The sequence below is a fragment of the Neopsephotus bourkii genome, unplaced genomic scaffold (assembly GCF_033783945.1).
Source record: "Neopsephotus bourkii isolate Nb327-2 ecotype Australia unplaced genomic scaffold, CSIRO-AGI_Nbou_v1 NB_1542, whole genome shotgun sequence".
NCBI classification, from domain to species: domain Eukaryota; kingdom Metazoa; phylum Chordata; class Aves; order Psittaciformes; family Psittacidae; genus Neopsephotus; species Neopsephotus bourkii.
In genome coordinates this window covers 914,318-1,036,294 of record NW_026902018.1, presented here as the reverse complement: position 1 = coordinate 1,036,294, position 121,977 = coordinate 914,318, and the positions used below count along the sequence as shown (strand labels likewise).

The window sequence follows — 121,977 nt, the reverse complement described above, 5'->3', positions numbered from 1 at the left end:
GGGGTAACGGGTTAAAACTGAAACAGGGGAAGTTTAGATTGGCTATAAGGAGGAAGTTCTTTCCTGTGAGGGTGGTGAGGCACTGGAATGGGTTGCCCAGGGAAGTTGTGAATGCTCCATCCCTGGCAGTGTTCAAGGCCAGGTTGGACGAGGCCTTGGGTGAGATGGCTTAGAGTGAGGTGTCCCTGCCCGTGGCATGGGGTTGGAACTGGATGATCTTAAGGTCTTCTCCATCCTGAACTGTGATTCTAGATTCACGGCGCAGAGCTCTGCACTCCTCTGCTCCCCAGGACTGAAGCGAGCAGGGTGCATGCAGCGCTATGTCCTGTGCCGGTCCTTCCCTTGGGAAGCTGGGCTCCCCGGCCTTACCCCACAGGCTCCCCTGCTCCCCTTGCTATTTAAGCAGGCTGGCTCCAGGTGTTCCAGGGCCCTTCCTTGCAGCCCCCTGCCCAGGACAGGGCAGTGCAGCCGGAGCTGCCAGGCCCTGCTCCACCGGCAGCAGAAGGGCTGAGGTGCTTTTTACCCCCTAACGCAAGCTGAAGCCTCAAGTAGCGTTACCAGGGGGTTAATGTGGTATTAGAGAGGTGTTGGATCAACGGCAGGACCCCGGCTGGCTGCGGGGCTCCATCAGGGGCTGCGGATCCCCCCGTGCCGCAGCTCCGGGACCCCCGCGCTTCATCAAACGGCGGAGGGGGGGGGGGCTTTTCCCGCCCCGCCGCCAGGGGGCGCCCGCACCGCCACCCCCCCTCCCGCGCTGTGCGTCAGTCACGTCACGTCACGTCACGTGCCGGCGGCCCCGCCCCCTGGCGGAGCGCGGCGGGTCTATGGGGAAGGCGGCGGCGCTGTGCGGCAGCGGTACCCGCGGGCTGGTCTCGTTGCTCAGCGCCGTGCCCTGCCTGGCCCGCCGGGACCTGCCGGCCATGAGCGCCGAGCCGGGCGGCCGCGGCACAGCGGCGGGGGCCGGGCAGCCCGCCGCGCCGGGCTCCGACACCTACAAGGGCTGGCTCTTCAAGTGGACCAACTACCTGAAGGGCTACCAGCGCCGCTGGTTCGTGCTCAGCAACGGGCTGCTCAGCTACTACAGGTACCGCGGGGCCTGGCGCGGAGGGCGCGGTGTCCGCCGGCCGCGGGGTGAACCCGCTGGGTGCGGGTCGTGCCTCTACTGGGATCGAATCCTTTCCCCCCGGTTGCCCGTTCCGCGCCCCCGGCTTGGGCCGCCCCGCTCAGCCCCGTCCCTCCGCCTCCCGCTGCTGCAGCGGCTGCGGCGCCCCCCCCCCCCCGCGGCCGGAGCCACCGGCGCCAGCCCGGGCACCCCCAGCCCTGCTCCGCGTTTGTCCCCTGCTGCCGCCGCGGTTCCTTCCGCCGGGGCTGGGCCGTCCCCGCGGGCTGTGCGTGGCCGTGTCCCGTGGGAAGGGGCCGTGGCGCTGGGGTTGGGGCCAGGAGGGAGGTCCCAGCGCTTCGTGGTGACTCCCAAGTCCTGCCCCGCTTCTACTGCAGGGGATGGGTTTGGGACAGGCTGTGGGGCGGTGGTGCCACAGGGACCGGGGCTGTAAGGGCTGATCCAGAGCGGTGTTGTCTTGGTGCTTTTCCTCGCCTGTCTGCGCTCAGCCGGCCAAACGTAACACCAACGTGTTGGTGTTGGAGGGGTTTGGGGGTGTTCCCCGTTGGCAGGATCCCGTTTATTCGTGTCACTGGGAGCACAAGTGCTCTGTCACCTTCGCTGTTGTGGAGTGTGTGTTGGCTCTGTTCCAGAGCATGGGTGTTAATGGTGGTTACGGCTTTATGAAATAACGCACCTCTAAAGGACCGAGCCCCCCTGAGCACGTTCAGCTCTGTAGAAGCTGCACTGAAGCTGTTTATCCTCCGGGCACAGAGTTAATCTTCTGCTCCCTTCTATGCTCCAGCCTGAAGCAGATCCTGGAGCTTGTTGTAAGGTGTTAAACCCCTGCAGCTCTCTAAAGGGACACCTGGGACCCGTTTCCTGTGGGCAGCAGCTCAGGAGGGCACTGGTGTGTTTCTCTACTTGGACTTGTTTAAATCCCACCCCAACAAGAATGCCCTGTAATGCACCTGAGAATGTGGTTCCCTCGCAGCAGTTTGGCTAATTCCCTTCTAATTGCTTCTGGTATGCTCATGCTCTTGAACTAGTCCAGGTCTGCACCAGCAGCCCTGTCTTGGGAGGGTTGGGGAAGTTGTAATGCTCCATTTGAGCCCGTGTCGGAGTATTTCTTGTTCTGTGTGGCTGCCAAGTCAGCCATGAGCAAACAAGTGGCTTTCTTCCCCAGTTACTTTAGATCGGAACGACCGGGTTTATTTTAAGGCCGTTTGATCTGTTTTAGGCTGAAACAACAAACAGAAACACCCAAGGAAAGGTTTGTGAGCAGCATGTGAAGGGGTTGGAGCTGCTCTGCATCGGGGAGCCTTCAGGAGCTGCTGGGGGAGAGCAGTGCTGGAGGTTGCTGCGCTGCCCTCTCGGCACTGGAATGTGGCTGTGAGTCAGGAGCACAGAGATACAGCACGTGGTGAAAGTTTCTCATGGAAGGAATAAAGCTTCTGTGATGCTCTTCAAAACCACTGCTCTTCACTGGTGGCCGTGCCAGCTCACACTGCTCTGTGTTGTAATTGCACCTTCTGGCTAATGACAGGAGCAAGAGAGCTCCAGGTATTGGGCTGGAGCTCTTCCAATGTGTCCTCTTCCATGTGAGCGGCCATGGGGACTGCTGCTTGTTTGACTTGAGTGCAGAGAGTTCAAGGAATGACTATGGAGAGGTCTCTTGCTGCTCTCTTGTCCCTTCTGGTTCTTTGGGCTGAGCCCAGCTCAGAAGGTGTGTGCCTGAGGTCCCTTCTGCCTGTGCTGCTGAAGGCTTTGCAGGTTCAGTGCTGCCCTCCCTGGCTTTTAACGCCTCTGTAGCGAGTCTGGGAGGTGATTGCCCTGGTAGACACCCTGACTGGTTCCTCTGCAGGCTACTGGGACTAGCTGATAGAAACCTCCCTTTGCTCATGTGCTGAAATCATCCTCATTGCATAAGCTGTGCCGTGCTGCCCGAGTGGCTCCCGGTGTGTGTTGCTGTAGTTGCAGATGAAGCTGTGGGGTTTGTTTGAGCGCTCACTGTTGAGCTTTGCTTGAGGGAGCAGCCCAACACGTTGCCTGGTGGAGATCCCTGGTGGGTTTGTTTGTTGTGGGAGTTGAGCTCAGCCCACCAGGAGCTCCCTTTGCTGTGTGTGGGCAGCAGGAGCTGCTCACTGGGGCTCTCACAGCCCCGTGTGATGCCTCTTTGCTGCCTGCTTGGTTTCACAGGGGAGTTCTGCTGAATTAAAGCTTCCAGTTAAAGTGTTTCTTTACAAATGGAGTGCATTTTTCCAACACGAGCGTGAGCAGCAGCTCAGGGAGGGGATCCTGCCCCTCTGCTGTGCTCTGGGGAGACCCCCCCTGCAGCCCTGATCCAGCTCTGGGGCAGCAGCACAAGAGGGACGTGGAGCTGTTGGAGCGAGTGCAGAGGAGGCCATGGGGATGCTGCGAGGGCTGGAGCAGCTCTGCTCTGGAGCCAGGCTGAGAGAGCTGGGCTGGGGCAGCCTGGAGAAGAGAAGGCTCCTGAAGGGGAGACCTTAGAGCAGCTCCAGTGCCTAAAGGGGCTGCAGGAAAGCTGGAGAGGGGCTTGGGACAAGGGCCTGTAGGGACAGGCCAAGGGGAATGGCTTGAACCTGCCCGAGGGGAGACTGAGCTGAGCTCTTAGGCAGAAGCTCTTCCCTGTGAGGGTGCTGAGGCGCTGGCACAGGGTGCCCAGAGAAGCTGTGGCTGCCCCATCCCTGGCAGTGCTCAAGGCCAGGTTGGACACAGGGGCTTGGAGCAAGCTGCTCCAGTGGAAGGGGTCAGAGCTGGAGGAGCTTTGAGGCCCCTTCCAACCCAAACGAGGCTGGGATTCCGTGATTCCATGGTATAAATCCTCCTGTATCTCTGTAAATCTATGAAGACATCAACTCCCACTGCCAGTGAAGCTTCCCTGCAGGTCATGTGCTTTCGCTTCGTATTCCCTGCTCTGAAGCTGTGCAGAGTGATAACAGCTGAGTAATTCTTGCAGTTTTCCCATTGCAATCCCCTGCTCTGGAGTGGTGCATGTGGCTTGGGGAGCTCCAGGAGGCACACAGCAAGGGAGCTGTGGGAAGGAGACTTCTCCTCCCTGGGTGTTCCCCAGCAGGGTCTTGGGCATTCAATTCTGAAGTAAATAATGGGGTGGAACAGGGATGGGAGGAGCTGGGGCCTCTGGGGATGGACCCATGACAAGGAGATCACTGGGGTTTTATACCCTGATGTTCTGCACCTGGCCACCACACACTGTTCATGTGCCTCTTGGTCCAGCAGTGGAATTTGGTTTGGGGTCTCCACATCCATCACTGGGTTCTTTCCTTGACTCCAGGCTGGCTGTAAATTTCCTCTTATCTGTCAGGTTGTAGCTCCTTGCTAAGAGATGCAACTCCTTCATCTCCCAGTCTGCTCTGGTCTCAAGGCCTTTGTTCCCATAGCTAAGCACAGGTCGTAGCTAAGTTTTGTCTGGGTAGGAGTGAACTTCAGCTTCCCCGTGCTCGGGCACTGCTCACACTGAGCAAACCCACCCAGTCAGCAAAGCTCAGCGGAAGGAGGTTAGTCCCAGCACTTGGACCATTGTAATGCCCTTGATTGTCCCTGTTAGGCTGGTTTTTGACCAAGGTTTGTGGCTGATTTGGAAGCCTGCAGGGCAGAGGTGATGCCTGAGATGATGCCTGTGCAGGGAGGCAGTTTCACAGGGCACAACTGCTCTACTTGACTTGCTCTTTCTGAGCTGCTCTGGCAGGCTGCCACTCCCAGAGTTATCATTAGCTGTAATGAGCCTGTCCAGGAGAATCTAATCACCTTGAACAGATAAGTGTTCTCAAGGAGATTAGAGAGGATCTTGAGGTATTAATTCATCACAGATTGACATTGGCTCTTGTGATGCTCCAGGTGAGCGCTGTCTTCTCCAAGCTGCTTTCTTAGGTTTCCAAGAGCTTGAGTTTCGTGTTGTGCTCTCTGTGGCTTTGGTCCTCAGCCCCCTTACTCAGGGGTTGGTGTTTGAAGAGCCCTCAGCAGGGGGATGCTTTAGCTGCCTTGTGTGGGTTCTGCTGGGGTGGTGCAGGGCATGGGCAGCGCGCATCCTGGGGTGAGTGCTCGGTGTTCCCCAGAGCAGCATTCTTCACTGATGTTGGTATCCAGCAGCCAACCCTTGGTGAGCGCTGTAAGGTCTGGAGTACAACACAGAGAGGCTTTGCTTGCTTCTTGCCCTGAGACTGCAGCTGAAAGCTGAGGTGGTGGGATCAGGAAGGAGCTTGGGAACTGCTTCCACTGCTGGAGACGTGGAGGAGTTGAGGGTGTGCAGAAGAGACCTCTGAGAGCCTCTGACCCAGGGCCCTGCAGCCAGGATGCTGAGGTTTGAATGCCTCTGAGGTATGAGGTTATGCAGCCTCAGGGGGACCCTGTTCAGTGCTGGACAACCCTCAGGGGTAAAAGGTTTCCTTCTATTTGGTTTGTATGTTATAAAATGAGGAGAGAGATGCTTTCCTAGAATGGTTTCTGTAATAGCTGGTCCCTCTGCGGGCATAGGAGCAGCTGAGTATCAGTGAATCCCAGTGCCAGCGCCTCAGCACCCTCACAGGGAAGAGCTTCTGCCTAAGAGCTCAGCTCAGTCTCCCCTCCGGCAGGTTCAAGCCACTCCCCTTGTCCTGTCCCTACAGGCCCTTGTCCCAAGCCCCTCTCCAGGTTTCCTGCAGCCCCTTTAGCTATTGGAAGGATGTCCTATCCTCTGCTGGCCATCCTTGGGGTGCTGGAGCACGCAGGTTTTAAGGACAGCCCCATAGCTGCGCGGTGACTTTGAGCTCCTTGTTTTACACAGTCTCTGTTCCCTCTCACCCTGTTTTCACCTGACGCTCACTTTATCCCCATGGCACTTTCTGTCCATTCTTGTTCATCCTTTGCCTGTTTCTGAGGAGCCTCCTCTCTGTCACTGGGGACACGGTGCTTGCCCAGCTCCAGCCAGGCCTGGCACATCCCAGCAGCACAACTATCAACTATCTTGATGCTTTATTTCCACCCATACAATCTCAAATGTACTGATCCAAATGCTTCATTTGATGGAACTGTAGCAAAGCAACTGGTTTGTCCCGTGCAGTGCTGAAGCTTTGAGTGGGGCAGTACCTTTGAGTGTGGCTCTGTGCAGAGTGACCCCAGCCTGTCTTGCTGCCTCAAGGTGATGTGCACTGTGAGCTGTCACACTGCAGCTCCTGAAGCATGTTTGTGGGCTCAGCTGCTGGGGTGTTTATGGAGAGGAAGGTGCCTCTCTCCCTTCTGGGCTCAGTTGCTCCAGCTTTAGTTGCTGGAGAACCTGTTGGTGTGGTTCCACCTTTGCTGCAGCCTTTGTCCCGTCCTCTGCAGGGGCAGGGGAAGGTCGGTGCTCTGGTCCTGTGCTGCTCCCTATGTGCTGGTGCTGGGTCAGCTCTGCCTGTCGCAGCCCAGGGCTGTGGGGTGGCTGCTGCTCCCCTCTGACACTGCCATCACCCTGGGGCTGTGTCCATTGGCATGACTTAACCCCTGCACACCGAGGTGATGGCATCGCTGCCCTGCGGCTGTAGCTCCTATGCCTGTTCTTTGCCAGGGTAATAGGAATTCAGCTGTGACCCTGCTTGCTCCAGTTACAGGTTTCAGTTTGTGCCACAGTGAATCACTGGTGAAGGAGCTGAGCCTTCTTGTCAGAAGTAATGTGAGAAACCTGCAGGGTTTTCCCTTGCAGTAACCCTTTAACCTACCCGAGCTCCTCAAGAGGAGTTTCCAGCCAGCAGTGTGCAGGGTTCATTGCTCCTCAAGTACCTCCGCTTCCGTCACCTGCAGGTTGATTCCTATTTTGCAGCAAGTCAGACCATTATGTTTCCTGTATTGTTCTGTGCCTTACATGAATTGCATTGGAATGTGCTTGGGTGATTTGAGGTAACTTTGGCATGTGGTGATAGCAGAACCCTTTGCTTCGTGTAGATCTGCTGCTCGTGGCCAGCAGCTCTGTCATCACCCTGAGATGGTAGCAGCCCCAGGCTGCTCTCAGAGGGCAGGAGCTCGTCCTGCTGCAACAGCCTGAAGGTTTATCCCCTAAATGGGACAGTGCTCCAAAACCTGAGCTCACTGCACGTGTAACGTTCCCGTCAGGTCGTCTTCCTGATGCTGTTCAATTCTTGCAATCATTCCTGTGGCACATTGGAAGGGATCGTGCTACACTTGGTACCACCCTTGGTTTAGGGTGAAAAGCGTGTTTAATGGTGACCGATTCGTGGGTTGGTGTCTGAGGGCGGCAGGATGCTCAGCAGGATTAGGGATGGAGGATAACAAAGCTGGATGTGCTGCTTGCTGTGTGTGTGGTCAGTGACTGCTGACTCACACAGGCCAGTGCTGAGCCTTCAGGAGATGCAGGAATCAACCTCACAAGTAAAGATGCAAACTGAAAGCGTGGTACCACGGGGCAGACATGAGTCCATTGGCAGTGGCAGCAATGGGGTAAGAGCACAACAAATGTTCTGTATCCTGGGCTGCATCCCTAGAGCATGAGCAGCAGCTTAGCGAGGGGATCCTGCCCCTCTACTCTCGTGAGATCCCCCTTGCAGAACTGTGTGCAGTGCTGGTGTCCCCAACACAGGGACATGGAGCTGTTGGAGCAGGGCCAGAGGAGGCCATGAGGATGAGCAGGGCCTGCAGCACCTCCTCTATGGAATCAGGCTGAGAGCACTGGGGCTGTTCAGCCTGGCGAAGAGAAGCTGTGTGGAGACCCCAGAGCAGCTTCTACTGTCTGAAGGGGGCTACAAGGATGCTGGAGAGGGACTGTTCATTAGGAACTGTAGTGACAGGACAAGGGGTGATGGGTTCAGACTGAAACAGGGGAAGTTCAGGTTGGAGATAAGGCAGAAGCTCTTCCCTGTGAGGGTGCTGAGGTGCTGGCACAGGGTGCCCAGAGAAGCTGTGGCTGCCCCATCCCTGGCAGTGCTCAAGGCCAGGTTGGACACAGGGGCTTGGAGCAAGCTGCTCCAGGGGAAGGGGTCCCTGCCCATGGCAGGGGTTGGAACTGGAGGAGCTTTAAGGTCCCTTCCAACCCAAACCATTCTTTGATTCTGAATGTCCTCCTTGGTCCTATTCCAGGCACTCACAGGACTCACATCACCTTTGCAAGCCTGGGCTTGCTCCAAAGCTGTTTGGCAAGGTGGCACGTTCCTCTCTGTCTTCCTGGCCTCCTGCTGTCACCAGGTGATGTTCTCATCCCTGTGTGACATTGCAGGATTGCTAGGTCTGCTGCTGCTTGCAACTTTCATTGTGGAGCAGACAGGGCTGCACAGAGATGGAATGTTTGCAGGGTAAGAGCATTGGCTAGCTTGTGTGTGTTAAGAGAGGAATTATCACATGTGTCTGCCCTGCATCCAGCAGTCCTGCTGTGCACAGTCGCAAACTGCTGTGGGTGTGAGGGAGCTTTAAAGTTCCCTCATAGGTTTCCTGCAGCCCCTTTAGGCACTGGAGCTGCTCTAAGGTCTCCCCTTCAGGAGCCTTCTCTTCTCCAGGCTGCCCCAGCCCAGCTCTCTCAGCCTGGCTCCAGAGCAGAGCTGCTCCAGCCCTCGCAGCATCCCCATGGCCTCCTCTGCACTCGCTCCAACAGCTCCAGGTTCCTCTTGTGCTGCTGCCCCAGAGCTGGATCAGGGCTGCAGGGGGGGTCTCCACAGAGCGCAGCAGAGGGGCAGGATCCCCTCCCTGAGCTGCTGCTCTGCATGCACAAGGTCTTTGTTCCCAGGCTGTCAGTCTGTATGGCTGTGGAGCACGGTGGCTGTGTGCTCTGCTAAAGCACAGCACGCTGCTGCTCTCCCTGGCCTGCCTCTCAGGTGTGGTACCAGGGCTGCAGCAGAGCTGCTTGGGAGGACACTGAGCCTCCTGCTGCTGGGCACACGCTCAGGGCACTGGGTGATGCTGGGCTGTGTTGCAGAGCACAGTGTCAGGCTCTTCCCAGCTGGTTTGATGCTCTGTGCCCAGCCCTTGTCCCAGCACAGGATTAGAGTGTTTGCACAGCACAGGAGATCCATGGCAACTCCTTCACTGGTGCTGGGAACCTGCAGGGCTTTGGACGTGTCTCTTTTCCTGTGAAGTGCACAGGGGTGGCTCCACCAACTTTTTCTTTCAGGTCTTCAGCAACTGTCAGGAGTGATGGCTCTGCTTGGAAGCGTGTGAAAAGCACCCCGGTGCCAGCCTGGAGGATGGGGTGAGTTTGGGTGTATTGGGCTGCAGAATGGACATGGGTGATGGAGATGTGCTTGTGCCAGTCAGACAGACATCATCCTTACCTCCACATGGATTGTGCATGAGGGGAGGTGATGTGGTTAGAGAAGAACCTTTTTGGCTTAAAAATCATCTGGTTGTCTTCATGGCCTCCTCTGGACCTGCATGAGTGAGTGCAGGGTGGGCCATGGAGATGCTGCGAGGGCTGGAGCAGCTCTGCTCTGGAGCCAGGCTGAGAGAGCTGGGCTGGGGCAGCCTGGAGAAGAGAAGGCTCCTGAAGGGGAGACCTTAGAGCAGCTCCAGTGCCTAAAGGGGCTGCAGGGAACCTGGAGAGGGGCTTGGGACAAGGGCCTGTAGGGACAGGCCAAGGGGAATGGCTTGAACCTGCCCGAGGGGAGACTGAGCTGAGCTCTTAGGCAGAAGCTCTTCCCTGTGAGGGTGCTGAGGCGCTGGCACAGGGTGCCCAGAGAAGCTGTGGCTGCCCCATCCCTGGCAGTGCTCAAGGCCAGGTTGGACACAGGGGCTTGGAGCAAGCTGCTCCAGTGGAAGGGGTCCCTGCCTGTGGCAGGGGTTGGAGCTGGAGGAGCTTTAAGGTCCCTTCACCTCAAATCAGGCTGGGACTGTGTGACTGTGGAGGTGATGAGCAGCAGGCGGGTGCCAGCTGAGCCTGCAGCTGGTTCAGTGTTAGTGAAGTGTTGGAGCCTGTGGTTTGCAGCCCCGTTTGGAGGCACTGGGAGGTGGCTGCTCAGTGGTGATGTGTCAGGGCTGTGCACTTCGCAATCGCATCCTTTGTTTCTCAAGGACTGAGACCCTCCAGCTTTGCTCTTCCCAGTGTGTGTGTTCCTGTGACTGAAGCTGGATTCTGTTTATCCACTTTCATTACTGCCATGCTCCCTCTGAGGGGTTCCCAGGAGAGCTTATGGAGCACAGAGCACTGCAGGTTTTAGTGTGTGCTCTGGTGAAACTAAGCTGTGCCTTTATTTTATCCAAGTAGGATTGTTCCTGTCCTTGCTGATGGGGTCTGTGTTGGGAAGGTCGCTGGGCACCCCAGCTATGAATGTCTCTTTGGTGTCATTTTTATAAGCAGGAGGGAGTAGAGTGCTCAAGCCAACAGCCAGTTTGTGGTGGTACAGAAGGTGACCTGCGTGCTGTGTAAGCTATGTGGTGCATGCTTGGTGTGCTGTCAGCTTACGGTACCTTCATGGGCTTGGGACAGCACATGGGACCCCCTTGGGAAGCTGGTGTGGTGCTGCTGCTGCTCGTGGTGGCCATACCCTGCCAAGGATGGGGTAGGAGTAACCAATATGTGGCTTCCTAGTTAGTGTGTAGTGTCTGAACAGAGCAGCTGAGGTTTGCTTTGGAGATGTGACACCACATTAGTCCTGGTATTTGCTTTATAATGTGTTTATTAACGGGTGAGTGCAGCACAGCCGGGCTCTGGATGACAGCAAATGTGGCAGAGAGGAGGCACGTCTGGGTTGCAGAGGGACTGTGGCAGGCAGGGGAAACAGGGCGATGGATCCTTGTGATGTTCAGCAGTGGCAGATGCAGCCCTGCCCTGGCCTGAAGGCAGAAGAGCCCTTGGTGGGTCCATGGGGACACCAAGGGGCTGTGAAGGGACTGCAGTGTCTCTGGCTGCGTTAGCATGGTGAGAGAAGGGACCATGCCCTCTGCTCAGCCCATCAGGGCTGGGGGTCTGCTGTGGGGTCCCCTGGAGTGATGGAGAGGAGGTGAAGGTTTGATTGCTGCCCATGGTGGGAGTGTGTGGAGAGGACACAGCTCTGCTTGTGATGGGGTGAGGCAATGGGCTGGTACCAGAGCATGGGAATCCTACATGGGCACAAGGAAACGTGTTTTAATCGGGAGTGGGGGCTGAGAACTGGGGTGGGGGCTGGAGAGGTGAAGGAAACTCCTGGCTATATTCAAGCTATGGCTAGACAGGGTCCTGAGCAGCCTCATCTGGTTGCTCCTGGGGAGGAGAATGGCCCTGCGGTGCCTCCAGCCCTGGATGAAGGGCTGTTCTGTCAGTCCTTGGTTTCGGATGCTTGAAGCTTGGTAAGTTTACCTTCACTGTTTGGGTACTGATGGAGGGTGAAGAGAAACCACATCACATCTATGGCTTGCCCTGGCAGTGCCAGGAGTGAAGGTGGTTCCTGTGTGTGGCATTGACTCCCTTGTTCCATGGCAATCTGGATTGAGGGAAGGACAGCCTGAGGCTTGGAAGTCAGTACAAGTGCACCTCTGAAAGGCACATGTTCAAGGCCAGGTTGGACACAGGGGCTTGGAGCAAGCTGCTCCAGTGGAAGGGGTCCCTGCCTGTGGCAGGAGTTGGAGCTGGAGGAGCTTTAAGGTCCCTTCCAACCCAAACCAGGCTGGGACTCGGTGATTCTATAGATGTTTGGTCTTCAATATGTTCTACGTTAAAGCTGTGCAGCAGAAGCCATCTCTTGGGCTGTGGGGAGGCTTCAGAAGGCAGCATTCCTTGTGGTCAATACCTGTTTCCAGAGGTGTAAGTGTCCTCCTGTGACACCGCACTGGGGTGTGTATGAGTGCACCGGGAGCTGCAGAGCCCCGCAGCGAGCATCCCCCTGCTTTTCCTGCTCCCCTTCCATGTGTTCTGCCCTGGCACGGTGCTGCTGCCCCTGTGTTTGCAGGCTCCCTGCTCGCCCCGGCCGCTTCACAATGTGCTGCTGACAAACAGCATCGCCTTTGTTGTGTGCCAGCAGCGGGGCTGGGGCTGGGGCTGGGGCTGGAGCTGTCGGAGCCGCTCGATGGCTGCTGCGGAAATGGAAATGGATGCTGCTGAGCCTGAGCTCTATAAATAAACTGTTCCTGCCCCGAGACGGGAACTGCTGGACACGGGCGCTCGGTCAGAGGGGTCTGGTGCCCTTTATGGAGCACCAGGGCCTGGAGCCGCACTGGGGCTGTGGGACCTGCTGGGGAAATCCTGCTGCTGCCCCAGACCCCAGCAGAGGCGTCTGACCCGGCAAAGCGCCTGCTTGGGCAGAGGCTGGTTCTGCTCTTCAGCAGCTGCTTTGTCTTCATGGCACTTGTACAGCAGCCCCTGCACTGCACCTGGGCTCCCCAAAGCAGCTGCTGAGATCACAGAATCCCAGCTTGGTTTGGGTTGAAGGGAGCTTAAAGCTCCTCCAGCTCCAACCCCTGCCACAGGCAGGGACCCCTTCCACTGGAGCAGCTTGCTCCAAGCCCCTGTGTCCAACCTGGCCTTGAGCACTGCCAGGGATGGGGCAGCCACAGCTTCTCTGGGCACCCTGTGCCAGCGCCTCAGCACCCTCACAGGGAAGAGCTTCTGCCTAAGAGCTCAGCTCAGTCTCCCCTTGGGCAGGTTCAAGCCATTCCCCTTGGCCTGTCCCTACAGGCCCTTGTCCCAAGCCCCTCTCCAGGTTTCCTGCAGCCCCTTTAGGCACTGGAGCTGCTCTAAGGTCTCCCCTTCAGGAGCCTTCTCTTCTCCAGGCTGCCCCAGCCCAGCTCTCTCAGCCTGGCTCCAGAGCAGAGCTGCTCCTCTCCTATAAAGAACTGGCCAGCAGTGACTCTGACTGCAGTGCTAGCGATGCTGTTGTGGTGCCAGCTTTGCCTGCATGGAGGAGAGGGATGGGGTAGCAGCTTGTGGAGCAGGTGTGGTGCCCTGTGCAGCGCTGTCTGTGAGCCTGGTCCTGGTGCCTGACTGTCCCCAGAGGGGCAGGGGACAGGTCTGGGCTGTGCTGAAGCAGTTGGGATGTTTCTGCATTGGAAAGCTCTGAGCAGCTCCTGGTGCCGCAGGAGTTGTCTTGCACCACATGCCCTGGAATAGCACTGAGAGTCTGGTGTGAGCTGTTGGGAAACTGGCTTCAAGCTGAAACTCACCCCAGCAGGGCCCTGGGGAGGTCACTGCCGTCGCCTGCCCTCTTGGCCACACATTTAACTCCTGCGGTCCTGGTGACCCACACTCGTGTCCACAGACAGCATCTCTCCAAAGCAGTGATCCCATAGCACATGTGTGTCATGGATCCCTAAGGGGAGTTCCTGGAATAACCTACAGATGGGTATTCCCATGTGCAGGCTCGGGGAATGGGGTGTCCCTAGTGCCAGGAGTGGTCCCACTGTCCTCCTGCACTTCCCTTGTGCAGGTGGATGCAGACACATGCTGTCACCTCGGGCTAGCTTGGGGCTGTTTGAGTTCAGTGACAAATTACAGCATGCATTGTAATATTACATCTGATTGATATTGTATTACTGGTAATACATATGACATGGTACAGTGGATGTGATACAGCGTGAAGTAATTCTATCATGCATACACATCTATCTATATAAACTCTCAGAGTAACACCTTGTTCTAGTCTTTGTAACTTTCTTCTGTGCTTCAACCCTGATTGCCTTGAGCTGCCCCTGAGGAGCTGTGTTCATCCCTGTAGGCTGATGGGATGGAGATGGGACTGGTCAGGAAGAGGCCTTGAAGCATTTGTGCTTAAAGTCTGGCTTTGGGCATTGGGTCCTGCAGGTGACACAGCTGAGAATCACGGAGTCACAGCTTGGTGTGGCTTGGAGGGACCTTAAAGCTCCTCCAGCTCCAACCCTGCCACAGGCAGGGACCCCTTCCACTGGAGCAGCTTGCTCCAAGCCCCTGTGTCCAACCTGGCCTTGAGCACTGCCAGGGATGGGGCAGCCACAGCTTCTCTGGGCACCCTGTGCCAGCGCCTCAGCACCCTCACAGGGAAGAGCTTCTGCCTAAGAGCTCAGCTCAGTCTCCCCTTGGGCAGGTTCAAGCCATTCCCCTTGGCCTGTCCCTACAGGCCCTTGTCCCAAGCCCCTCTCCAGGTTTCCTGCAGCCCCTTTAGGCACTGGAGCTGCTCTAAGGTCTCCCCTTCAGGAGCCTTCTCTTCTCCAGGCTGCCCCAGCCCAGCTCTCTCAGCCTGGCTCCAGAGCAGAGCTGCTCCAGCACTCGCAGCATCCCCATGGCCTCCTCTGCACTCGCTCCAACAGCTCCAAATCCCTCTTGTGCTGTTGCCCCAGAGCTGGATGCAGGGTGCTCAGTGTCTCTCCAGAGTGGGGATGTGTCAGGTATCTCCAGCAGTGGTTTTCTAAGGCCCTTTGAGCACCTGCAGTGTTTGATCCCAGAGGACTCCCCATCTGAAGCATGGGTCACTAAGCAGTTAACTCTCAGTTTCTATGTTATGGAAGCTCTTGGCATCTCTAGTGACTGACAAGCTGCTGCCAAAGTTTATTTTTTGGGTTGTGTCGTAAGGAATGGGAAAGATCTTACCCTGTGTCCCCCTGCCCCATGCACTCACATTGCAGACATGCTTTAATAGCCTGCTCACAGTTTCCCCTCTCTGCTTCATCAGTCCTTCCTTATGGAACCAAACACTGTTCACTGGATCGCTGACCCCTGCATGCCTCAGAGCATGGCCTTGGAGGCTCACTGATCCCTTCGTAAGTAATGGAGAACCTGGAGTTACCTTCTGCACATACAGAAGTGTTTCCATTCTCAGGTTCACGCTCCCTCCTCTGCTCAGCCAGGGGTAGCAGTTTCATGACCCCTAACCAGCAACTTGATTCTGGTGTGGAAGGGAGGGAGCTGCCAAAGCTGACCTCTGAAGAAGCAGGATGTGCAGAGGGGAAGGCTGGACCCGTGTCTCTGCTTCTGCTGAGTCAGCTTGCTCCTAGCCCCATGCAGGGGCAGTGGTGTGGTGCAGGAGGGCTGTGTGTGTGGTGTCACCCCAGCATGGAGAGCTGCTCCTGCCGGCTCAGCAAGGAGCTGGGTCACCTTGGGGAGCACGTGAAGCTGCTCGCCCACGGCAGCGGCCTCCAGAGCTCTGCTGGTGCCCTGTTAACAGGGCTCGTGCCCTTATCAGCTGGGGCCACCCCCAGCCTCTGCACAGGGGAGAGGAGATAGCACGGCTGGGAGGGGGGGCACGGGGTGCTCTCGGTAACTGGGTTTGGGTTTTGGGTTTTTAACTTTATGTTTTCAATTGTTTCATAAATGACCAAACAGGAGTCCCTTTGTCAGACCTTGTCCTGCCCTGCTGCTGACTTATTTTCACCTTATCACAGCTGAGTTTTTGTAGTCACAGCCTGGTGTGGGTTGAAGGGACCTTAAAGCTCGTCCAGCTCCAACCCCTGCCACGGGCAGGGACCCCTTCCACTGGAGCAGCTTGCTCCAAGCCCCTGTGTCCAACCTGGCCTTGAACACTGCCAGGGATGGGGCAGCCACAGCTTCTCTGGGCACCCTGTGCCAGCGCCTCAGCACCCTCACAGGGAAGAGCTTCTGCCTAAGAGCTCAGCTCAGTCTCCCCTCGGGCAGGTTCAAGCCATTCCCCTTGGCCTGTCCCTACAGGCCCTTGTCCCAAGCCCCTCTCCAGGTTTCCTGCAGCCCCTTTAGGCACTGGAGCTGCTCTAAGGTCTCCCCTTCAGGAGCCTTCTCTTCTCCAGGCTGCCCCAGCCCAGCTCTCTCAGCCTGGCTCCAGAGCAGAGCTGCTCCAGCCCTCGCAGCATCCCCATGGCCTCCTCTGCACTCGCTCCAACAGCTCCAGGTCCCTCTTGTGCTGCTGCCCCAGAGCTGGATCAGGGCTGCAGGGGGGGTCTCCCCAGAGCACAGCAGAGGGGCAGGATCCCCTCCCTGAGCTGCTGCTCACACTCTGGGGGTGCAGCCCAGCATATGGGGGAGGTCTGGGCTCAAGTGCTCACTGTGGGTCATGGGGAGCTTCTCCTCACCCAGTGCTGTATCTCTGTGCTTCCCAAAGAGAAAACCGTACCTCTAAGTGAGCTGGATGAAGGTTATTTATCAGAAGTATGTGCTCCTCCCAGCACTGCAGTGCAGGACAAGGCTCTGCGCTCATCCCGGATGCTCTGGGCCATAAAGGTTTAATGCAACATCTCACAAGCCCGTTTTGCCGGTGTCAGCACTTTGAGGTTGGAGGCATCTTCATGTACCAGTGAGTCATGGAAAACTCACTGCTGGCAAAGCATGCAGATGTATGAGGTGGTCTGGTCAGGGAAGAGCTGTGAAGTCCACATTGCTGCACTTACTGCATCCCTGTGTTTCTAGGGGAGGTTTAGTCAGGTCACCCCTAAATCCTTCCTTGAGCAGCACTGTTTGAGGCTCTGCAGTGCTGGGTCCTTGGGGCGTTTAGGGACTTAACCCAGCCTCAGCTTGCGAGCCTGCTGGATGGGTTGGGGGGGGGGCAGTTCCTGTGCTGTGGGATGAGGATCACAGCTGGAATTGCAGGCTTTGTCCCTGGAACCTGAGCGTTCCTAATCTGTGCCCATCCTGACTGTGGCCAGCGTCGGATTAGTTGGCCTTTAAATAGCACTAAATCGGGTGTTTCTGCAGCAATCTCAGCGCAGCACTTGGCCATATGCTTGTTTGGGGTTGCTTTGTGATGTGGTAGGTTTGGTGAAGGCAAAAAGAGGAAGGAAAACAACATGATCCGAGCTCTTTGTCACGTGGAGCCTGTGGTTTGTGCGAGCCGAAGCAGCTGGGGATGTGCTGACAGGGAACGCTGCTCGCTGCCCGAGCCACGCGCCCGCTTCCTCCGGGGCATTTGTGTGCTGGCATTGAGTCAGCATCAAAACCCTTCCTCCTTGAACCAGGGGGGGATTGGTGTGCGTGCTGCCACCCCCTAACTGCAGGCACGTGGGTGTTGGGCCTCAACAGGAACCCAGTTTTAAAGTGCTATTTGGGATTGCTCATGCCTGAAAGCACATGCGGAGGTCACTGGCTGCGTGCTCCGGTTGTTCTGACCAAAGGATGTGCAAAACCCAGTTCACGGGACACACACCATGGGGTGCTCTGCAGTTGGGTGTCTGTAACGTGCGCTGCAGGGGTGTTTTAGATGTGCAGGGCAGGGTGAGGATGGAGCACCAGGTCTCAGTGTGGAGGAGCTGCTGGGGCTCAGAGCACCCTGAGCACTGGTGGCACAGTGCTGGAAGCTGCTGGGGTGCTGGTGGTGGCACAACAGCCCTTTGTCACTGGGGTGAGATGGGGAGCGTGGCTCCTGTCCCTGTGCTGTGGCACCGCTGGTGTGCCTGGGGCATGGAGAGCTCCACCTCACCCCGGTTAGGCTGTGAATTCCCTGTGGGAACCCTTGTGCATCGTCCACAGCCGGTCTGTGCCTTGTGGAAGGCGAGCAGAGAGCAACATCCCATGGGAAGAGCCCTGCTCCATTGGTGCCAGGGCACCAATGGCTTTTCCTGCACCACAAAGGCTTGTGGCCGCCTCATCTTCTGCGTGGTCCTGACTCCTGGTAATGGACCCAAATCCCTTGGGAGAAATTGTCATACTCCGTTAAGAGGGGGATCAGCCTGATGGCCCCTGTGCTGCCTGCTCTGCAGCATCTTAACGGAGAAAGGTGCTGAAAGCATTGCAAAGCATTGCTCTTCCACATCCAGCGCTATCTCCTCTTCTGTCCCCATCTCCTGCCTTGCCCAGTTCTGCTGATTTTGTATCCCTGTCCTTCATTTCTGGCCCTGCCTCTGCCTGCAGCAGCCTCTGCAGCTTCTAAAGGTATTTCCCAGTCTTGCAGCTGGTAGAAAGATTTCTCTGTGGCTGCAGGGTCCTTCACTTAGTCCATGAGATGATGTTTTCCAGTCTGATGGGAAAGTGGGATGGATAAGGTGGTTTCAACTTAAACCATGAAGATACAAAAGGAAGAATAGGTGTTAGTCTCTGAGCTAGGAGAGGTGGGTGGTGGAAGCAGCAGTGAAGTGTCCGCTGGGAAGCTTCCAGCTTCCTCCCAGGTGCTGGGCTGATTCCCAGAGCATGAGCAGCATGAGCCCCTCTGCTCTGCTCTTCTGAGACCCCACTTGCAGCACTGTGTGCAGCGCTGGTGGGCCCAGCACAGGATGGACATGGAGCTGTTGGAGCCAGTCCAGAGGAGGCCACGAGGATGAGCAGGGGCTGCAGCACCTCCTGTATGGAGCCAAGCTGAGAACATTGAGGCTGTTTGGCCTGGAGAAGAGAAGCTGCGTGGAGAGCTCAGAGCAGCTTCCAGTGTGTGAAGGGGGCTACAAGGATGCTGGAGAGGGACTCTTCATCAGGGACTGGAGCGATAGGATGAGGGGTGATGGGTTCAGACTGAAGCAGGGGAAGTTCAGGTTGGAGATAAGGCAGAAGCTCTTCCCTGTGAGGGTGCTGAGGCGCTGGCACAGGGTGCCCAGAGAAGCTGTGGCTGCCCCATCCCTGGCAGTGCTCAAGGCCAGGTTGGACACAGGGGCTTGGAGCATGCTGCTCCAGTAGAAGGGGTCCCTGCCTATGGCAGGGGTTGGAATTGAATGGATGAGCTTTAAGGTCCCTTCCAACCCAAACCAGGCTGGGATTCCATGATCTATGATCCTGTGATTTCCTCTCTTGCACAGGGGACAGGAGTTAAGAAGTGTTTTTTTGGCTGAACTTCTGAATGTTTCCAGGTCTCTGAATACCTGAGAATGTGGAGGCAGAGATGAGATCCCAGTGAATCAGGTATGGGGTGGTAAGAGGGGTCAAACATCTACACTTTGGCTGCTAGAAAATGGCCTTCATGCTGTGTGCAGGGTTAATGGGAATGAAATATCCTGTTGGACAAACCTGGGCTTGGGAGCTGTGCAGGTTCCTGGATTAAATGCCTGGATTGAGATGTTGGTAGAAATGGCATCAGTGAGAGGCTCAGCTGGGGGATGCTTTGAGCTGTTTATAGCTGGGTGTCCTCTGTGATGTACCACTTGATCACCACACCACCCACGTTTAAATGAGCCTCGATGTGCATTTGGGTTTTTTTCTTGTAGTTACAACACTGCATTTCACCATTACATCCATAGAACAGTTTGGGTTGGAAGAGACCTTCAAAGCTCATCTAGTTCCCACCTGCTGCAATGGGCAGGGACATCGTCAACTAGAGCAGGCTGCTCAGAACCACATCCAGCCTGGCCTGGAATGTCTCTAGGGATGGAGCATCCATCACCTCTGGGAAACCAGTGCCTCATTGACCACCCTCATTGTAAAGGATTTCTTCCTTGTGTGATGCAGGGTCTTGGACCACTGTGCTTTGCAGGGTGATGCTCTTCCACTTTGCTCTGCAGAGGAACCCTCTGGGCTCCTGGCTGGGATGTGCTCTGCTGCTCCCGAGCTGCCAGTGCGGGGACTTCCCTTTCCCTATGGGATGTGCTGTTGGGAAGCTGGAGCAGCTGCAGGACCAGGGCTCCCTCTCTAACTGGGGCCTTGCCTCCTGGCTGTGCTGCTTTGCAGCCCATGTGCTGCCCTGTGCGTGTCTCTTGCCATGCTCTCTTCTGGATAGATCAGGATGGAAACGCTCATCCTCATCATCTCTGAGAGAACTGATGCAGCCGCCGGTGGTGTTCACCTGGTGGCGTGTGAGTGCTCAGCTTAAGGGGATGCTGGGCTGCCTGGGTTCGGGACTGCAGCGAGGGCAGCAGGAGGGGGGTGTTGGGGTGGGTGGCACAGTTGTCTTGCTGCAGCACCCTTCAGTTCTTGGGCTCTGAGGTGTGAGTGGGGTCCTTGAGCTGCTTTGACACCAGAGGTGCACCGGCAGCTCCAGGCCAATGCGTTCATCAGCCTCACCCTCCCCAGATCTCCCAGTGTGCTGGGGGGGGGGGTGCCCTGCAGTGCTGGGTTTGTGCTGGAATGGTGCAGCCTTTCCTTCTGGCTGTGCTGGTGTTGGGGTTGGGGTTGGGGTGTGATCTGCAGCCCTGCAGAAGCCTGGGTCCATAATTGTGTTGACATAGGGCAGCCAAAAGCTCCTCGAGGTCTGGGATCTGTGTCCAGCTTCATACCATAGCCAGAAGCTCTTCCCTGTGAGGGTGCTGAGGCGCTGGCACAGGGTGCCCAGAGAAGCTGTGGCTGCCCCATCCCTGGCAGTGTTCAGGTTGAACACAGGGGCTTTCCCTGGGCTGTGTTGATCGACCCACCCGAAGCACAGGAGCTGCAGGGACCGGCTGTTGTGGTGGTGCTGGAGAGGCTGTTCCTCACCTACGCTCTAAACCCAGGCGTGGGCAGGAAGCTTTGTAAAGCATCAGCTGCCTGGTGTGAGCTGTGACAGCTCAAGAGAGCACTGAGGGATGGAACCCCCCTGCGAGGCTGCACAGCAGCAGCACCAGCAGCAGCAGGTTTCCCTGTGAGTGCCATTTAAACTGGAATGGTTCCTGGCTGGCAGACAGGGAGCAGGCAGCTCAGGGACAACCTGGAGAAGCCTGGCGTGTCTGGCGGTGCCTGCTGCCAGCGCTGCAGTCACAGCAGTTCCTGTTCAAACACTGGGTGCTGCTCTCCCTAGGGAAGGATGCTCGGGTGGCTGCTTGGGAACGTGCTGGCTCCAGCATCCCTGCTCTCACCAGGGTGGATTCCCCAAAGTGTGTGGTCAGAGGCCTTGGAGGTTCAGGTGCAGCCTCTCATGGATGTGCCCAAATGTGCTTGTGGAGCAGCCATGGGGAGCAAAACCCCTGGGTGAAGGATGTGCAGGAATAGAACAGGAGGCCTTGGGTGCTGCTCACCCTGTGGTCACCGAGGCTGTCAGGGGAGGTGGGTATGGACACAGGTTTGAGCCCTTCAGTGACCTCTTCACTGCAGAGCAAGTGGCTGGGAGAGTGGTAAGATGGGGATTTAGCATTGAAGGTGTAGGCACTGGAGCTGCTCTAAGGTCTCCCCTTCAGGAGCCTTCTCTTCTCCAGGCTGCCCCAGCCCAGCTCTCTCAGCCTGGCTCCAGAGCAGAGCTGCTCCAGCACTCGCAGCATCCCCATGGCCTCCTCTGGCCTCGCTACAGCAGCTCCATCGTAGCAGACAAATCCTAGGAGCATCCATCGTGCTTCCTTGCTGTACGTGAGCGGTGGCTGGGAGCAGGGTGTGAGCTCTGGAGCTCCCCATTTCTTGCTGTACCCTCTTAACTTCCCACAGAGCCACACAGCTGTAATTAACATATCCCTGTGAGCATCGTGCCAGTATCTGCAGGTAAATGTTGGGCTGTTGTGATATAGCTGAAAGCAAAGCTGTGGAGCTGAGAGATGAAACCCAGCTTATTCTGTACATCCCCCCCTCTTCCCTTGGCTCTGTTTATCAGTCTGTCTTCAGAGCTCTTACAAAGGAGTTTCAGGGTTTTATATATAGAAAGATGTCTTGGAGCATCTTTTGCATAGCGCTGGCGGCCTGAGCAGCCTCAGAACTGGAAAGCAGGGCTTTACATGGTGACTTGCTGTTCTCTGATTGCACTGCGCTGTGTGGCTCATCTGTCAGGCTGCAGAGTGGGAGTTGCTAAAATTAAGACTCCAGGAGTTTTATAGCAAAAGCCTTTTTAAGTACCTGATGCTGAGGAGTTGCCTTGTCAAGCTCTGTATGTTTAGGTTTGTGGTGTGAAAGCAGCTGGAGCAGCTTTTCAGCTGTGTTCAGAGCAGCATCCTCTGGTTGGTGTGTGCAGGAATTGGGATCCCTGCATGCTGCCAGAGATTTGGCTGCTGAAATAGGGGCCTGCTGGCATCATGGCAGTGCATTGATCCTTTTAGAGTAAGAAATCTTCCTGGTGATTCATAGAATCCCAGCCTGGTTTGGGTTGGAAGGGACCTTAAAGCTCCTCCATCTCCAGCCCCTGCCACGGGCAGGGACCCCTTCCACTGGAGCAGCTTGCTCCAAGCCCCTGTGTCCAACCTGGCCTTGAACACTGCCAGGGATGGGGCAGCCACAGCTTCTCTGGGCACCCTGTGCCAGCGCCTCAGCACCCTCACAGGGAAGCCCCTTTCCTGCCACAGGAGGGATTTGGGGAATAATCTGTGCTGGGCAGTTGATGGCTGCTGAGTCTGAGCTGTGTTCCCAGTGGAGCTGGTACCTCAGGACTCGCATGGAGCTGCCCTGGGGCTCTGAGCATCTCGCTGCTGGGCTCTGGGGAAGGGGTTTTGTTCACCCAGGTCATTGGCTTCCCCCTTGCTGGATGTTCTTTACTCCTGCTGCTTTCTAACACCCACAGGTAGCCTTTATCCTGTGTTCCAGGAGATGCCCAGCATCTCTGATTGTGCCGTTGGGAAGTGCTCCCTGTGAGGCGTTCCTCTTCATCCTCCTCCTGTACAGCTCTCATTATAGATCTCTGAAGGCAAATCCATCACAGAATCATGGAATGGTTTGGATTGGAAGGGGCCTTCAGAGCTCATTTACTCCAACCCCCTGCCATGGGCAGGGACATCTTCAACTAGATCAGGTCACCCAGAACCTCGTCCAGCCTGGGTAGGGTTGATTGGAGTGTAGTGATAGGATGAAGGGCACTGAGTGTGCTGGGGACACGTCTCACTGGCCTGGGACTGTAGCCAAAGTCAGAACAAGTCTGTCAGGTCTTGTGCTCGGGTCTTGGGGTGCTGCTGTGGGATCTGCCTCTCATGGTGAGCCCAGGCCATGAACACCTCCAGGCACTTTGTCCTTACCAAAATAGGGGCTGTGGCGATAGGACGAGGAGTGATGGGTTTAAACTGAAATAGGGGAGGCTGAGCTGAGCTCTTAGGCAGAAGCTCTTCCCTGTGAGGGTGCTGAGGCGCTGGCACAGGGTGCCCAGAGAAGCTGTGGCTGCCCCATCCCTGGCAGTGCTCAAGGCCAGGTTGGACCAGAGAAGCTGTGGCTGCCCCATCCCTGGCAGTGCTCAAGGCCAGGTTGGACACAGGGGCTTGGAGCAACCTGCTCTCCCGTATGTGCAGCACTGGGATTATAGCTGGCAGTGCCGGTCAGATGTGCCTGGGCTGTGTTACACAAGAGCTGAGCTGCTGCTGGGACTGAGCAGCTCCACCCCAGCAGCGGTGCTCCTCAAGGGCACCCCTGCCTCCTGCCTCTCCCCATGCACACAGAGGAGTCACTGGTTGTTGGCTCAGGGCTGGGTCAGGTGCCTGCCTCGTGTCGGGGTGCTGATGGATAGGGATTGGTTTCTGTGCAGATTGGCATGGCAATGGAGCTTCCAGAACAAAAACCTGGCCTGAAATGGTGTTCTGGGTTGGGAATGTGACTGGAGCTGATTGAGTGAAGTCACCTTGGAGACCTCTGTTTTGTGTACAGGAGAAAATCATTTTAGCAGTTCTCTGAAGGGGGAAGTAATCCCTCCTGGGAACACATCAGTGTGTGCTGCATCACAAAGAGGGTGACTTTGGAAGTGAGAATCAGCGCTTGATTTCATTTGGTGCCAGTTCACTCCCCTCCTGCACGCAAATGTAACAGGGCTGTGCACTGGGTTTGGACTTAACCTATGGTCCCTACAGGCCCCTCTCCAGCTTTCCTGCAGCCCCTTTAGGCACTGGGGCTGCTCTAAGGTCTCCCCTTCAGGAGCCTTCTCTTCTCCAGGCTGGACAAGTCTATTACTCTATGCATTTTGGCAGTATTAAAGGTGTTTAATTGAACAGCTGATTCAGGACTTGTGTTGCTTCCATTTGCCTTTCACATGGTGATCTATGCATGCAGGATCTTAGCACATCAGCTCCGGTGCCCTTCTCTGGCCCCACTGCATCACCTCAATGTCTCTCCTGTAGTGAGGGGCCCAGAGCTGAACACAGTATTTGAGGTGCCTCAGCCCATCCTTTTTCCTCTGCTGCAGAAGCCTGTCTGACTGTGGTGCCTTTGCTGTCCTTACCTCCTGCTGGGGTCGTGCCCATGGGTGTCTGTGGTGTGGCCGGGTGCTCCGGGGACAGGCCGGGTGCAGGGGGGCTGACGCTTCCTTTTCCCTCTGTTCCTCTGCAGGACGCAGGCAGAAATGGCCCACACGTGTCGCGGGACCATCAACCTGTCCACGGCTCACATCGACAGCGAGGACTCCTGTAACATCGTGCTTTCCAACGGGGGCAGGACCTACCACTTAAAGGCCAACTCGGAAGTGGAGAGGCAGCGCTGGGTCACGGCCCTGGAGCTGGCCAAAGCCAAAGCCATCCGCATGAGGAACAACCAGTCAGGTAGAGGCTGTGACCCTGCAGCTTGGTCCTCTCTAAAACCTCCTTGTACAGCAGCGCTTTTGTGCTTGCTAACTCGTGCAGAAAGCCTGGCAGCTCCTGTGTCGTGCGTAATTAAACAGAGCTGATGGTGTTACACAGGCACAAAGGGTTCTAAACAGCATTGTGTGCACCAGACGTCATCTCCTCTGGTTGTGCAGCATTGGGCAGGTCTGCAGAGTCCCTGGTGCTGGCTGTAAGTTGTAGAGGAGCAGTCAAAATGAGCTGATGATGATGCTTCTCAAGGCAGGATGGATGTGTCTCCCGGAGACTCTGTGCTGGTCTGTGTGGATGGGGGATACTGGAAGAGGCACCACAGGGAGCACCAGTGCATGACAGGGTGCTGGAGCCACACGTTCCACATTCACCCAGACTCAGGGAAGTCTGGCAGATGGAGGACACACACATGTAGCTGAGCTGTTTTCCCCCGTGCACATTCCTCCTTCTCCATCCACCACCCCGCTGTGGGCTGGGGGCTGTCGGTGTCCATTTGGGATGGCTGTGATCTGTAAAGCTGTCCCAGTGCTGTGCCTGTTACACAGCTCCTCCCCAGGGTGTCATCGCTGCTGCTCATTGTGTGATGGCTCTGTTCAGTGCTGAGCAGTGTTACAGAAGTATTTCAGTGTTCATAGCTCTTCTGGGACTAACAGTTGGTTTTCTTCCACAAGCTAGCACTGCTTCCAGTAGCTGAAAGGGAAAGCAAACCAGGCCTTGTACAAGAGAATTGATGTCAGTCAATACATCAGCTGTGCTTTTTGTAATGCTCTGCCTGAAAGGAAAATGTAGCTTCAGAAATGCCCTAAATATTGTAGGAAGGGTGTGGGTGAGGCTGAGACCAGATACTGTGCCATTCCAGGTCCTGGAGCACAGCCTGGAGCTCCTTTGGTTCAGTGCTCATGGAGCATCTCTCTGTCCTGGTGTGGGTTTGGGCTTGGGGACACTTGCAGGTGCTGCTCTGTGCTATGGACTGCAGAGGATATGGATACATAAGTCAAGTATTTTGCAGCTCAGCATTCCAGGGAAGGTTGGGGTTGGTTCAGTGCAAACCTGTGCTTCCCCAGGGGCACTGCTGCTGCTGGTGCACAGAACCCACTGCACACCGTGGCTGTGTGGATGGAGGCTGCTCCGTAACGTGCTGGCTTAGGAAATCACACAGTCAGCATCAAACCCGTGTGACCATGGGTTTGGAAGGCAGCGCATTCATGTTTCTGTCCATGTGCCAGTGGGATGGTCCCTTGGGATGCTGGCTGCCGGGGGCAGAGCCTGTGCTTGATGTCATGTGTTGTAGAGAGCAGCACCAAGCCAGAGCGCCAGCAGTTTGACTTGCAGGAGAGCAGAGCCCTGGTCCTTGGTGATGTGGTCCGACTTGTGTCTCCTCAGCCAACCCTCCAGGTCATGCAGAGGTTGAGCCACTTCCCTGCTTCCCTTCCCTGTTCCAGTGTGCTGTGTTCTGGGGCACTGGTGTCTGTGGGACTCATGACATGCAGTATTGTGAGCTCTGCTCCTCAGAGCTCCAGCTCTGGCACATGTGGAAATATCAATGGAGAGGGGAGAGTTTTGCCTGGCAGAGCATGATGTTATGCTGGGATGGCTGTCAGTCCCGGGAATGCCACTTATCCCACAGTGGGAAGCACGTCCAAAGCTGGGTGTGTGTTTGGAAGAGGATCTTGTGTGTGGGAGAGGTTGGTATGGGCTTCACCATCCCCTTGCTGGGCATGTGGTGATGGGGGATGCTGGGGCAGCTCCTGGAGCCAGGCGCAGTCACTATGGGGTGTGTCTACATCCAAACAGCAGGCACAGAGACTTCCCAACTGCAGGCATCTGGGGCCCTGCTTCCCGGGAAGGATGGTGCAGCAGCGGTGCTGACTCAGCTCTTTGCAGTGATCCAGGCCAGGGAGGGGATGGGAGATACAGACCAACCGAAACGCCTGTTTTCCAGATTTTCCTGAGCTGCTCCAAGGGGATAAGACTCTCTAAGCAGGTGCTGAGCCCTTGTGCTGTGCAGTTACAGCTGGGGACGGCCGTGGGTTACTTTACACTCCAATGTGCACTGGGCTGATGGTGTTTTGTCCCAGTTAGAGATCTTTCAGTTAAGGAAAAGCAGGAATCTGTGTTAGGTTCACTTGAGTCTAAATCAGATTCCCAGTGCAAGGAGGGGGCATTGATGGCTCTGGGCGGCCAGAAGACTGGGAAAGCAGTGCAGGGGATAGGTGAGGAGAGCAGTGAAGCAGGTTTGCTTCTAACACTGCCTGTCCTGCTGGGGAAGGGCATGAGGAGCATCCTTATAGATGCTCCAGTCTTGTGGAGAAGGCTGGGTTCCAGTCAGCTGCTGCTGCTGTGTCTCTGCTGCTGAGCCCTGGGGCAGTCTCACATGTGAAGCAGCTTTTCAGCATGCAAGGAGCATCCAGGAGAGGGAAGGGGATGTCCTTTGGAGTCACAGAATCCCAGCCTGGTTTGGGTTGAAGGGACCTTAAAGCTCCTCCAGCTCCAACCCCTGCCACGGGCAGGGACCCCTTCCACTGGAGCAGCTTGCTCCAAGCCCCTGTGTCCAACCTGGCCTTGAGCACTGCCAGGGATGGGGCAGCCACAGCTTCTCTGGGCACCCTGTGCCAGCACCTCAGCACCCTCACAGGGATGCACAGCAGGTTAAAGTCACCCTTAAGCTCCCAAGCCCCTGCCAGGTGAGTGGGGAGCCTCAACAAGCCCTCTGAGGCGCCTTGGTGCTCATTCCCCCCTGCAAGGAGCCAGTACAGCTCCAACCCCACGCTCAGTGCTTCCCTCTCCCAGCCACGTTCATTTGCTCCTGCAGGAGCAATGTCTAAGCCAGTTTTGACACCCCAGGTGGTACAAGCAACCTGGCTTCTCTCCTTGCATCCAGAAGGGCCAGAGTGTTAGTGTGGAACGAGTTCATTAAAACCACAGAAAGCAAAGCCAGGTAACTTGAAATGTTCTAAGGGTGAGCCCCATCTGGGGCTCTACTGAAGATACAACATGGTCCAGTGAGAGCTGGAGTTCTCTGGTCATCTGTGGCTCTGCAGACACCAGGGGCTCCTCGCTGCTTTCCTCTTGGGATTGGTGGGGTGTAGGACCAGCACATGGTGTTAACTGCAAATATCCTGACTGGAGGAGACTGTTTTGGGGTGGATGTAGGGTCTTTTCCCCGTGTGGTTCTCTTGCAGTGAGCAGACAGGAAAGCAGTGGTGCCTGCCCTGCTGGCTGATGCCGTGCCCTCAGAGGAGCTGCTTCCACAGCCCTGGCTTTCATTTCTATTTCTAAGAAACATCAAACCCCCCACAAGATGGGAGACTTTGCTGTTCCCTCCTGCGGTAACTCAAGGAGCTCTGGTTTCCCCTGTACCCACTGCATAGCCAGGGCTATTTTGGTCAGGAGCTGTGAGCAGGGGCACAGGGACGTGCTGATGGATGTCACCGGAGGAAGATCATGTCCTCATCCTGCTTGACTGGTGAGAAACTGGCCTGCTGATACTGGGGATTAGTGGCAGAAAGTGAGAGGAGAGGCGAGCTGCTCTCGGAGCTCTCTCCTCTGTTACCACGTGCTGTGTAATTCCTCTGGGATAAGCGTACAGTGTAAGTCAGAAGGGGCCGGGTGGGCAGCTCAGCTCCAGCCTCTGCTCAGCCCCTGCTGCCATTCCTTCTCCTCCTGGTTGGGCTTAGAACGTGTTGGTGGAGCTGGAGGAAACTTGATTTGCCCACAGGGTTCCATCACCCCATGGAGGGTCAGATGCCTGTAAGCACCCTCTGGTCCCATTGCTGTGAGCTCCTGGGGTAATTCCAGCCTCCCCACTCCCCACACTGCACCCACATCGGGCCTTGGGTTTTTGTCAGCTTGTGCATCAGGCTCTGGACAATGTTGAGTTTGGAGACTGGGGGCAAAGGAACACTTTTATCTGCTCCTTGTGCTCGCTCGTCTCTGCAGCTGTGCTCCGGAGGATGTGAACTTAAAAGTGTTTGCTGACTGTGGTTAGTATTCCTTTTCATGGCAGTAAAAAGATCCTTTAGGACAGTACCATGCTAGCAGCTCCCAGTGCCTGAAGGGGCTACAGGAAAGCTGGAGAGGGGCTTTGGACAAGGGCTGGTAGGGACAGGACAAGGGGAATGGCTTGAACCTGCCAGAGGGCAGACTGAGATGAGCTGTTAGCAATATTCTGGCCCCTGGGCATCTCATGAGGAATGGAAAAGCTCTGCCAAGCAAGGGAAGAGTTTTGGGTCTGGGATGGGCAAGAGATGGCTGTGGCCCTCCACATCTGCAGCTGAATGCTTGGGGTGTTGCAGCGATGGGACCATCAGCAATTGCCCTAAGCATGGGGGGTTATGAAGCACTGAGTTCCTTTAAAGTCCAGGGATTGAAGTGTTCTGAACACGTACGTGATGTGTTCTGGGAGAGTCAAGTGACAGGAAGGACAAGAAGTGGTTTCCCATTGTTGCTGCTTTTAGAGTGTGTCTGACCAGCCTGGGAATGCTTCCCAACCCGAGAACGTTGGAGGCCTTGAGGTGGGAGCCCAGGGGGGTGAGTACTTGACCAGGCAGAGTGAGTGCTGGAGCTGGTGAGATCCTGATGGGTGGGCTTTCAGCAGAGATGGGCTATAGTCACTCTGAGGTCTGCACAGCCTCCCAATTGCTGTTGGCAGTGCAGACGTGGCAGGGAGGGGAGAAATCTTTAGGATCTTCTGTATTCCACAAGCCAGGAAATACCTGGTTGGAATCCTCTTGCCACTGTGTTGTATTTGCACGTGGGGATGGAGTTACCCAGGCTATGTGCGTGCCTCCTGCGGTGGGTGCTGCTCTGGCCCTTGTTTCCCAGGCACAGCACTCTGATCTCTGGGATTCTGTTGCAGGTGGAATCTGTGGTGATGGTTTAGAGGGAAGGAACACCGAAAATGTGGCTTATGTAACAGCACAGATTCACCATTCCAGCAGGAGCTCAGCGGGGACTGTGGAATTGAGGCCACCTCCGCTGCAGCGAGCGAAGGAGCTGGTGTGCAGGGATGGGAGAGGGTTTGTGTGTGACAGCAGCAGAGAAAGGCAAGGGAAACACTGGCAGAATCATGGAATCCCAGGATCCCAGCCTGCTTGGGTTGAAAGGACCTTAAAGCTCAACCCCCTGCCACGGGCAGGGACCCCTTCCACTGGAGCAGCTTGCTCCAAGCCCCTGTGTCCAACCTGGCCTTGAGCACTGCCAGGGATGGGGCAGCCACAGCTTCTCTGGGCACCCTGTGCCAGCGCCTCAGCACCCTCACAGGGAAGAGCTTCTGCCTAAGAGCTCAGCTCAGTCTCCCCTCGGGCAGGTTCAAGCCATTCCCCTTGGCCTGTCCCTACAGGCCCTTGTCCCAAGCCCCTCTCCAGGTTTCCTGCAGCCCCTTTAGGCACTGGAGCTGCTCTAAGGTCTCCTGTAAAAAAAAGCCTGGTATTGTGTGTGGAGTGGTACTGGGGCAGCAGACCACGTTAGCATTGCAAGCATGTGGTGTACAAGTGGGGTTTGATATGGGATGGACAGTAATGTCCCAGCTCCACTGCATCTGCAGGATGTGCTCATGCTCCTGCTCGATGGCACTGGAACATCCCCACCACCCCATTGCCCTGGGGGAGTAGGAGGCAAGGGGAACACTGGTGCTCTGCTTCCCAAGCTTTCACCCTGCACTTGGGTGCTCTTAGCAGGCTGTGCTTCAATCCCTGACCCTGTTCAGGGCTGCTGATCTACAGCTGGAGCAGGCTGGGAGCGGTGAGCTGTGCCTGGGGCAGTGACTGACCCTGCCTGCGCCCCCGGAGCTGCTCATGCAGCAGTTTGGGCTCTGGTGCACTCAGTGCTACAGGTGAGGCTGCCTTCATCAGCCCCCCAAAAATAACCCCTGAGCGTGACAGTGCAGAGGAGGGAAGGGGTGAGGAGCTGCAGCAGCAGCGTGGGGAGGAGCCACTGAACCCCACGCTGGTGCTCGGGAGGATGCTCCTGCAGGAGGAGGGGGATGGAGCGTGCAGCACCAGGATGTTGGCTGACAGCGGAGCCCTGAGGTGCTGGGTGAGCACGCGGGGGTCTGCGGGGTGTCCCTGGCTCTGGGGTGTGTACAGCATCCTGGGTGAAGAGGGGTTTCACAGTGAGCTCAGAGGAGAACACTGACACTGACTGCAGGGACCTGAGCTGTTGGAGCGAGTGCAGAGGAGGCCATGGGGATGCTGCGAGGGCTGGAGCAGCTCTGCTCTGGAGCCAGGCTGAGAGAGCTGGGCTGGGGCAGCCTGGAGAAGAGAAGGCTCCTGAAGGGGAGACCTTAGAGCAGCTCCAGTGCCTAAAGGGGCTGCAGGAAAGCTGGAGAGGGGCTTGGGACAAGGGCCTGTAGGGACAGGCCAAGGGAGAACGGCAGCTCACATCTTTGCTGCCCTTGGTGAGCCATCCTGGTGCTCATCCCATCGTTTCCCTTGTCCTTTGGAGAGCGGGTGCACTTGAACATTCCCAGCTTGTCACCAAGGAATTGTCCCTGTGGCTCTCTCCAGGCCTGCAGCTTGTATTCCCTGAGATCTTAAAAATCCCTGTTCCTGCGTTGGTGGCTGAAGTGGGAAGGATGATCTGTGCCATTCCCTCTCTGCTGCACTGGCTAATATTAGCTTGATTTGTCATTTCGGCATCCTTAAAACCAGAATTGGGATGCAAGTCAGCACAGGTGGTCCCTTCTATTGGCCACCAGTGCAGGGGTGCTGATTCTGATGCTGTGCCTGTGTTGAAGTTTAACTTGCTGCTCTACTTGTAGCTCTGCATACTTGAGGCCCATGACCTGGTCGCACAGCACGGCTCTCGCTGCTTTTCATGCCTTGAGCTCTTGCCAAGCACCGAGGATGGGTGTTTGTTACTTACACGTTGAAGCCAGGCAGGTTTTACCTGTAGGGAGGTTTTAGTGCAGTTTTTAGAATCCCAGAATCCCACCTTGGTTTGGGTTGAAGGGACCTTAAAGCTCCTCCAGTTCCAACCCCTGCCACAGGCAGGGACCCCTTCCACTGGAGCAGCTTGCTCCAAGCCCCTGTGTCCAACCTGGCCTTGAGCACTGCCAGGGATGGGGCAGCCACAGCTTCTCTGGGCACCCTGTGCCAGCGCCTCAGCACCCTCACAGGGAAGAGCTTCTGCCTAAGAGCTCAGCTCAGTCTCCCCTCGGGCAGGTTCAAGCCGTTCTCCCTTGGCCTGTCTCTACAGGCCCTTGTCCCAAGCCCCTCTCCAGGTTTCCTGCAGCCCCTTTAGGCACTGGAGCTGCTCTAAGGTCTCCCCTTCAGGAGCCTTCTCTTCTCCAGGCTGCCCCAGCCCAGCTCTCTCAGCCTGGCTCCAGAGCAGAGCTGCTCCAGCCCTCGCAGCATCCCCATGGCCTCCTCTGCACTCGCTCCAACAGCTCCAGGTCCCTCTTGTGCTGCTGCCCCAGAGCTGGATCAGGGCTGCAGGGGGGGTCTCCCCAGAGCACAGCAGAGGGGCAGGATCCCCTCCCTGAGCTGCTGCTCACGCTCTGGGGGTGCAGCCCAGCACACGGGGGGGGACTGGGCTCGAGCACTGTGTGTTCATGGGGAGCTTCTCAGTAGGTTCTGTAATGAGGATTTTCATCTCCGGGAGCTCCAGGGGGAGCGTTTCCAGCTCACGTCAGCTCTTCCCTGGATTTCAGTGTTATTTTTAGGCCTCTGAGACTCCCAAGTGCTGCTTTTTTTCACTGGCACGGAAAAAGCCTGTTGGAGGGAGCTCAGTTTTGACCTGACAATAACAACAATGGTTCCTGATTGGAAATGAGTCAGTCTGGGATGAGCCTGTGATGAGATGAGAGCTGATCCCTCCAGGAAGCCTGCAGCATGTCCCTGGGGGCTGGCTGGGCAGCGGTGCAGGCGGCAGAGCTGGTCCACAACTGAGCAGTGGAGGACAGGAAGGAATCCCTGCTGCAGTGTGCGTCGTGTCACATGGAGCAAGTCAGCTCCTGCTCTGCATCCCTGTGCCAGCGCCTCAGCACCCTCACAGGGAAGAGCTTCTGCCTAAGAGCTCAGCTCAGTCTCCCCTCGGGCAGGTTCAAGCCATTCCCCTTGGCCCCCATTCCCTACAGGCCCTGATGAAGAGGATGCTGTGATTCAGGATGCAGCACAGGATTGCTAGTGGTTTGCTCCATGCTCTGTGCCAAGGTAGGGCAACAGGAGAGGGTTTATCCTCCTCTTCCATGAAGCCCTGACTCCGGTGAACACTCAGCAGGATTTGCCCTGAGGCTCCCCAGCTCCTGCATGGGAGATACCCCTGCAGAGAGCCCAGTGCTGAAGGTATTTGCTTGCTGGTGCTTGATGGATGGCTTCCAGGAGAGGGGTTTGGCAGCCAGACCTTGTTCCAATGCTCTGCATGGGGCAGGAGAGTAGCTCCTATGAGGGGGGAGTGCTGCTACTCCTAACCCCAGCATCTCAGCTCTTTCCCTGTGCCCGCGTTGGCTCCGGGTGCTCAGAGCCCAGGGGGACCCAGTGATGGCATCAGAACAGTGCACACTGAGCTGCCGGGGTGGACGCGGCTCCTCCAGCCGGGCTGTGCTGGCATCTTGTGGTGCTTTGTGCTCCTGCAGCGCCTGGCTCCTGGCGTTGGAATCAGCTTGGCTGCTGACAGCCGCTCCTTTGGGATCCAGCATGGGAAATGGATGATTCTTGTGGTGTTAAGGAGTGTTTCAGTTCAAATGAAGATGCTGGGGAGTGAGGGTCAGCTGTGAGAGGGTAGGATGGGTCTGTCGTATGTTCTGCTCAGGTTTGGTGTTATTGCAAGGAAATCTTTCCTGGATAGTAACGTGTGGCTTCTTCCACCGGCTCCATTTGCAAGAGATGGATGGATGGATGGATGGATGGATGGAGTGCTGCTTCTGCCAGGCAGCAGTGGAGGGGTGTCTGCTGGGGCCTGGTTTGCATGGGAAGGGACCTTAAAGTTCCTCCAGCTCCAACCCCTGCCACGGGCAGGGACCCCTTCCACTGGAGCAGCTTGCTCCAAGCCCCTGTGTCCAACCTGGCCTTGAGCACTGCCAGGGATGGGGCAGCCACAGCTTCTCTGGGCACCCTGTGCCAGCGCCTCAGCACCCTCACAGGGAAGAGCTTCTGCCTAAGAGCTCAGCTCAGTCTCCCCTCGGGCAGGTTCAAGCCATTCCCCTTGGCCTGTCCCTACAGGCCCTTGTCCCAAGCCCCTCTCCAGGTTCCCTGCAGCCCCTTTAGGCACTGGAGCTGCTCTAAGGTCTCCCCTTCAGGAGCCTTCTCTTCTCCAGGCTGCCCCAGCCCAGCTCTCTCAGCCTGGCTCCAGAGCAGAGCTGCTCCAGCCCTCGCAGCATCCCCATGGCCTCCTCTGCACTCGCTCCAACAGCTCCACGTCCCTCTTGTGCTGCTGCCCCAGAGCTGGATCAGGGCTGCAGGGGGGGTCTCCCCAGAGCACAGCAGAGGGTAGAATCACCAATCAATACTATATATATTTCTCTCTATATAATCATCTACAATGGAAATTAGTGGCTGCTTTTGGGCAGGTTTATATTCAAGGCTCATTTCTCTCTTGTGTAGGTAAAACCGGCATTACTGGAGCATCACGCTTTAGAAAGGCAGGTGTCTTGGGCGGTGTGAGGAACACCCAGCATTCTAGGAAGAGTATTAAAGTCAAATGGTAATTAAAACCTAAAGAAAGGAAGCAGGTTATGGAGATGTGATGGTGCCTTCCAACACTGGAGGTTTCTGCTAGGGGAACGGTGGCCCTTTCTTCCATGTGTCTGCAGGGGGCAGAGATGGTCCCTTCCGTGTGGAGCAAGGAAATCACTTGGGTGCTGGGAATAACAGCAAATGAGTTCTAGTGCAGGGGCATGTGGAAGCAGCATTTTCAGGGCAGGGTTTGAGAGGTCTATATCAGGACAACTCTGTTATACCATAATAGTTATTCTAATGAGTGTCTTGTATAGGATCCCATTGCATGCAGAAGCCCCCTGAGTTATCTGAAGGTGCTTTGCCATGCTGGCTCCCGTATGGTTTGAGGTGAGGAGTTGGAATGGGGTGAGGAGCCTGTCCCTGTGTGGCTGTTGTTGCTCTCTAATGCCCCAGGAGAGGTCTCGGTGCTCTTCCAAACCCAACCAGCTGGAACGTCCCAAGTTCCTGTTTGTTCTGTGCCTGCCGTGTGCTGGGGCAGTGCGGGACAGGGAGAGGAGGAGGAGGGAAAGGAGGAGGAGGAAGAGGAGAAGGAGGAGGCATCTCCCAGCTCCGAATGCTGGGGGAATGAGGTCTGCAGAGAGGAGAGGGAACGGGAAGGGAAGCAATGAGGAGATGGAGCCTGCAGAGAGCATCCCAAGGGACCCATCACCTCTGGTCGAAGCCCTGCAGTTGTGATCTCCCAGCACGCATCCCCTCGTCGCAGCCTCCCGAGCCCTGGATGAGGAGGAGGTGCTGTGGGAAGCGCAGTATGTAATCCCATCACTACAGCCTCTAACGGGGCAGGAGGAGCGCTGGGCTCTGGAATGCTGGTGCTGGCTGAGTGCTGGGGCTTGCAGCTTGTGGGGCTGTGCTCCTTTGGGGTGTGCAATGGGGGTGAAAGTGTTTGAGGGAGACCTTGAAACGGGTTGGATGCTGGAACTGATGTGTAAGTTCATATAGGGATGACTCTCCCCATGTGTGAGTGGTCTTCAGAGCTTGCAGGGGCACAGCAGGTCCTTGCATGGGGCAGCCTGTGCTCCCCACTGCACCCAGCACTGCTTTCTGCACCTAAACCAGGGGGAAGGGGTTTCAACTGCTACAAATCAAGTGTTTTGCATGCATTTTTAATGGATGGGCTTGAATTTGAGTTGTTCCAGTGCCCCAGTCCCCCTGGAGCTCTGGGTTTTTAAATTCACCTCACGTTTCATGGGTTGGCTTGGGAGATGGATATATATATATATATAGGTACAAAGATGCTCCAAACTTAAGGGCTGTGGATGCTTTCTGGATGAGTTGAACGAGAATGGTGAGAAAAGGAAATGTCACACTAAAGAGCAGAGACCTTGGAGCTGTGGTGGGGCTGTGTGACAGTGGTCACGCTCGGGAACAGGAAACCAGAAAAGAGGTGAAGCTGAAATGCAAAACCAAAGTGGAGACCACTTTGGTGTTGCGTTTGGATGAAGGAGTCAGACTAAAACTGAACTCCATCATCATCCCAGCAACATTCCTGCCTGGTTTGCTTCCACACCAGGTGTCTGGAAGGTGGAAGCATCAAGGTACGGGGTGTTTGTTGCTATCTGATACAGTTGGCTGCAAACAGAATGGTTTGATATTGCCACTGGAGCCTGAGGGTAGAGCTGGTGGTCTGGGAGGCAGCGCTTGTCCATCGGGATGCTGCATGTGCCACAGGGAGGTGGAATTTCCTCCTCTGGCTCCTCTCATTCATCGTTCCTCTCCTGGTGTTCTCCTGCTCCCCTGGGCCACCCCTGGGTGACCAAACCCTTTCCCACCCCTGACTCATGTACTGACTTGCCTCTCACTTAGCGAGAAGTACCGTCATGGGGTGAGGGTTTCCTGTAGGAAGTAAGAAGACATTTCATCCTGACCTCTGGAGAGGGGCTTGGGACAAGGGCCTGTAGGGACAGGCCAAGGGGAATGGCTTGAACCTGCCCGAGGGGAGACTGAGCTGAGCTCTTAGGCAGAAGCTCTTCCCTGTGAGGGTGCTGAGGCGCTGGCACAGGGTGCCCAGAGAAGCTGTGGCTGCCCCATCCCTGGCAGTGCTCAAGGCCAGGTTGGACACAGGGGCTTGGAGCAAGCTGCTCCAGTGGAAGGTGGCAGGGACTTGGAGCTGGAGGAGCTTTAAGGTCCCTTCAACCCAAACTGGGCTGGGATTCTATGTGTATGAGAGATGTGTATCCATGTGCGTGTTCACGTGTGTGCCTCTCTTGGGGTGTACGTGTACACACAGTGATACACAGACACAGGGATGTATTGGCTCTGATGTTAGTGTCAGGCACAGATCCTGGCTCCATCTGGTTCTTGCACCTGAAAACAGAAATGGAAGTGCTGGTTTTGGCCTAAACCCCACCAAAGCCTCTCCCTCCAGTTAACACTTGCTGTTCTTCTGGTGGTTGTGGCATTTTCCCCTTGAAAAGTGGCTGGTTCTCCCATAAAGCATGAACATGTCTGCAGACAAGACAAAACATTGTTTTTGCATGCATGTGCCTTGCTAGCCTGGGGTTTCCCTGCCTCCAAGGCACAGTGTGGCAATAGCTTGTTTTTTCCAGGATTTATCCCTTTTCCACTCAGAATCGTGCAGAGTTCCTGCCTCTTTTTTAAGGTATGGACACAAAGAGAGTGATCACAGTTTAGAAGATGGACTGTGAGCCTTGCCCTCTTTGCTGTAAGGTTCTTGCAGTACAGCTAAACGGAGAGCTACAAGTATGAGCTCTTACTGTGTGTTGGTACTTGCCACTGGGTGGTCTGCAGCATCCCATGCTGTGCCTGTGTGTGTTACTGCCCAGCACATTGAATTTCCCTCTACACCTGCCTGACAGGAGGATGGAGCCAGGAGGGGCTGGGCTCTGCTCCCAAGGAACAAGGGATGGGACAAGAGGAACCGGCCTCCAGCTGCACCAGGGCAGGTTTAGATGGAGCTGAGGAACAATTCCTGCCCCAGAGGGTGCTCAGGCATTGGAACAGGCTGCCCAGGGCAGGGCTGCAGGCACCGGCCCTGCAAGTGTTCACACCCCGTGGAGACGAGGCCTCAGTGCCATGGGGCAGTGGTGGCCTTGGCAGGGCTGGGAAGGGTTGGACTGGATGAGCTTAAAGGGCTTTTCCAGCCTGGTTGATTCCATGATTCTATGAACTGTGATTTATGCCACGTTTCCTCCTCAAATCCCCCAGACCTGTAAAATGGGAAAGGTTGGGAAAATCCAATCATCCCACTGCAGAGGGGGTAGAAAACAGACCTCAGGAGCCGCGTGGTTGTGAAGCCTCAGAGGTTTTGTTCTTGAGCTGCTGGGGGATGGAAGCAGCAGCGTGACGAAAATGTATAATGAAGTTTCAGCTACAAATAAAGAAATTCTGATGTATATTTTAAGCAAAGGGCCTAAAAATAACCTCCAGCAGCATTTAAAGGCACAAACCCCTAAATACTTTCTTCCCCCCAAAAAGAGCATCCGTTTGGTTTTCAGGCTGAATATCCAACAGCATTGCTCCGGAGGCATCCCCAGCGACACCTCCCCTGGGCAGGATGCCTGCGCTCCGGGTTTTCCTTTCCCCCCCCTTGTTTTGGGCAGGATGCTGCCCGTTTCTGGCAGGGAGGGAGTTAAGCCTGGCTCCGTGGTGCATGCTGGTAAGAGGGTGGTTTGATGGTTGCTGTGCTCTGCTGACAGCATGTGGCAAGAAGCGATGGTGATGGGCAGCGTGGAGCCCTAAGTGCGGCGCCGCGGCCGCTGCGCTGCTGCTGGCGAAGGACATTTGGACGTTTGCATTTCTCCTTCTCTTCCCCTCCTGCTCCATCCTAAAGGCACGAGCCATGTCGCACACAGCCTCTGCGAGAGCGGTCCCGCTGTGGGGATGAAGGGTAGGGGCTGCTGGGAGACGGGATCCATCCGCGCCTTCTGCAACGCTGCCTGCCTCAATAAATTTCACCAGGGTTAGTGGCATTCCCGGCATCCTCCCGCTGTGCCATAGGGATCTGGCCCAGCCTGGGCTCCTTTGGAGTGATGGAGGGGCTGCGCCAGTGGGTGACGTGCATTCCTGGGGTGATGGGGGGTGTTTAACCCCATACAGGAGCCTCGGGATGCAGGGAGATACAGACTGTGCTCCATGCGGGTCTGTTGCTGGCGTTCATGTGGCAGCAGGGATGGGACTGTGGGGGATCACGTGCAATGTCCTGGGTTCGGTTTGAGGTTTGTAACGTGTGTGGCAACTTGGTCTTTGTGCTTTATCAGGTGTTAGAATCACCCCTGGTTCAGGTTTACTGTGTTCTCCTGCTAAAGGAGTTACATTTGATGGTAGATTGTTCTTATTACGTGTCTGTAATATCACAGAGAGGAATTGGTTGTTTTATCATGGGGAAAGTGGTTCCTGCTGCAGCCTGGTCAGACCTGGTCGTGGTTTCACTAAATCAGATGGAGTTGTTCAGTTAAAAGGCAAATGACTTTGCAGTTGGGGTGAAATGGGAGAGTTTCTTTCCTGTGAGGCTGCTGAGGCGTCTGGAGAGGGGCTTGGGACAAGGGCCTGTAGGGACAGGCCAAGGGGAATGGCTTGAACCTGCCCGAGGGGAGACTGAGCTGAGCTCTTAGGCAGAAGCTCTTCCCTGTGAGGGTGCTGAGGCACTGGCACAGGGTGCCCAGAGAAGCTGTGGCTGCCCCATCCCTGCTCCTGAGGTTATTCCAGCCATTTCCCATTGCCAGTCCCAGGAGAGCTCAGCTGTGTCCTTTCTAGAGCAAGTGATGCTCTGTCTGCATCAGGGCTGCTTTGGGGCAGAATTCCCTGTTCTGGCTGTGCTGCTGAACACTTCGGGTGTGTTTGTCCTGGGTTGGATGCTGCGATGCAGACCAGCTCTGGGGGTTGGCTGCTGCCTCGCACTTTGGACCACTTCTGTGTTGCTTCCTTGGTGGAGTGGCCAAGCGAACCCAGGCTGCTCACAGCAAAGGAGAAGGGGTGATGGGGAGAAACAAGGGTTTGCAGGATGCTCTTGACCACCCTCTCTGCTCTAAGGCACTGACAGCTCAGTCCTTCCTGTGTTGTGTTGAGTTGCTGTGGTGCCTAGAGGGCCTGTGCCTGCTGCACTGGTGGCGCTGGGTGATGCACTCCTGGGCTTCCTCAGTGCTCACATCATAGTTAACTCCTTTCCTGTAGTTTGGGACAATTAATAGGTTTAAGGAAGGAAAAGGGGCAAATTGGACAAAAAAATTCTTCAGGAAACAAGTCAGTATCTCCTCCTACAGAAATCCATTAGTAATCGTGTCACTTTGTCCTGTGTGGGTTCCATCTTGCCTCACGCTAGGTGGGATCGTGTTATCTCCAATGTAAAAGCTTGACCCAGTGCTGTCCTTTTTGTCAGCAGAGAACCAGCACCTCCAAGAGGTGTTCCCTTCCTCCCAAAATAGGTCACCTCTGACCCTGAGGGAAGCGTGGGCATGGATCTGCTCAGGTTTGGGCATTCCATGTCTGGCTGCCCGAAGGCAGGTGACATCATAGGATAGCTATGGTCAGGAGGAACCTTAAACCTGGTGTAGTCCAACTGCCTGCAATGAGCAGGGACATCTTCAGCTGGGGATGAGTTATCCCAGCTTCCTTAGACACAAGTGCTAAGGTCACCACCACCCCTTTGCCCCTCCTCAGTGTGTGGTGTGTGAGCATGAGCCATCCCTGCACAGTGGCTGCACATCCCCGTCCTGCTCTCGAGCATCACTTCACAAGAAGTAATTGTAGCTCAATGTGATTTCCTTGCCCAGGAAAGGCAAAGGCAGGGGAAAGGCAAAGAGGTCAAATCAAAACTCAAGTGATGGAGGGTTTACAGCAGGCTTCAGATGACAGGAAGAATAGAAAAGCTTTTCTGTCAAATCCCAGTCGTTCCTTTGGTTCTCTTCTCAAGCCCTTTCTCTGGCTGGGTGATGTAAGGACATGTGTGGAACAGGAGATGTGCTCATGCAGGCGCAGCACTTTATGTAACCAGGCTTCAGTGCAGGGTAAAATGCCCCAAACCAGAATCATTCTCACAGAAAGCTGAACCCAGCCTGGCTGCTGTTGTGTGGCAATGGAGGGGAAGGTGGGCAGTGGTGAGACGGTGGTGGGGCTTCAGGGAGACCTCGGGAACCACAGGGACTGAACGCAGGGAGATGTGTCCCAGGGGTGGCTCGGGGCAGGTTATTTCTGGTTTGGGACTGGGAAGGCATTAGGTGGCCTTGACACCCCTGCAGCAGCGAGTGGCACAGAGCACAGCGTGCGTCTTGTTCTGTTCTTCCCCCACAAATCTAACAGCTTTCTAATTCAGATGTTCAGGGTTTTCCATAGTTCACAGAGTCCCAGCCTGGTTTGGGTTGAAGGGACCTTAAAGCTCATCCAGTCCCAACCCCTGGGGCAGGGGCACCTTCCACTGGAGCAGCTTGCTCCAAGCCCTGTCCTTTAAGGACTCTAAGAGCTCAGCTCAGTCTCCCCTCTGGCAGGTTCAAGCCATTCCCCTTGGCCTGTCCCTACAGGCCCTTGTCCCAAGCCCCTCTCCAGGTTTCCTGCAGCCCCTTTAGGCACTGGAGCTGCTCTAAGGTCTCCCCTTCAGGAGCCTTCTCTTCTCCAGGCTGCCCCAGCCCAGCTCTCTCAGCCTGGCTCCAGAGCAGAGCTGCTCCAGCCCTCGCAGCATCCCCATGGCCTCCTCTGCACTCACTTGAGCAGGTCCCTGCTGAAATGAAGTCTCTGCCCTTTCTCACTGTGTATGGGACTGATGCCCTCTCTGCCCCTTTGCCCTTCATTTCTAGGGATCATGGAAATGGTTCCTGCTTGGGGGGAAGAGGATGCGCCCCAAGGACATGCAGGTGCTGGTGGGTTTGAATGCACTGCCAGTACTGGCGGTGCAGGATGGGTGCCAGAGCAGTTTGGCATGAGGCAGGAGATGTTCTCCTCCTTGGAGCTTATGGGCAGCAGTCACTAATAATCTGGGTTTATTAGCTGTGGCTTAAATACAAAGCAGAGTAATTAGGGGGGAAGTGGTCGCCCTGCCAGGCTGAGGGTGTGATTAGAGACCAGAAATGCACTTACAGAATTGGAGAGGAGTTGAGCTCCCAGCTCCATTGAATGCTGTGCCAAGAGGGGCCCTGTGCACAGCAGAAATGGAATTCTGTAGTTTATTCCCTTCCTACTGACAAGGCTGCACTGAGCCAGCACAGCACGAGAAGATGCTGCATCGCAGTCGCTGACCTTCTCTGGTCCTTGCTATTCCCCAGGCAAACCTGGACTGAGGGCTGCTGGCAGAGGAGGGAATCCAGGGGTAAACTCTTGCTTCAGAGGGTCTTGCTGCAGTAAATCATCCATAGGAGCTGCTGTGTCAAGAGCAGTGTGGGGCAGCCCCAGCAAGCTGCTGCCATCCTGCTTTGTGGTCCTGCAGAGCTTGTTGAGGCTCCCCGGTCCCCTGGCAGGGGTTTGGGAGCTGAAGGGTGTCTTTAACCTGCTGTGCATCCCTGTGAGGGTGCTGAGGCGCTGGCACAGGGTGCCCAGAGAAGCTGTGGCTGCCCCATCCCTGGCAGTGTTCAAGGCCAGGTTGGACACAGGGGCTTGGAGCAAGCTGCTCTAGGGGAAGGGGTCCCTGCCTGTGGCAGGGGTTGGAGCTGGAGGAGCTTGAAGGCCCCTTCCAATCCAAACCATTCTGTGCGCTCTGAATGTGTGACAGGGCCCTGGCTTGAATCTGTCACTGAGAGGAACTGCTGAAATCACCTTTCCCTCTGTAGGAGCTGTGGTGCTGGGCTGGGTGCCCATTACTGACTGTCTTGTATCCCCTTTGAGCAGGACACTGCCTGCTCTGGCCTCTTTGGAAAGGCTGGGTGCCCAGCGAGCGGAAGGCAGGAAGGGAAGGAGCAGGGAAGGGGTTTAGACCTGTCACCACATGTGTCTGTGAGGCTCCAGCCCATGGTGAGGTCCCAGCATTGCACCCTCCCTGCGTTCCCCATTCCCAGTGCAGGTTTGCTCCACACCCCATTGAGCTCTCTGACATTCAGGTTGCATTTTGTGTTTCCCTATAGCTTCCCATTGCTCTCTGATGGAAAATCCTTCCCTACCAAGGGGCTAACTGAGGGTTTGTCCTTCCCTCCAGTTCAAGCTCATATCAAGGCTGTCCCTGTGCTCAGGGCAGGCTGGTGCAGGTGTGTACTCCGGGCCTCTGCCTGCCTGCAAGGACCAGAGGAGCAGCACTGAAATCCAAAGGCAAACACACTGGGAAGGGGGTGTCAGATGCCTCCTGGGGGGGTGCTTGTGACCCTCTTGCCCCTCTCCATGCCTGGAGCTCTCAGTTACATGCTGGGCAGCAGAGCAAAGGGGACGGGAACCTTCCAGGTCCTGCAGCATCGCTCCCTTGGCGCTGGTGTGTCCTGACCTTTGGGAATTGGAGGAAGGTGGGTAACTTACACCTGCCCTGATCCTCTTACACACCAGTAAGCTGAGCATGGGTGGATTTAGATGCACATAAGGGCATGCTTTAATGGTGGTGTGGTTTAAACCCAGCTGGCAGCTCAGCACCAGCAGCTGCTCACTCAGCCCCAAGCACGATGGGGAGAGAATTGGAAGGATGTAAAACCCATGGCTTGAGATAAGAACAGTTTAATAAGTACAATATACTGCTACTAATGATAATGGTCAGGGAAAAACAGGCTGTGATCTCCAGTGATTTTTGTCTTCAGCCCCTGCCATGTGTCTTCCCTTTGTCCAGGGCTATGGAGATCTGGTGGGCATCTTTGTTCACAGGTCGAGGGAGGGGATCCTGCCCCTCTGCTGTGCTCTGGGGAGACCCCCCCTGCAGCCCTGATCCAGCTCTGGGGCAGCAGCACAAGAGGGACGTGGAGCTGTTGGAGCGAGTGCAGAGGAGGCCATGGGGATGCTGCGAGGGCTGGAGCAGCTCTGCTCTGGAGCCAGGCTGAGAGAGCTGGGCTGGGGCAGCCTGGAGAAGAGAAGGCTCCTGAAGGGGAGACCTTAGAGCAGCTCCAGTGCCTAAAGGGGCTGCAGGAAAGCTGGAGAGGGGCTTGGGACAAGGGCCTGTAGGGACAGGCCAAGGGGAATGGCTTGAACCTGCCAGAGGGGAGACTGAGCTGAGCTCTTAGGCAGAAGCTCTTCCCTGTGAGGGTGCTGAGGCGCTGGCACAGGGTGCCCAGAGAAGCTGTGGCTGCCCCATCCCTGGCAGTGCTCAAGGCCAGGTTGGACACAGGGGCTTGGAGCAAGCTGCTCCAGTGGAAGGGGTCCCTGCCCATGGCAGGGGTTGGAGCTGGAGGAGGTGGCTCCCAACACAAAACAGGCTGTGAGTCTGTGACCCTGTGATTCTGTGAACCCCCTGGGAGCGCTCCTGCTTGCAGCAGGGGTGATGTTCTCCTGTGAAGGGTGCAGTGTGTGCTGGCTGATGTGCCTGTCTCATGCCATCCTGTTCCCATCTCCCATCAGCGCTGCCGTGGGTCGCTGGTGGATGTCAGGAGAGGCCTCGCACTGCTGAAATCGTAGCTAGACCTGAGGGTGGAAAATGTTTAAGCATCATTAAAAATGGATGCTCAGTGACGCACTCGGGAGGACATCCAAGACCTCCGGTGGTTTTCCGTAGCTGCGTGCCAAGGCGCCGCTGCTGCTGTTTGTGCAAGAAGAGAGCATCTCCCCATGGCCGTGGTGGTCACATCTGGGGGTGTCTGCTCTGAAGACAACTCATGGCCTCCCAGGTACCAGCACACTGCAGTGTTGTGCCATTGCTGCTGCTGCTGCCCTGCTTCGGGCTGTGTGAGCTGCTCCTGCCTGCAGCCCGTGCAGAGACACGGGGACATCTTCCCACAGTTGTGGTGCCACCAAACTGCAGCATGTCCTGCATTTCAGCACAGGAGAACTATGCACATCCATAGTAATCACTGGGACCTAGAGGACTGAGTCACTTAAGGGACAGACACAATTAAACGCCACAGTTTGTACATTTCTTCATTGCTTTTGTTCATCTGTCAGTCAGGATCTGTCAGACAGATCTGGTGTCTGTGGGGTCAGTGTCTACTGGCCTGGTGGAGCTGGTCCCTAAGCCGGAGGCAGGGTGGGTCTCCCTGCAGGGCTGTCATGGGTAACGTGCTGGCTGGGGACTCAGCCTGGTTCTGTGTGCAGCTCTGGTGTCCCAAACAGAAGGACATGGAGCTGTTGGAGCCAGTCCAGAGGAGGCCATGAGGATGAGCAGGGGCTGCAGCACCTCCTGTATGGGGACAGACTGAGAACACTGGGGCTGTTCAGCCTGGAGAAGAGAAGCTGCTGGAGACCTCATAGCAGCTTCCAGTGTCTGAAGGGGCTACAGGGATGCCAGAGAGGGCCTGTACTGATAGAACTGTAGGGACAGGCCAAGGGGAATGACTTGAACCTGCCCGAGGGGAGACTGAGCTGAGCTCTTAGGCAGAAGCTCTTCCCTGTGAGGGTGCTGAGGCGCTGGCACAGGGTGCCCAGAGAAGCTGTGGCTGCCCCATCCCTGGCAGTGCTCAAGGCCAGGTTGGACACAGGGGCTTGGAGCAAGCTGCTCCAGTGGAAGGGGTCCCTGCCCGTGGCAGGGGCTGGAGCTGGAGGAGCTTTAAGGTCCCTTCAACCCAAACCAGGCTGGGATTCCATGATCAATGACCCCTTTCCCGCTAACCTGTCTGTTGGGTTGGAGTGCTCTACACCATTTCTCCCATCCTGTTTTGAGTTTAAACCCTGCTGTTTGGCATGCCCAGTGCCCTGTATGTCTTTGTAGCCTCACCTAAGAGCTATTGGCGCTGCTCAGAGGATTGGGTGACCAGAGGATCCTGTGTGCTGGGAGGAGAATGGGCACGGTCCAGATGAGGTGCAGCGTTTGCTGCTGAGCCTCGTTGACTGGTACCATCATCAGTGTTAAGGTGTTCAGTAGCTGGACTGGGAATGCTGCAGTAATTGTAATAGGAATAAGTTGTGCTTTCCCACTGCTTTGCTTTTCAGGAAAGAAGTGCTTTCTGTGCACCCACGGCCTGGCATGTCTGCTCCACAATCAGGCTTGTGTTATACTAGATAGTTCCTAGGGAAGGAAGCTGACAGCACAAGGTGGGTCGGGAGTCATCCCTGCTGTAGCTTCACTGGTTCCAAGACCCTTACCACAAGGGTAGCTCGTGCTCCTGTGCTATAATGGGGCAAGTATTGTTTGCTCTGGACTTGTTTTGTGGACCCCCATCACTGGGTTGGGGTCCCATATCAGCTTCCACTGAATGTGACTTCAGGAGATGTCCCCGCTTGCCGCAGGCACCCAGTATTTGCTGTTTCGAAGCCTCCATGTGCTTGAACAGCTTTCCCTTTGCATCAGCAGGGCTGGTGATAGCTGGGGAGTGACCACCCGAGTTTGGAATGATTTATGGGTCATTACTTGCTGTGCTATTTTGGTGCTTCATTTCCAGCCTCATTCTTTGTAACCACAAAAGAACCTCCTGTGCCTGCAGCTGGAGGTGCTGCAAAACCCATCTATCTTCTGGCAGCCAGGCTGGACTATTAAATATAGATGCCCATTTCCATTTAATATTCATAGCTATTAAAAGGGATGAAAGCAGATGTGTCTTCTAGAGCCAACATGGAAATTGCTCTGGTTGAGCAACGATGGGCGATCAGTGCTTCCAAGAGATCTGGATAATCCCAGGCAGGAAGGTGCCTGGTGTCAGCAGGGACTCTGGTTGATGTTGGGATAAACAGGGAATCTCCTAAGGAGGTGGGATTGGTTTCTGTGGTATTTACTTGTGGAAACATCTGTGAGGAGCAAGGGCCTGAAGGTTTGTCTGGGATTGCCACAGCAGAGGTTGGCTTGGTGCTTGCTGCTCTCATGGACCTGCTCTGCTCTATGGAGAGCAAAGGCTTTTACCAGATAAATGTGGAATTTTTCAGGGATTTAAGTACAAAACTCCAGGACAGATGTGGGGAAAGGCAGGAGAAGGTGCACAGGGGTGGAGCTGGGACAAAGGAGGTTGAGGGTGAAAACTTGTTTTCCTGTAGTATTTTGCAGTTGGGTTGTGTCCTGTCCATCCTGTCCTTGTCCCACACTGTTGCTTTACCCTCTCCAAACCCAGCAAATGTGCTGTGGTTCCAGTGCCTGAAGGAGCTGCAGGAAAGCTGGAGAGGGGCTTGGGACAAGGGCCTGTAGGGACAGGCCAAGGGGAATGGCTTGAACCTGCCCGAGGGGAGACTGAGCTGAGCTCTTAGGCAGAGTTAGCTCTGAGGCCAGGTTGGACACAGGGGCTTGGAGCAAGCTGCTCCAGTGGAAGGGGTCCCTGCCCGTGGCAGGGGTTGGAGCTGGAGGAGCTTTAAGGTCCCTTCCACCCAAACCAGGCTGGGATGCTGTGGTTCTATGGTTCCCAGGCACTGTCTCTGGCTGGCAGTGGGGGGGATACTGAGGCACAGTCTGTGATGCTCCTCAGGTGGCTCAACAAGGTGATGGTTTTGGGGTGGGTGCAATGGGGATGTTCTGGGACTGCTCCTGGTTTTAGAAGCAAATCCTTCATCTCGTTCCCAGGCATGTCTTGGCACACTGCATCCCTTGAGCATCCCATGGTCCTTCTCTGTCTCTGGTGGTGTTTCCCCAGGGAATGGCCAGGCACCACCTACTGCTGGATATGGTGCGGATGGAGCTTTCTCCTTCCCCTGGGCAAGGGAAGGAGGGGGCAGGACTTCAGCAGAGGTTCATTGTCCCTGGATCAGTCAGCTGGAGTTAGATCCCTGGTCCAGACACATGGGGCTGCCTTTGTCATCATCATGGGCTGGGGGATGGCTCTGGCGATCAGAGCCCCAAAACCAGGTGGAAGAGATGTGTAGGCATTAAATGGATGCTCCTTTCAAGTGCTGGAAGGAAATAGGGGTGCTAAGTGTTCACAGTGGCCTGAGGTGGTGATAAACACTGACCTGAGGGCCGAGCACAGAGGGGCTCTTGGGAAAGGTAAAGCTCTGCTTTTTCAGTCGGAAGCTTTATTGCCTCTGACAGCAGTCTCATGCTGCTGCTCTGAGCATGCTGCCTGCTGGCTCTGTGAGTGCAGCAGCGGTGGGGCTGGGCTCTCCTGCTTTGGGAGCCACTCACCTTCCACTGGAGCAGCTTGCTCCAAGCCCCTGTGTCCAACCTGCCCTTGAGCACTGCCAGGGATGGGGCAGCCACAGCTTCTCTGGGCACCCTGTGCCAGCGCCTCAGCACCCTCACAGGGAAGAGCTTCTGCCTAAGAGCTCAGCTCAGTCTCCCCTTGGGCAGGTTCAAGCCATTCCCCTTGGCCTGTCCCTACAGGCCCTTGTCCCAAGCCCCTCTCCAGCTTTTCTGCAGCCCCTTTAGGCACTGGAGCTGCTCTAAGGTCTCCCCTTGAGGAGCCTTCTTGCTGCTGATAGAGAAAAAGGCAGCTGCCGAGATGCCCCATCCTCAGTGCAGGGGTGGTTGGTGGCTGTGGGCGAACCCAGGAGCACCGTTTCAATTAAAGCCCTCAGTGCTCCTTCTGTTCCATGCTGGTTTTACCTTTGGAGAGCCCTTGACCATCTCTTTCCCCAATGGGTGACAGGCACTGGTTGGGTGCAGAGGACCTTTGCAGTGCACTGTTTGCTGTCGGGTTTTCCTGTCTCCTCGGGGGGTTCCTGGCGCTGCAGAGCCGTGGTGCAGGAGCCAGTCTCTTGGCTTGGCACTTCCAGCTCCCTCTGCTCATTCCCTTCCTTGCCAGCAGCAAGGCAGGTTCCACTCCTTGCACAGGGCAGCCCTGCCTTTGGGAGGCTCCAGAGGCTCCGGTAGCAGCTGAGGGCTGCAGGAGGCTCAGGAGAAGGTGATGTAGGAAGAATGAGGACTTCCCCTGAAGGCGAGGATACTCGGGAAGGTTTCTACTCACAGGGTGGAGAAGGAAGGTGCAGGATGTAGGTGCTGGACCTGGAAAGGGAGGTAAGCAGGGACTCACTGGTGTGGTGCCATGTAGTGCTGGTGCTTTGGGCTGGAAGTGTCGCGGCCAGGCTCCGGATGCAGGTTGGGAGTTTTGGAATGATGGGTCTAACGCTGAGCCCTGCAGTCCTTTTCCTCCTCCTGCTTATCCCATGGAAAGGCTCTGAAGCACTGAGCAGGGTGGGAGCATGGTGCTGCCTCTGGCAGGCTCTGTGTCACTGCCTTCCCTGTGGGCGGTGATGCAGGTGGAGCATTCCCAGCGCAGGGAAGTCCCCACGTCATGCCTCCAGCCAGCGGCTTCCACCAGCTCCGGGGAAATAGCAAGTGATGGGAAGAATTTAGCTGAGGGGTATTTTGGAGCTGGAAAACGGGCTATAGAGAGCTCCTGCCTTAATGGCCTCCTGGTGAGGAGCTGCTCTGGGCACTGAGGGCTTGTGTTGCTCTCCGGGCTGAGGAACAAGCACAGGGCAGCTTAGGGACGGTGGCTGCCCATCCATGTTACATGGATTAAATAGCATCACAGAGCCAAAAATAATCTTCCCGGTTTATGGAGATGCTGCTGTTCCCATGGCAACCGTTCGTGGAGTGCCCTACAAACAACAAGCATAACATTGCCTGGAAGTCACAACCGTGAGATGGGGAGGAAGGGACTTGGCTTGCGGGGTGCCTGCTTGAGAGTGCGTGGTGTGGGCAGAATGTGAGCGTGTTCCTGGGCCCTCAGCACAAGAGGGACGTGGAGCTGTTGGAGCAAGTGCAGAGGAGGCCATGGGGATGCTGCGAGGGCTGGAGCAGCTCTGCTCTGGAGCCAGGCTGAGAGAGCTGGGCTGGGGCAGCCTGGAGAAGAGAAGGCTCCTGAAGGGGAGACCTTAGAGCAGCTCCAGTGCCTAAAGGGGCTGCAGGAAACCTGGAGAGGGGCTTGGGACAAGGGCCTGTAGGGACAGGCCAAGGGGAATGGCTTGAACCTGCCCGAGGGGAGACTGAGCTGAGCTCTTAGGCAGAAGCTCTTCCCTGTGAGGGTGCTGAGGCGCTGGCACAGGGTGCCCAGAGAAGCTGTGGCTGCCCCATCCCTGGCAGTGCTCAAGGCCAGGTTGGACACAGGGGCTTGGAGCAAGCTGCTCCAGTGGAAGGGGTCCCTGCCCGTGGCAGGGGTTGGAGCTGGAGGAGCTTTGAGGTCTCTTCCCAGGGACCTTGAACTGGGACCATGCTGAGCTGTGTAAAGTCCACCACCACCCCGTTCCCACCATTCATGCTCGTCCAAGCATCATTTGGATCCATGCCTGCTGGTGGAACTTGTGTTGCTGTACAGCAGATCCCGTGAAAGCTCATGCTGTATTTGTGTGGAGACTATGGAAGGTGATGGATTCCAGCCTGTACCCAAGATTGCCCTGGAAAACCTCAGGGAGCTGGCTCAGAGCAGCACGAGGTCCCTGTCCCAGCGAGCATCCATGTGCTGCAGGGTGCACTGTGCTCCATCCTGCCCGTGCACCAGCTCAGGACAGGTACAGACACTGCTCAGTGCACAGGGAGATGTGCACGTGCTGCCAGGGACCAGCCTGCCTTTGTGTGTCCCGGAATGAAGGGCACTGTGGGAATACTGGGAACATTTGGAACACAAAGTGGGCCTCAGGGAGGTTTTCCTTATTTCCTTACTGGTGGCAACGTGGCTTAAATTTTCCTGGTGGGTCTCGTGCAGCTGGCACATACACAATGCTGTGGTGTGAGCTCATGCCCATCACCGTGGTGCCTCTGTGCACTCTCCTGGGATGGAGCCCTTCAAATCCTGCCTGTTCCCATTCCCCTTCCCCTGCCTGTCTCCTCCACCTATGCTGCAGGCTTCCCTGACACTGTGTGCTCCCATCCCTAAGAGTGGGGCTGTTCCACCAGCTCCATGGCATCCCAGCCCTCTCCCAGCTGCTTTCTTTCCCTGGGAAGTTCTCAGGGAGCTTCCTTGGGGACTGGGAATGCTGGCTCTGGTAGTCCTTATCCTCAGTGGCCATAAGCTGCTTCACCTTCCGGCTTTAACCCCTGCTCCTCGTGGTTGTCGTGTGAGGATGCTCGGGGCTGGGTTGCAGATGGACCAGGAGGCTGTTTCGGGAGATGCTGCCCTGGTTCTGTGTTGTTTTGTGCCTTGTTTCTCAGCAGAGCTTTGAATTCTTCTCCCATGTCCTTCCTTGTCCCATCCTGTCCTTTTTGGGTAGCATCAGAGCCACGAGACTTGGTGCAGCACCGTGTGTGCTCTACTGCTGCTTCAACCCTGAGTCCTTTGCTGTTTTCCAGGTTGCTCTGGCTCTTGCCTGCTCCATGAAGGCAGCTCTGTCTCCCATTGCCCTTAGCTGGCCCAAGAGCAGTGCAGTGGATACGAGCGATGGCTGAACATCACTCAGGATATACAGCACTTTGAAAGATCTCATAAAGGAGCCACGGATAGAGCCCAACCCCTGTTGTGAATGATGGGCTCTTCTCCTCCCCTTGCAGCCCAGAAAGGGGATGTTGTGCCCCCCTCTCTTTGTAACTGAGGCATCCCCAGGTCCATGATCTATAGCCTTTGGGTGTCTCAGCCTGGCTGACCTGGTCCTCATCCCCCTGAGTCCCCCAGCCATAGAATCACAGAATCCCAGCCTGGTTTGTGTTGGAAAGGAGCTGAGAGCTCCTTCAGCTCCAACCCCTGCCACGGGCAGGGACCCCTTCCACTGGAGCAGCTTGCTCCAAGCCCCTGTGTCCAACCTGGCCTCAGAGCTAACTCTGCCTAAGAGCTCAGCTCAGTCTCCCCTCGGGCAGGTTCAAGCCATTCCCCTTGGCCTGTCCCTACAGGCCCTTGTCCCAAGCCTCTCTCCAGCTTTCCTGCAGCCCCTTTAGGCACTGGAGCTGCTCTAAGGTCTCCCCTTCAGGAGCCTTCTCTTCTCCGGGCTGATCAGTGGATCAGTGTTGCTGGTCCCCACCTCTTTCTCATCCCGAAACAGCTGTTGGAGGGAGGGGAGATGAAGGGGCTGCTCCCTGCTCTGCTGCCTCACTGGGTTTTGGGTGCACCTGGAGAAACCTTGGCTCAAGTTTGGCCACAAGGATGTGGTACAGACCCAGCACAGGACCTGCTCTGCTCTGGCTTTTCCTATCTGCTCTGGGCAGCGCCTCCTCTTGCAGCCCCTCACCTCCTAGCGAGGGGTGGGACAACCTGAGGAGATGCTGCATTATACCCAGTGCACTGTTTTAAGTTGGTTTTGTGGTTTTAAGTCACCTCAGTGCTCTGGAGTTGCTGGGGTAACCAATTGTGCTGTACCTGAGCTCTCAGTTGTGGATTTTCTGTCCTCTGAGGATGTAATTATGGTTTTGGGTAAAGTCTGCTCTGTGCCTTTTTGCCCTTTCCCTTGTGTGAAGCACTTCATCCTGCCCAAAGCAGAGTGTGCAGAGCCCTCAGGAGGTTCACACTGCACCGGGCTCCCCTGGTATTTGGTCCCCCCACATTGCTCAGCCCTCACCCAAGTCTCAGTGACAGCAATGGGAGCCCTTTGGTCACCTCCTCAGTGCTCCGGGTGACTCCTGCATTGCTCCAACACTCCACGCATTGCTCCTGGGGGACACGGTGGCCACAGCCCCATCCCTGGCAGAGCTGCCTGCGCACCGGGGGGGAGGCAGGAGGTCCCCTGCCCGCGCCACGTCCGGGGGGTAACCATGGAAACCGATTCTCCTCCATCCCTCCCTTTGCAGATGACTCGGGCGATGAGGAGCCTGCCTCGCAGTCAGACAAGAGCGAGCTGCACGGCACGTTGAAAACCCTCTCGAGTAAGCTGGAGGATCTGAGCACTTGCAATGACCTGATCGCCAAGCACGGGGCGGCCCTGCAGCGCTCGCTCAGCGAGCTGGAGAACCTCAAGCTGCCGGCCGAGAGCGGCGAGAAGATCAAGGCGGTGAACGAACGCGCCACGCTCTTCCGCATCACTTCCAATGCTATGATCAACGTAAGTTGCTGGGGTTCCCTCCTCCTCCCTCTGCCTCCTTCTTCCCCTATGGCATGGTGCTGTGTTGTCCCTGCTGGAGCCGTGTGCTGGATTGTGTCTGCTCGGGGTTTGGTGCCAGCTCAGTGCCACAGTGAGGGAAGTTGGGAACGGGCAGCTCAGGAAGCAGGAATGGATGCTCTGCTGCATCCTTTGGCATGCTTTGTGGAGAGGCTGCTCCGAACTGACACACTGTGGATGTTAAAAGCCGGGTGGAGGTGTGGAATGAATGCAAAGGGGCTTTCTGCCGTGCTGGGGCAAGGCTGTCTGACTGGCACGGAACTGGGGGCCGGTTCCCGCTGTGCGTTCAGACCCACACATCCTCACTGAGCTCCATGAAGCTGCCCTTGTTTCACATGAGCAGGGAGTTAACCCCCTCGGGGTCTGGTTGTGCTTCCCAGCCGGGTTGGCTGGAGTTGGGAAGCGTGTGCTGGCTCCGGCGCTGCTCCCTGCTCTGCGCAGTGTGACCGTGCTCTCGGCTTCTGTTTCGGACAGTGTCTGTTTGGGGTGCGGATCTGCCTCTGTCACAGCCAGATGCCCTGCTGGGGAGCCTCAGGTTCCCTGGGGAGCTTTGGGGAACGGAAGAGAGAGCAAAACTGAGGGAAAAACCCAGCAAACCCAACCCCAAAGCCTCACAGACCTGGAGGAATGTATTGAAGTAGAGCTCAGGGACTTGTGAATGGAGCAGTGCTACCGCCGTGCTGTGCTCACCCTGGGCTAAAGGAGGTTGTGTCTTAAGTGGGCTTTGAATATAGCCTTAATAATGTAATCCCCAGCAGGAGCTGGGGCACTTGGGAGCCTGTGCCTGCTTGCAGAAGGTTGTAGCTGCTGGGGAAAAGGCTTCCTGAGGTGGTGCCTTGTGTTTTGGGGAGCTCCGGGGGTGAATGCACGGTGCTTTCCCTGGGGAGACGTTGTGGAAGTTCCTGGAGCGGGGCTGGCAGCACGGTGGGAGCAGTGGGAGGTGACAGCAGAGCCCTTGGAGCTGCTGAGGTGGTTCAGAGACAGAGCAGCACTGAGGTGTGTGCAGGCAATGGCTGGGGAGAGGTGGGTTTTGTAGCAGCGTTTTGGGAAGAGACAAGCAGAGCAATCCCTGCCTTGTCCAGCCCCGAAAGGAGGAGGTTGCAGTGGCTGCAGTGTGATAAAGGCTTGGGTGAAACCATCTGGACAGTGGGAACAGCACAAAAACTGGGCAGAGGAACAGCAGAAAGAGGGTTTGACCGAACACTGAGGAGGTGAGAGGGGCTGGGGAGGGAGCGGGGCTTCAGGTGTGTGTTAGAGATCAGCTTTCAACAGCAGCATCCTCTGGTAGCTCAGGAGCAGCTCCACATGCCCGAAGGGGAAAGGTTGTGCCAAGGAAAGAGCGGGATGGGAGCAGAGCAGCAGCTCCTGGGGTGGTTGTGGCTCTCCCAGCCTGTCACTGGGGGGTGTGGGTGACAGAGCTGTGGGCAGGGGAACACTGACCCCGGGAGGCAGTGATGCTTTGTGGGGGGATGGATTAGGAAGGCAGGAGGAGGGTGAGCAGGGCAGGGTTGTAGGGAATGAGAGGGAGGGGGACCAAGAGCCTGAGCACCATCATGGTGGGATGGTGCTCCCAGCTATGTGGTCATCTTGTCCTGCCCTTTTTGTGCCATGTGTTAGCATGGGGTGATGCTGCTGCACGGGGCCTGCCCAGGTAGACTCCCGTGGGGTGTCTGGGGGCTCTGTGCAAGGCAAAGGTCCCCAAATCTTCTGTACTGAACCATGTGCAGGGAAGCACAGGGAGCCCAGCCGTCTCCTGGCAGTAGGTGAAAATACACCCTGCTCCTGCCACAGGCTTCGCAGGGACACGCATCCCATGGGAGCACAGGGTGCTTGGTGGGTGGGGAGTTCCTTGCAGTAAAAAGATGAGCTCTTAGGCAGAAGCTCTTCCCTGTGAGGGTGCTGAGGCGCTGGCACAGGGTGCCCAGAGAAGCTGTGGCTGCCCCATCCCTGGCAGTGCTCAAGGCCAGGTTGGACACAGGGGCTTGGAGCAAGCTGCTCCAGTGGAAGGGGTCCCTGCCTGTGGCAGGGGTTGGAGCTGGAGGAGCTTTAAGGTCTCTTCAACCCAAACCAGGCTGGGATTCTGTGATTCTCTGCTCTCAGCTGTGTCCCCTGCAGGACCGGATGCCCAAAGCCAGACTTCAGCACAGGTACCTCAAGGCCTCTTCCTGACCGTTCCCATCTCCATCCCCATCAGCCCATGGGGATGAACACGGCTCCTCAGGGGCAGTTCAAGGCAATCAAGGCTGAAGCACAGAAACTAGTTACTCCTGGTTGGAGCACGTGAGCAGCCTTGGGCCCAGCTCTGTGTGCGGGCAGGGCAGGGGCAGGCTGTGCTGTGCTGCCTGCAGCAGGAAGGGACGGATGCTCCGGGGCTGGTCCTTGTGTTTTCCATCATCCATCCGCCTGTGATCCGATTATGTAAATATCCTGGGAGCTGCAGGGAGCCAGTGCAGGGAAGTGAATCTGTGCAGATGACAAGAGCCTCACTGCGAAGGTGACCTCGCTGTGTGCTCCCCGTCCTGCCTCTGCTGGCTCCTGGTGCTGCTCCTCCAGGATCTGGAGGGGAAGGCGGCTCCAGCTGCCCCTCAGGTGCTCGGGATGGTGGAGGAAGGTTTGGACAGCGGTGGAGAGGGACGTGCTGGAACCTGTGTGTTACAGGTGAGGGTCTGATCCATGCAGAGACACTGTTGTAGGGCTTCAGTTCAGAAGCATAGAACAGTTTGGGCTGGAAGGGACCTTCAAAGCTCATCCGGTCCAACCCCTGCGATGAGCAGGGACGTCTTCAATGAGACCAGGTTGTTCAGAACCACATCCAGCCTCGCCTGGAATGGCTCCAGGGATGGGGCAGCCACCACCTCTCTGAGCAACCTGTGCCAGTGCCTCAGCATCCTCACGGTAACAAATTCCTTCCTCACATCCAGCCTGAATCTCCCCTCTTTCAGTTTCAAATCATCACCCCTTGTCCTATTACAACAGGCTCTGCTAAAAACTCTCTCCCCATCTTATAGCCCCGTTTCAGGTACTGGAAGGCTGCAATAAGGTCTGCCTGGAGTCTTCTCCAGAGCTGGACCAGGACTGCAGGGTTGGGGTTCTCAGCAGAGCAGAGGGGCAGAATCCCCTCCCTTGACCTCCTGCTCACAGCCCTTCGCTCCCATCTGCACTTGGGAGCCTCCATCACACCCCATGGGGGATGCTCACGGCGGATCAGAGGGGTCAGCGTGTCCCTGTGTCACCCAGGGAGGGGATGCAGGGAAGCGAGTCGCAATCTGCTGCAGGAGAGGAGGGGGAGGCGTGTAGAAAGAAGCAGTAACAAATTAAAGGGCTAATTAGAGGTACAGGGCTGAGCAGCACAGCACTGGAGTGCTTAGACTTGTTCAAGGAGCAGCGAGAGCTTCCGACTCATCATTCAGCAGCAGGGACACGCTGAGGAAGCAGTTTTGGCATCGGGAAGAGCTCCCAGGGCTGTGGGTGGTGCTGTAATAGGGTTTTAATGGGAATGGGGCTTGTGGCATTGCGCAGGAGCTGTGCTCTGCCTTCAGCTTGCCTTGTGCTTCCTTAAGGAATGTGGGCATGGAGACCACATTCCACTGGTCTTGGCTGTGTCACTCCTGCATTATCCCTGCGGGTTCCTTAGGAGCAGAGGTGGAGGAAGGGTCTGTGAGGTGGGTGTAGCCCAGGCAAATAGGGCTGAGAGGCTCTTGGGGCAGGGAGGTGCTGGGTGGGCAGCCCCTGTGGGGCTGGAGTGGAACCAGTGGTCCCGGGTACCATAGCACCTGTAGAATGCCTGTCGGTGGCCACAAGCCCATCACATGGAAGCGCCCACTTTGAGGCAGATTGAACTTTCCCACCTGGGTTTTCCTTTCCTGCAGGAATAGAATCACAGAATCCAGCCTGGTTTGGGGTGGAAGGGATCTTAAAGCTCCTCCAGCTCCAACCCCTGCCATGGGCAGCGACACCTTCCACTGGAGCAGCTTGCTCATGGATCTGTCTGCAGCTCCGGCACCCAAAGGCATCAGCAAAGAGGGGCTGCTGGGGGCTCTGAACCTGCAGGGAGGGTTTTTAAGTGTGTGAAACCCTGGGCTTGAACCAGACGTGAGATCCATAACAACTCATCCTGCTGCTCTCCCGGGAAAGGCGGCCAGGGGCTGTTGGTTTAAGCCTCTGTGGGATTCCAGCAGCACTTGGAGACCTCCACGGTGCCTGTGCTGCACTGAGCTGCTTCCGTGGAGCTGCTCCCCTGCCTTCCCGTGCCCCAGCCTCCCTGCTGCGTTCATTTCCTGTGGGATGCTGCTGGGATTAATCCCTGCTCCTAAACCTGCTTCCATATAAACCTGATGGATGTCAAGTGCCTGCGTCGGGTTTCCCGGAGCAGCCTCCAGCCTGGTAGGTGGTTTCTAAGGGTTTATTTCAGTAGGGAGGTAACCGCTGACTGTATCTGTGCTTCTGAAGCTGCTTCAGGCTGGTGGGAAGCAGAATTCCCAGGGTTTCCTCCCTGAGGTGCTGCAGGGCTGGGGTGATGCTGCTGGTGCAGACCTGGCTGGGTCCCGGTGCGGTGGGTGTGCGGTGCAGTCCCTTGGGATCCCCAAACCCATCTGACACAGGATGATGGGATCCACCTGCTCCAGGGAGCTGGGGCAGAGATGCTGAGCAGGAAGGGAACGGCTGCCTGCTGGGGTGCTCCCAGTTCACCCCAGCACAGCCAGTGCGGCAGGAGGAGCTCTCCATCCCATGCATCCATGTACCACAGGGATTGATTCAGGCAGGCTCCAGCTTCATCCCCGCATTTGCTTCTTCAGCAGCAGGGATTGTCCCCATGTGCCCTCAGTGGCCTCAGTGGGTGCTCTGCTGCCTGAAATCAGAGCAAACCCCAGCAGTGGGGCAGGGCTGCTTTTCCCTGTGACTTCCAATGGTGATCACACAGGAGGAGCTGGTTCTGGCATGTCCCACTGCCTGTGATAATGATCCGTGCTGTGCTAATGACACACACACACTAATCAGCCCATTGGAAACCGTGTCACCGACCCAGAAAACCCCCGGCTTTGGGATTAAATCCCTCACTCCACCCCTAATCCTCGCTGGATGAGGCTGCAGCGAGGGCTCCTGTGTGCGGGGTGGTTTGGCTGTGGATGCTCCGTGCTGAGGAATAACCGGTGGGTGCTTTGCTGTTCTCTGGGGAGCGGGTGGAGGGTGGTGGGTGTCACCATGGGGTCTGTCCCTGCCCATGGAGCTGGGGTCTGGGATGTGGGGATGTGGAGCCTGGCCCCGTGCTCGGAGCTGCTGCAGCTTTCTCTGGAGCCTTCTTGTTGGTGTTTTGATTTAGAGGATGTCTCTGATCAGATCTATCCAGACAGGCACTGCCTTCCTTGTAATCATCATCATTCCCTGTGGATGCTGAGTCCTCCCAGCCAGGTTCTGTCCTGGGGGTGCGTGCTCAGACCTTGCACAGTGCGTCCATGAGGCCCCTGCACCACCGGGGCTTTCGGGGATGCTCCTGCTTTAACCTCACCGTGCCTTAGGGTTTCTCAGTCTCTTCTCCTCTTCCTCCTCACTGTATTCATCTGACCCCCAGGAGGCTTCAGGCTCTGTCCTGGGGTTCCCCACAGAGCCTCAGGTGAGAAGGTGAAGGACAGGTTATCACCAGCACTTGAGGATGCCTCTCACAGCTCGGCCCTTCTGGGTTTTGGCTAAAAGCAATAGCTTTTGTGTTCTGTGCAGCTTCAGAGCTGAGTTTGGAGCATTCCCGGCTGCGGCATCAGCAGGGCTGTGTGTCAGTGGGCTTAGCACGTCCCAGATGGGGATTGCACCGTCAGCAGTGGGTCAGCAGAGCTGAACCTTGAGGCAGCCCAGCCAGGCGCTGCCTCCAGTGCTACCGCAGTGCTGTGACCAGGTGAGCCCTGTCCCTGCCTCCTCTGACCCTCTGTGCCCAGTTGGCACCCTGGGGACATGGGGAGGGCAGATAACGAAGTGTTGCTGGGTTAATCCCTCTGGGGTTCTGCCCCTGCTATCACCAGGGCTGTGTTCACCTCTTGCCCAGCTTGGGATGCTTCTCTAGCTCCTTCCTCCCAAAGGAGAAGGCACTGCAGTGGCAGCACTGGGGCTCCCATGGATTTACCCAGGCACTGGGGGACCAGTGGGCTCGAGGAGCTGCTGCTCCTGCAGCCCCTGTGAGCAGCAGAACTGTTGGCAAAGGCATCACACGAGGCTGGAGCCATGGTCCCGGTGGCAGCAGCTCCCTGCAGCTCCCGGGGCCGGAGGTGCCCATGGGCAGTGCCAGCTGCTCGCTGCCACCGTGGCACCGGGACAGATGCTCTCCCAGCCTGGAGGTTGCTCCGTCAGGCAGAAGAGGAAAGAAGCTGCCAGCAAGAGCCTCATTAAATCTGTTTGTGAGAGCCCTTTGCAGGCCAGAGCGCTCAGAGCACATCAGAGCCAGGGTCTGGCCTCTCTCATGGCATTGGCTCTTCTGCTTTATAGGTTCCTGTGTGGGTCCAGGAGATCCCAGCACAAAGTCTCTGCTCCTTGTGCATCTACTGTGCTGGTCCCAGCATGTCCTTACCATGCTGTGGTGTCCTGAAGGACCGCCCAGCAGCGCCTGGCTGGCATCATGTTGGTCCGTAACCCATGGCCAGTGTTGGCTTATTCCATTTCTTAGAGCCACAATAGGAGTTTCTTTTCATTGTGCCAAACAGGAGATGGTTGAGGCCCTCGGTGCCATGGGTTAGTGGTGGCCTTGGCAGTGCTGGGGTAAAGGTTGGACTGGATAAGCTTAAAGGGCTTTTCCAACCCAGTGGATTTGATGATTTGTGAATGCAGACTGGGCAGCCTACGTAAGGGCTGCGTGGGTTAGGGACTGGAGCCTGTTAATGCAGCCAGGCTGGCAGATTTGCCACTGTTTGACCCTAATCCTCTCCATATCTCATGGGGTCACACGTCTGTCATGGTGCAGGCAGGGACAGCACAGGACTGCCTGGGGTGAGGTCCGCTTTGAGGAGCTCCACCATGGGCAAGGTGTGCTTGGTGGGTTATGCAGCACTGAGCCTGGCTCATGGGGGAGCACTGTGTCTTCAGGGCATCCCTGGCAGTGCTCAAGGCCAGGTTGGACACAGGGGCTTGGAGCAAGCTGCTCCAGTGGAAGGGGTCCCTGCCCGTGGCAGGGGTTGGAGCTGGGGGAGCTTTAAGGTCCCTTCCAACCCAAACCAGGCTGGGATGCTGTGATTCTATAAAAGAAAAGCAATAGGGAGTGGGATGGTTTTCGGCATCAAACTCAGGTTTTTAGACTGAGCCTGGCAAGGCTGAGCCCAGCACTTTTTTTCAGGCTCTCCTCTTGCCACCAGCAAGGAGCAGCTCCCGGTATGCCTGCATCCTCCTGCTCCAGCCAAGGGGGATGCTCGTGAGCTGGTTGAGGTTACTCCAAGGATCTGCGACAGATCTGCTGTTATTGAAGCAGCCTGTGTTGGTGTGGGTGTTCCCTGGTGCTGTCCTGGTGCTGTGGGGACCATCCCTGTCGCAGCAGATGGCTACACCCAGAAAACCACATCCCAGTCTGATGTGATTTGAGATTCAGGCTGCCTCTGTCCTTACATTTCCCTTTTCCTTTCTGCTCAGAGTCTTGTGATGGGGGAAAGGACAAATGAACCCTCTCCTGGTGCGGATGCTCGTGTTCATGCCGTGTGCCAGGAGCACTGATGTGTTGGGAATGTGTTCAGAGCTAATGAGGATCAGGAACCGCCCTGCCCCTGGGGGATGTTCTGCAGCAAGCAGATGTGTCCCAGGGTTTTGATGACTCCAGGAAGGAAGGGAGCACTTATCTCCGAGGCAGCAGCCCTAATGTGGAGCTGATGAAGTGACAGCTCCTGCTGTATAATTCACCACTGAAAGAGAGATGATTGAACACATCTGCCTTCTCTCGTGGCACTCCTGGGTGATGAAGTGGTCCTTGTCCCGTGCAGGCAAAGGAAGGGTCTGCTTGAGGAGCAGGAGGTGTTGCTCCTGGAACAGCAGGCACGTCCCTGGAAGGTTTTCTCTTCCCTAAAGGTTAGATGGAGAGGGCTGTTCCTCCAGGATGCTCGGGGAAAGTGGGACTGTGGCTTCGAGTGCATTCCCATCAGCAGTGCATTGGAGGTCATGAAACCTTGCTAGGACCTGCTGAGAGGTTGTCACTTCTTATGGTTCAGACCCTGGGCAGAAATCTGGTGTATCTCAATTGCATCATTTACTGTTTTGAGCTAACCTCATCTGTTCCTTGCCCCTCGTTTTACCTGAGGAACCACCACCACTGGGTAGGATGTGGATGACCTCGGGATGATCCTTTCCAGCTGCATAAATAACCCGTGGGCTGTTGATGATGTTCCCATTAGCCTGTGACAAGCTGTGAAATGTGCTCCATTTGCCATGACAAATGTGTGAATGGTGCTGAATTCACCCACTGCTGTTGGGCACAGATGGCAGTGGTGGCACCAGGGCTCACCTCTGGCTCCCCAGCAGGGTCTTGGTGCCACCTTGCTTCTTCCTCTGTGGCCGTTTGCAGGAGCCTCAGTGGTGTTTCCCTATGAGCACACACTCTTTTGGCCACCTTGGCTGTGCTTCCTTGTCTTGAGGGTGATTTACATTACACCATCCAATGCTGGATTAGCGTTCCATGGTGCAATGTGGAGAGGATGAGAAGCCCCCTCCGTCCTTCCTGCAGGTACCGCTGGGCTGCCCTGAGACTTGTGCCTGTACTGCAGATGGATGGAGCTTGCTCTTATCTTTAGCAGGCCTGTTTGAAACAGGCCCCCAACACAAGAGGGACGTGGAGCTGTTGAAGAGACTGCAGAGGAGGGCACGGAGCTGCTGTGAGGGCTGGAGCAGCTCTGCTCTGGAGCCAGGCTGAGAGAGCTGGGCTGGGGCAGCCTGGAGAAGAGAAGGCTCCTGAAGGGAAGACCTTAGAGCAGCTCCAGTGCCTAAAGGGGCTGCAGGAAAGCTGGAGAGGGGCTTGGGACAAGGGCCTGTAGGGACAGGCCAAGGGGAATGGCTTGAACCTGCCCAAGGGGCAGGGTGTTGGAATTGGATGAGCTTTAAGGTTCTGTTCCATTCCAAACCATTCCATGATTCCATGAAGCAGCAGCTGCGCTGTGGCAGTGATGGCATGGAGCAGACATGGGCATATGGGATGTGACTTGGTCTTCCTTGTGCTGCTGGGAAGCTGTGGACTGTGTAATGTGCTCTGCAGATGATGCAGTGTCTGTGCAAAGGCTGCATCTTCAGATGCCCATAGCCTTGACTCCCAGCCACAGAGCTCACTGGGGGCTCGTTCATCTTCTGCTTCCCTTCTGGAACCTGGGCCCTGCACCCTCCTTATGGCAGGTTCCTCTGACCTTTGTGAGGATGGTCCGTGTCCCTGCGGCAGCGGCATGGATCTGGGGCTGTGTCTCACAACCTGGATCAGGCTCAGCTCTGACTAAATTTAGCTGCTGCTCCCTAAGGGTTCTCTAAGCTGGATTTGAGGTGTGCAGTTGGTTGCACCTTCGGAGCCAGGGGGATGAATGAAGTGAAGGAGCCATGACCTGGGATGCTGGAGTTCTGGCTGGGTTCGTGTCTCCTGCCCTCACCTTAATCTTCACCAGGACTGGTCCAGGGTGCCACTTGCGTCCCTCCAGTGTCACCGGCTGGGGCCATCACCCCTTTGCTCCTTGGCTACCTGCAGAGGGATGGGTGCTTCTGCTGGAAACAGCTCCCAACCTTGATCCTGAGGGATTTGCAAGGTCTGCTGCTGCTGCTGGGGATGACACCACAGGATCCCAATGGAGGTGGGAAGCAGGGATGCCTGTGAGTGGTGAAGCAGAATGTCCAGGCTCCCCCCAGGTGCTGTTTGAGGTAAAAGGTGGGTGCTGGGGTGACAGCTCCTGGCCCTCCTGCCTCCTCCTGAAACAGAGGGCGTGGGGACAATGGGGGTGAGCTTCTTGTGGCTGCTTCCAGCCCTGGTCCTGAGCGTTGGCTGAGCTGCTGTGGCAGGGTCAGTGGCACAGGAGGGGAGCGGAGCTGAGTTCATCCCAGCACAGTGCAGAGCAGCCGACCCCATCTGAAATCAGCACGTGGCTGAGGAGGGGCAGGAAGGGATCTGTCTCCTTATCTGGAACCTTGTCACATCATCCCTTGCTGCAGCCAGGCCTCCTTGGTTGCCCCAGTGGGTTGAGGTGCAGCACCATCATTCTTGGTACTGCTTTGGGCATGGCTGGAGCATGGCTGGTGTGTTTGGGGCAGGCAGGGCAGGGAGAGCTGAGTGTCTCTGTGCCAGCATCATAGACCCATAGAATCACAGAAGGGTTGGAAGGGACCTTAAATCTCATCCAGTTCCAGCACAAAAGCTGTGGCTGCCCCATCCCTGGCAGTGCTCAAGGCCAGGTTGGACACAGGGGTTTGGAGCAAGCTGCTCCAGTGGAAGGGGTCCCTGCCTGTGGCAGGGGTTGGAACTGGATGAGCTTTCATTTACCTTCCAACACAGACCAGGCTGGGGTTCTGCTGCAGCTCTGTTTGGGGAAGGCACGTGGAGAGCATCCCACTGTCATGCCACCTCCTGCTCCAGCTCTTTCACTTGGTGAATGTCGCTCTTCTTCCCTCCCAACCCCACACGTGGCAACACGTTCCCTCTTTCCAATGCTGTCTCTCACTTGTCTTCACTTCCCTCTCCTCCAGAACCCTTTTCCCAGCCACATTTTCTTGCTCTCCAGCGGCACCAACCAGCCCTGGGAGCTGGTGGTGCTCACTCAGCTGGAAAAAGCATCTCAGTGATGGATGTCACTGGGAGCAGTGGTGAAGCCATCCCAGCCCAGAGCAGAGGACGTGGCTGATGGGTGCTGGAAGAGCCCCAGGAACATTTTCCTCCTGGATTTGTTTCCTTGGGGAGCAGCAGGCTCCCCTCCCCACACAGCAGCAGTGCCATGCTGCTGCCAGCTCTGGTGCGGAGCATCTGGGGGGTCCATCCTGCATCCCAAGGGTTGACTATGGATGGAGCCGAGACATGGCTGAGGTGTCTCAGGCTCCTCGTGGACCATGTCAGCAGCTGAGGGGCTGGGAAGACCAGACAGCAGAGCCTAAGGTGAGGGCTGGGACTCATTCCCTTCAGTATTGATCTCCCTGGGGTCAAGACTGAAGGAGGGGAGATGCTCATGTCTGAACTACTCACCCCCAGCTCCCTGCAGCCCCGGGGAGCTCATGGGGCTGCCCCTGTTCCATGCTGGGGTCTGGGGCACCTTTTAGCTCAGGAATGGTGATAAAAGACACCCTGAGGCCCCCTCAGTGCTGCTGCCCCTCTGGTGAGCATCCCTGTGAACTCTGTGCTGTCTGGCTGCAGGAGGTGTAAAACCAACTTCAATTGGCTTGGCTGCTGCAGGAGCTGGGGACCTGGGCTTGGGGGTCTTGCTTGCAGGATGTTCTCCTCTTGCCATCCTCAGCATCACTTGCCTGGGTTGATCTTCCCAAAACCCACCCATGCTCCATGGAGCCACTTCTCCACTTGGATTGTTATGAATGAAGCCTGTGGGTGCACATTTCCCTTTGGGATACAGCAGGGATCCTCTGTGGAGGTCGGCATCCTTGGGGTGAGAGGATCCAAGGTTTTATCTGCTGTTTTCCCTTCGACTGATGGAGCTGTTTCTCCTCCACGTCCCCCACCTCCAGGTGCCAGGTGATGCTCTGGAGAGCTGCCTCCTCTCCTTACCTCTTCCTTGAATTACCATTGCACCTTCCATCCCATGGTGAGCTGCAGGAGGGGAAGAGGTGCTCTCCTAGAGCATCGCTTTAAAGTGCTTGGAGCTGCCAGAACTTTCCATGCCTCGTGCCAGCAGGGATAATTCTGTGCCTGCTGCCCGCAGGGAGGGACCTTGGGAGCAGATAATGAGCTTTGCTGGGCTGGGAAGGGCATGGCCACGATCTTGTTACTTGCCCTTGTGGTTTCATCCTCTTAAGTGCAATGCATCAGCGTAATGAAAGAAACCAGCTCAGGGCTGGGATTGTTTTAACTGGGGGGAGGCTTCAGCTTGCAGGTGGGGATGAAGCCATCAAGGCAGGGGATGCTGCTGGGCTTTGTGGCCATGGGTGCCTGCTGATGGGGCTTTTTGGGTTGGGAAGAGGAGTGGAATTGTTTCTAGAGTGCAGCGTGGTGCTCGCAGGGGAGTATTTATAGAGCCAGGCAGGTAGAATCACTGGTCTGGGTTGTGGTGGAAGGGACCTTAAAGCTCCTCCAGTTCCAGCCCCTACCACGGGCAGGGACCCCTTCCACTGGAGCAGCTTGCTCCAAGCCCCTGTGTCCAACCTGGCCTTGAGCACTGCCAGGGATGGGGCAGCCACAGCTTCTCTGGGCACCCTGTGCCAGCGCCTCAGCACCCTCACAGGGAAGAGCTTCTGCCTTGTAACCAGCCTGAACTTCCCCTGTTTCAGTCTGAACCCATCATCCCTTGTCCTATCACTACAGTCCCTGATGAAGAGTCCCTCTCCAGCTTCCTTGTAGACCCCTTCAGACAGTAGAAGCTGCTCTGAGCTTTCCACGCAGCTTCTCTTCTCCAGGCTGAACAGCCCCAGTGTTCTCAGCCTGGCTCCATATGGGAGGTGCTGCAGCCCCTGCTCATCCTCGTGGCCTCCTCTGGCCTTGCTCCAGTAGCTCCATGTCCTTGTGTTTGGGGACACCAGAGCTGCACACAGTGCTGCAAGTGGGGACTCCCCAGAGCAGAGCAGAGGGGCAGGATCCCCTCCCTGAGCTGCTGCTCACACTCTGGGGTGCAGCCCAGTGCACGGGGGGGGGGTTTGGGTACCCCCTCAGTGTGACAGCACCACTGCAGTCTCTGATGGCCACAGATGGCAAGCAGGAGGCTCAGATGCTGATGCTCCAGGACAAACCCACATTGTGGAGCTTGCACAGGCTTTTTGGCTGAATCATTTCTGCCTGGCAAGGCTGCTCCTGATGGTGTCTCATTAGGGAGCCTTAATGATGCTGCGGAGTGATGTGTGTTGGATGCTCCACATACCTGTCCATCCTGGAGAAACCAGCAGGTTTTCAGCAGGGCTGTGGGTTTAAAGCCACCCTGGCACTTTGATGTGGGAATAATCTAGCCCCATGGGCTGGGGGACAGGGAGAGCCATGGAATGGTGAGAGCAGGCAGGAGCAATGAGGGATGGAGATGACACAGATGCAAGGTCAGGTCCTTCTATATTGGGAAGCAGAAGGGTGCAGAGATGAGGACAAAGCTCAACAGCTTTTAAACAGGATGGGTGACACTGGTTGAGTTTTCTTGTGCACAGGACAGACCCAAACTCATTGTTTGTCCTTCATTGATCTGGACTTCTGGCAGTGGAGGGCTCCTGGTTTGGTGAAGAACTGGTGAACTGGTGCCTTTCTTGGACAAATCCTGGTAAAACCAGGCCAGGTCATGGGGGCTGAAGCCCTGAGCTGGTTGCTTGACCAGGAGATACCTCAATATTCAGGTGCCACCTGCAGCCCAAATGCAGAGTAACCTGCCAAGAAGAGCTGAATAAATCACCCTTGAAACCCAAGTAGATGGAAACAGAAAGGCACCGAGTCCTGGGCAATGGTTAAAGTCTGTCATTCATGCAGGGCTCTCTGGGTTTAGTCCTTTTGAATAGTTTTGGGTTGTTCAGGCAGTGTTTTATCTCAAGAGGATTTCCCAGGCATCACTTGGTGCATCCCATGAGCCCTCCTTCCCTTGTGCCCAGTGTGTCTGTGTGGGTCCCTGGGTTCAGACTGAAACAGGGGAAGTTTACATTGGATATAAGGAGGAAGTTCTTTACTGTGAGGGTGGTGAGGCACTGGAATGGGTTGCCCAGGGAGGTTGTGAATGCTCCATCCCTGGCAGTGTTCAAGGCCAGGTTGGATGAGGCCTTGGGTGAGATGGTTTAGAGCGAGGTGTCCCTGCCCATGGCAGGGGGGTTGGAACTTGATGATATTAAGGTCCTTTCCAACCCTAACTATTCTATGATCCTATGATTCTATGATTGCTGGGTCCCAAGAGCCCATTGTGGAGAGGAGAGGGCTTTTGGCCATGGTGAGTGTGTTGTGAGGGCCGGGCCAGGCCCTTTACTGTGTGCTGGGCTCTGTGGCTCTGGGAGGAGCTGGGCATCCTCCCTCTCTGCCTCCTTGGAGCAGAGGGCTGGTTCCCACCATGAGCATTCTCTGCCATCTGTGGCTGTCACCATGGAGGCTGTTGTCCCTGTTGTCCTGTTCAGCTTTGCCTCAGCTGCAGGACGGGATGGATGTGGCTGCTTGAGGTTTCAGGGCTGAGGTTTGTGTGAGCCCAGCCTGGGCTATGGGGGACCAGGGATGGGGCTGGGGACAGGAGCAGGCTGAGGGGCTGGGCATGGCCGTGGGAGCAGGGACATCACTGGGGCTTCATGGACTCTGGGCACCGTCTATGATGCAGCTCTTTGGACACCATTGGTGTTTGGATGGTGAGAGTTGAAGTGTCCTTTGCCCCATGGGTATGGGTGACTGTGCAGAGCTCTGGGATGGTGTTTGGGAAGACCGGGGTGCTGGGAGATGAGGTGATGGAGTTCCCACGAGCCAGCGCTGGCTCCACGGCAGGCTCCCAGGCTCGAGGGCTGTGCCGGGGCTGATCCATCCCTTTCTCCCCTCCAGGCTTGCCGTGATTTCCTGGATTTAGCCGAAACTCACAGCCGGAAATGGCAGCGGGTGCTGCAGTATGAGCGGGAGCAGCGCATCCGCCTGGAGGAGACCATCGAGCAGCTAGCCAAGCAGCACAACAGCTTGGAGAGAGCCTGCCGCGGAGCCCCCGGCCTCTCCTCCAGCACCACGGGCATCACCAGCACCACCAAGGGTGAGCACCAGGGCCCTGTGGGAAGCGTGGGATGGATGGGGGTTCTGCTTGGTTGGTCCCAGCAAGGTGTCATGGATGGGGAGGATGCAGAGAGCAGTGCCCTGTGTGCTCATGGTGATAGCTTTTAACAGGTCCCATTACTTCCAATATCACCCAATCCATCACCTTCCAAAGGCCCTGTATTTTCCAGTGTGTTAAGGGAGCTACAGGAAACCTGGAGAGGGGCTTGGGACAAGGGCCTGTAGGGACAGGCCAAGGGGAATGGCTTGAACCTGCCAGAGGGGAGACTGAGCTGAGCTCTTAGGCAGAAGCTCTTCCCTGTGAGGGTGCTGAGGCGCTGGCACAGGGTGCCCAGAGAAGCTGTGGCTGCCCCATCCCTGGCAGTGCTCAAGGCCAGGTTGGACACAGGGGCTTGGAGCAAGCTGCTCCAGTGGAAGGGGTCTCTGCCTGTGGCAGGGGTTGGAGCTGGAGGAGCTTTAAGGTCCCTTCAACCCAAACCAGGCTGGGATTCCATAATTACACCTTAATTATTCCTAACTGTCCTGTTGCTCCTTGCTTGAGGATGTCCCCAAGATACAAATGTAGGAGAGGGCTCACCCCAGACTGTTTTGGTAGCCAGAACCCTCACCTGTGTGCACCTCTCTGGCTGCTGGAAGTCCTGTAGGAATCCCGGGGTTCCCAGCTGTGAGGGGTGCTGGTGGCTCCGCCGGGACTTGTTTGCTGCTCACAGGAGTTACTGGGCAATAAAACCAAATAGCTTTTGTATTCCTGCCAAAGCTCCTTCCCTGTGGGAAGCAGCAGTGCCAAATCCTGCCAATTGTGCCTTGTCTCATTGTGAAGGATAGATAGACTCAAGGGGGAGAATTGCGGCTGTGGGGAGGGTGATGGCCGTGCCAGGCTCTGCCCTTTTTCTTGTATGGCCTCAAGGAAACGGGTTCAAACAGTGCCAGGAGAGGTCTAGATTGGATACTGGGAACAGTTTCATCACAAGGGCTGTCAAACACCAGAACGGCCTCTACAGGGATGCGATGGAGTTGCCGTGTAAGATGTGGTGCTTAAGGACATGGGTCAGTGGTGGCCTTGGCAGTGCTGGGGAGCGGTTGGACTGGATGAGCTTAAAGGGCTTTTCCAACCTAAATGACTGTGGCACAGCGGGGAGAGCAGGGGAACGCTGCACAAATCCAGCCCAACCCTGTCACAAGGCAGGACCCTGCTCCTTCGGAGGACCCTGGGAGTGATGGAGGGAAGGAGGTTGCTGAACCCTGCTGGGAAGCGGAGTCAGGTGCTGAGCCCGATGGGCTGCTGTGGTGGGGTGGCTGGAGCCCGGTGGCTGCTGTGGTCTCACAAGCTCTGAGTGGCGTTTGGAGGTTTTCCCCAGCACAGCAGGGAGCTGTTGTGTGCCAGCACTGGGAGCAGGAGGTGTGCTGCCAGGGCACATCCTTGCTTTTAGGAGCTGGAGATCGATACTGCATCTTCTTGTTGTGGAGTGGGATGGAGAGGAGGGGGCAAGCTGTAGATGGAGCCAGTGTTGGAGGGGAAATGGCTGGTGGAGGGTGGGCGCTGGGGACAGACTCGTGCTCAATTGGTTCTAAAGGGAACCAGCAGCACCCGAGTGTCTGACACCCTTTGTGCCAGCAGGGAGTGTGCAGTCTGCGAAAGGAGAGGCCAGTGATGAAGATGAAGAGACAGAGTATTTTGATGCCATGGAGGATGCACCAGCTTTTATCACTGTAACCGCAGACCCCAAGCACCACAGGTACGAGCCCCTGCCCCAGGGCCATGTGCTGCAGAGTATGACCTGCTGTGAGCACAGGAAGAGCAGGAAGGAGTGGTTTGCTGGGCCTTGCGCTTGGGCTTGAGGGCAGCATCTCCTTCCATGGGGTTGCTCTGTGGGCAGAGCTTGTGCTCTTGTGCCTCCCTGGGTGTCTGTTTGGGCTGGAGGTACTGGTGGTCTCAACCATGGTCACATCACTGGGCTTGCTGCCCACAGGCTGGGTCACACTGTGCTGAGCATCCCCACCCAGCACCTGTGCATGGCCCCTGTCGCCTTGCTGCCTTTCCTGCAGCACCCTGGGGGGGTGCAGGGTGATGCTGTGGGTGATGTTGGCTGTGCTGCACCAGCCTCGGCTCTTCTCTCCCTTTCTCTGCCCTGACTTGTACTTCCTGGCCCACAGGCGTTCGGGCAGTAACCTGAGTGGGGCCAGCGAGGGCCACCCCGAGGACTGGACCCTGGAGGACAGCGTGAGTTGGCCGGGCAGGGTGGGAGGGATGGTTCTTGGGACCAGGGGAGAGGAGCAGGAGAGGAGGGAAGGAGCTCTCAGTGCCGCCAGGAAGGAGCAGAGTTGGCTGCTCTGTGAGCCACAGGTGCCAGCACTCCTAGAGCAGCACCCAAACCCCCTCCAAGGGAAGCAGGAGGGTGTTGGGGACACTGGTATTTCCCCCATGCCCTGGAGACCAGGCTCCAGCGCTGCTCCCCAGCACAAGTGCCCACACTATCTCCGGACCTGTGGTTGCTGCTTCCAGGAGCTGCTGGCTTTGGTTGGGTCATCTGGGGCAAGTCCAGCTTACATCCATGTTTCTTCTGTTGCTCCTGCAGGTCTTTGAAAGCTCAAATCAAAGCAGCTATAATGAGTCCACTTGCAAAGATCTCCTGCCGAAGAAAAGGAGACGGAGCCGCATCCCCGACAAACCCAACTACAGCCTTAACCTCTGGAGCATCATGAAAAACTGCATTGGCAAAGAGCTCTCCAAGATCCCCATGCCCGTAAGTGAGCGTGTCCCAGCACCAAGGGCAGGGGAGGAGGTGCTGCTGTGGTGCTGGTGCTGAGGGTTTGGTGTGGGCATGGCTCCTGCCTGTGCAGAGGCTTTGGGTGATGGCTCTGGTTGGTCCTGCTCTGTCCCATGGCAGCAGAGCAGCCCCGAGTGGGACAGGAGCCAACCCCGTCCTGGGTCTGGCTTTTGCACTGGGCAGGGCCCTCTGGAACCCCCTCACTCTCCTCCCCAGCCCTGCTCTGCGGCATCAGGGTGTCCTCACTGCTCTGTGCTGCTGACTCCAAGCCCTGGCATTTTCACTGCAATTTATTTGCCCCTTGGAATCATCCTTCTGCTGCCGGCGAGCTGGGAAGCTGAACCTGCCCCAGCAGCATGGGGATGGAGTGCCAGTTGCTTTGTGGTGGAGGGCTCTGACATCATGGCTGTTACACAGGATCATAGAATAGTTAGGATTGGAGAGGACTTTTAAGATCATAGAATCATAGAATAGTTAGGGTTCCAACCCCCCTGCCATGGGCAGGGACACCTCACACTAAACCATGGCACCCAAGGCTCTGTCCAACCTGGCCTTGAACACTGCCAGGGATGGAGCATTCACAACTTCCCTGGGCAACCCATTCCAGTGCCTCACCGCCCTAACAGGAGAGAATTTCCTCCTTATATCCAATCTAAACTTCCCCTGTTTCAGTTTTAACCCATTACCCCTTGTCCTGTCACTACAGTCCCTAATGAAGAGTCCATCCCCAGCATCCCTATAGGCCCCCTTCAGATACTGGAAGGCTGCTATGAGGTCTCCACGCAGCCTTCTCTTCTCCAGGCTGAACAGCCCCAACTTTCTCAGTCTGTCTTCATACAGGAGGTGCTCCAGCCCCTGATCATCCTTGTGGCCTCCTCTGGACTTGTTCCAACAGATCCATGTCCTTTTTATGTTGAGGACACCAGAACTGCACACAATACTCCAGGTGAGGTCTCACAAGAGCAGAATAAAGGGGCAGGATCACCTCCTTGGACCTGCTGGTCACGCTCCTTTGGATGCAGCCCAGGATACGGTTGCTTTCTGGGCTGCAAGCACACACTGAAGCTGGCTCATGTTCATTTTCTCATCAACCAGCACCCCCAAGTCCTTCTCCTTGGGCTGCTCTGAATCTCTTCTCTGCCCAGCCTGTAGCTGTGCCTGGGATTGCTCTGACCCAGGTGTAGGACCTTGAACTTTGCATGGTTAAACTTCATGAGGTTGGCATCAGCCCACCTCACAAGTGTGTCAAGGTCCCTCTGGATGGCATCCTTCCCTCCAGCATATCAACTGAACCACACAGCTTGGTGTCATCGGCAGACTTGCTGAGGGTGCATCAATCCCACTGTCCATGTCACTGACAAAGATGTTAAACAGGACCGGTCCCAACACCGATCCCTGAGGGACACCACTCGTTACTGGTCTCCAGCTGAACACTGAGCCATTGACCACAACCCTTTGTGTGCAGCCATCCAGCCAGTTCTTTATCCACCGCATGGTCCATTCATCAAATTGATGTCTCTCCAGTTCAGAGACAAGGATGTCGTGTGGGACAGTGTCGAACCCTTTGCACAAGTCCAGCTAGATGACATCAACTGCTCTACCGCTGTCCATCAGCTCTGTAGCCCCATCATTGAAGGCCACCAAATTGGTCAGGCAGGATTTCCCCTTAGTGAAGCCATGCTGGCCGTCACCAAGCACCTTGTTGTTTTCCATGTGCCTTAGCATGCCTTCCAGGAGAATCTGCTCCAAGATGTGGCCAGGCACAGAGGTGAGACTGACTGCTCTGTAATTCCCCAGGTCATCCATTTTCCCCTTCTTGAAAATGGGGGTTATATTTCCCTCTTTCCAGTCGTTGGGAACTTCACCTGACTGCCATGATCTTTCAAATATGATGGCAAGCAGCTTAGAAACTTCATTCGCCAGCTCCTTCAGGACCCGCGGATGGATTTCATCAGCACCCATGGACTTGTGCACGTTCAGGTTCTTAAGATGGTCTCGAACCAGTTCCTCTCCTAGAGTGGGCCCAAGGTCTTCATTCTCACAGTCCCTGTGTCTGCCTTCCAAGACTTGGGTGGTGTCGTCAGAGCCTTTGCTAGAGAAGACCAAGGCAAAGGAGTCATTCAGAACCTCAGCCTTCTCCAAATCCAGGGTAGCCAGTTCTCCTGATACCTTCCAGAGGCTGCCCACGTTGTCCCTAGTCTGCCTTTTATTCACAATGTACCTATAGAATCCCTTCCTGTTATCTTGCACATCCCTAGCCAAGTTTAATTCTAACTGGGCCTTAGCTTTCCTAACCTGGTCCTTAGCTTCCCGGACAGCATCCCTGTATCCTTCCCAGGCTGCCTGTCCTTGCTTCCATATTTTACAAGCCTCTTTTTTCCCTAGAAAAGCCTTGAGCGATGAGCCTTATCTGGGGTCCTTCCTTTGCAGAAGGAGTGTGTTACAGGGGCCTGGATGCTGAATTGGTGTTTTATCTCTTCTTAAAACAGTACCTGATGTTCTCCAAGTGAGACCGCTGGGTTCTCTCTGCCTGTGCTATTTCCAGCCGAGATACACAGCCCAGCACTGCCCGTTGGCATTTCTGCAGCAGCATCAGTGTCAGATAGAGGCGTGATGGGAACAGAAATAAGCTCAGGATGTGAAATACCAGCAGCTGCTGGTTCCTGGAGAGAGGAAATCAATACCTTCCCTATCAATCCAATCGTGCCAGGAGCTGCTAAAACGAGCCCAAACCTGAGGGCAGTATGTTCTGCTGGCACAGCAGCCCCTCTGCTGGCTCAGGGGATGTGACTCCTCCATCCCTCCCTGGGGTGAGTGGATCTGGTGTCCCAGCACTGCTTGTAAAGAAGGGGCTCAGCCACTCAGTGTCAGCTCCCCTCTGCATGTCTGTACTGATAGAAGAAGGGAGATGCTTCGCACCCCACAAGCTCAGCAGGGAGATGCTTTGCCTCCAGCAGCTCAGCCACACGTGGCATTTCATTGATAGATTCACCCCAAGAACAAGCAGCCCATGCTGAGGCAATGTGAGGACAATTTCAGCTCCTTCCACAGCCATTTATATTCTGTCCCTGTGGAAAGGTTTAGCTTTGCTGATGCTAGTGGGGAGGATGCAGCTGCTGCTTTGTTCTCTCTGTGCGTCTCTCCCAAGCGTTACCTCAAGCCAGCAGTGATTTGCTGTCTCATGTGGATGTGATGCTGCCTGTCTGTCTGTTGCTCCTTCTCAGGTGCTGTAAGAGCCCTGCTGTTTACAGGCTAAACCCACGAGTGGAACAAGCTGGAGTTTGTGTTCTCTAGGATGAAATACGGAGGTTGGCTTCAACCAGCTCCTCCTTCGAAAATACATTTCTTTGCTCTGAACTGGTAGTGAAAAGTGAATCCTTACTACCAGGAATTGTGACATTAGGATCAGTATTATGCAGGGACACCACCAAATGTGCCTTTTCAAGGTTTTCTGAGCAGTGGGGCTGCAGCTGGTGTGAGAATGGCTTTGCCAGGAGGTGATGGAGGAGATGGAGGGCAGCCAGAGAGCACCATGTCCCTGCCCTGCACAGCCTCTTGCCTGTGGGTGGTGGATACTGGCCGGGAGGCAGGAGGGAGCTGGTCCTGCTGCTGTGGCTTGTTCTGGGGGTCACTGGTGCTCCATCACCAGAGCAAGTTTATACCTGAGACTGTATGTGGCTGCCCCATCCCTGGCAGTGTTCAAGGCCAGGTTGGACACAGGGGCTTGGAGCAAGCTGCTCCAGTGGAAGGGGTCCCTGCCCGTGGTAGGGGTTGGAGCTGGAGGAGCTGCAAGGTGCCTTCAGGCTGGGATTCTGTGATGCTGTATCTGGTTAGTCACGGGGCTCCCAGCTCTCATGGTACAGCTCAGGCAGCAGAGCGTGGATTTCTGACCTTTAATGTCTCTGTGATGCTGCAGAGGCAGGGAGCAGGCAGTGTGAAGGCAGTGAACAGGCAGTGTGCAGGCAGGGAGCCAGCAGAGAGCAGGCAGGGTGCAGGCAGGGTGCCTTGGCTCATCCAGCCCTACACCCTGGGGGCTGCTGCTTCCATTCATCCCTTTCCATCCTCCCTGGATCTGGCCTCCTGGAGCACATTGCTCCATGCTCAGAGAGCCACACATGTGGGATGCTGATGGCAGCAGGGCCCGGTGCTGTGGGGAGGAGGCAGAGGGTGCAGTGCCCGGCTTGGCACCTCTCCTGCTTTGCTGAGCATTCCTTGTGCCCCTGCAGGTGAACTTCAATGAGCCGCTCTCCATGCTGCAGAGGCTCACAGAGGACCTGGAGTACCACGAGCTGCTGGACAAGGCGGCCAAGTGCGAGAGCTCCACGGAGCAGATGTGCTTTGTGGCTGCCTTCTCCGTGTCTTCCTACTCCACAACCGTCCACCGCACCGCGAAGCCCTTCAACCCGCTGCTGGGGGAGACCTACGAGCTGGACCGGCTCGAGGAGCTGGGCTTCCGCTCCCTCTGTGAGCAGGTGAGCTGGGGGCTGTGGAGGGGCTCAGTGTGCCTGTCCTGCTGCCCGTGTCCAGCCAGAGCACCAGCATCTCCTTGCACTGAGCATCCTCCTGGCTGAGGCAGCCTGCAGGTTGTGGGTGGTGTTGGGAGCAGTGGGCACAACCCAAGCCATTTTCCAGCAGCAGAGTGTCCATCCCAGTGTTGTAGAGCAGCAAAGGTGGGACAGACAGACGGGTGCTGTTCCAGCTGCTCTGAACCTCCCCTGAATGCTGCATGTGCTGCTCAGCCCAATGCACTGAGCAAAGCGTTGATAATCTTGTGCCTGAAATCCTGTTATCCAAATAGGATTGTCTCCTGCTGGTGACAGTGGGGTTTAACAGGGAGCTCTTTGCTGTGCTCCTGTGTGTAATCCAGCAGCTTGGGGCACTCAGCACCCTGGCATGGGAATGGCTTGAACCTGCCTGAGGGGAGACTGAGCTGAGCTCTTAGGTAGAAGCTCTTCCTTGTGAGGGTGCTGAGGCGCTGGCACAGGGTGCCCAGAGAAGCTGTGGCTGCCCCATCCCTGGCAGTGCTCAAGGCCAGGTTGGACACAGGGGCTTGGAGCAAGCTGCTCCAGTGGAAGGGGTCCCTGCCCGTGGCAGGGGTTGGAGCTGGAGGAGCTTTAAGGTCCCTTCCAACCCAAACCAGGCTTTGGTTCTAAGGTAACATTTTGCTAACAAGCCTCAGCAGATCCCAGCAGGAGCTTCGTTCACCTCCTTTTGCTGCTTGGGAACCTCACAGGAGGTCACCCCAATGCCCAGGAGAAGAGCAGTGTTCAGGTCAGTGCAGTGGAGCATCCTTAGGGCCGGAGCTGGTGTGGAGCTATTGCCTGTCCCAGGAGCCATGCCGCGAGCACTCACCAGGGCTCTCTGGTGCTGGTGGCTGTCCCTCACGGGCTGTTTCTCCTCTCCCCAGGTGAGCCACCACCCCCCTGCAGCCGCCCATCACGTCTTCTCCACGCGAGGGTGGACGTTGTGGCAGGAAATCACCATCGCCAGCAAGTTCAGGGGCAAATACCTCTCCATCATGCCACTGGGTAGGTGACACGCCGAGGTTTGGGGCTTGCTTTTATGCCTGCACTGCTCATGCAATACCTAAAGTTTAGAGCAGCTTGGCAGTGCCTGGGGCTCACCCAGGGCTCAGTGACTTCCACCCTGGGAGCACAGATTGGTGCTCCTGATGATAGACAGCCTGGTGCTAACTCATCTCCCCTGGAAACTAATGTATCAGCTCAAAGAGGCTGTGTTGCTTGCTGCTGGCACCATAGCAGGGGTGCTTTGGAAATGCCCTGCTTGCCCATGAATTGATTTCTCTTGAAGTGATGCTTACAGGTTGTCTTGCTGCCTGGTTTAACCCCCTCCCTGGCAGCCAGATGCAATAAGCTGCTTCCTTCCAGTGTTCTGTTTGTCTTCTGCCTGTCCCTGGGCTGAGTAGAAGTGGTTTAGACACTGAGAATCAACCAGAAAGCACCTTTCTGACCTGCTTTTGACATGAGTGGTTTTGGGGTGTTGGGAAGAGGGCAGAGGCTGTGCAGGTCCCTGCCTGCAGCAGAACATGGAGCATGCAGCAGTGAGAAGGATGAATGATGGGAGATGCAGGTAGAGGGGCTGGGTTGACTCTGAGGACCAGCATGGTGCTGGGGTGGTGCCCACAGCCCTGCCCTCTCTCTGCAGGTGCCATCCACCTCGAGTTCCACTCCAGTGGGAATCACTATGTCTGGAGGAAAGTCACCTCCACTGTTCATAACATCATCGTGGGCAAGCTCTGGATTGACCAGGTTGGTGCCTATGGGTCCTGCCTGGCCTTGCCTGGCTCTGGCTCTGGGCAGGGGGCTGGAAGGGGATTGCCCTCCTGGCGTAGATCTTGGTGTCCCCACCATACTCCTACCACAATAGGAAGCTGTGCTTCCCTGTAAGGATGGGGTGAAGCTTCCCGGGGCTCCTCATGGTTCTTCCCAAGGCCAGCAGCTCCATGGGGCAGCTTGGGTGATGGGTTTGACTCCATGGGGCTGCCTGGGGTAACGGGGTGGTGGCTGCAGCTGCGGGTGATGCTGCAGCTGGTGTTGATCTGTACCTGCACTACAACTAATGCCTGATTTGTCTCCTTGCCAAGCCTCTCACTTGCTCTGGTTCTGTCTCTTTTGTCTAGTCTGGTGAAATAGAGATTGTTAACCATAAGTCAAAAGATAAATGCCAGCTGAAATTTACCCCCTACAGCTACTTCTCCAGAGATGTTCCCCGAAAGGTGGGTATCCAGCAATCTCCCTGCTCCTTCTGCCTGTCCTGGCTGGGATGAGACCTGCCTCTTGCCTCTAAGCTGGGCTCAGAGGGCCACAGTCCTGCCCATGCTGGCCCCTCTGCCATGGGTCACCAGGGAGGGCTGGGGGACACCTCCAAGCAGAGCCCATGTTGGGTTCTCCATGTGCTGGAGCTGCAGCACTGAGACCTGGGAAGGGTTTGATGGGCTGGAGACCCCCTTTCATGGTCAGAATGGGTGCACACTCCCCCTGTCCTGGGCCGTTCCTGTCCCCCCTGCACCTCTCCCTGTCCTGTGGGCCTTTCCAAGCCTCACCAGAGCCATCTCCTCCTGCCAGGTGACAGGAGTGGTGAGCGATGCCGATGGCAAAGCACATTATGTCATGTCTGGCACGTGGGATGAGAAGATGGAGTGCTCCAAGATCGTGCAGAGCAGCCACGGCAGCACCAGCACAGAGGGGAAGCAGAAAACCGTCTACCAGACGCTGTCCCCAAAGGTCCTGTGGAAGAAGTACCCCCTCCCGTGAGTCCCTCCCTTCACCCTGAGCCCCACGGGGTGAACTCGTGTGCCCAGAGCAGAGGATGTGGGACGGGGAGCAGGGCTTGTGTGGCTGCACACAGCAGGTCCCTGCAAGGGGAGGGTGCTTTGGGGGGTGTTAGGGGCGGTTGGAGGTACTGGTTTTTGGGCTGTTGGTGATGGCAGGAGATGTGTTGGCTGCAAAGGCATCCCTGGCCATCCTGTTCCAGCAGCTGCTTTTCAGGAGACCGGTCCTCTTGACTCTCCAGCCCACAGCAGGATGCTTTGAAGGCAGTGGAAGGTGCCCCTGCCTGTGGCAGGAGGTTGGAACTGGATGATCTTAAGGTCCTTTCCAACCCAAACCAGGCTGGAATTCTCTGTGATTCTGTGATCCAGCAGCTTTTGGGTGAAGCCATTCTCTGTCTTGGCTGTGCTCTCAGAAGTCATACGCTTGGCTTTTAGCCTGCCCTTGTGGAGGGATCTGCTCCCCTCCAAGACACCCATCAAAGCATCACTGGCATCTCCATTTAGGAGGTGGGAGGAAGGGCTCCCCAAATCCCAGCCTGGTTTGGGTTGGAGGGGACCTCAGAGCTCTTCCAGTCCCAACCGCTGCCATGGGCAGGGACCCCTTCCACGGGAGCAGCTTGCTCCAAGCCCCTGTGTCCAACCTGGCCTTGAGCACTGCCAGGGATGGGGCAGCCACAGCTTCTCTGGGCACCCTGTAAAACACCTCTGGTTTGGGGTAGCAGGAGGAGCATCAGTGGGGCTGGGATGAGACGTGAGGACACGAGGGGCTGGCAGCAGCTCCACGGCGCTGACCGGGGCTCTGTGCCCGCAGGGAGAATGCTGAGAACATGTACTTCTTCTCGGAGCTGGCCCTCACTCTCAACGAGCCCGAGGAGCGCGTGGCCCCCACCGACAGCCGCCTGCGCCCCGACCAGCGCCTCATGGAGAGCGGCCGCTGGGACGAGGCCAACGTGGAGAAGCAGCGGCTGGAGGAGAAGCAGCGAGCAGTGCGGCGCAGGAGGGAGGCCGAGGCTGTGGAGGCACTGGAGGAAGGTAAGATCCTGTGGGATGCTGGCGGGGCAGGGACCACCCTGCGGGGGGGGGGGGGTGCGGTGCTGAAACCCCCCCTTCTGGGTTTGGGGGGTGCAGGAAGGGCCCTGTGGCTCTTAGCATGGGATTCACCAGCTTTCAGCTGGGAAAAGCATCCCTTATCCTGTGTTTAGGGGGTCTATAGGGATGCTGGGGAGGGACTCTTCATTAGGGACTGTAGTGATAGGACAAGGGGTAATGGGTTAAAACTGAAACAGGGGAAGTTTAGACTGGATATAAGGAGGAAATTCTTTCCTGTGAGGGTGGTGAGGCACTGGAATAGGTTGCACAGGGAGGTTGTGAATGCTCCATCCCTGGCAGCGTTCAAGGCCAGGTTGGACAGAGCCTTGGGTGGCATGGTTTAGTGCGAGGTGTCCCTGCCCATGGCAGAGGGGTTGGAACTTGATGATCTCAAGGTCCTTTCCAACCCTAACTATTCTGTGATTCCCCCTGGCAGGCAAGGACTATGAGGGCTACATCCCACTGTGGTTTGAGCGCAAGGTGGACGCCGTGACGGGGGAGCTCATCTGTGTCTATAAAGGTGGCTACTGGGAGGCCAAGGACAAGCAGGACTGGAGCACGTGCCCTGACATCTTCTGAGCCGCCCCGGGGTGGCCTCTGCTCACCGGGACAGACAGAGGGACAGCGAGGCCACGCTGGCAGCATCCCAATGGCACTTGACAGGGCAAATGCATCCCCCCCCGAGTCAGCCCCTGCAGGAACGTGAGAAGCAGACGTACCCAGGGACTCCAAACCTATTTTTTTACGCACTAATAAATGGATGGTGGGGTTCACCCATGGGTTTGCAGCAGCTGCCGAGGCGGGAGGACCCCCAAGGCTGGCTCCATCCTACCCGAACGTGTTTGCTGCTGTCAGGAGCTGCTGCCTCTGTCTTGCAGCATCTCGGCTGTGCTGGCTGAGACGTCAGCTTCCAAAGATGCTCACGCTGTGGGGATGCGGTGCACCCGTGTGAGCTCTGCCCTTTGACGTGGTTTTCTCTTTTCCCCCCATTTCTGTGTGGACTTGATGGAATTACTTTATTTTTTTACATCAGCTCCTGGTTCAGGTTCCCTCAAAGACGAACACAAGCAATGTGGTGTCCTGCTGGGAAAACGGTCCCCAGGGGCTGTGATGCTTCATCCTGGAGGCTTTTGGTGGGTCCCACAGTGCCCAGTGGTCCCAGTAACACCAATTTGGATATTTCAGCTGTGACTTTGGGGTTGGTTTTTCTTTGCCCTTTTGCTTTATTTTAAGAAGCACTGGAGCAGATTCCCTGCAGTCTGCTGTGCTTAGCCAAGGTTTGGGACTGTCTTTAACATGATGCTTTGTTAGAATGATTTGAGTGAGGTTTGGGTTGGTTTGGTTTTCCTGCAACCACATCCAAAGGAGAAACAGCCTTGCCGACGTTGGGAATGGTTGGCAAACCCAGGGCAAAGAGGTTTGTCCCCAGTGATGTTCTGGGGTCCACATTCTGGCCCTCTCCTGCTCCGTACCACTGCAGCCAAGGGGCTGAACCTCGGTGCTGGCTCTGTAGGCAGCATCTCCCTGCTGAGCTCTGCCAGACACCGGGAGGGAAGAGGTGCCATGGTGCCAATGGGATGGAGCCTCCCTGAGGGCACAGTCTTGGTCCTGGGTCTCCCATCCCTGTGTCATCCCCATCATGGTCCATGGTCCCCTGGTGTGATGGGGCTGAGCCTGGAGGGCACCCACAGCCCGGCTCCCTTCATCCTCCTCTCTTGTGGCTGCTCAGGTAATCACTAAAGCATCCTGAGCATGGGGCTGGGGGAGCCCTCCTGGCCCCTCCTGCAGCCCTGGACCCGCCGGGAGGAGCGGAGCAATCCCTGCTGATGATCGGCGAGGACCAGGAGCAAGTGGTGCTGGGGCATGGAACGGGAGGATGGAGGCGGCAGGTCCTGAAAGTGGGATCCACTGGGCCAGAGAGTGTCAGGGGGACCTGAACATTTGCCCCATCAGATCTCATTTTGATGTCTTCATATCACCCACTGCTGCCTCGCAGGGGTCAGAGCCCGCACCTAGCCGGACTGTCACATCCACATTGGAAGATAATGAGCAATAATGAACTTTGAGGCAACGGTAACTGGAATCCCCAGGCTGCACATGGGACACGTATGCAATCAGGTTCTTCAACCATCAGTCTCCTCCTGGTTGGCTTCTCTTCCAGCACCTTCCATACCCGTTCTTCACAGCACACCTACGTGTACAGTATATATAGACCTTGTACGGCATAACAGTAGTGAGTTGGCTCTTGGGAGTGGCAACACCCACTGATTCCCATGTACCCTTTAATCTTATTTATTTGCTTCTAATTTATACATATATATATAAATATATATAAAATTATTTTGCTTAAATTTCTATGGTACACAATAGATGAAAAATAATGAAGACAGAAGTTGTCTGTCTGAGTTTTTGTGGCACCATTTCCCTGGGCTCACCCCGGAGGTAGGATGTAGGGCTGATGGCAGCCCAAAGTGGAGAAGCAACACGTTACTCCAGAGCTGGATGTGGTGTTACACGGGCATCCCCTTCCAGAAACGATGCATTTGGGGTTGGAAGGGAAGTGCTCCGTGTCCTGCCACTTGCTCCAGGCCACTTCCCGGCTCCATGGGCATTGCAGCATGGTTTGTGGTGGCAACCAAAGTTGCCCAGGGTGGGGCTTATTGTGAAAGGGGTTGGAAATGGAGCTCTTCAGATGCCCCGTGCCCTGCCTGCTCTGTCAGTGCAGCTGGAGGGGTGAGGAGCTCCTGCCCTGGTTGTTCCATCCAGGATCGGAGCGTTCCGCGGCGGAGGAAGTGCTGGCACCGAGGGTCCTGTTGGGCTCTGGGAGCCTGACAGTGCTCACTGCTGTACCCCCATTGCTGCTGCCCCCCGCTTGGGGCATCACCAGGAGCACCCCCAAGGCAGAATTCCCTCTTTTTGAGGGTGATTTTAAGAACTCCACTCCTCAGAGACCTCCGAACGGCAGCACTTACCCACAGCGCATCCCCTGCTCTTCCCGTTGCCCCTCCCCGAGGATTTTGCTGTCATTCCGCTGTAAATGCTGTCGGATGTATTTCTTTTGGAACAATATATTGTGAGTGATCCCTCTGCTCCTACGCGGAAATAAAACTTGGATTCGGGAGTTTTAAAAGGCGCAGTGCTGAGATGGTCACTGGCTCCCCGAGGATGCACGTGGGGGGCCTGGAGGAGCCCCGAGGTGGGTGAGCTCCATGGTGGATGGTAGGGGGGTGGCCAGGGGAGGAGATGGCCCAGGGAAAGGAGGTTGCCCAAGGGATGAGGGCTTTAAGGGGTGGCCCAGGGAACAAGGGGGGGTCAATGGAAGGAGAAGGATCAGGTTGCCCAGAGAGGAGATGGTGCAGGGAAGGGGATGTGGGGAGAGGGAGGGGAGGAGTGGGCTCAGCAGGGGCTGTCCAAGGCTGGAGATGTCCAAGGGGAGGCCCAGGGGCAGGGACCCATGGACAGAGGTTGTCCAGGAGAGAGCTTAGAGGAGAAGGAGCTGCCCAGAGAAGGGAGAGGCCGAGGGGAGGAGAGCATCGAGGAGGAGATGTCCCAAGGCCAAAGGTGGTTGCCCAGGGCGGAGGAGAGGTGGCCCAAAGGCAGGTGCCCAGGGCTGGAGGTGGCCCAGGGGAGCTGCAGGAGGGGGGGGAAGCCCAGGCAGGCTCAGACTGGCCGGAGGCTGCAGCGTTGCCAGGAGATAGGCACACACAGCACTGCCCATCCTGCTGTCCCCTCCTGCTGTCCTGTCTGTCCTGTCCCTCTGTCCTGCTCACCCCAGCCCAGTCTGATCAGGTAAGCACAGCTTGGGGACCCTGGTACCGGACCCGCTCTGTCCATGCAGGCACTGGAGCTGGGGAGGAGCATCCCTGCACTGGGTGCAGACAGCAGCACACAGCCCCAGGTGAGGGCCTGGCAGCTCCAGCGTGCCGGAATCTTGGCTTCAATGGGAGGCAAAGCTGTGTCCTACAGCCCCTGCAGAGCCCCCGGCACCGCAGCCCTGGAGCTGGGGTCTGGGGGGGGGTCGGTGTGTTCACCCTGAAGCCTAATGAGTGCATGGGGGTTCTAGCGTGTTACCCTCACCTTGCCTTGTGTTGCAGACCTGGGGCAGGCATGGAGCTGGAGGAGGCTGTCTCCAAAGGGCAGACACGCAGTAAGGATGCATCCAGAGGGATGTCTGCCTCCCCCCATGCCTTTGGTCCCGTACTGCCAGGGACATGCGTGTCCCATCCGCTCCACAGCAGAGCAGTTTGGGATCCCCGGGTGCTGCTGCTGCCCTCCCTGCCTGCTCCCCACTCCCCAGCACGGGGGGTTTGCCCCCCAGGGCTTTAAGAGCTGCTGCTCTGCCCTGACCCACAGCACCGAATTCCTCCTCTCTTCAGGGCTGGGCCCAGGGAGGCTGCTGGGATTTGCAGGATCCTGGGCAAGGGAACACCAGGACCAAGGGCTGGACCCCACCGATGCCCAGCACAGTCAGGTGTGGGGCAGGGGGTCACGTTGGGGTGCAGTGGGGCAGCCCCGGGGTGCACTGATGGAGGGTGCGCAGTGCCCCATGTCCCCGTGTCCCCTCTGCAGCAGCACAGCCTGGGCACAGGCAGCGGCAGGGACGGTGCCATCGCTCCTGACACCTTCCTCGATGGCTCCTGGGTGGCTGGTGAGTGGGGACAGGGCACTTGGGTGCTCTCCCAGCTCTGCTTTGCCCCCTGTCCCGCAGCGATGCCCGGTGGGGACAGGCAGATGGCAGAGCAGCAGAGACCAAAGGGCTGGGAGATGGCAGAGGGGCTCCCGCAGAGGTGCCAAAGGGTGGGTTGGGACCAGGGCTCTCCCGTCAGGCAGTGGCTTCCCATAGTTTGTGCTTGAAGGGCCAAGAGCATCCTCCCCTGTGCCCTGCAGCCCCGCAAGGCTTTGTGCTGCACCCGCTGAGCTGAGCTGCTGCAGCAGCACCGGGAGCATCCATCAGAGGAAACATCACCAGGGTTAAAAACCCAGGAGGGGATGTTGGAACTTTTTGTTTTGAATCCCAGAATCCCAGAAGGGTTTGGGTTGGAAGGGACCTTAAAGCTCCTCCAGCTCCAACCCCTGCCACGGGCAGGGACCCCTTCCACTGGAGCAGCTTGCTCCAAGCCCCTGTGTCCAACCTGGCCTTGAGCACTGCCAGGGATGGGGCAGCCACAGCTTCTCTGGGCACCCTGTGCCAGCGCCTCAGCACCCTCACAGGGAAGAGCTTCTGCCTAAGAGCTCAGCTCAGTCTCCCCTCGGGCAGGTTCAAGCCATTCCCCTTGGCCTGTCCCTACAGGCCCTTGTCCCAAGCCCCTCTCCAGGTCCCTGTGAGGGAAGGCGCAGTTGAAGTCGGGATATGCCTGGGGAGGGTGGGAAGTGTCCAGGGTTCGGGGGGCACCAAATGCTCCCCGGTGGGAACAGGCGGTGCCGGTGCCCCTCGGAGCTGGGTCCCCCGCGGGTGGCCGGGGCCGACGCAGGGGGCTCAGGGCTCTGCTCTCTCCCACAGCCCTGCAGGGACCCGGAGCCGGGTGTCCCCGGGGGGGTGGCAGCTGGGGGCTGGCTCCGCTCCTCGGCTCCCGGCCCCTCCCGGGGGATCAGAGCAGCTCCAGCTCCATCCGCACCGAGCACTTCGCGGACAGGTTCCGGGCGGGCGCGGTGCGGGCCCCGCTGTCCTCGGAGGAGGAGGAGGAGGAGGCGGAGGCGGCTGCGGGCGGTGACCCTGGGGGGGATGCGCCCTTGCTCCCCATAGGCAGGAGCCCGGGTGCCCGCCCGCACTCGGTGCGGGGCAGGTCCGCGCCTCTGGTGAGGGGGGCGAGCCTGGAGTCCCTGGGAGCGAGGATTTCCAGGCTGAGCCGGAGCGGGGCTTTGCGGGTGAGCGGAGGGGGGGCCCGGCCCGGCCCCTCCCCGCACCCATCCCTGCCCCTGGGGGCCTCTCCCCACGGACAAGGCCAATTGGGCACCGCCTGGCGTGGGGAAGGCAAGGGGAGAGCCCCGGGCACGGGGGCGGGCAGGAGCAGAGGCTCTGCTGGGGGCCCTTTGCCAGGGACCGGCTGTGCCGGCAGCAGGGAGCATCGCACCGGCGAGACCCCGGCCCCGCTGCAGCGGGAGCCACCCCAGGAGCAGCACGGAGGGAGCGGTGCCCGTGCTGTGCACGGCAGTGCCAAGGGAGGAGCAGGCAGCGGATGGGTCCGAGCTCCCTGCGCCCATCCCCGTGAGTCTGGGCTGGCTGCAGGGTGCTGGGGGTGCTGGAGAGCCAGGACCAAGCATGGGGCCATGGTGCTCACTGGGGCTTGTCCCGGGTGTGTGGGCTCCCCCCAACCCCAAATGCCGTTCCTCTCCCAGGTCCCACAGCATCAGGACCCCTCGGGGGATGTGGGGCCGGGGCGGATGGGTCACCCTGCCCTGCACGAGTGGCCCGCTGGCAGCATGGGAAGCAGGAGGTCGTGCTGCCCTGCAAGGTATGGCCCCAAACACAGGGGTACCAAGGGGACACCCCAGCTGTGTCGGGATGCACGGGGTGGGAACGGCCCCTGGAGACCAAACCTGGTCCTGATCCTTGTGTCCCGTGTGGTGGCCGTGGGAATGCCCTGGGAAAGGACAATGGGTTTGTCACCAGTGTGCAGCGAGGCAGCCGGTGTCCCTGCGATGGTCCCTGCAGGGGAGGCAGGAGGGGACATGGGATACAGGAGCTGCTGCAAAGGGGACTCGGAGCAAAGTGGACAGAGCCAGGTACCGGGGGTCCAGGGGTGATGGATCCTGTGCTGAGCCTGAGACACAGCTCAGGGATGCCCACGGGTGCCAGTGCCTGGGAGGAGAAGGTGGCACTGGGAGCCCAAGGAGGGTTCTGGACCACTGGTGCTGAGTGGGCATCCTGTGGGGCCGCTGTCTGCAGTGGTGCCGATGGGGAAGTGGGTGATGGTGTCCCCCCTGCAGGGCTGGGCTGGATGCGTGCTGCTGGGACCCGATGGGCCTGGAGAGGATGGTGAGGAGCTGGGCAAAGTGGGGCGGCCACGGGCAGCCCTGGTGGCAAGGACAGGCCGGGGGACAGGGGTCTGCAGGGGCTGGGCTTAGGGAGGGCAGAGCACTGAGGTTCCTGAGCACCACAGGGGGTGCAGAGCTGGCTCCTGGGAGAGACAAGGACGTGGGAGGTGGAAAAGGGGGATTTTCCAGTCTCCGCAGGGGCAAAGAGCCCGTGAGTGCTGCCAGGAGGGGCTGGAGGTGGAGAGGAGGAAAACAGTGGCTTTGCAAGAGGAGAAACTGGAGCTACAGACGGTCAGTGGCCTCCTGGCTTCCCAGTGGGGCTGGGATCACACTGGAGGCTCCCTGGGAAGGAGCACGCCACATTCCCCGCCCCTTATCCAGGCATGCACATGTCCTATGGGAAGTGTTCAGCGCTGCCCGAATTCCTAAGGAGCCAAACTACATTAACCTGTGGGAAGGGTTTGTTGAGGGCTGGAGCTTCGGAGGGGAGTGACTCCTCCGGCTGTGCTCAGCTTGGCCATTGCTCTGGGAAGCCCCAGCAGAGGCACCTTGGTGCAGGCAGGGCTTGATGCCGGGTGCTGATCCCGGTGCTGGCGACACTTCCCTAGCAAACCCCAGTTCTTCCCAAGCTGTCACCGACCCCTGTGCCTGGCTGAGGGGGGGCTCGGGGTGTCCTGCACAGTGGGAGGAGCACCCCTGGCCCTGGAGGGGGGGCACGGGGTGTCCATAAGGGGTGATGTGAGCCCAGCTTCTGCTGCAGAGGCTCCAGGAGCTGGAGCATCGCTCCCGCTCCCTGCTGCGGCAGAGGCAGGAGGTGCTGCACCGGCTCCATGCGCTGCTCCTGCGGGAGAAGGTGGACGCCCTTCAGCAGCTCCAGGAGGCTCTGGAGCAGGTGGGGAAGGGAGAAGGGAATGGGGGGATATGGGATAACTCAAGGGCACTGGAGCTGAATGAACGCAAGCAGGGTTGTGTTCAGCCACAGCCAAACCGCCCGGTCTGGGGGCTATGGCTCACACAGGGTTGGGAGCAGCAGTGGGGAGCACATCAGCCCAGATGTGCTGCTCCCCGGGGTCACCCTGGACTGCTGGGTGCAGCAGGCAGCAAGCTCAGCAGCTTGCACTTCGGCAGGGCTGGGGATGCTCAGGGAGCAGAGGAGATGCCCCACTGGGTGCCTCCATGCCTGCTCATTCCAAACCCACCCTGCTCAGCCCTATGTCTACAAGGAGCTCTGACCTGGCTGCAAGGCCAACAGTTCCTATATGAGAGGCTGAATGGAGCTGGGGGCAGAGCTGGGGGTGTGGGTTCCGCTCTGATCCATGCCTCTCCCAGCAACTGCTCCTCAAGGAAAGGGCTATCGGGACCACACGGCTGCAGCACCGCCTGAGCCACCCATGGGAGCAGGCTGGGAGCTGCCCGGCCATGGGGACCACCTCAGCGTGCCCGTGCCAACACAACCTGCACCCCAGTGCTGCCATGGGGCAGGGCCCGGTGCCGGCAGCGGTCGGGTGAGTCCCATGGCTGCAGGGGGGGGGTGATGTGGGCTCCTGCAGCACCCCAGCCCCGGGGCATCCTCTGTGGAGGAGCCATGGGTGCTCCTGGGCTGGCTGTGGGCTGTGTCCTGCAGCTCCTCTCCTCTCCCGCAGCCGCGCGCTCCATGTCCTGTGTGGCCTCCGGGAGCAAATCCAGCAGCACATCAGGGAGCTGCAGAGGGAGCCCAGGGAGAAGAGGGAGGTGATGGGGATGGGGATGGGATGGGGATGGGGATGGGATGGGGATGGGGATGGGGATGGGGATGGGGATGGGGATGGGTCCCTCCCTTTGGAGCCATTGAGCCAGGGAAGGCTTCATCTGATGGTGTCTGACCCAGGGAGCGGCCCTCGCTGTGCCCTCTGCCTGCGCCACGCAGCCGAGGGCTGGGGGTTTGGTGATGCTTCTATAGAATCCCAGCCTGGTTTGGGTTGGAAGGGACCTTAAAGCTCCTCCATTCCAACCCTGCCACAGGCAGGGACCCCTTCCACTGGAGCAGCTTGCTCCAAGCCCCATCCCTTCCAAACTCCGGTGACCTTTTCCTCTCTCATGCACAGAGATGGAGCGAACACCCATGCCCCCGTCCCACCTCTTCCACTGCTCCTGCCCTCCCACAGCACGGCCACGGGTCCCTGGGGCTCCTGCACCACCTCCAGGAGCTGGGTAACCTGACAGTGCTGGAGGAGAGCCGGGCACCCCAGCACAGGAGGTGCAGGGACAGCCCGGGACAAGGGACCTGCCTTCTGCCACAGCCTCACCCAAAGACTAAGCCAAAGCAAGCAAGAGGTGCAGAGCCCACCACCTGCTTTTCCCTCCCTGCACATCCCACTGGAGAGGACACCGGCTTTCATTCACAGGAGTGAGTCCAAGGAGAGCTTCTCCATGTGCAAAGGGGGGAATGCCAGTTCCCTGCCTCCAGGGGAAGGGAGGGATGGGATTGCAATAGCTGTGTGCTGACTTCCAGCTTGCATCAAGAGGGTTTTCGTGATGGTTTCCTGCAGTGTTGGGTTGGGGAGGTTTCTGGAATGATTTGTAATTCCCAGTTGTTCCCTTGCTGAGGTTACTGCATGACCTGAAGCTTCACAAAGAGGTTCATGGTGCAGACTCTGTGTATTTTGTTGTTGTTCTGAAGAGCCTTGAATGAAGCCCCAGATGCTTGCAGAAGTCCATGGGCATCTTTGCAAAGAGGAGGATGAGGTTATGGCCATATGGGTAATACCAGGGAAGACAAATCTGACTCTTTAGCAGAAGGTTGAGGCAGAAATGCCCCCCATACCTCTGAATGATCACAACAACGTTTCCATCACTGGGAATTTCACCTCTTCCCTGTTGGAATCTCGGTCGTTATGAAGGTTTTGGTTCCGGGGGTGGTTGAAGACATCATAAGTGGAAGATCAGCCATGGTTAACTTTGCTTTAGTGATGGGCTTTCATAGCAGAGCTTGCTGGTTCTTCTGCTGCTCATGGAAACGGTGGGGTTTGCTTCTCCAGCATGGGCTGATGAATGAAAATGGGCAAGGAGGCTTTGAGCTCGCACGGTAGGAACTGTTGGAAAGGGGCTATGAATGCTCAGGGGAGATCCATATCTTGGACATTCTTTTGTTGTTCCTGTTGGAGGACCACTTGGTGTAAAGAACCAGCTCTGGACAGTGGAAATTCAATTATCCCATGTCCAAAGCCAGCCACTGCTCTGTTCCGTGCACAACAACGTCTATCCCAGGAGCAGGGGCAAACCAGCCTGAGGTTCTGTGATTCTACTGCTTCTTCTAAAGTGCCTAAAGGTCAACAGTTCTGTCCTCAAATCAGGTCCTTATCTTACGTCTGCATTTACATCTCCAAGCTGCTTTGCGTGTTCATGCAAGGTCTTGGGTTTTGCTCTGGAGTTGCTTTGTTCCGGCAAGTCAGGGTTTGAAATGAGGAGCAGCAGCATCCTCTGCAGGAAGATGATAGAAGCACAGCCTGGTTTGGGTTGGAAGGGACCTTAAGATGGTTTAGTCCCGACCCCTGCCATAGGCAGGGACCCCTTCCACTGGAGCAGCTTGCTCCAAGCCCCTGTGTCCAACCTGGCCTTGAGCACTGCCAGGGATGGGGCAGCCACAGCTTCTCTGGGCACCCTGTGCCAGCGCCTCAGCACCCTCACAGGGAAGAGCTTCTGCCTTAGATCTAACCTGCCCTTCCCCTGTTTCAGTCTGAACCCATCACCCCTTGTGCTGTCGCCACAGTCCCTGAGATAACCCCCGAGCATCTCCTGTCCTGTGGGCAGAAAGCAAAGAGCAGGGAGCGGGCAGATCCTCAGGGCAAGGAGAACTCCTCCAGTAACTGCCTGGAGAGGAGCAGGGGCCCTGTGAGGGTTCAGGGGTGATCTCGGCTCTGAGGGTGGGAAGTGCCCTCTCTGCAGCGCCCCACAGAGAAGCCCCACGAGCACAGCGGCTGCGATGGGAAGGGGATGGGGAAAACGTTCCCTGTGCCTTGCCTCAGTGAATGCCCAGGGGAGCCCTGTGTGGGAGGACCGGCAGGCAGGAGGTGGCGGGAGATGTGGGTCGGGAACGTGCCCCTGTAACCTTCATGTGGTGTAAAACGGGGGATCCCTGTGATGTCCCATTGCTGCCTTCAGCTCCTGTGCAGTGGGTTAAGGTCTCCTGCCAGCAAAGCTGCAAAATGGCCTGAAAACCAACAGGTAAAGAGGGAGTCTCTGGATTTAAGGAATGGTGCTTCCATTGGATGCTCCAATGCACTGGGGCTTCCCTGGCTCCTCCACAAGGCTCTGGGGCTTGGCCAAGTCCTGCAGGGCAGAGCCAGCTTTGCTGCTGCCGAAGATCTCGCTGGGCTCATGCCCTGTTGCCTCCTAGACCATAGCTGTGTAGCCAAGGGGAGGTGTAGATGCTGGAGCGAGCCTGTTGCTGTACAGCTACAAGGCTCCTGCTGGGGATTGCCTTTGGTCCGTTTGCCTCCAGCATCATCAGTGTTGAGTTCACTCTGCAGGAAACACACAAGTTACAAAAGGGGGGAAATAAAAGTCAAAGCCGACACCTACGGATGTGCAGGGAGAGGGGGAATCTCCTTCAGATGCTCAGTGATTCCCCTTACTCCTACACTGCGGTCACAGTCCAGCCATTCATTACCGGGGCTCTTCAGTCTGCAGCAGGGTAAGTACCACAGAGAGTCAGCCCTGCCGAGGGGTGTCCCATGGGCCTGCTGGGATCCACTGCAGAGGTGAGGGTCTGACAGGACAGACCTGCAGCATCCTCCCCTTCTCTTGCCCGTGTTCTTGCACAAGAATCCCATGAGGGGATACTGGAACTTTTGAATCCCAGAATCCCAGCCTGGTTTGGGTTGGAAAGGACCTTAATATCATCCAGTCCTAACCCCTGCCAGGGGCAGGGACCCCTTCCACTGGAGCAGCTTGCTTCAAGCCCCTGTGTCCAACCTGGCCTTGAGCACTGCCAGGGATGGGGCAGCCACAGCTTCTCTGGGCACTCTGTGCCAGGGTTCCAGTGGTTCAAATGGTTCCAGCAGTTCAATGGTTGCTCACTTCCTCAGCTGCCTTTCCTGGGGTGCAGGGGATGTGCAGCCCTCCTGAGCTGGAGGGAGCTGCTAGAGGCAGAGCTGATGTGCCCCAGCCTGAGCTCCCACTCGGCAGCAACCAGAAGGCTCTTTCCCTGGCTTTTGGGGCTAAACCCACTACGGAGGATGAGATGTGCTTGTTGCAGGGGGGCAGCGCAAGAACAGGGATCCGGCTGCGGCTGTGTGCTTGGCTCTGTGGGTGCTGGGGTTGACATGTACACGTTGATATCCACATAATGCGGGGGGTGTAATGAGATTGAAAATGGGAGCACAGTGAGGCAGAGGCACAGCGTGATGCCAAAACAGAGTCTTGCAATGAGAAGCAAGAAGGGGTGTGCTGTTAAAGTGGAGACATGGGATGAGCTGCAGAAACCAAGGTTCTGGTTGGAATGCAGAGTGAGGACAACAGAAAAGGATTCAGTTGGGAAATGCACAAACTGGTGAGAAGGAAAAATGCCGAGGAGACAGACACAAAGGAAGAGACAGACCCATGCAGGAGGACTCAGGAAGGAGAGGCCAGATGACTTCAACCCGTGTCACAGGAAACCTCACACCTTGATGCTTCTGCCTTGCCTTGTGCTTGGAAGGTCAGTGCAGCTTCAGGACCCCAGTGCAGCCTTGGCAGCACCTGGTACAGGATGTGCCCCTGTTGAAGGCAATGCAGGAACGTGAGAGCAGCAGGATGGAATACACTCTGCACCAGAAGTGATGAACTGTTGTGTAGGGAAAAGAATGACAACAGGATGTGCTTAGAAAGGATCGGGAAAGTTCTGCTGAGGCAATGTGTAAGTCGGGATGCTATGGAAAAAGTCCTTTGTAAGGACTTTTTGACAATGGCTGTTTGATAGCGTTTTGTGCACCTGCAACAAGGGGTGGACTAGGGAGGGTTTAAGAGGTCTCAATGAAGGATTAAACAGCACAAGTAGCACGGGGCTGCTTGGTTAAAGCCGGGATTCCAGCCCTGCTGGCCCCTTCGCTGCGTGGGCTTGGCTGACATTCCAGATAACATCGTTTTAGTTAAAGGTTTCCAAAGCTGCCCCACGCTGAAACCTGCTCAGTGCAAAGAGCACAGGCTGGGAGGGCCTCGGGGCCAGCACCAGCACTGAATCCTTACCGGGGTGACAAGAGGTCTGGATGGTGGGGAAGGGGTAAGGAGGAGCTTTCAGCAATGAAATGCTCTGGGTAACAAAAAGCCTTTTCTTCAGGAGGAGAATTAACAGGAATTGCTGCAGAAAAGCTGCTAGGAATGAAAGCCCTCTATTGAAAACCTCCTGTGTGAAAGCTGCCCATCACTCACTGCTGGCACCGCCACACAATCCCATCAGATCCTCTTTTTTCGTGGCATAACTCACTTGAATCAGGTTGGAGACCTGAGCTCCTCGTTTCTTTTGTGCTCTTTATGTTGGCAGTCTTTTAATGGGGCTGCAAGGGGGAGTTGGGGCTGCCTCTCCCTGGTACCTGCTTTCCACGTGGCTTCTGGTGAGGTGAAAATTCAGCCCTTCCTGAAGGATGGAAGGGGTAATAGATGAAAACACAAACCCCAAGCATTCACCTCTGCCATCTATAGAGAGGAAATAAAAGCATAGGGGAGAGACCCTGTAGCACAAGGGCAAACCCCGAGGAAAGCTGGTTTTTGTAACTAGGGAAGCTAGTTCCAGCAGTTGTCATCTGTCACCATTTCCAGTGTGATAACGGTGACCATGGGTGTGTGGATCTGGCTTTTCCCCTTGCCAGGGATGCCCGGGACTCCTCCTTATGTATTACTCAATGTTCCTCTATTCAAAAACCCCAAAGCTTCCAGCTCTCAGGTGGAAAACCCTGAGCTAAGCAAACCCTGGCAGTTTTTTGAGGCTTGCTTTTTGGTTTGCTTATAAAGATAGGAGGTTTAAAAAGAAAACCCTTCTACATTTGCATATATCCAGGCAGAGATGTGACCTCCTAAAACTCGCACTGCTGTTATGATTTTGGGGCCAGCTCCTCTCCTGGTTGAGGGTTTGTCACATCAGGGTTAGGTTCACATGCTGGCTCAGCCCAGGTTAACCAGCCTGCTGTGCCAGCAGCATGCTTCTCTGCTTCAAACCTGTCCAGGACAGGATGGCTCTTACTGCTACAGACCTTGAACAGGCAGCAGCAGTCCTATAGCTATATCTGCATGTACTTCTGCATGCACTGCATGTCAGCTCCTGCTAACTGAGCTCCACATCTTCCTTCCTCTTCTGCAGCCCAGCAGCGGTGGGGTCTGGCTGGCTCTGAGTGCAGGGGTTCTGAAGATGCTTAACTTTGCCAAGTTAAAAAGAAGGAACTATCCTGACTCAGATGGTGAAAAGGCTTGGGACCTTGGCTGCCCAACTATCTATGGTGTTCCTGTGGCTCCAAGGAGGTCAAGCTGAAGATGCTCCCCCCCTCATGCTGGGATGGAATGAATAGAGGCCACATTGATATTTTCCACCGTTGACAAACTCCCACCCACAGCACTGCTGCTGAGCTGGAAGATCACTTCCTGCCTTGTGGAGTAATCCTGTATGCTCTTATGAAGAGCGCTCACCATTAGAGATATCTACTTACGGAGAGCATCTCCTAATGCCTGGGGATTGCAGACACTCATGGCTCATAGACTTGCCTTGCGCTGATTAAATACCCCCTTTGAGAAATGCAGGGTAATTGGTGGCATCCTCGTTTCATGTGAGCAGTTCTCAGCTTTTCCAGAAGGGAGACGGAAGGCAGAGCAGTTGCATTGGGATAATCACATCCCAGCCATGCTAGAGACTTCTGCAGAGTTGGTGGTGTTCGGCAGAAGGAAAACTGCAAGAATTCCTCCTGCAGGAATTGCAGGTGAGGGTAATTAGCTGGAATTACTAATTGTGGGGAATTGCCCGCATCTGAGTGCCTGCATGCCCAGCCAGAGCTCTGTGCTGTCTCCTGGTGCTCAGTAGATGCCACTCGGATCTCCTTGCATAGCTGTGAGCAGGTATGTGTTAACACACACACAGCTGGTACCATCACTGGGCAGAAACATTCAGGTTGCAAGTCAAAGCATGTGCTAAGGACAGCGTGGAGGACCCAGAGCAATGTGAAAAGGGTTTACTACAACCTAGAAAAAGATGCTGTGGAAGCTGAATAGGAGCAGGTTGCAAATATGGGCAGCCTGACCCAGGGAGCAAGAGGCTCAAGTTGTTCTCAGCCAAGCCTGGGGCTGGACCAGCACCACTGGCTGCCTGGAGGTGCTGGCCTGGCCAGAGATGGAAGCAGGTACGAGGCTTTGAGTGGGGTGGACAAAACCATTTGCAAGGCAGGTTTCCTTGGAGGTGGAGAGGCAGTGTTGGGAATGAGTCTGGCTGCCCTGGATAGGGGCAGTCAGGAGAGCAAGGTGCTGTCGCGGACCAGCATTAATGCATCTCGGTCTCATCCAGCATCCCTCAGCAGAAGCTTTATTCCCAAAGTGTCAGAGCATCCATGCAGACCAGGCAGGAGATTGGGAGGAAGGGGCTCAGCTGGGCTGCAGTCACCTCCTGGGTGCATGGACTGAGAGAAAGAGCACAGCAGAAGCACCAGCCCTCCCAGGGGATGGAGAATAAGGGTGCTTATTTCTGTATATTGCATGTACTTGCCTCCTGCTCATTCATTGTCCTGATTCTTAGGCCAGGCTGGTTAATCAGAGCCATTTGGGGATGTGGTAAAGACTCCCATCATTTGTATGAATTACAGGTGGTGGCTAATTGAAGGTATATTTATGCTGATACAGCCTGATGCTCTTGCTGTATTCAGGGATGGCACTTAATCTTAGTCACATTTGATTGTAGCAGCTTCCTGGGAAGTGCCAGGTAAGCAGGCAATTTCTGCTTATGATGGGAAACACCCCCAGCTCCGAGTCAGCCTGGACTAACTGCAAATGGACCTGCCTTATGTTAACTAGCAAATTCCCACTATTCCCAGGCAATCCTGGTTAATCGGCTATAGTCCTGTGATTATCATGACTAACCCCAGCAAATCAATAGGGAGAGCGGAGCACTGATTTTATGGAAGTACATTTACCATCTGTTGAGTTATTTCTGCTGTTCTGAGGCAGGGTCAGCCTGGAAAAGGCTGTTTTCTTTTCTCCTGGTTAGTTATTAGTGTCACACAGCCACGCAGGGTGCAGTAGTGCTGAACTAAAGGCATATTTGCTGTCTACTATCTAATTCCAGTAATTTCTGTAGGACACTATTTAATCAGCAGCATTTTTTGGCCTATACTCTCTCCTGCTGTTTCGAGGGTGTTTGTGATGATCAGGATGAGCTGTTCGCTTGTTTTAACACATTTAGTTACTAAACACCTCTGAAGGTCACAAGTACCAAAGAGTATTTTGCCCACAGAGAGTAACTCCTTTTGGAAGGAGGCTTTTTGGGGTGTGAAGAGGGGGCTTTGGGGGTGAAGAGGCCTGCTTGTCCTATGACAAAAGCTCCCATCTGATGCTGAGAAACCTACTTGCTCTTGTTGGTGTTTCTTTCCATTCCTCTGGCTGCAGTGACCAGTTCCCACCGTCCCTGAAGAGCGCTGCTTCATCAGGTACATACTGGGTTGCGAAAGCATAATTTGATCATTTGCATGGAGTGGCTGCTATTGTTAAACAGGGCAAGGCTTGTCTTATGCTGATTAATTCTAGGGAATTAGATTTATTAAGTGTTTGTACTTACAGCAAACAACTCCCATCATTATTTATGGCTGGGGCACTGGCAGTCAATTGTCTCAAGCTGCTTCCTTCCTATTCTCCATGGACCGCGTCAGCTAACTGGAGAGGGTTTGTGCTACATGGTACATGTACCTGTGTACATGGTGAGTAATCCCCCCTCTTCCCCTGGGGACATGGCTGATCAGGTGCAGATTTGTCATCAGCTGGTTAATTCCCAGTATCCCTGGGAATTCCAGCCAATATACCCAGTTCCCAGCAGTCATAAAGGAATGGTTGTGTTGGAAACCAGTTTCGTGGTATGCTGGTTGACTGCCATGAAGACAAAGTGTGCTGGATGGACCAGCGACTTTCTGAAAGCATGAATTACTCTAAGGCATCTGCATGCAGTGGGAATACATATAATTTATGGTGATAAATGCCATCATCTATATAAGGGGTCAGAATACCTGTTTTCACTACGGATAAGACATTTTTCCTGGCAATTTTGAGCAATGAGGGTGATGATGAGCCATGCTTACCTTGTAACAGCGATTTCTGAGCTTTCTAATGAATTTCATCGTGAGTAGCAGTGGCTGAGCAGAGGCTTTAAAAAGAGGATTTAACATTTTTCCCATCAGCTGTAGGTAATGGGGATTAATCAAAGGTGTTTCCCTAGTAATTCCTACCATCACTGAGGAAATGACTGTAATTAACTGAACACGTTTGATTTATGTTGGAGAACACCAGCCAACAAGATCTTTTCTGTTCCTGTTGGTTACAGCCTCCACTTCTTGCAGCAGCATGGTCATACAGCATCGAATGGTCTCCTAGATAGCAATTCCCACACAAAGCTGGTCAATCCAAAGTGATTTTGTTGACCAGACTCCATTATCCTTAGGAAAGTTCAGGTGATGGACGGAGACCGCACCCCCAGTGCAAACCAGCTTGGGGTAGAGAAGCCGAAGCGCACACAAGGATCCCACCACTACGAAACAGCCCTGGATCCTCCATCCCTTTCCATAAGAGGGCTTTCATGGGGGAAATAGAGATGGAACAGGCCACAAAAACCATGTATAGGGCACTGGTTTAGGAAGGCAAACCCTGGGATCTCCTACTCTCCTCTGCTTGTAGGCTTTCCTCCCCATGCCCAAGAAGCACATAAGGACAGGCACATTTCACTCTTGCAACCCATCACTGCTTGGGTATTTGTAGTGCTAATTCTCTGATTCCTCTTAATCCTGCCTGAAACAGGTTCACATTTAATGGTTTCACTTCTGAAAGACCATCAGACAGAAGGCTCTTGGCCATAAAAACTCTTTAGGGCTCTGGAGAATGAGAATAATTGTTGCCATCAAATGAAGAACCTTACCACTTCATATTCCAATACATTAACTGGTTTCCCCATTTGTTCAGCAACTTTAATAGAAATGTTTAAATGATTTTCAAGAGCTGTTTTTACAATAGGCAAAAGCCAGTAATAACCTGGCACCCAAACTATTTCATCCTTGTAGCGTGAGGAACACTTTTAACTTGCTCTGCATCACACTTCAAACTGTATGTTTTATGGAGTTCTTGGCCCCTGAGTTTGCAGGTAAGAGCCAGTAACTCCTGACTTGTGTGTTACTGTTAAGGGGCTCTCACACAGCTCCTTGGATGATAAAATCCTGCTCTTGCTGCAGCACCCATGGCACTTCTGTAACCAAAACTCACCATGGTTGCCCTATAGGACCAGGGATCACAAGAGGGAGTTGAGCTCAGAGGATGCCTTCACTCTTCCTGGAGGATTTCTGATGCTTGCTGTACCAAAGGACTGTGAATTGTAGTGTCTGCCACATCCTCTCATAACTGGGCGTAGTCAACAGAAGACAGATGTGAAACATCCGGTCTCTTTGCAATTAGCTGTAGAGCAGCTGGAGCAGACGCTATGGGAAGGTGCTCTTCTCACCCCGAAGGCTGGGTTAAGTGGGAGCTCTGCCTTTTAGAAGATACCCATTAGAGATAAATCCCACTCTGACTGTGGCAGGCAGAGATGCTCTCACCCACTAGATGGCAAGTTTGCTCTGCACAACGCGAGGCCCCTGCCCAAGGCTGCTCATCTGCAGAGCACTTGGAAAGCTGCATAACGAAAAAGCAGGAGGTCCTCTTTCCCCAGGGACTGAGAGCATTACTCCTGCAGAAGCAAACAGGATACAGAGCAGCATCAAGGCTGTGAGCCAGAGTGGCAAATCTAGGTGCAGCTTTCCTTTAGATGGGATGCATCATGCTGCAGGCTAGCAAGGAGGGGCGTAGCTCTTCATTCTGGGACAACTGACTGTACAGTCCAATATGAAGCCATGGCTGGGTGCCTCTCAAGGGTACTGGCCTTCCTTTGTCTTAGAAGACTGCTGTTTCCAAAGCACTGTCTTTTGGGTTTTATTGTCACCTGATGGCGGAGCCTGACCTCTTCAAGAGCAGGATGTGACATGGAGGAATGGCACCTGTCAAGGACCAAATCCAGCAGGACCCTTCCTATGTGCTGTCTCTGAGATCCAAACTTTGGATCTAGTGGCCAAAACCCAACCCTGGTGGCTTGGGCTGTAACCCCAGAAGAGAGGGACAAGAAAGAGTTACCCCTCTTCATTAATATTTGCTGTCTTTCCCTATGCAGATCTCTGCCAAGATGCAATCAGCACGTCATTCACCACTTGCAAGCTGAGAAGCTTTGGCTGAGATCAGAGCCAGCTCTCAAAGCACATCGTCCTCCCTGGTGAAACTTCACATGGACCCACAAAGCCAAAGCAAGGTCAAGAAAAAAATCTCTTCTATAAACCAGCATTTTTACACATCCAGCCTCACTGGAGCCAAGGGAGTTTTAGAGCAGAACGTGTTCTTCTCCTTCATGTTCATATTGTCTCTTTGTTGGCACCCTACCACTCTTGGACCACTCCACTAAGGCCAGCTAATGATTTAGAGGCAAAAGCACTAAATCACAAAACCACAAAATGGTTTGGATTAGAAAGGACCTCAAAGCTCCTCCAGCTCCAACCCCTGCCACGGGCAGGGACCCCTTCCACTGGAGCAGCTTGCTCCAAGCCCCTGTGTCCAACCTGGCCTTGAGCACTGCCAGGGATGGGGCAGCCACAGCTTCTCTGGGCACCCTGTGCCAGCGCCTCAGCACCCTCACAGGGAAGAGCTTCTGCCTAAGAGCTCAGCTCAGTCTCCCCTCGGGCAGGTTCAAGCCATTTCCCTTGGCCTGTTCCTACAGGCCCTGATGAAGAGCCCCTCTCCAGCATCCTTGTACCCCCCTTCACACACTGGAAGCTGCTCTGAGGTCTCCACGCAGCTTCTCTTCTCCAGGCTGAACAGCCCCAGTGTTCTCAGCCTGTCTCCATATGGGAGGTGCTGCAGCCCCTGCTCATCCTCGTGGCCTCCTCTGCACTTGCAGCTCCATGTCCCTCTTGTGCTGGGCACACCAGCACTGCGCACAGTGCTGCAAGTGGGGTCTCACAAGAGCAGAGGGGCAGGATCCCCTCCCTGACCTGCTGCTCGCATTCCTTTTGCTGCAGCCCAGGATGTGAATGGGATGAAGTGGATAAGCCTGCAGCAGGGGAGGCTCAGCAGCTGCTTTCTGTCCTTGTGGAGGAGTCCCCAGCCTGGAACCGTTTCTGTGGGGACGAGTCAGAAGCTGTGTCTCCCAGTGATGTTTCAGTAGATGAAGTTATAAACCAACCTGACAAAATAAACGGTAACAGTTCGGTAGTGCCGGATATTATTCAGTCAAGAGCTCTAAAGGAATTCAAGGATGAAATAGCCAAACTATTAACTGTATTAAACCTACTGTGAAAGCTCTCACTTAAAATGTTCTCAGTATCAGAGGGAAAGCAAGCACTGAGACCTTCATTTTCAAAAGTGCTTCTGAGCAGATCCAGGAAGAGGAGGTTATTAAAACTGATGCCCAAAGGAGGTGAACCTGCAGAATGGAGGGGAATTAGGGAGCATGTAAGTGAGGTGTGACTTATGGGAAAATCCAACTAGGCTTTTGTGAATGGAAACCCTACCTTAGGAGCTCCTAGGAGTTTCTGAAGGAGTCAGCTAGGGCAGGGAATCGAGTGGCCCAGGGATCCAGTTGATGTAATCTGCTTGTCTTTGAGAAAGAAAATAGCACTGGCTGGAAAGGGGAGCCTGCTGACTGCCTGGACCCACGTCTTGGTGCTCATACATCCCTGATCTCTCCACACCTCTGCTTCATCATGAGCTGGCCATATGCATCATCCCAACGGTCCTGTCTGGCATCTGCTCACCCGGAGCCTCAATGAGTGTAGAGATCAGTGCTGAGGGGAGCTTTGAGGGCAGCATCAGGCCATAGAGATGTGATTTCCTTGGTTCCAACAGCCTGTGCCTCAGGGACTCCTTTTGACCTCTCTTTAATAGCTCTTGATCAACTAATGTCTGTTTTTTTTCTTATCACTCTTTTTCGGTGTATTCTCTGGCTTTGCCATGTGCCCTTTGAAGCTGGGATGGGGATAGGGAAGACCACAGTTTTGTGCTTGCAGGTGAACCTCAGCGTTTCACAAGGGTGGGTTTTCCCTCTTTCTGTTTGTTCTCAACATTCCATTTTCTGACTTTCTGAACACCGCAGAGAGCTGACATTTCCACAGAACTATTTCCATTATCAATCCAGCTCTTGTTCCTGGAGCTCTTTTTCAGAGCCCATTATGGTATGCCTGAAGTTAGGAGTTGGTTTTCAGGTGTGCGTCACTTTACATTTGTCTACATTCAATTTCATCTGCCGTTTTCTCATCCACTCTCTCAATATTATGAGCTCCTCCTGAAGCTTTCTGCTGTCAGCCCTTGTCCTTATTACCTTCAGTAACTCAGTTCAGCAAATTGGGTTATGTTTCCATCCATTTCCTCTCACAGGTCATGCATAAGTGTCCTGTCTTCAGCAGAGATCCCTTCAAAAAGCCACCTCCTTGCGCTCCAGAAACTGAGCACATGCTCCAGCCCTTTGCTTCCTGCTTTTTAGACAGATGTTTATCTATGAAGATCTTCTCTTTTGGCATCTTAGATGACCTGCAAGCTTTTGGTGGGACTGTTTTCTTGCTCCAGAAGCACCTTGCAGATTCCTGAGACACGGTGAGGGGTTTGGTGAATCTCTCCCCCAAATCGTTTCCACTGTTCCCTTCACCTTATGCAAGGTTTTAGCATTTCAATTTTCCCAGACAAGGAGGCCAGCAAACCTATGACGTGTTGGATGAAGAATAAGCTCTTTTATTGCTTGCTTTGAGCTTCATTCCCTCTAGTTTTATTATTCCTTGTCCTATGGGAAAAGAAAGGAGAAGCTGAGCCCCACACATTCCCTCAGGGCTCCTATGATTTTGTTGACTTCTTTCAAATGCCCATTATGGCAATCTCTGCTCTCCTGAAGAGTCTTGTTTTCCAGTTTTCCTCATACAAATGCCATTTGATCACCCTGTTGTTTGGGTCACCTCGTCTGATGTTTTCCTGGCTCTAGTATATATCTGAGATGAGAAGATCAAAACTGCATGCAGAAGCCAAGGTATGGCTGAACCGTGGATTTATGTAGCAGTGAAACTGCATTTCCTCTTGTTCATACGATTTACCATTTTCTACTAGGTTTTCAAAGAGGCATCAATGATGTGTTATCAACATAGGTGACCCATTTGACATTTGAGACGCTTTCTTACAAATGAACTTCCTCCACCTGCAGTTAGTTTTGGTGTCCTCTTGTCACAATGATTCACAAACACGCTCTTCTCCTGGGTTTGCTTGGCGATTACATCCCTGTGATTTACAGGCCTGCTTTTGCTGTTCCTACCTGACATCCCAAGAGCTATGCACTGTCTTCCTCTCCTTGCCTTGTCATTTTATAGCATTTGGGCTCACATACCTCTCCCTAAGCCCATCTGCAGGATTGTCCACTACATTGTTTTGCTCCTTGTTTGGGAGGCAAGCTGGTTTAATTATTAATAATAGCCACTTTTCAAAGAGTGACTGTGAAATACTAAATCACAGTTGCGGTTGCAATAGAGAAGACTGACTGGCACAAGTTGTGTTCTGGCTTAGGTCATCTTCACAGGACGCTGTCATGCTGCAGATCCCACTGGATCAGGCTGTGTTTGGTGCCTGGTGGGTTTCCACAGCCTCTTTAGAACATTCCAATGGTCATTTGCTGTAGAATATAGTCAAAGGAGGTGATGACTGCTGAGCACTTGGCTCTGAAGAGAAGCAGGCAGCTGGCTCAATGGGGGGAGCGCTGGCAATGCAGTTGGGAATAAAGCTCTAATCCGTAATATTGCAAGACATAAAAGGAACTCTGTTTGGAGTGAACACTGTTGCCCTTTAGAAAGTGGATGTCTGAGTGACCTCTGGTTTTCCTTCCCATTGAGATATTAATGTAATCATTGAACTGGATGTTTCTTTGGTAAGTGACAAATTACCTGTAAAAGACCTTGCTGAAAGCTTCTTCTGGAGTCACAGAACTGATTTCCAGATATCCCAGCACTTCTTTCATCTTCTGAAAGACAGAAGTTCTCCAGACTCCTTGATCTTCGAGATATTCCAGGTACCCAGTAACAAGGGAGTACATCTTGTCCATGAAGATGGGCAGCAATGTAAAGCGAAGCATGGCGGTTGGCTGATGTTATTCTGTTAATCTCATGCACTCAGGACCAGGGTTATTCACTGTTGACAGCCTTTCTGCTATGATGAATTACACCACAATGGTCCAGCAATCAAAAGCTGTGGAGATACGTGAGCCAGCAGGGAGAGAGCTCTTCATGTTATCTGTGTAGCTAACTCCTTGTCCATGATTAAAACGTATTTGAAAGGAACCCGTGGAACAAAATGTGCCCACTGTTCAAAGAGCTGTCTGAATCACTCATCTAGGTGATGTATTGATGATATGCACTAAACACGTGCACTGAACAGAGTGCTAAAGGATCCCTAAGGAACAGAGGCAGTATATGTATATAAATGCAGACTCCTGCTTTTGAAACTCAAAAAATACCTTCAAAGACCTCTGGCTCTGAACTGCCTTCAGGACTGCTTGATTTATGGTGCCACGTGTGAGCTTCTGACTAATAACAGCTTCAGCTGACCACACGTACGTACCCTGTCTTTGAGATGTGAGCAAGAATCCACATTTGAACCTGTGCAGCCATCCAGCTCGTCATTAATGACCGCCACAGGCAGAGCCCCGAGAGTGACTTTGGACTGAAGTTTTCCTCCTTGCAAATCAAGCATCTGAACTGCCTGATGCTGGCACAGCTCAGTGCCGTCGCTTTGTTCTTCGCTTTCCTCCTTGGAAAGTCGCATGTAAAGAGGCAGCGTTGGGTTCTGACCCCAGCACGCTTGCAGCAGTACACATTCCAGCTCAATCCCTGGTGCCATCCAGGCACAGGACTGCAGTATTATGGGAGCTGCTCAGAGAAACCTCCCCTGTCTCTGTACCCACAGGCACCCAACTCCCCTCTTCTCCCCCAAACCCTTTTCTAGTGACCATTTTCTCCTGTTTTCTTCCTGAGAGAAGAAGCCTGATGCACAATGTGTCTCTGGAGCCTTCTCATAGAACACAATAGAATCCTCCTGCTCTTTCCCTGTATGCGGGTAGCCCATGAACCAGAAGGTACTGGAGAACTGCATGTTCAGGCTGTAAATTGTCACCCATTGGTGTCTCAATGTCCTTCCCTGGCAGCTGGAGCTGTCCCTTTTCAGAGCTCACTATTGTCAGAGCTAACTTTAGGGACCAGCATCACTCTCTTTAATCCTTGCAAGATAAAGTGGGAAGGCACTTTAGCTATTTTTGAAGGCTCTGTGGAACCTTGTCTCTTTCTGAGGATATAAATACTTCTGCTGGCATCTCACATCCAACTAGTGGGTAAGAGGTGATGGTAGAGAAAAATGACATTTCCCCTTCATTGGAAAAAAGAATACTTTTGAGAAAAACTTTGCAAACTTGGGAATGAAACAGAAAAGCTCTGGGAATTCACACACACACAAAGGAAAACCACAAATTCCTAAGGGTTTACAGTACATCTTCTTTGCCTTCCTCCACCTTTCAGCCTCACCTCTGAATGATGTTCTGAATTTGTCCCTTTCTCCCAGCTAAGGCTTCTGCCAGTGCTCCTGCACTGTGTGAGATGCGCTTGATTCCACTGGAGCCACACAGTGGGGCTGTTACCCACCTGATGAAAGCTGGGCTCTTCCCGCAGCTGCATTTCACGGCAGACACATCCCTAACCTGCAGCTCTTTTTGACCCCCTCGAGGTGTGTTCAGCACTGCAGTGTTTCAGGCTTTTCCCATCTGCAGAGCCAGGGACACCTCTGAACACAGCCAGTTGCATCTCTGCTACCCATTTGGGTGCTACTGGTGGTTGAGTTTCCCCTGATGACCATCCCTGTCTGCGGAGGAAGCAGCAGAGCCATTCATTGTTTAGAGGGAGTGTCTGGTTTTAGAAGCTGGCCTCTGCAAGGAGCATCTTCAAAGTGCCTTGGGATAACCCCTGGCACACCCGAGTTGAGCTTGGAGAAGCCCAGCTCCCTGTGGCTGCATCCTGTTTGATCCTGGCCTTCTCTGGACTTGGCTTTCGGAAGGCTAGGATCTAAATTTTGGTGTAATGCCGGTGCTTTCATTACCTAGAGCTTTCTTCTGCCTCTTGTCCCTCTGCTTTCCTTCCTGCATGTGAGCCTGTGCAGGAGGAAATGTCACCAGCCCTGTGTCGTGTGTGTCCCTGCCCCATGCTGCACACTGTGGTCAGTGCTTTGACCTGATTCCTTGCCCAGCACAGGTAGCTGAGGGGGGACAGCCCTGTTTTCTCACCAAGGGTTAACTCGCCCTTCCGTACAAGACACACTGAGAAGTTTGCAAGAACAGTACCCATGCCATATGCTGAGGATTTAGCTTTATAATCATCCTGGCTTTAGCAGCAAAGCTGAAAAGAGAAGCATTTTTGTGTTTATTATACATAAGAAGATCTCAGTGGTTAAGAATAGACAGAGCTGAAAATGGAAGAAAAAAACCCCTCTTTGATAAGCCTTAAAGATTTAAGAGATGGAATCTACATCCGTGTTACCAAAAATACCTCTGTTAAACCTGGCTGCATGTGAGCCCTGACACCCCCACTGCGGTGCATTGCCCAGCGCTACCATTAGTCAAGCAGATGTCAAACTCCACTGTTACTTTCCAGCAGCATCAATCCATTCAGCCTGCAGTATCACTTTCAAGTGGAATCTAAACCCTGTATGTTTGCTTTAACTTGCTGTTTTCTTCTCTAAACGAATCCTTATATTTTTCTGTGGGAGAATCCCCTGAGGAAGCGCACAGGTTGTCAATGTGCACACAGCAGCTTCTCCACAACGAGGAAATGAAAAGGGTAGTTGAGTTTTATGATTCCCTGTGTGGTTGCACAGCCCCTCCAGCTCCTGCTCTCACAGGGCTGGGCTGATGCATCTTGTGCCTGGGCATGGCACTGTGTGATGCTGCAGGGCCCAAACCCACTTTGCCTATAGGAAAACAACCCAGTCCAGATGCTCCCTTTGCAATGAGACCTGGAGACGTGCCTGGGAGCTCCAGGGTCCTCCTCCACCTCAGGCTGGAGAGCTGTGGTGTGCCCAGAGCTGTGCTTCCAGGGACATCAATCAGAGGTGCAAATGGGAATAAACCCCACCGTGCTGTGGCTATTGCAGGAGCGGGCACTTCCATGGCTGTGCTTGAAGAACGGCCCCCCTTGTCCATGGGATGCTCAGGGGGAAGAAGTCTTCTAATGTGGCCTGGCTCCAACAACGCGTCTCATTTTTCTTTTCCACCCTTGCTCCTCTGCCAGAAGATTTGTCTTCTAAAAACCCATTCAGGCCTTAGATGTGGCCTCCTGCCAAGGCTGTTGCAAGTTGCTGGGGGTGCTCTGGCTCTTCTAATAACTCGCACAGGATTAGAGTTCAAGGGTAAGGGTTCAGCACTTTCTGGAAATCAGTTCTGCCTTCACTTGGCCTCCCAAAAAGCAGTGGTATGTGAAATTGAAAAGAAATAAGCACAGCCCTTGTGCTGAGTTCCCCTGCGAGGACACAGTGGTGAAAGAGCAAGCCAAGCAAGAGAAAGCAATTCTACCCTTTAGCCCCTTGCCTATTCACTTCAGGGTGTCATGCTGCCAAGGGTGATTTTTTACAACATAAGCTTTGTTACAGGCCTGTTCCCCCCAGTTTTTCACTATCCTGAAGTTTCTCGCTGTGGTCTGGGACATTGCTCATGGGTGGTGAATGCACCAGACAGAGGAACACAGTTTTGCTGTCACAAACTGCGGTTCTTCTTAAAAGCGTTGGTGTGTATTTACAGCCTTCAGGCAATTTATGCCCTTGAGTTTTATGGAAAGACACACATTTATGATTTGCAAACCTCCAAAGATCTCTCTGGAGTACGTTGATGTTGATCTGTCAGGGGAACCTGGCTGTGCCGTAGGTCCCTAGAGCCACCCAAGCCCCTTTGGTCATGGTTTGGTCATGCCAGTTGGTTTCCCTCAGCAGCCCCAGTCACTCCCATCTACTGTGGGTGTTGTGGGACAGGGAGCTGGTGGAAGATGTGCTGTGGATGTGCTGTTCACAGAGGTAGGTGATATTTCAGGTGTAAAGGAACCTTTAATGCATAGTGTATGCCAAAGCCTAGATAAACATTTGGGAGCAGGACTTCCCTGTTACATTTTTCAGCCTTCCATCTTCAATTAAGAGACAAGAAAGTTCAAAATGCTCATTGGTGCAGGCTTCCAACCTTTTGGAGGTTGTGAATGCTCCATCCCTGGCAGTGTTCAAGGCCAGGTTGGATGAGGCCTTGGGTGATATGGTTTAGAGCGAGGTGTCCCTGCCCATGGCAGGGGGGTTGGAACTTGGTGATCTTAAGGTCCTTTCCAACACTAACCATTCTATGATTCTATGATTCTATGATTCTATGATTCCCCTGCTCTCTTCCCATTGTCCTCAGCAAAGTTGTAGGTCCAGGTGAACTGGCAGCTCATCCCACTTGTAACTGAATCCATTTTAGCTGGTTTGGGACTGGGCTCAGCTTACTCCCACATATTTTGGTGGGAGATCAATAGCTGAACAATTGCTGCTTTCACTGTCTCGTCCTAGGGTGTAACTTCCCTGATGAATCTGCCACTCCTCCGCTTTCTGTGCTTGCAACAAGCCAGGCTGAGTTGCTATCAGGAACTGAGCTGATTCTGTTATCTTTCTCAGTCACCCTGATTAAAGACAGTTGGTCAAAGATGACTGTACCTCCTCTCTGTGTGCTAAAATCCACCCCCAATCACTCACCCAGGCATCACATCAAAGTTGCTAAGGAAATTTGCTGCTGAGAGACGCCAAAATGCAAACAAAGCCCCAGCGTTTCATCCTTCAGAGCAAGCCAGTGCAGGGGATTTTTCACTGCCTAAAATCTTGCTCATGACATTCAAACGCAGGACATTCAAAATCTGCCCAAGAGGGGAAGGCAGGGAAAGTGTGAAGGACTAGCGAGGACCCTCTGATGGGTTTTTCTCCTTGACAGTGTCATGGGAACCCCCACTGATGATGCTGCTCCATCAGCACCAGCAAAGGGATGTCATATTTGGCAAGAAATTCTTTTGCCTTCTCCTTGGGAACCACAACCCCTCCTTCTCCTTCAGCTGGAGGAATGCAAGCATGAGTCTGGCCAAGAAGACTGACTCTGGACACTTTCAGTACCTGCAGCCCATGGCTCTTCCTCACCCTTTGGCTGTCCCTGTGGACATTGCACCAGGGAGCACATCATACAACCATGGCTCCAGCTTTTCTTCCCATGCAAAAATGACCCCTTGGCTTCCTTGAGCAGTGCTGACAATGCTTAGTGGCTTTCTTTGCCTTGAACTGAGAGAGGATGACCCACTGTGTATTGGATGGGGAGAACACTTGCTGCTGGTCATGGTGGTCCTGTTGTCCAGCAAGGATGGAAAGACTTTTTCTTCTGAACCTCAGAAGCATCTGGCTTTTCTGCCACTCTTCTTTTACTTCCACCAGCAGGTTATCAGTGTAGTTTGCTAGGAACATCCTTTTTGGGGTTGGTCTATCATATGCAATGGAGCAAAGTATGTGCTAGAAATGCTCTTCTGTTTTCGTTCTGTGGGGGTGTAGCCGGAACTCAGCTGTGCTGGCATCCAGGAACAGGGAGAGAGGAAGGTGGATGGGGAAGTCTCTTCCAAGTAGCCTGGGATGAGCAAGTCCTTCATGGGAACTGGTCTCTGAAAGCTTTCCATGATGCCATTTATTTACAGCTGACCTGTTGCCCCTGTCTCTGAGCCCTGGGGTCAGGCAGTTAGTTACCTGTGCTGGGTCCTGCTATAGGAAGAGTGCACAGGGAATACTCATCACTTGCCTGGTCAGGCAGGATCTCCTTCCTCTACATGCAGACCTATGGATGTGCCCATACGGACAGCACGGTGGAGTAGGCTGATTCCAGAGTGGGTTTGGATAGTTGCTTCTGAGATAGGCTGGGCATCTGTGTTGTGTTATAAAGCGAAACTTCTGAACCAAAAAATTAAATCTTTCAATTTCACATTTATTATCGTCTCCTTTATTTTTTACATAAGTTCCATATTCTGGTCAAGCTCCAATTCTCCGTGTTAGCTCCATTGCATTGCTCTCCATTTATCATTTTGTACAGTACACATTTTCAGTGGCATTCTTCTGACACGTTTCTGTGAGGACTGAGTCACACTGGGGATGGTTTCTCCACCAGTTTGGATCCCTCATTCATAGCGGGCAGAAGTGACAGCAGCAATTTTCATAGCCAAGTTGGGTATGCCTTTCCCAAATTGCGTATGGCTTCTGTTTCTGCTTGACTTGATATATGGTCCTTTGGTGTCTTTGAGTCCCCCCACTGAAATAGTTTGCTGGGGATGTAATGTCCCCCAAAGGTCATAAACTTCTGCAAAGTTGGTCTGAGCTCCTGGGGGAGTGCTGTGAAAGTCTTAATCCTTGTCAATGATCCAGAGCCAAGCATGTCTTAAATCTTGTCATGAATTTTGCAGGTGACACAAACTGGTGCACAGGGACAAGCCAGTTTTTACTGAATTACTTGACAATAGGAGCTGCAGTGAACGTGCATTTTAATAGTGTTCAGTGAAAGGTTGGATTTCGAGACAATAATAGCTTGTAGCTGAGAAGTCAGGGGTGAGAGGCTATACCCTACAGGGAACAGAACCTGCCATGGGGGTGAGGATGCTGATAAGAACCAAGGGAATGTACAATGCAGTGACTGCAGAGGTCATGCAGGCCGTAAAGGCACAGGCTGGTAATAAGCAGTTACAATGAGATACAGGGAAACAAAGCCAATGGTCTCATACAGAATAAAAACAGCTATTTTAATTTATTTGACAACAACATCTTAGTCCACTCAACCAGTAAAAGAAAGAGAAATAAATTGCTGCAGAGTGTTTGGAAAATCACTCTGGAGAATTCCATTGCTGCTTTTTATTTATTTATTCTTTACAGTGACATCTCTGACATATTTCCCCTTCCTTTCCTTTTCTAACGCATATTTGTGAATGGTGATTCATTGCCTTGAAATGAGTTTGCTTCACTTCCTTTCCTCCCAGAAGAACACTTTTCTTCCTTCCCAAAGAAGTGACAAAACTGGAATTTCCCATCAGCCTTTGACTGCTGGAGGTATTGCTGCAGGTAAGATGCATCTGAAAGCCAAAATGTTTCTGTTGCCCATTTCCTTGGGGAAAGGCTGCAGCAGCTCCAGGGTCTGTGCATAGACACATCTCTGAGAAGCTCATTAACCCCTCATGGCACTGAGGGCACCTCCATGGGGCTCCTGAGCATCTGCTTGGGCTGTTACTACTGTTCAGACCTGCCTTGCATCCAGATGGCCCGGACACAAGCTCAGCTGTGTCTTCATGTAGGGGCTCCCAGCACAGGAAGGGAAGAGAGGGCTCATGCAGGAGTGAACTCATTTCACAGCAGTGTGGCTCAGTGCCTTAGCGTTGTCCATCTCCTTCCTTATGACACTAGAGGGAAGCAGTACACTTCATGGCTTCTTTGTGGCACGCTGCGTGCTCACGGAGCAGTGGAAGGTGCCACAGCTCAGCTGCAGATGTCCTCCAGACAGCACCCAAAGTCATAGAGCACACCAGGGAGAAGCTTGCTCCTTCAGCTGACCACCCGAACTTAACCCAGGCAGAGCATGGGGATAGCTTTAGATGACAGAGGGGAGACTGTGGCTGCCCCATCCCTGGCAGTGCTCAAGGCCAGGTTGGACACAGGGGCTTGGAGCAAGCTGCTCCAGTGGAAGGGGTCCCTGCCCGTGGCAGGGGTTGGAGCTGGAGGAGCTTTAAGGTCCCTTCCAACCCAAACCAGCCTTGTGTTCTCTGATGCTACTGCTGCTTTTAAATTACCTAAAGTGCAACACTTCTGTCCTCAATACAGCTGGGTCCGTGTTTGCATGTCCAAGCTTCTTCGCATGTTCATGTAAGGTCTTAGTTTTTGCTCTTGATTTGCAGCCCCTTCCGATCCAAACCATTCTGTGATCTCTAAAACAGGCATCAGTCATCTTCTGCCTGGCTGCTGCATGCTTTCTTCTCCTCCTGACACACTATGCCCATCCCTCCCTACCCATTCCTCCCTTCCCCCTGTGCTGCTATAATATTCATTTCCCAAAGATCCCTATCGACGCTGAGTGGGGAAAAAAAAGAGTCGAAAATTTGCACATCAAAAGAAGGCCACGTCTGCTATCAGGGAAATTAATAAGAATTAGGACCCTTTCAAAGCTGTGCAGCCCAACTTCTGAAATGGAACCAATTAAAAATGTTCTTGAGCTAGAAATTCTCCTGTGCTCAATCCAGGCTGAACAGGCCCCTTCGGTGATGAAAGCAGCTCTTTTCCCAGCTCAGACAACCAGGAAAACATCAGACCCCCAGTTTCTTAGGGAAGAACAGACATAAATTTCTGATGGGGAAAACCCTTCCCATGAGCTGCAGGGAATCATCTGGTCAGAGAATAATGCAAAGAGAACTGCAGGCACCGGCATTGGACAAAGGCAGAACATGATCTGTTTCTAGGTGGAAAGAACAGGAAGAGAAGCCTTTGTGCTATGGTTTCAGTCTCTGAGAACGAGAGCTTTGTTTAAAACAAAAAGAATGTTCTGGAAATGCTGCATTCCAGGTTGGTGTTATTATTACTTACCTGTTTAGAGGAACTGAGCTGTTCTCTGAACCTGCATTTCATGATCTCTGCCTTGTTCCTGCACAGGGCAGGAACGTACAGCAGAGGAACCAATGTGGGATGAACTTGGGGAAAGCCAAGCCCAAGGGATGCCAGCAGCACTGGCATCGCTGCCTTCAGCTCTTAAAACACTGACTTCTTGTGAGCACCCCACAGCAGGTCTGAGCTGAGGGTTTGATGTTCAATCGTTTAAAATGGGACTTGGCTCCAAGAATATAAAGTGACATGAGGAAGGATGTGCTGAGCCCATCCCAGGCCATGCTGATGGCTTCCGTTATCTCCAGGAGAAACTGTTCTGTGCATGGATGAAGATGCCCATGTTGGAGACACCTTCTGTACCCAAATTAAACTGCATAGTTTGGACTCCTGTACTGCCCTTTGCTGCACTATAAAGCGCCTGCCGAGCTTGAAGCCATGCTGCTGGGTGAGATGCTTCCTCATGCATTTAAGGAAACCATGGGAAGATGTGCTGCACGTCTGTCTTGTGCTCTGCTTTGACCTCCAACAGATAGGCATTACCTTCTTATTTCTCCTCTTTATTGCACCTCTGCTTGTAGGTGCAGAACTGGCTCCAGATCTCACCACCCCTCCCTATCCCTTGCTGTTCCCTCTGTTTTCTCTAACATTCAGTCTAAACCTTCCCTGGTGCAGTTTGAGGCTGCTTCCTCTTGTCCTGTCACTTATTACCTGGGAGAAGAGACCAGCCACGTCCTGGCTCCATCCTCTTTTTCAGTGGTTGTGGAGTGCATTACGTTCACTGCTGAGCCTTCTCTTCAAATAGATGTAGAATAGAACAGAACAGATATTTTTCACAATAGAAAAGGATCAATTTTCTCCTCTCCTGACGTGCAGCTGTTAAAATTGCACAGGGCACCCAAGAAAAGGGAAAGGGTGGAGAATGCTAAAGCTACACCCTTGGTCATCCAATGCTATTCAGCACAAAGATGGGCTGTAATGGCACAGAAGGCTATTACCCATGTATTCATTCTGGTCACACAAAGAATGTAAAAATGTCACATTTCTCCCTGAGAGCATTGCCTTCATGTTGAATGAAATGTCTATCTCATTTTAAACCTCTGTGACTGGCAGTACTGTTGGTGCTGGGATGGGCTGTGGGACCAGTGCTCCCATCCACTTGTAGAAGTGCACATAGATCAGAAAGCGCAGTGAGCTTTTAATAATGTGTCTACACAGAGCCTGTCTCGGTGGCTCTTTACACTTTCTGTTGTTCCAGGAAGATAACACTTCACAGAAGCTATAAAAGACACATCATTTCTCAGTGACACTTTGGGACAATACAGGATAAAATTCAATTAAATGCAAAATCCAAAAGAAGTCTGACGGAGTTTCAGGTGCTTTTCAATTCGTCACTTTTCAATATTGCTTGAAATTCCCCAGCACCAAATATCCAGAGGTCATTTCAAAAGGTACCATGAAGAATGTGCCACAGGAGTTCTCATCAGGGACCTTGGCTTGCCTTATGATAGAAAACTCTTTCCATAAGCCTGAAATTCAGGACCAGCGGAAATGCTTCACTGGGAAATTACAGCTGCCTGTATCTTCATCACTTGCTTTGATTTTGCTGGAGCTGGTATTGAATCTGAACCAACATGCGCTCTGGTGCCAGGCAGGTTTATTTCAGGTTTGCCATTCTCCCTTTCTCCTCTTGTTCTGTGATGAAATCCTTTCTGTACCCAGGGAAAACCTCCACACAGCTGTGATGACAAACACTTTGTTTTCAAAAAGCATGGGGCAGTATCTGAAGCACTCTCACTTTATATGCATTGATAAAATCCATTTACGTTCTCCTGTGTATTTGGAATACTATATAGTAGGAAACTCTGTGTGCTTTCCACCAAGGTAAAGACCTAAACTCATCACAGGGAGTCCTATGTTTTATATTTAAATGTTTTCCAGGAAAGGGTTACTTGTTTTATAGACTATCCCAAAGACTATAGTGGGGTTTGGATGATGTATTACAGTACCAAAGAACTCCCAGCTACCAGCACAAGAGCTATTACAGTACCTGAGAAACAAACCTGTTATGGCTGCAGTATTGATTGTCTTCAGTATTAATTGCTTCAGTTTACTGAAGCATTTACAGTAAAGAAGGGCAAGTTGTTGAAGTGCTATAAGCCTATGACTACCATGGAGAGTAAACACTGCGCAAGGGCAGATCCAACTTTCAGTCCTTCCGACTTTTCAACCTGAAAGTTTGGTGTCAAAGAAACAGATAAGATTATAGGGCAGGAAAATAGCATCTCATTTGCTAAGGGGTGTAGGACAGGGATTTGATGAATGCAGGAGGTTCAAATTCAGCCCCAGAAAGGTTGGAAGACTGATAATGAAAAACATCTCCCTTGAAAACCACTTGCTGACTTCTGTTTACGGTCATTCCCCCTTGGCTGCTGCCAGCCTGGTGGGTTGTTGGCCTCTTCTGTCCCGTGCTGAGACTCACTTTTATTCTGAAAATAAAAGAAAAAGAAAGAAATGAAAGATCTTGGAAGCCAAATATTCCTGCTTGGAGCCGTTCATATTTCATTGAGCTATGAGCTCCTCCATCCTCTCCCCAAGCCCAGCCATTTGCAGGGGATCTCGCTGCAATCCTGTGGGCTCACTCCCTCTTCAATGGCTTTCTGCTTCCCATCGGCAGCCACTGCTTTGGTCTCAGAGCTTTCAGTAGATGGGAGAGTTCATCATGAGTTTGCTCTGCAGCCAAATGAAACTGTTATTCCTGTTTCAGTGCCCCAGGAGAGCGGCTGTAAGTTTCTGTCTGCTTATAGTTTCCAGCATCCCACTCTTACTGTGTTGTCCAGAGGCAACATGTTGAAGGAGGAGGTTGTTTATGATGCCCATGTGTCTACTTATCAACTCACCCTATTTCTCCTTTGACACAGGGTTTTTCCCAGCTGCTACTTTGACTGAGTGGTTTAATGCTGTGATCTCCTAACACAGCTTTAGGAAGTCTCTGCTAGGACAGTGAGACAGGAATTTGAAGGCCAGGCCCTTGATCATAGGAACAAGAAGAATTGTTCAGCCAAAGACAGATTAAAATCCGTGGGGATGTGATTCAGTCTTGAATCTGAGAGAGCCCCGTGGCTGGTCTGCTTGGACTTTCTCTTACAGAGAACTCTGCAAAGAAAAGGTTTTCACATCGAAATCCCAAGGCTTTCTAGAATAAAGTCTATAATATTTAATTTATAAATAAAGGCAACTCCAAGGAGCTAGAGAAAAAAGATGAATATAAATAGGTTTATGTGTATATCTTAATCTTTTCCTGTGGGTGGTTGCCTGTGCCCAGGCTTGGCCTCACGTAACGCTGGGCTTTGCTGCTTGTGGTGAACTCTACATAACTCAGTCTGTCTCTAAGAGGGCTTTTTCTACTGCTTCTTAGCTTTATTCTCTGCTCCTCAGTCTTGTCAGCAGTTGCTCAGTCTCACCCGGAGCTGCAGGCTCCCCACTCCCTGCTGTGCCTCTTGTCCTCCTGCCCAGTGCCCCCAAAACCTGAGCCTTCCCACTCCTGGTGCTCTGCTGCTCCTGGGGCAGGAGCATCTTTCCCTTCATCCCTCCCTCTGAGAGCTGCCAGCCCTGCTCAGACTCCCTCAGGGAAGGGAACCCACAGCAGGATATGTGGAGTTCAGGGAGGATCCTCAAGAGGAGGGACAATTTAAAGCATGAAAAGCCAGAGAAGCTGCAACCGCCTTTGTTCAAACATAAGCTAAGACTCTGGATTATCACATTTGCTGCATCCTTGAATTCACTGCTAAAACCTGCAGGAATGGTGCTGCAGCCTGTGCAGGAGCTCTCTTCTGGCACCTGATGATTATAACATATCAGGGGAAAGGCAGATTCATTTCTCAACGGGTAGGTGACACGTATTTATCTTCTGACAAAGTAGTTCAGCCTTACTCGTGCAGATGTTTACATCAGTTCTCCAGTTGCTCCCAGGTAGCTTACTGTAAAGATCATTCTCTAATGATTAATGACTGGTAATACTAGAAAGACAACTGGATGCTGAGATGTGTGCATTAAATCTGACGATTTGTTTTAATTAGTGTAAGAACCATTATTGGGTAGTTCATCTCTTCTATCTCAAGTGCAGGCCCTTCTGAACCACAGCGTTGGGCAGACACAAGGCAAGAGGAGGAGAGTGGCATTTGGGAGAAGGTATCATTTACACACATCAATTTCCCCTCCAAAAAGTGTGTACGCTGAGCATTTGATTTTTGTGTTCTAGTGCTGCACCGTGAGACAGCTTTATTTGTCAAAAGCCCATATAGGGGCTTTGGGAGAGATAAAGCCCACAGACTTCACAGTAGCTGGAGCTAGCTGTACTGCTGTATGTGCTGTAGCATCACAGCCTGGTGTGTCAGTCAGGCTGAATTGGAGCAGCAGGGATGCAAAAGAACCCTGACAGAGCAGAGAAGCCAGGAAAGGTTCTCCGTTTCTTCTCACACTTGCTCAGTGGTGCCACTGCTGTCTCAGGTTTTAAACCATGATTTAAGCCTCAACCAAAGGTGAAGCATTCAGTTCTGCTGGAATGGCTTCAGCCAGGCCTTTTCCATCTACTGGGGAACTGCCCTATCAGTTGGCTTACAGTCTATGTCTGTGGTGGTAATGGGGATGCTCTCAAGCCCTGTTTCAGCCATTGTACAAAGCAGGACTCTGCCTTTCCTAGGCCAGGGCACAGGTAGGTGGTTCCTCACAGCAAGGATCTGGGGACATCTAAATTCTAGTGCTGCTTTGGAGTGTTGTACAAGAGCAGGAGGACCAATCCATCATCGCTGGGACAGGTTAATCTGATTTATCAAGTCTCAGCTAACAGACCAAAGAGTGATGAGAATGTGGAGGAGTCACGTGTGCTTGAATGTCCAGACAGGATCTCACTTCATCACTTAAGAAGCCATTAAGCAGTTGAGCAGCTGGGTTCAGCCTCATACACAGAAGGTGAGGGTGCTGGCTGCAGGAGAACTATCAGGGCAGGGAGCAAACACCATTGCAGCCACCTTCACAGGGCCAATATCACCTCCCCTGTGCATCTGTCCAGCTTCTCCAGGGATGGGCATAGGTGGCCCACCTAAGGAGGGTTTACCATGGGGAAAGGCTGCTCTGTAAGAGCCTGACTTCTGTGTGAACATCCCAGATGGGTTCGAACTGAAGGTCAGCTCCCTCCCAGTGCTGTGGATCTTTTGCCCCTCTTTCCTTCACAAACACAGCAGGTACAGTTGATCATAGAGGCGTGTAAAGCATGCATGGCCACCATGGCCAAAAGAGAAAGGACATGCTGATGAAGGTCTGAGGCTCCTTATCTCTTCCCAGCTTCAGGGCCATACCTCCAAATCTTTCCACCTCAGCATCTGTGCCTATTTTAAAAAGCACTGTCCTATTTTACTGACACTTCTGCAGTGGCTTTGCTGCCTTGGCTACTGAGAGCTGCAGTAAACCTAGCTGCAAAATACTGCTTGCTCGTCTAAAAGCAAGGCAGCAAGCAGAGCAAGAGGAGGGTGAAGACAGAGCCAAAATGACAAGAAATGCTGGAGAAAGACTGTGCAAACACAGAAATCAGTAATAAATATGAGCTAATTCAGTCCATGTGGTGGGTCCTTGTGCTATGTCTAATTTTACTCCTAAATTTTCACTGCTTCCAATGCCATAATTAGTAATCACGTGCATCAACACTAATGATATTTGCAGTTTGTACGTGAGGGGAGGGTGTGTTGGTGACCTGTTGGTCTGGTGGTCACTTGGCCTAGTGGCCCCTTGTCAGGGTGTAAGGGTTTTCCCTCTCCACTTACCTTCCTTCCAGAAGAGTGCAGAACAAGGAGGGTCCTCTCCTTTCTTCCTCATGTCCCTCTCCCATATGGCACACCTCGGTGCAAGTGCTAAACCATCACTTCCCATTCCTGGTCCGGACTGGGTGAGCACAAGCAGTCGGGTCAAAGGAGCTGTGCCAGCAGCATGCTTTCTCTGCCTGTGCATTACTCACAGTTCCTGCACTCTGCTTCGGCTGCTTTCTCCACACCAAACCCCACAGTGATTTACGACCAGCGAGGGTTGTTGCTGTCTTCTATTTCTTCTTCTGCCATCTATTGCTGTGTGTGACCGTGTGCCAGCTCCAGGCTCATTGCCGTGACCCCGGGGAGCTTTGCTGGCTCCTCTGTGGTCCCCCCACTCCCCCCTTGCCTGGGGGATACACTCTGATGGGCTGTCTCTGGTGGTCTGAGGGTGGAACAGTGAGGGCTGACAAATCTCTCCCACAGGAAAACATTAACTCCCAAGGAAATGCATTGACAGATGCGAGTTGTTCATTCTGCTGGCAATGTTCACATCGAGAAGACCATTTTCCTCCTAAAAGCCAATCTGGCCATGTGGAACAGCACATCTTCTCTTCTGACACACCTCAGTAAAGTCTGCAAGGTACCTCCTGGCTCTTCAGGAGGTTTTTGAAGTGCCTTCTGGTCTCCAGGATACCTTGGGTCTGAGAGCTGAGTGCCGATACATAGCTTGATAGCACATGGGACCCAGCAGTGACTTGGCCAGCACACTGACTTCAGCTGGAGGTTGTGCATGGCAGGAGCAGTGCTCCAGAGAGGTGCATGCAAGCAGCCCTCGAGTTCATTCTTCAGACAGCTCACTAAACATTATCTATGGTTGGTAAGTGACACAATTTAAGGAGCTGTGAGAGTTCCACTGCAGTCGTGGAGAGCTGCTGAGCTGGCACACAGTTTTAACCCAGTCCTCCAAGATCCCCTTGTGACTAAGGGGAGTACTGGCACTATGCATTATTGCTACAGCATGTTGCTTCCAAGGGCGGTGAGCAGCTCCAATGACAACACAGGTTAAATGTACTTTCTAAATGTACTACTAAACGTACAGTTTCACTAACTGTATGGTAAGGTACGTTTATCTCAGCAGTGGAATTGAGGAGATCACATTGCCTAACCAGGGGGAAGGATTCAGCTTTAAATTCCAGCCCAGGTAAACCATACATTTTCATTCACAGAAGCCTTATGTAGGTATTCTGGCATTTCCCAGCCACATATTTCTGTAACTGCCTCACCAACGACACTAACAGCACACAGTGATTCTATCTTTCATGCTTTATGAATGCGTCTTTGCACTGGAATAGCTCCTTGCAGCAAGCATGGCAGTTTACTTATCTGTCACTTCAGCCTGGAGTCTGTACCATTCCTAAATGCTGCTGTTCCAGCTCTGTCTGCCCCAAACCTGTCTGTTCCACAGGAAGACCATTCCTATGGGGTCTTCCTGAAAGAGACCTTCTGCCATGTTACCACTTCACTATCTGCAGAAGGTTGCATCACTTTGGCATCTCCAAAGCTCTATTATTAGGCACTGTAATTTCAAAAGCTGGATCAACCCAACATGAATGCAGTGTTCACCCTGCTTTCACTGCAGGTTGAGAGACCTGGTGAGCTCCTTTCCAATGTGAATTGTTCCTGATTTTATGTTCCTCTTGCTCAAGACTGTGTGATATATCTCAGAAAGCCCTCCTCTACCTGCTGTGCCTGTGCATCACATGGAACCAGGCTCTGTTCCTGCTTTCCAGCTCTAAATCAGGCCTGCATCACCGCATGACTCAATGCTGGCTGTATCACTGTGTGTTGCTGCTGTTGTGCTCGTTTTTGTCTACAATGTGAGCTGTGAGGTGTCGTGTCATTGTTTAGCTCTGAAGTGATTCCTCTCGCTGTGGTTCCCAACCTGTGGGTACCCGGCAGCTCCCATGAAGCAGGATGGTGTCGTGGCCACAAACTGCCTGCTCCTTTTCCTCAGCACAAGTGAAGTTCTGCAGTGTTCAGCTGCCATGCTCCTTAGACACAGACCTTCAACATCACAGGCAGGAGCGCCAGCTGAGATTTGTCTTCCCAGTGGCAAGCACGGAGCGTGCATGGCCTTCTGCTCTCAGGCTCTGCAGACACAGCGAACACTTTCAAACCTGGAGGAGCCCTTTGTCATAAACACTGGCATCAGAGCATTAAAGGGGTGACAGAGACAGGGCTCTGATCTCCTTTGAGAATGCCTCCTCTGCCCTCAGGTTTGGTCCCTGTGGCACCAAATCCTATCTGCTTCTACCTTGATTTTTGGACTTTGGGTTGCGAGGATAGAAGATGACTCTGGTGAGATGCTGCAGGACAGTCCTCACCAAGCACAGGTATCTTCTCTGCAGAGGGAGGGCAGGAGAGCCCTGCAGAATTGCGCTGCTGTGGGGAAACAGTGGTACCCATCCAGTGCTCTGGGGAGGGAGGGCATTTCTCTGGTTCTATTTTGGAAATGAAAAAGGCTGATGATTGACCATCACTGTCTGAACAGGGATTATTTTACAGGGGCTGTTTAATGGTCATTGCCAAATGCAGTTGGGTTAAAATCGGTGTATCCAGATAATTGCATCAACGGCTTTAAAAAGATCAGGCTGAGAAATTCTCTGAAACACTAATGGAGATTTCCAGTAAATGTGAAGTAAGGGGGAAGCTCCCGATTGCTGGAATAAAGGCTAAACGACTGTTACAGGTAACTCCAGCCATGGGGAAAACCACAATAAGCATCAGGGCAGCTGAGTAATGAAGAGTTAAAGGAAGACTAAAAATAATTGGGGATTGATGCTGGTTTCTTGAAATTTGGTTGTCACCAAGTTTTGCTTTCTCATGGACAAATGCTATTGTTTTGATACAATGCTCTCCTGGACAGTACTTGACTTGTAATTGGAAAATGTCTTGCAGTAGAAAGTCAAGTGAGATCCACCAGGATAGCTATTTGGGATAGGGATTTCTATATTGCTATACAGAAAATTGCAGCTGTGGATACTGTCAAATGCATCTGCTGCACAAGCTCAGGGCTGCAGAGCTGCCCAACAGTCTGAACATCTCCATAGAGTGGAAATGCCACAGTGAAAACCTTTTCCCTCCTTAGATCCAGTGACTAAGTGCTAACACCCCAAATGTGAACACAAGCCCCTTGAGGGATCCAGTCTCCCAGAAATGCCCATCACACACTGGCAGTGGGATAGAGGACATCAGCAATTGTTATACTGACAAAGAAAACCAGAGTGGAGGATAACAGCACCTACTTCTTGCTTTCTGGGCTGATGGATAGCAATCCCACATCCCTGAAGGGGAAGCAAGTAAGCAAGAAGGAAATTAGGCAGCGGCATGTGGAAATAGGAAATATTCCCTATAGGAATATCTAGGAAAGGGTAGAAGGGGCAGACAGGGTGGGTTGGAGGGGGCCTCACAGCTGCCTCAGCCTGAATCCCCAGGGGCCCCTTGGCTGCTGCTCTCCCACTTGCAAGGGTGAGGAGTGAGCAAGTGGCTCTTCTTGAGGCAGGGCTTCGGAGGTTCTCTACCCTTTATGGGATGGTGTGGTTGGATCTGAGCCTCAGAGGAAGAGGCAGCAGGGTTGGAAATGACCCTGAGAGGAGAGCTGATTTGTCAGATGGCGTGGAAAACTATTTGCACCCCAGTGACATGATATCCAACAGGGATTGAATGTGTTTTGCAGATGATGGTGATCTGATAGCACATGGGTTCACTCTCATCATCATTTTGGTGTACACGGCAGGGATTTGCATCAGTGCAGAGGTGCCTCGCATAGCACACAGATACTGAAGAGAAAGAGCTGAGGTAAAGGAGGAGTAATTCATCACCACAAAGGATTACCAGAGGCTGGTTTGGGCTCACTGAGATGGTACATTTTTCAATTTAGCTTTTGGTCTTTTTCTAAAAGAACTGGTCTAATTTTGCTGCAGATAGTAAGCTTGAAGAGGAACAAACACAGATAATACCCTCAAAGAGCATTTATAGGTGACCAGGTAGTCTGCCTGGTCTTACTACCTGTGGGGTTCCTTTCACTTCATGTTACACATGCTGTTGTGCTGACAGACAGAGTACATCACAAAACAAGCACACACTAGCTGTATAACATGCTCAGTTTATTAAACAAGCACGCTAAAGCCAATAAGCACACGAATGTGAGCCAGGTGAGCATCTCTCTCTATAGAGTAAATAAGTACAATGAAGAGCGCTGGCCAGGTGCCCCAGTGAGGCCAAGTATGAAGACCTTAGAGCAGCTGCACCCTCATGTTTTTCTGTCTCCTTCCAACAGCCACAATCAACATAAACATATATACTCCACCAAATACACTGTGGCAAACAGCATCCTTTGTTATGCCCCTCAGTCATGAGAGGGGATCAACTCTCAGTCAGGTTCCCATCCGTTACACATGCTGTTCGTGCCACAGCTGGTGGGGAATGAAGGCAGCCCCTCTTGTAATGGCTTTTAAAGTCCAATTCTGAAGCAGAAGTCAATGTGTGAAATCCCATTTGCAAATGTTATCCCGAGTGACTGGTGAAGACTTGATCTTACAAGTTATCATGCGGCCTGAAGAGAAAAGAGAACGCATTTATTTGTGAATGACTTACATGAGACAACTGATAAGAAGAACTGGATGATCTTTGAGGTCTCTTCCAACCCAAATCAGTCTGTGATTCTATGATTCTGTGCTTCTGTGCTTCTGTGATGACATTGGTACCTAGAGCTTGGTGTCAGACAGAGATGGTCACACACAGACTCAAATGCTGTGCATTTGGGACAGTCACTGTGAGGTTCACAGCTTTCCAAACAACCTTTTCATGCTCCCTGTTGGAAACGGATCTGGACCCCACCACAGGTTGACAGCACAGCTGTAAACCATGACATACATTGAGTAAGTTGCTTATATCAAACGGTAGCAGAAGTTCCTGAAGGCCCTCACCTGGACATGTACTGGAACATCAGCATTGCCATTTCCCACAGTTTCAATACACAGTGATGGGATGGCAGCAGAAACACAGGCTTCTGGAAAGAAGGGTGGAGGACCTGGGTGCAGCACTAGCACAGGTCTGAGGTGTTAGTCTGGGCCTTAACAGAATCAGAGGGAACAATGAGCAGCTCAATGCACGATGCTGGGTTTACTGCTGCTATTGAAATAACATTGACCAGCAAATATGGCCCTTTCTAGCCTTTCCCAGGGCTCAGTTTTCCCTGTAGTGACAGGCATATGCTGATAAAATAGCAAAGGGTAATGAAGGTTGCATGGGACTGTGAAGTATTGCACTGTAAGAAAAACGGTACCTCCATAATGCCAACAGGGCTTCATTTTTCTTTCTATGTGGATAAACGTGCTCTTTTCTTTTTGCTACAAGGCAGCTGGAGTCTTATTTGACCCTTTCCAGTGTATTCAATTGCCTTGTAGCAGCAGTTGTTGAAGTCTCAAAGGTCCCAGTGTGATGTCGGTGCTTTCTGTCTCCTGCACAGGGTGAAGATCTCAGCCTGCTCAGAAAATGCAGGAATCAAGAGAGTTGGACAAGTCATTTGATCCACAAACAAAAGTAGAGACCATGAAGAGCTGACTGAGCCAGCTGGCCTTGGCCTTAACTTCTCCACCTTCCATATGCAGGGAGTATCCAGAGAGAGGAAGGGACAACCAACTGACTGGTATTTTACAGCGTGAATGGTACAAATACCAGGTTTTGAACATTACTGGAAGTGTGCCATGCATATATTTAATACAGGTTTTCTAACATGGCTAAATGAGGCAAAGAAGTTATTGCATGAAGGAAATGGACATCTGATCTGGCTGTTGGAAATACTGAGAGGACACCATGATTTGTTAGCCTTTGGAGGTGCCACAATTTACATTGCAACCATTTGGTATTTTTAGGCCTATTATTAAATATTATCTATGAAATCATCAGGATTCCTTTCACTGTAGACATTCTTAACTACCTAGTTTTGAGCTAACTGCCTGAAAAAGTTGCCAGGTTTCTAGGTCTCCAACAGAAGCCCACTTAAAGTTTAGTTTTCACGTTGGGTACAATGGTTTATAGTGATACAGGAAGGGGTAGAAAGCTGCAGTGAAATGCTGATTTACATCCAAGTAGCACCCCTTTGTTCCTGATATATGGCAGAACATCAGGTCAGAGGTAGAGGAAGGACTAAAACTCAGAGCAGCACTTTCATGGTGAGGCTCTGGTTTAGGTTATGCATAAGGATGGCTGTAGGATACAAGATGGGGACATCTTACTCTGGTTTAAAATTGACCTGCTTGATAAGAAGTCCTCTCCCAAATAGGTACACAAGTCCCCATGTGCCACTCTATAATCTGCCCCATGATCTGCCTTGAGGAACTGTTCCAGGTGAGTTACAGCTCTGCCGCCTTCAGCCCAGTGTAGACATCCAAGGATGGGAACAGGAGAAAGAGCACAAAC

General features: G+C 54.5%; 1 protein-coding gene across 3 annotated transcripts; it reads left to right on the top strand.

Annotated features, from left to right (window-relative positions):
* Window positions 1-824: 824 nt before the first annotated feature.
* OSBP2 (oxysterol binding protein 2) lies at window positions 825-78,549 on the top strand. 3 transcript variants are annotated; one of them, XM_061370462.1, is made up of 15 exons: window positions 825-1,084; window positions 9,210-9,287; window positions 23,988-24,196; window positions 51,479-51,729; window positions 66,410-66,608; window positions 68,247-68,364; window positions 68,783-68,849; window positions 69,205-69,372; window positions 73,623-73,868; window positions 74,804-74,924; window positions 75,562-75,665; window positions 76,037-76,132; window positions 76,482-76,666; window positions 77,499-77,719; window positions 78,213-78,549. In XM_061370462.1, the coding sequence occupies exons 1-15, from the start codon at window positions 825-827 to the stop codon at window positions 78,353-78,355; spliced, it is 2,466 nt and encodes an 821-aa protein (XP_061226446.1). In that variant the 3' UTR covers window positions 78,356-78,549. The 3 variants fall into 3 exon arrangements, with proteins under 3 accessions (XP_061226446.1, XP_061226448.1, XP_061226449.1); XM_061370464.1 differs by lacking the exon at window positions 9,210-9,287; XM_061370465.1 differs by lacking the exons at window positions 825-1,084; window positions 9,210-9,287; window positions 23,988-24,196 and adding an exon at window positions 37,542-37,825.
* The last annotated feature ends 43,428 nt before the right edge of the window (window positions 78,550-121,977 follow it).

Coding starts and splice junctions, on each gene's coding strand:
- OSBP2 (XM_061370462.1), top strand. CDS start 825: ATGGGGAAGGCGGCGGCGCTGTGCGGCAGCGGTACCCGCGGGCTGGTC. Junction 1,085..9,209: donor GGGCTGCTCAGCTACTACAG/GTACCGCGGGGC, acceptor TTTTTCTTTCAG/GTCTTCAGCAACTGTCAGGA. Junction 51,730..66,409: donor CTTCCAATGCTATGATCAAC/GTAAGTTGCTGG, acceptor TCTCCCCTCCAG/GCTTGCCGTGATTTCCTGGA.